The sequence below is a fragment of the Ictalurus furcatus genome, chromosome 25, assembly GCF_023375685.1.
Source record: "Ictalurus furcatus strain D&B chromosome 25, Billie_1.0, whole genome shotgun sequence".
Classification (NCBI taxonomy): domain Eukaryota; kingdom Metazoa; phylum Chordata; class Actinopteri; order Siluriformes; family Ictaluridae; genus Ictalurus; species Ictalurus furcatus.
This window is the reverse complement of record NC_071279.1, coordinates 7,102,578-7,218,431: the sequence shown is the minus strand read 5'-3', so window position 1 is coordinate 7,218,431 and position 115,854 is coordinate 7,102,578. Positions and strand designations below refer to the sequence as shown.

The following is a 115,854-nucleotide window of genomic DNA, read 5'->3' as shown; positions in this document are numbered from 1 at the left end:
TTCATTCTAAACTCCTCCTTTCAGAGAGCATACTCTGCTCTGATTGGTTAGATGTCCCAGTCTGTTGTGATTGGTCGACCGCTGTCAGCGTATTTCAAAAAGGAAACGCCCACTACCCTAACGTTTGCGTCTGTCTGCGAGCAGCCAATGAAGACCAGAGGTGAGCTTTTTGTTACAAACCTATGTAGGTTAGTACAGGAAGTAAAGTCTGGAATTACTAACGACTCGATTCAGCTGTTCAGAATCGGTTCTTTCTTTTGGGAGTCAATAACTCCGTTTGTCGTGCGCTTTGATTTTTGAAACTTTGCAGACGTTTTACATTCACAAACAGCTCTATAACACACTACATGAAAGGTAATATTTGAAAAAAAGCATAATAGGTTTACTTTAAAAAGCATCAAGTTTCATCATCAGATTCATTCACTTTCCTGCTTATGTGCAATATTCTGTGAGCGAGTATAGGTGGATGAGTGGGCTCATAGAAACCATCCACCTTCTGTAATACACTGGTCTCTCTCTGTGTGCACTGGACACTTCAATGATTTCTTTCTTTCATCTTGCAACTGTTTTCAACATTGATCATATCAAGGAGGTAACTCTGGACTTCATTTCCCAGCAGCCACTGCAACATATTACTGTCACATGACCACCTGCACCTGTATCACGTTTGTTTGTTTAACGAGCACACATATATATAGCCACTGTTTGCACTGCTTCTTTGTCTCACGTAATTGTCTGTCCTTGCTTTTGTCTGCACGTCGATGTTTAGTTTTGCCAAAGTATTTAGCCTCGTGTTATTGTGTCTTTGTTTTTTTTGTCTGTTTGTTTATTAAATGTTTGAAATCTGCAATTGCTTCCGCATCCATCTTTGAACCGTGACAGAACGTGAGACCTACAATGGAAGCAGCAGATCACCATGAAATACCTGGGCTTCAATCTACCACCTATGTTCGCGGAGGACCATGCCACGCCACGCCAACAGGAGGAGGAGTCCGGGTACAAGTGGGAGTCTGTTGTCTGGGCTAGTACCGTCTCCCACCCTCCCTCCTCTATTATGGATCTAGTTCAGCAAACGGAGTCAGCAGAGAACGTAAGTCAGCTTCCCTGCTCATCTGAGGACGCCACTCAGCTTTTCGGTTCAACTGAGGATGCCGCTCAGTCACCCGGGTTGGCTGAAGACGTTGCTCCGTGTCCCGACATACCTAAGTGCTCCCCTATATCCGCCAACCCCGCGCACAACGCCGCTGTGCTTGCCTGCTCCGCTGAGGAACTCGCCCTGCTTTTCTGCACCGCTGAGGGCGTCGCTCGGCTTTATCGCTCCACTGAGGAAGGCACTCCTCTTTTCTGCCCGGCGGAGGACATCACTCTGCCTCCCTGCTCGGCCGAGGACGTCGCTCTGCCCCCCTGCTCGGCCGAGGACGTCGCTCTGCCCCCCTGCTCGGCCGAGGATGTCGCTCTGCCCCCCTGCTCGGCCGAGGACGTCGCTCTGCCCCCCTGCTCGGCCGAGGACGTCGCTCTGCCCCCCTGCTCGGCCGAGGACGTCGCTCTGCCCCCCTGCTCGGCCGAGGACGTCGCTCTGCCTCCCTGCTCGGCCGAGGACGTCGCTCTGCCTCCATGTTCTGCTGAAGACGCCATTCCTCTTCTTTGCTGTGCGCCGTATGTCACTCCCCCTTCCTGCTCCACGGAGGGCATCATTTCCCCCTCGTGTGCCGCGGAGAGCATCGTTCCTCCCTTTGGCCTCGCGGAGAACCTCGCTCCTCTCCTCCCCTCCCTGGCCTCGCGGAAAACCTCGCTCCCCTCTCCCGTCCTGCCAACGCTTGTCCCACTGTCCTGCCCCGCAGACTGTTCCACTGAGGACGTCGCTCCGCTTACCTGTTACACTGAGGACGTTGCGTTGCTTTCTTGCTCCGCTGAGGACGCTGCTCAGTCTCCTAGTTCTGCTGGGGACATTTTGCCCAGGGGGCGAGGACCACCAGATGGAGGGAGTGCATTTTTGGGCGCTCCGGGAGAAGCGCCCTTGGGGGGGGGGGGGGGGTTCTGTCATATATCACTGATGTAACTCTGGACTTTATTTCCCAGCAGCCACTGCACCATATTACTGTCACATGACCACCTGCACCTGTATCACATTTTTTCTTTAACGAGCACTCATATATACAGTATCTCACAAAAGTGAGTACACCGCTCACATTTTTTGTAAATATTTGATTATATCTTTTAATGTGACAACACTGAAGAAATGACACTTTGCTACAATGTAAAGTAGTGAGTGTACAGCTTGTATAACAGTGTAAATTTGCTGTCCCCTCAAAATATCTCAACACACAGCCGTTAATGTCTAAACCGTTGGCAACAAAAGTGAGTACACCCCTAAGTGAAAATGTCCAAATTGGGCCCAATTAGCCATTTTCCCTCCCCGGTGTCATGTGACTTAGCGTTACAAGGTCTCAGGTGTGAATGGGGAGCAGGTGTGTTAAATTTGGTGTCATCGCTCTCACACTCCCTCATACTGGTCACTGGAAGTTCAACATGGCACCTCATGGCAAAGAACTCTCTGAGGATCTGAAAAAAAGAATTGTTACTCTACATAAAGATGACCTAGGCTATAAGAAGATTGCCAAGACCCTGACACTGAGCTGCAGCACGGTGGCCAAGACCATACAGCGGTTTAACAGGACAGGTTCCACTCAGAACAGGCCTCGCCATGGTTGACCAAAGAAGTTGAGTGCACGTGCTCAGCGTCATATCCAGAGGTTGTCTTTGGGAAATAGACGTATGAGTGCTTCCAACATTGCTGCTTGAAGGGGTGGGGGGTCAGCCTGTCAGTGCTCAGACCATACGCCACACACTGCATCAAATTGGTCTGCATGGCTGATGATGCACAAGAAAGCCCATAAACAGTTTGCTGAAGACAAGCAGACTAAGGACATGGATTACTGGAACCATGTCCTGTGGTCTGATGAGACCAAGATAAACTTATTTGGTTCAGATGGTGTCAAGCGTGTGTGGTGGTAACCAGGTGAGGAGTACAAAGACAAGTGTGTCTTGCCTACAGTCAAGCATGGTGGTGGGAGTGTCATGGTCTGGGGCTGCATCAGTGCTGCCAGCACTGGGGAGCTACAGTTCATTGAGGGAACCATGAATGCCAACATGTATTGTGACATAGTGAAGCAGAGCATGATCCCCTCCCTTCGGAGACTGGGCCGCAGTGCAGTATTCCAGCATGATAACGACCCCAAACACACCTCCAAGACGACCACTGCCTTGCTATAGAAGCTGAGGGTGAAGGTGATGGACTAAACCCTATTGAGCATCTGTGCGGCATCCTCAAACAGAAGGTGGAGGAGCACAAGGTCTCTAACATCCACCAGCTCTGTGATGTCGTCATGGAGGAGTGGAAGAGGACTCCTGTGGCAACCTGTGAAGCTCTGGTGAACTCCATGCCCAAGAGGGTTAAGGCAGTGCTGGAAAATAATGGTAGCCACACAAAATATTGACACTTTGGGCCCAATTTGGACATTTTCACTTAGGGGTGTATTCACTTTTGTTGCCAGCGGTTTAGACATTAATGGCTGTGTGTTGAGTTATTTTGAGGGGACAGCAAATTTACACTGTTACACAAGCTGTACACTCACTACTTCACACTGAAGTAAAGTGTCATTTCTTCAGTGTTGTCACATGAAAAGATATAATCAAATATTTACAAAAATGTGAGGGGTGTACTCACTTTTGTGAGATACTGTATATAGCCACTTTTTGCACTGCTTCTTTCTCACGTAATTGTCTATCCTTGCTTTTGTCCGCGCGTCGATGTTTAGTTTTGCCACAGTATTTAGCCTCGTGTTTTTGTGTCTTTGTTTTTTTGTCTGTTTGTTTATTAAATGTTTGAAATCTGCGATTGCCTCCGCATCCATCTTTGAACCGTGACAGATCATAATAATAAATATTTCTTGAGAAGGAAAATCAGCATATTTTAATGATTTCTGAAGGATCGTGTGGCACTGAAGAATGGAGTAATGATGTGGAAAATTCATGTAATGATGCTGTGAATGTTTTCTCTTTCGACAGCAACAGATCACTAAGTCTTCACTAGGACCTTAATAGGAAGGTAAAGGGTCCTGGAAAAAAAACCTAAAAATTTCCCTTCACAGAGTGACCCTAAGGATTGTGCGACTGGTTCACTGATGGTTTTCAGACATACAAGAGTTCTGTGGTGCAGTGCATTCTGTCTTCCTTTTCCCACGTGGACAAAAACACAGTGATGTGTCTCATGGCGAATGGAGTGTCCTCCAAATAAACTATCCAGATGTACATATATACTGGTCCTGCGTTTAAGAAAAGGTTCATTCGAAGCAGTGAGTGTGTTATCCATTACATTAATGAAGATTTGTAATGTCAGTGCAGATCACTGCTGCATGAGTCAAAATTTCCTAGAATATTCAACAAAACTTTAATCTTCCGTCTTCATTCAAATATTATGTAGAGGGGTCAGATTTGAATCAGACAGAAGAATAAATCAAATGTTAATTCATTATTTATATTATTTGAACATAAGTGCATTTATATTGACATCTACCTTGGAAAAACACCAAAAATGTACAACAGTGATCTACAACTGCGGAACTGATCCTGGGTTGTTTTTTCCTTTGCGTGTATTTGCATGTACCTTACTCTGCAAGATATTCACCAGACCTTTCCCATTTCCATACTGTAAATCAATCAGACACATGCACATACTTCTGTCTGTGTGCTACTATTTATATGCAGTATTTAGAGATATAGTAATAATATATGCAGGATACAGTGTATTCTATACATGTTACCTTTAATGTACAAAAAAGTTAGTTGAGCAGAAAGCTTTGTATGTATAGGTAATTTACAGCACAGTGCAAAAGTTTAGATGCTCCATAGTTGGGAAAATGGTGCATTTTGTAACTCATATTTTAGATAAAATCTTAAACAAAGTTAAAAATGAAATGTTATATCCTACCTACAACAGGACGGCATATAAAACGTAACACAAAATCAACAGAAAAATAGTTTGAAGGGAGCTTTCAGTTGCTTTCAGTTTCCAAAAGGTGTTCTGGAAATATGCAAAGTGGTTGAAGGCAGTTATGAAGGCATAAAAGAGTGGAAAGAGTGAAAGAGTGGGCATAAAAGTCATTTACATCTTTTTGTTTATTTTTTGCCTGAAACCTTTTTTTACTATTATGACCATATCATAACAGTCATTATTTTTTCTAATATATTTTTATATAATAGAACATCTGTGAAACCTATCAAACTAAATTACTTGCTGGCACAAATTAGTCTTCTGCAAATGTTTGCACTCTGTTGCTGTATAAATTTGCATTGACTGATGTGTTCAGCAGTAGTAGATCGGACAGATAAGACTTGTTCTATAAACCCTGTTGCTTTCAGTTTGCAGTTTTTTAGGCACTTCCACTTAATTCCACAGTCATTTGAGCCCTTGCTTATAATAGCCTGGATGTCTTATGGTTTCAATGTACTGATTACGTGTCAGTTTCAGGTCTCCAACACTGCTTTGCAAACTGGGTACCTTTGGATTCAAGACTTTCACAAGCGAAGAGAATTTGGTTTATAAGGTTTGGAAAATTTTGGAATTGTAGGTGGAGGACGTTTCCACGTCATTTGCTTCTCATCAGCTTAGACAAACTGCTGAACAGCTAGCTCCTTCTGCAGTGGAATTTAATAAACAGTATTGGGACGAGGCCTACCTGCCTTTAAAGGGATCTGTGAGGGTTCCTTTAAGGTTAATATGGGTTGCAATTGTTTCCACTCTGGTCAGTCACTTCATGGAGTGTTTTTCAGGAACCAAAACGCTTACTCAGGAGGCTTTTATGCAAAGCCAGAGTTTAAAGATTTCAATATACTATATTGCTGGATTAATGCTGCATCCAATTGTGTTGGAAACTCTGAAATATTTATTAGTTGAAAATTACACTCCATCAGCTAATTTACAGGTGGGAGACACAGGATTACGTAATGATATGAGATATGATACAACCTTTGACCTTTTCTGGCAGTAGTAATTGGTTGATATGGTTTTTACAGATGAAAGTATATTTAGTTGATTCTTACTAGATTATTTTGTCAGTGTGTAATTATTATTATTATTAATAACTGCAAGAAGCAAAAACATTTTTGTTATTTTTTTTAATATAGCAAAGAAAAAAACTCCTTCCTTCCTTTTACCGTGTTGTGGGGATAACGTCCATCGACTGTGAAGTCATACTAAATCACCAGTTGGTATGAGATCTTTAGATGAGCATATGTACGCGACATCAAATAGATGACATTTAAGGAGAAATTCATATTAGAGAAAATGTTCCATAATATTTAAATAATTCACAACCTTTTATCCCCTATACTTAGTCTGTTTTTGGAGCGAAGTTTGAGTAAACAGGGTAATTATTTGTTTGGAGCTAATGTAGTCAGTCCACAGCCACCCATCTGTCAGCAGGAACATTTACACAGGGCACATCTGCGCAGTAGATCACCTGTCTGAATGATTAAAGGCCAGCATCTGACTCCATCAACAGCAACTGTCTCCCTGCAGTGTGTAAAATACATAAAATGCACATGTTGTTCTCAGTACAATTCAAAACCGATGACAGAAAAAACTCAAAATGTGCTCTACCAAACATTTCAGCAGAATGTTACGGAGATAGGTCAAAGGGCAGCATATTTAAAGCAAAAGCTCAGCCTGAAGCACGTTAAATATGGTCGGCGGTAAAAGACCTTGGTGTGATTATTGACCCCAGTCTTTCATCTGAAGCTCATGTAGATAATATTACTCAGAAATATTGCTAAGATAAGAAATATAATGTCACAGCACGATGCAGACTTTGACAGTCATTGACTGCAAAGGATTTGCTTCCAAGGATTAAAAATAATCCTTATATTTATGCTAGTTTGTCCATTTACGTTTGAGCCTGTGAGAATGGAGGGACTGTGTAAAAAAAAAATAAAAAATGGCTGTAATACCTAAACGGTTAATGAAATATTTTTGTTATATTTTGATTCCTTATTTCACATTTCAAATCCATTTTGGCAAAAGTATGATAATTGTGACACTGTCCAAATATTTATGGACCATACTGTATTTCTGTCTACAGCAGTGTATGCAACTTATTGGGTATGAGCTGAATTTGTCCCCAAAGCCACAACGTTATTCAATAGATTCAAAAGTGAATTACATAATGATACTAGGTGTAAAATGTGAAAAGGCCCCAGCCTGCTTCTTACTTTAGTGAGAGGTCTGTGGGTTGTCATGTGACAGTTTGTAAGGCAATAATCTTGTAACTCACAGAAAAAACACAATATTACTTACTAAGCATTTATTGTTCACGGTCTGTCTGTGCTACATCATGAAGCAAAGACCTGAGGGCTGGTCACTGATTGAATAACTGGACACTATTGTCCTCTAATTCTCAGGAGTCATGCTGCCACATTATCACATGATGTTCCAGCCCTGAGGGTGATGTATGAGGTGGATGGATGAGAAGTAACATCTGACTTACATTAAGTGTATTGTCAGAGTTCAACAGGAAAGAGTCATGTGCAGCACATTTCTTAAAGTAGGTCAAACCTTTTAATATTTTTTTTTATATTATGATTAAACAGTTAGAGAAACTAATCTAGAGCTAAGACTCGTCAAAGTGTGAAAAACTGTCACGGCAGTGATTTTGCCTTATACTGCAGAAGCTGAGCATGGAATATAACATAAGCAAGTGCTAATGCGTCATAAAATGATCAAGTTAATCATATTCCAGTATGTAAGCACGCAGAAGGGGCTGTGTTTTTTTTTAAATTCCATTTTGGATCTAGTGACTGATCAAGTGACTATAATGACTTAATGGAATTATTTAATATGGAAAAAAATAGGCTCTTAGGAAACAAGTTATAATTTACAAGCACATTATTAGGTACGGTCCAGTAAACAGTACAAAGGACATCCTTTTCTAACATCGTTAGGAAGATTGCATGTTTTCCTGTCACTATAGAATCATTTACAACACACAAGACCAACACATGACTGTATGTTGTTAAATGACCTGTCGTTAAGAGTCAGGGGGTGTAAACTTTTGAACAGGATGATTGGTGGAATTTGTAATTATTTTGTTTAAAGACTTTTTCTTTATTTAGTACTGTCCTCTAGAAGCTACATAAGATATTTACATGTTTCCCAGAAGACAAAATAATAACAATTTACACCGATTATCCTGTTCAAATGTTTACACCCCCCTGGTTCTTAATGTATCATGTTGTAATAGTCGTGTACGAGTCCCTCAGTTGTCCTCAGTGTGAAAAGATGGATCTGAACATCATATAGCTGTTGGAAAAGTAAAGAATGTGTAGGACCTGGAGGATTTTTTCTGAAGAACAGTGGGCAGTTTAACTGCTCAGGACAAACAAGGGACTCATGAACAACTCTCACAAAACATAAACACAGTCGCTGATCATCCAGGTAACAACACACAGTATTAAGAATCAAGCGTATGTAAACTTTTGAACTGGTTCATTTGTGTAAATTCAATTATTGTGTCTTGTGGACTATATGTAAACATCTGTTATATATAATAGTTTATTCAGGGCAGAACTAACTAAAAAATAAAATGTCATTTTAATGATCCCTCTTTTTAAAAAAAAATTATTAACATTTTGCAGATCCTGCAAAGAGTATGCACATGTATGTGCACAACAGTAGTTGTATGTAATGTTCGTATATTATTTATGGTCTGCACATATAGCCCTTTTTTAACCTTAGTGGTTCCAAAGCGCTTTACACTGTGTCTCATTCACCCATTCACACACACACACCAGTGGTAGCAGAGCTGCCATGCAGACACTAGCTTGCCATCGGGAGCAACTTGGGGTTCAGTGTCTTGCCCAAGGACACTTCAACATGTGGAGTCACGCGGGCTGGGAATCGAACCGCCAACCCTACGATTAATGGATAAGCCGCTTTACCACCTGAACCACAGCCGCCCTACATCAAAGGATTTAGAACATCCTTTGAATGTTTTTACATAATGTTTTCCAGCATCCACTGATGTTATGGTGATGTCCGTTGTTAGCTGGGATCCAAGCCTTGTAGCTATGGTTTTCAGTTTCTTTAGGAACCATGCAGTGTAAATCTTTGCATTTTATTTCAATTATATCTCACAAAGAATGTATGAAAAGACCAAATCTAAAGTCCCCAGGACTGGCGTTCACTAGAGGCCCAGCCATTCGTGACCAGGAGTCCAAGAGAGCAAAACTGGTCTCTCCCCTGTCAATCACAGTGACACTAGCCAATTGTGGGCATCTGTGAACTCGTGTATGCAGAAGAGGGCAGATAGCACTTTCTTCTGAGTGTGTTACGCTGCCCTGTGACACAGCATGAACAACAATGTGAAAAAGATGCAGTTGGCCGGCTTCACATGCCTTGTAGGAAGCACATGTTAACCTTAACCCGGTTGATAGTTGTCATATGATTGGGGAAAGTTGATTGGTGGGTGGGAATTGGCCAGGATGACTTGTTAGAGGCAATCATCTCATCCATACCTGGTTAAGTTATGAGATGGTTTGAAATGATTTAGTGGTTTGAAATGAGTATGAAATAAGTCTGATCATGTTCTGTAGTTAGTGCATCCAGACCCAGAGTATTAATATTTACTATAGGTCCTGTTATGTAAAGGATAGAAACACTTTCAAAGACCACAGTAGTCTCTGCACTTCCACTCTTCCACTCTGCACGTCCTTGTTAAAGATGGGTTAATTAAAGAGTTGCTCTGCTCCTCACTGCGCTACCAGGCCTCTGGGGCACAACTACATGAAATAGTGCTTCACACGCAAAGATCAAGCGAGGAGCAAGCTATCTCATTAACAAAACGAGTTTTTATACTTTAGTTTTGTTTCGTGTAGCATGTCCATGAGTACCTCACATCCCTTTTGGAACAGTGGTGCATATATTTATGCTTTATATCCATACAGTATATCTAAACGATTGCAAAATGCACCACAAGATATAAAGCGATGATCCTAAACTAAGCTTTGGTGTATTTTCAGGGGTCCTTGCAATGCAAAAAGTTTATTGATTCCAGAGATGGACAGGAAAGAACACTTAAAGCCAAAAGAGCCTTGACTCGAGGATGGGTTGGCAATAATTTCTCTGCTTCATGTTTTCTCGAGGTCACATGGAAATGTTGTTAGGTGGAGCTATTTCAGAAACTACATGTGAAATGCTGGAAAAGATCAATGTTTTTTAAGCTTTAGTCAGAATCCACACAGAGGTCTGACCGTGCTTAGGACAATTATTTATCTTGTGTTTTCTGGCCCCTCTGCCCATCTTCATCCTACCTTTATTTAAACATTCTCCAGATTGTGTTATCTCAACCTCCCACCTTGTCTTACTTAGAAAACATGAATGATGAGCAGTTTTCTGATAAAGCTCTTGTATCCAGCTGCTAAATCATACCAGCTAAGCGATTGCCACACTATTTATCATATAAGTGCTCTTTTATCTATGCCTTCCTCTTAGGATGAAAGCTACACTCAAATGATGGCTGTGTGATTACTGCACATTAAGTCTCTAATAGGTTTCAGTTCTGTTTTTAGCCCAGGTCCTGAGTATGGATCCTTGGTGAAAGGGCCTAATCGCTGATGCTTTAATGGCCATCAGTGGGGAAGCAGGATGATCAATGGTCCGAGTGGAGCATAACAAAGCACTGCTCCTTTCTTCAGCTGTCCATAACCCAGGAGACATACTGTGGCTCACTTCTGAGACCTGACACGACCCCGAGGCAGCATGGGGCAGCGCCATCTTGAAGGAACAGCCCGGAAACACCAACCTCTTCTCTAATAGGCTCTGCAGTGCAGATGGGCCACAAAAGACTACCTAAAGAGGTCGAACGACAGCTAATAAGAAGTGGAATAATTATCAAATTTAGATGGTTCTTCTAAAAAAATGCTTGCTGATAATACAGGAAGAGGACATGAAGGTCGGTTAAAGATATGAGGTACGAGGCAGAAATCATAAGAGGAATCTGAAAATCGTCCTGTATGGATAACCAATCTCACCTCACATCAAATAAGCCTGAGTTTCAACTAATAAAACCTTATCCAGTGTTTGTCAATCTACATTATAATGGCCAAAAGTATGTGGACACCTGGCCATCACATTCATATGTGGGTCTTCACCAAACTGTTGCCACAAAGTTGGAATCAGACAATTATATACAGTTGCATTCAAAATGATTCAACCCCCATTGCAAATCAGGTTTCAAGACTTCCAGCTGTTTGTAATGAACAAATCACACAAAAGCAAGTGAAATAGTTCAACACAACGAATGCTTCAAGTGGTTTCCCCGAATTCAACTGAAAATGCAACTTATAATGATTTCTCCAGTTTCAAAATTATTCAACCCCCTGAATAGAATCCCTCACAACAGCACAAATATGCTAAACAGGTGTTGTCTCAAGCACGCCTCATGCAACTGATCAAGGGCTTCATTAGCTGCACCAGTTGTTGCAACAGCGATGATGGAAAGCCTTCCCAGAAAAGTGGAGGTCATTATAGCAGCAAAGCGGGACTAAATCTGGAATGGGATGTTCAGAAAGCATCTCTTTGATCATATGTTTATTGTATCTTCAAAATAAATATGATTCTTTAAAAAAAAAAAAAAAAAAAAAAAAAGGTGGCATGGTGGCACAGCTCTTAACATTGCTTCCTCACAGCTCCAGCAGCCCTGGTTCGATTCTGAGCTTGGGTTTTCTCTCTATTGCCCCTAGGGGCGAATGAGTGTGTGAATGTGTGTGTGTGCATGGTGGATTGCAATGGACTAGTATCCCATCTATGTTGTATTAACGCCTCATGTCCAGTGCTCCTAAGATAGGCTCTGGATTCACTGTGAGGAATGGATAATGATAATGATAATGAGTCTTTATTGATCACATATACATATGAACAGTGAAAGTCTTTTCTTCGCATACCCCAGCATGTTAGGAAGTTGGGGTCAGAGTGCAGGCTCGGGCATGATGCAGCGCCCCTGGAGCAGAGAGGCTTAAGGGCCTTGCTCAAGGGCCCAACAGTGGCAGCTTAGCAGTGCTGGGGCTTGGACTCCTGACCTTGAATGAATGAATTAAGAACATTTTTTGGTTGTCAGGTAGGGCATTACCAAATCTGTAAGGTTGTTCATATAAGGTTGCGTCCATCTTTTAATTTAATGTAATATTACATCAATATCGAACCGGGAAACAGTTAAGGAAATAAATGGGTCATTTTAAATGCTAGTAAATTGGGTCCCATCTGGAGTCCTGGATGTGGAGCTGTCACCCGCTCCCTCGCCCCATGACTCTGATCTCTCCCCTGAGATCGCACAGGCCTCATCTGCCTTTCACCCTCCCAATATCAGTGTCAGAGTGCAGAGCCAAGCAACATAGGCTTTTAACTATGGGCCAAAGGCATTGGGTTTTAATTACACCCGGCATATGGCTGTTTTTATTTGGAGTTCCAATCACAGATGGTGACTAAAACACACATCTGATTCCAGTTAATCAGTGAGTAGTTTATTCAGTGCTGGTGAAATCAAATTGAAAAGGAACTGCTAGTCAATATGTCAAAAAATAATGAAGCCATTACAGGCTGCTTGATGTCTGAAAGACAATAAATATTTTCAAAGTGCAGAGGTTTGTAATAAGAGACTTATGTAGACCTCATTATGCCTATGAGTAACTCCTAATGAATATTTCATAACTGAAGTCCAGCGCTAATGCAATCTTTAAAATCAATATTGTCAAACTGGGATTTAATGGAAAGCCATATAAAGGCAATAAATAGAATGGATTTAGGAATGTTTCCATTGTTTTCCATTACTTGTCCTGATACTAGGGAAAATCCATTGAAGCTAAACTTTGATATTTTAACAAGACATAACAAGCCAAATGTCTATGATTACTATGTTTACTTTCAAGGGTATATGTCAAAAATCACTCATGTACTCTTCAGGTAAGATCCTTTATCTGTCATTATATCCTGTATAAAATGGAAATAACTATATTATAGCCATCACAGGTTAAAGCAACACACAGGTGCATCTAAAAAAAAATTTGAATATCGTGGAAAAGTTATTTTTTTTCGGTAATTTAATTCAAAAAGTGGAACTTTCATATATTCTGGATTCATTACACATGAAGTGAAATATTTCAAACTTTTTTTTTGTTTTCATCTTGATTACGGCTTATGGAAATCAAAAATGCAGTATCTCAAGATATTAGAATGAAGAATTTATAATACAGAAATGTCGACCTTCTGAAAAGTATGTTAATTTATGCATTTGATACTCGGTCGGGGCTTTAATCCTTTTGCATGAATTACTGCATCAGTACGGCATGGCATGGAAGCAATCAGCCTGTGGTACTGCTGAGGTGTTCTGGAAGCCCAGGTTGCTTTGATAGCGGCCTTCAGCTTGTCTGTATTGTTGGGTCTGGAGTCTCTCATAGATTCCCTATGGGGTTCAGGTCAGGCGAGTCGGCTGGACAATACCATGCTCAGCAAACCAGTTACTAGTAGTTTTGGCACTGAGGGCAGGTGTCAAGTCCTGCTGGAAAAGGAAATCAGCATCTCCATAAAGCTCGTCAGCAGATGGAAGCATGAAGTGATCTAAAATCTCCCAGTATAAAACACAGTGGACCAACACCAGCAGATGACATGGCACCTCAAATCATCACTGACTGTGGAAACTTCACACTGAACTTCAAGCATCTTGGATTCTGTGCCTCTCCACTCTTCCTCCAGACTCTGGGATCTTGATTTCTAAATGAAAGGCTATATTTACTTTCATCTGAAAATAGAACAGTGTTTTTAGTAAAAAGGTGTTTTGAGGTAATTAGCTGATTAGAGCGCTTCTCAGGTCGAAATTTCTGTATTATAAATTCTTTATTGTAATATTTAGAGATTTTTGATTTCCATGAGCTGTAAGTTATAATCATCAAGTTTAAAACAAAAAAAAGGTTTGAAATATTTCACTTTATGTGTAATGAATCTAGAATATTTAAAAGTTCCACTTTTTGAATTAAATGTCAGAAAAAAAAAAAAAAAGACTTTTCCACGATATTCAAATTCATGAGATGAACTTGTACACCTATCTAAAGGCACAACAAGCATAAACATACTTGGTGGTATCAGTTACCAGCATGTCCAAATTAAAAGGTGCTTTCAGAAAGATAACTCCTAAACCTGGTCAAATATTGCTCAAATTTAGCAGAAGTGGGGAAAAGAGCTGACTGTTGCACATGACTGCTCTTTGCCCCAGGGAACGCTTTACGTGCAGAAATCCATACAAAGTACAAATCTATGCAGAGAAAGCATTTCTGGCCATGAGATGAAAGAATGCTGCGCGAAGTTCTGCTGCAGGAAGTTCCATCATCTATACATACATTTGCACATTTCAGTACAGGGCTGGTGTCACACACACACCTGGGAAAATCCAGCCAAAATACACAAAGCAGAGGCTGACAAAATCTAAAACTTTACAGAAGATTGACACCTAGTGGTTACAAAGCAAAAGTACACATTCTACTTTCCGTTTTCACACACCTGACTGAATTCAGGAATGTAGTGCTGGCCCAAATTTTGCCTATTACCTGAAGACACTTAACATAGAAACAGATACTCACATATTCAATTGGAGCAAGAAAGATAAGACACCAGCCGTGAGTGAGAAGAAGCAAGGGTCCAGGTTTATTCGTTCCGTTCCACCACACGAGATCCCCACAGTTTGAGACGCCCCAAAATGCGATCTCAAAAACCAGAGCTGAAGCTCTTCTATTTATACAGTTTTCTTAGGGTCAGGATGACCCAGACACCAATATGTTTAGAGTTAGCTGTCCCAGAACACCATTATGTATGTTAACCCTTATCTTGCAGGTGCTGCTTGGCTCCAAAATATATTTTGTTTTGTTTCACTCTTTAACAATAACCCGACCTTGTCTGCGTCACTGTGACTGGATTTTCATCGAGAACGGACACTTAAAAACACACCATCTCTACATTATGAGTAAATTTTATGTTTGTTCTACATTTCTTTTTTGTTTATAGTGCTTGCATGTACATTACCCTATAAGGGTTTTTCATGAAACAGAATATGAAACAGATTCATTTCTGTTTTCTGCATACACACCAGGCCTCTGTGTGTGTGTGTCTTAGGTGAACATCTATTCATACAGTCCACCAGCCCAGTGAATTCTCAATAAGATTACATATTACTCATACTAGGTCTCCCTCGTGTTTATTTCATGTATATTTCATATACAACAGTAGACTTTTAAACAGTCTGTTCATGAACATTTTTCCTATTATGCATTGGATACAACTGAGGGTTTATGGGTAACAGAGTAGACGTGTTGATTAAAAAAAAATGCTTATTTGGTCCAGGAATAGATCTTCAGTAATCAATTTATCCTGGACACTGTGGCTTTAAATTCAATCACCTACTGGTATTATTCTGGGAGGTGGGCGGAAAACAAAGAACCCGGAGGAAACATACACTCGCTGTCCACTTTATTAGGAACATCTATACACCTGTCTAGTTTGAGTGAGTCTGTGCCCATGATAGACTCCTGTTCTTGGCTGACAGGAGCGGAACCCGGTGTGGTCTTCTGCCGATGTAGCTCATCCACCTGAAGACTCGATGTTCTGTGCATGCTAAAATGCTTTTCTGCTCACCACGGTTGATTGAGTTACTATAGACTTCTCATCAGCTTGATCCAATCTGCCCATTTTCCTCTAATCTCTCAACAGTATGTTTCCACACACGGAACTGTCGCTCACTCAATGTATTTTTTTTTTTTTTTTTTTTTGCATCATTCCGTGTAAACTGTGAAATTCCCAGCTTAGTAGTTTCTGAAATACTCAAACCAGCTCATCTAATACCAACAACCATGCCACAGTCAGTCACCGAGATCACATTTTTCTTCATTCTGATGTTGGATGTGATCATGCAGATACAAGTCAAGAGCTCCAGTCAGTGCTCTTTTCAGCTGTGCTGCTGCCACATGATGGACTGATCATATAACTGCATGAACGTGCAGGAGTTCCTGATAAAGTGCATAGTGAGTGTACATGGAGAACATGCAAAGCTCCATACAAACAATAACCCAAGCTTTATGATCAATTCTGGTCGACTTTAAACTATTTCACACTCCATGTCAGAATGACACCATTTTCCAGCAGGATTTCATGTTCTACCTGCTTTAAAACACCTTAAATAAGGATACTCTTCCAACAGCCAGTTGCCAAGCCCATGATACAATACATAAAGCACAAAATCCTACGCCTCCAGCAGTTTTAACGCACTGGTGTAAAGAAAGAGACATCAGATTTTAGTTTCAAGTGTGTTTTAATGAAGACACTGATTAACCTTATCTTGTGATGAGTACATTAATTTCCATAGTTTCCAACTCACAGCCAGATTTAGAAAAGAAAAAAAAAAAAAAGTATATCAATATGTAGCTGTTGCAAAACTAAGGTACATTATTTACATTCCAAAAAAAAAAAATAAAAACAGTGCCATGGTTTCTTTACGGATAGGAGTGAATACTGAGGCCTGAAAAACGACATCTTGACTCAGGAGCCTGACTCCTCCATAGGCCCTTTTCACCTCATCAGAATACAAACAGTTCAACAACTTCCAATATATGTTACAAAAGAAAAAACACTTCATATGGAAATAAACTAAATATACCAACAGACCAGGAAGGAAAATCTTCCTGCTCTGAATAAGTCTTTTAATTCTCTGAAAATTGTTAGTCAAAATCTCACAATGCATTACAACCATGAGGTTTCGCTAAAAGGTGCTGTGGCTGAACTCTCCTGTGACCTCACCCAGCAGATTCATGGCACCACAGTCTATAAATAAGCAGATCCTGTCCATCTTTAGGCATATAGAACAGTTCATTCCAACAAGTCAAAGTCAGTTCCTGTCTGATTATATGAGGAGGGAGCAATATGACTATACTGCCATCAGCAGCTTTGGGCAGTTGGGGTGCATATCATTTTCCTATCGAACAACACAACGGCCATTTTTGCTTAGTATCAAAAAAAGAGACTAAAGGAGTTGTGGGCAGGCACGGCACTGAAGAGAAATACTGTGACTTTGTCATCCCTCTGTTTTAAATGAAGGGTTAACTAAAGGCCTATTGGGCAGCTAATGCAGTAGTGCATAAATAAAAAGAAAACCACCAACCATCACTTCTTTTCCATACAGTTTTAGACCACCAGTCACAATAATAATAATAATAATAATAATAATAATAATAATAATACCACCTAAGGCATGATTCTATACATTTCGTTACACATTTCTGTAAGCATTCGAGAAAGGATCCTTGAATCTGCTACTTTTTTCAGAAAGAAAAAAAAAAACAAAAAAATAATAGATTTTTGTATGCCTTAGTCCTTTTGTCACATTTTCACATTTTGATTATTTATTTATTTATATTTTTTTTACAGCTTTAGCTCATTGGCAATTTTTGAAGCTATGTTCTTGAACGCAATGGAAGTTCCCGATATCCGCTTGAAGCGCACGCCATTGAGAGAGAGACGGGGCAACTTGCACACCTCCATCTCCCACTGGACGAGGCTCTCGGCATGGCCGTCGCCATGGACGCAGAGCAGCAGGAAGCGTTCGCGTTGCTCGTAGTCGCAGTTGTTGGCGTCGAGCACCTTGCGGATCTCGCGCATCATGTCGCTTGGCTCCATGGCCGACGTGGTCTTCATGCTCCAGGTGAAGCGCAGGGAACGTGGCTTGGTGTCTTTCTGATCCTCCTTCTGATCCCCGGACACGGTCCGACTGCCAGAAAAAGGGAAGACGGTTACAGCTGAGCACAGTCCAAAGGTCAGTGTTGTGTGAATTAAAACTCCGTGAGAGTCATGAGCATGTGTGAGAACTGCTGCTTAGCAGAGCAGGAGTAGTGATACAGGTGCTATATCATACAGATTATTCTCAGTACAACAAAACCATGGATAAATGCATGCATGGGAGCACAGCGTGCAGCAAACACACATCAGTTCTGCATGCAAATATATGAGAACAGCATAGGGGAAAAAAACATAGGGGAATGAACAGTTTTCCACAGCCACTGAAATAATATCCATCACCCAGAACTGGATATTACAGTCACTCAAGGCAGAGCTGGAGATTCTCTCAATGGCACTTATACTAAATACCCAGCACTGCAGATCAACTTAAGACCTTACAGCAAAAAACAAAACAAAACAATATACACTGAGACAGTAATTGAAAAAAACAAGAAAAACCCCACATCCACCGACATAGCAGTTGGTGCACTGTTTAACCATGTAATCACTGACTGTTGCCCATCTGTGGCTATGTAGGGACAACCAAAAGACCTTTGCTGACCAGAAATGATTGAGTTGGTGAACAATTCTCAGCACAGCAGTAACACACAGATTATCTGCTTAGTCGTGGTCCTACAATGGAACATTTCAATTGGTGGACAGAATAGAGAAAATCCTAGAAAAAACCCCTTAGGTAGCTGTAGATATAAGGTAAGCATACCTAATAATGCCTTAAAACTCAGTGCAGCTAGCGGGGATAAATAATTATCTATTAATAAAACTATTTTAATTAAAGGTGTAATATGATGTTTTGTCCAAAAGGTGGCAGCACAGTAGAGAAAATTCTTTTAAAAGACCTCCGTCTTGAAGACTTTCGACTTCATTTTTTCCCTGTTCTGATTTTAATATAAACCCTGCGAACCTCAAAAGAAACCAGTCAGTAAATGTTAAAGCTACGGGTGTCAAACTCGAGGCCCAGCAGTCCAATATGGCCTGCTGATAAATGAAAATAAAATACAAGAATAATTTGCCCCACAGCAATATTACCTAGAATTCACACCAGATGCACTGCGTAAGCGTCACACACTGACTGCCTGTCCAATCCACACCACATCTCGCTTCAATTTCCTAACAACAATAACGTCCATATATAGAACAGTGTCGGTGAAATGAGCAATGAGGACAGTCAACACGGCGCTAGCTGCATTTACAACACGCTTAAACGCACGGCACAGACAAAAAAAACTGCATGTCTGATGACCTTATTCTGAAATATTATTATTGTATAAACATTATATAGTATGATTTTAAATAAAGTTAACAGAGCATAGACACTGTTGGGGTTTTCAGTGCATTTTGTTTCTGCTTCACTGAGAAGCACGAAAAAGTATAAAGCAAATGCTCCAGGGAGGGTGAGCTCACATTTTATGATTGATTCTAAATGTGAAAAAGCATCACCCAATGTACTGCCCTACAAAAAGGACAAAGGACATGAATGTTTTCAGTGAAAAGAAAACAAAGCCTGTATGATTTCTTCTTTACTGCTACAGTAAGCAAGCAGTGTTATCATTGAATACAATTTATATCACTAATAGCACAAAAACAATTTGGTAAACTGATTCATGGACAAAGAATAGTTGCACTTATAATGTTGCAAATCAATCATAATCGTGCTTAGGGCCCTTCAAAAATGCCAAAGCGGCTGAGACAGAAACTGAGTTAGACATCCCTGATTTAGGCCATGCTTTGTTCCTCACTGCTAACTGATTCTACACTCATACAGTGCCCTCCTTTAATATTGGCACCCTTGGTAAATGTGAGCAAAGACGGCTGTGAAAGATCGTCTTTATTGTTTACCTTTTGTTTAAAAAAATTCACAAAACTACTCTGCTCTCATGGATTTGAAACAATTGCAAACAAAACACAGGTTTATCCAAAAAAAAAAAAAAAAAAATCTTTGTTAAATATAGGTGTGCCACAATTATTGGCACCTCATGAATTCGTATGAGAAAAATATATTTGAAGTATCTTCCCATTGATATTTTACATTTTTTAGTACTACACCTGGGTGACTAGGAACAGGAAATTGTTCAACCATGACTTCCTGTTTTACAGGGGTATAAATATGAGGTAACACGCAGGCCAAATTCCGGAATCGTGTACTGTGACCGTATGTATTGCCTACTGCACGGACGTTGAAACAGTACGTACTAATCAGTATGTGTGTGTAGTATGCCTACAATCCTGGACATGTTGGCATTGTCATGTGACCGTCAATGTCACAACAAACGCAAAAATATTAAAGGGGTCACCAGATTAAAGCAACCGCACTAGTAGCAAAACGCACATCAGGAAATTAATAATGTAATGTGGGCGGGGTTAACAGGCTGAGGTAAATTCGTTAACGTTAGCTTGTTCAGCTAAAGCATGACGGAGATCACACACACTCAACTGTTTGCTTGTTTAAACCTTCAACGAGTTAACGATTTATTCGGGTATTGTTAAACAAGTCCTGTTTAACCAAAATGTAATACTTAAAAAGAGCACAATTTTATTTCTGAGCTTGCCCGCACCAGTCCCGTTGCATTATGGGATTGTTTGACTTGCGTAGTGTTCATCGGTCGCATACAGCAAAATCTCGCCGGAATCAGTACGGGTATTTCTCACCTACTGTTTCTTGCATACTGAGAATTCGAACATACTACACATCTGGTGTACTGATTTTCGCCTACTGTGTAGTAGGGTAGTACACCATTTTGGATGCAGCCTTAGTCATTCATAACAATGGGTAAGACCAAGGAATATAGCTGTGATGTGCGGCAAAAGGTTGTCGAGCTTCAAAAAGGTGAAGTGGCTATAAGAAAACAGCAAAAGCATTTAAAATGGCCATTTCCACCATCAGGGCGATAATTAAGAAGTTCCAGTCAACTGGAAATGTTATGAATCAATCTGGAAGAGGATGTTGTGTCTATCGTCTCAATGCACTGTGAAGAGGATGGTTCGAGTGGCCAAAAAATCTCCCAGGATCCCAGCTGCAAAATTGCACAAGTTAGGGGTCAGAAAATCTCCAAAACTAAAATCTGTCACCTACATCACCACATGCTTGGAAGGGTTTCAAGAAAAAAAGCCTCTCCTCTCATCCAATAACAAACTCAAGCGTCTTCAGTTTGCCAGACACTACTGGAACTTCAAATGGGATCGGGTTCTATGCTCGGATGAAACCAAAATAGAGCTTTTTGGCAATAAACATCAGAGGAGGTTTTGACGAACACAGAGAGGTAGCCATATGGAAAAGTATCTCATGCCCATGGTTAAATATGGTGGTGGCTCTTTAATGTTTTGGAGCCGTTTTTCTGCCACAGGACCTGGAGATTTTGTTAGGATACATGGCATCATGGACTATCATATCTCATAGAAAACCTGTGGGGTGAACTGAAGAAGAGAGTCCACCAGCATGGAACTCAAAATTTGAAGGATCTGGAGAGATTTTGTATGGGGGAACGGTCTCAGATCCCTTGTCATGTATTCTCCAACCTCATCAGGCCTTATAGGACAAGACTCAGAGCTGTTAACTTGGCAAAGGGAGATAGCACAAAGTACTGACTAAAAGGGTGCCAATAATTGTTGCACACCTATATTCAAAAAGATTTTTTTTTTCTCATGAACCTGTGTTTTGTTTGATATCCATGAGCGCAGAGTATTTTTGTACATTTCCTTTAACAAAAGATCAAAAGTTTAAACAATAAAGACAAATTTTTCACAGCCTTCTTTGCTCATATTTACCAAGGGTGCCGATATTAGTAGAGGGCAGTGTATAATGGTAGAAGTTAGCAGTGTGAAACTGAGGATGCAGACACATTCCCAACCCCTTGAGGAGAGTTCCAGCTCTGCAGAGGCTGTAGACAGAAAGCACAGTGAGAGGACAGGGGATACACTGCATGACGCTAGATGGCCAAACTGGGCGTCCTGTCTCACCTTGAGCCCTCATGTCTGCCATTCCTCTCAAACTCTGCTGGTACTCTTTATAATCAGGACATAAGAAGAAAATAGGTCAGAGGTGAAGACAAAATGGGGGGGAATAAAGGGGGTGACGGGGAGGGGGTGTGGACGACACGTTATATCACAGAGAGGGGGAAATACAGGTTTTAACAATCCTAGGACAAAAAGGACAGAGCACGTTCATATCTAAAGACTCAAGAAGGCTGGCCAGTGTCTTCATATTCAATTTCCTGTGGGTTAAGGGGAGGATATTGTTCATGCACTCAGAGGCTAAGAAAGTGATCAAACAAGAGGAGGAGGATTCTTCAAGCGGTTATTTCTGTAGACTAGGAATGAATTTCCTGACATAAAGAAATTAAACATGGTGACAGTTGTTCCCTCCTTTGGGCACTCAAACAGAAAACATGATAAGCAGAGCTGGGAACAGGAAGAGGGGTTGTCATTTGTTCTCTTGCTCTGCACTACATAGAAAAAAACTATAAAAGAGCAACTTAATTCACACTGATTACACTTGCCCCTTCTGCATTTACAATGAAGGGGACAAAGAAAAAAGTGTTGGTTTAATTTGAAGTGAAACACGGAGTTAATGCAGATGTAGTGGGCTGGAACGTGGACAAGAAATTGAATAATCTCTTAAAAGTACTCAAAGTAACAAGATGCTCCATATATCTATTTAATCTCCTTTGGCTGTGGTTGTTTTTTAAAAAAAAAAAAAAAAAGAGCCAGAATTAAGATGCTCCCTGGCTTATGATTACAGTGTCTATCCAAGATGAGTGGGAACGGTTCTTAACCGAACCCGCTAATTTCCTTTACTGTCTTAAGTAGGTGTCTACTGCTTTAGATCAGAGGACAGGTGCAACGTTGTAAGCCAAGTCAGTCTAAACTGTGCATGTGTAAATCTAACACCAACTGGTTATAAAACAAATTTCCATTAAGCCGGGGCATAAAATTAACGTCTGGTGAAAAGCGGAGCATTTCTACGAGTTCCATTTGTGTAAAATAATTTGATCATTTTAAAGATTACCTGGTTCCTCACAGTGGTGCTTTCAGTTACATTTCCACAGGCTTTTATCCAATCCTATCGCCTCACTCGAAATGACTTTATCCTCATGTTAGCACACACTGTCCTTCCAAATGTGCATGTTCATTTATAGAATGTATTATTGTCATTGCTTTTTTTTTTTTAACCCTGTAACTATGCTGTTTTGGGCAAATATCAGTTTTACTTTGGGCAAACTGAAAATATGAAATATTGCCTGAAATATTTTCCAGACCCGAATACTTGTGTGGACAGGTTACATAACACATACATTGCAGCTCATTATATGTGTCATTTATTAACTAATGCAATGTCACATAATATTTCTGTGCAGTATGTGTGTTATAAAGATGACTTTGTTGATCATTTATGGACATCACTGCAATTCCATATTCAACAGCCCCAAATGCCAAATGAACACATCCCTTTGTTTAATTGGTTACCAGGGACTATGCTGAGAAACCAATCAGAATCCTGCCTTTTCCCCCCATTTTGGTTTGACAGCCAGATGGCGACGCTCTGATCTTAGGTATATCAAGATGACAGACTGTCAAGTATGCAAGGTTTCCTGCAGGAGTAGAAAAAGCAGTGCAGATCTGTTTAAGGTGAAATGTAATTTCCCCCTATTACTAGCATTTCATTTGAATCATTTTCAGTGGAAATGTCAAAAAGGTGTTTTATGGCTATTAATCTGCTGATGATGGGTCATGCCTTAACGACTAAATGACTCTCTGGCATCCGGCCAAAATGCATGAGCGTCACACAGGATTTCAGGAAGGTTTTTTTGTGATTGTTGCGGCTAAAAATGCTCGATTTTGTTGCGGCATTTTTCAAAAGTTGTGAAGCAATTCGCGGAGTTTATGCTTTTTTTGGGAAAACTACTTGAATTGGCGAAATCGCAATAGCACAAAATTGTGTTCCACGATCTTTCACAGTGATGCTTGTTGGTAAATGAGACCTTTTAGCTGTACTCATATTTGACGCACGTAAATCGAAGGGGGCTTTGGCCAAATGCGTGCAGTGATGATGTCACATGGCGTGTTGTGGTGATGTCACTTTACGTGTCTTGTAACAAATCTTCAGAGGATCTGCGGTCGTTTTGAAAAATTGCAAGCTCCTGCGTATATTGGGGAGCTTCCTTGATTTTGCATTCATTTCTGCTTTTCCTTTCAAAATCCTGGAGGGACTATTAATTCCTGGCTATGGCACTGCTTTCTGTTTACTTTGGGCTAGCAAGTAATAGTGTTGGAGTGCATGCTACATATGCTTTCACATAAATATGCACAGTTAAGACCGGTCTCAGTGGCACCTAGGTGCAAAGAATAATGATTTATCACGACTACATAAAGTCCTCTCTCTAAATCATTCTTAAATCTGTCCACTCTAGCAATATGACCGATTAAGCAGTCAAGACCTCGTTTAGTTTAACTCTGCAAACAGTTCCTGCGCTTGGTTACTGCTGAGGCTGTGAACCCTCATCATCTAATGAAAAAGGTGGGAATGTGCTGCGCTGCAGTACAGATCTTCATTCCTGATCATATAAACAGCAGGTGGATAATAAGGTCATATGGTTAAATATGAATCTGTTTGATTAAGAGGAAAAAGGCAGTTGGGATTTGTACAGTCCAACCAACACAGTGTGAAAGGCAGAAACAAGTTCACTGTGGGAATTTACACCTAGAGAAGCATGTCAACAGTAGGTGGAGTCTGAGCCCTTGTACAGCGGGGTCGTGGTTTAGGAGCATTCTGTCTGGACAGATCTGGGGAAAACTGACAGGGGCAGGTCGGAACATCTAGAGCAGATTCTATAACTAGGACAGGATCGTGGAGAATCAGAGCAGGGCCAAAACGAGAGGGAGGATCGACAAAAAAAAAAAGGTTCTCGGTACCTGAACTCCAGACATCTCGTAACAAATCGCTCTCAATCGCCACATCTGTCAGCGGCCAAATTTAGCGCCCAGTACGGTGGCCTGAATTACACAACCAGGAGTTTATCTTCTCAGAGTTTCATTGCAAGTAAACCGAGGGGATGATTCCGAAATGAAATCATCCTGTGCGTATTTAAAAAGATTATTACTTGCCACGACACAGGTGTAATTAATTAAAACAGTCACAAACTGTATCAGATGCAAGAAACTACTGTGAAACTCATGAAAGGAAAACGAATCCCCACTGTAAAAGAAAAGTTGACATTAATAAGAGTATTAAAAACAAAACAGATACAAAAGCTTAGAGTTGCGTACACATTTCCATCCTGTAGAGAGGCATGCACACGTGATTAGTAGAGCTTCTGGTGAGTCTGTTTCTTTCCATCAGGACAGCAGTGATCTCAGGCATGCTCAATCGCACTCCGATTAAGGCACACGGATCAAAGAGTGAGTATCAGGCAATTCATTCAGCACTTTGCCATACTTGGTTAATGTTAACTCATGGTCACACTCACACACCGAACTGAGGATCCTACCTTTTGGTAAACCTGAAAGACATGTTTCTATAAAACAAACACACAATGCAAAGAGGCAATTACAATCTACACTTTGAAGGGCAAACATCAGGCAAGAAAGAAATATGCAGAATAACTATTTCTGTGTGTACTGATACAAATAATATAAGGACACAGACATTTCTAATGGTGGCAACATGATGGGAACTTAAAATAAATAAATAAATAAATAAGAAATTAAAAATCTGCAGCATGGGCAAGAAATCACAAGTGCTAATATTGCTGCTATTTCCCAGATTATAAACATGCAATCTCCTAACATGCTTAGAGTAGCCATATTTATTTGATATAACATTTTACTGCCTTCAGAACAGCACTTCAGAGACCACTACTGGGTCGAGTTTCATTTTTGTCCTGGGGAAATAAAAACCTAATTGACCAGGTTAAAAAGTGGTACCTAACATAATGTAATAACATGTGTGTTAGTTTACTAATGAAGTGCGTTAATATGAAGCAGTATATGATTATCATCCTCTTAAGAAATTACACCACGGACCCTAGTCAGAGTTGGCAACTTGCTTAAATTGAATTCTGGGTGGATTTTCAGATTTTTCTTGAGGACAAGTGGCAAGCATTCAAATAAATAAATCTAAAAAATATCAAAATAAATCAAATAGGAGCCTGGTATATTGCCAATGTAAATGCTGCATGAATAGCCTCAGTTGTAATTATTACATTAATCACTGAAAATTTGGTGTAATTTAAGAGTATTGCTTCAAACATCATTATTCAGCAGCGTATAAAATAGCACTTGATCCAGCACATCATATTCTATTGCATGTCGTTTTTTTTTTTTATTATTTAAATACCGTTCGACACAACTGAATAAAATTGTAACATGGGAGGTAAATGAATATTGCTCCTCTCTCAAGCCGATACCGTGCTAGAAAAATGAGCTTTAGTTCAGAATCACACGTAATTGAGACACGCCTCATTTTAACCGACACTGTGTATAACTCTCACCTAATTTCTGCATAACGTGTGTAAATGTTGCCTAACTTCTGCATCACTATGCTCGCTTAAGTCACCTCTGAACACTGCCCTCAAATGAAAACTTCTGTTTTGAAAGTCAATAAGGAGTGGGGTTTTTTTTTCCTCTCTAGTTGCTGAATCGACTCGTCCATCAGACTACTGTCAATTACAAATAAACTAATAGCCTACAAGCAAAATCTGCTTGTCCCAGTAATTTTCCATCCAAATGCCATGATTTTGAGCTGCTTTCATATTTTGTCTGATTTTGAATATGTTACCGTACGCGATCGAGCAGGTAAGGTAAAAAAAAAAAAATATATATATATATATATATATATCAACCAGTAATGTGTGGTGTTTGGCCTTGTACTCTCCCTACCCTATTCTAATATCAAGCATATACATGGAGACTGCTTTAAAAAAAATAAAAGCTTCATTTCAGTTTCAAACAAATAACTCTGTCAGGCCTAGGAAATAGAATAGAAAGTAGTCATTATGTAGCAATGATTAATTCTGAAAACTTGTAATTCAATTTATAAATAGCTTTTATTCCATGATATTCTGTGTTCTGTTCGTACAAAGTTAACAGCATTGTATAGTATCTACTCACACTACTTTGGTAAATACAGACAACAGTTCAAGCTTAAATGGAGACACATGAGGTCAGAATGGTATCTTTTGTTAAATTAATTCCTAGATTAAAATGAAATTTTCAGGAAAGGTGTCAGTGCTCAGCACGACCAGTTTGCATTTCATATCACGAACATGATCTCAAAGCTGAAGGTCTCTACTGTGTTGTGAGTAGAAGTCTCGATCTAACTCCAGTTTGGTCATTTCTGCTTGTCAACACTACTCTGTTTTTATTCACAAACATGATACTTATTGAAGCATGTGATTTCATTTGGGCAGTCTACCATAAAAACACTAACAAACACGTGAACTAGAGTAACTGCTGGAGTAGAGCATATGCTTGTTGTGAAAAATGTTATAATTAGGCTAAAGTAAGAATGTTGCTTCACATGACAAGTTATTGCACCTGCTAAAAGAAAAAAATTATTTTTAGTCTTGAAAATATGGTAAACAGGAAGTTTTGGTTGTACGAGGACTGTTACTATGTGTTTTGCATGAGCTGGCACAAAGGTCGCATTCCGAGTAGGTATTGGGTTTAGTGAGATCATCGAAGATTTAACTGGTGAGTATCTCTTTCATAAATTTTTAATAAGACCACCATCTACTCCACTGCTCACTGAAATCATTCATCAAGGTGCAGAACCCATGAGAAACGTAACCTTTAATATTACCGATGGTTTGAAAAAAGTAATGTTTTGGAAGAAAAAAAAAAAAAAAAAACAAGTGGCAAATTGTGTCGTGTATCTCTTCCTTCAAAGTGTCATCAAAATGTTATGTTTGATGCCTTGTTAAGTGATGTCCTTTGCTTACCTGCGTGTGAGCTTGGAGGTGAGTTTGGTGAAGAGGTTGGTTGACCCGCGGCTGCGTGACTGTGAGAGTGGTGTTGCATCATGGGAGAGGGTGGGCGAGGCAGGGGGTCCGTTGTACGTGGCCGTACGTCGCTCTCTCAACTGGCCACCGTGGAAGGTGCTGCGACTCGCCGTGCCTCGTGGGAAACGGAGGCGGTCTGGTGGCGTGGCGCTACTGATGCTGTGGGTGGAGGCCCCAGGGTTTCGCTGCGAAGAGGGCGTGGTTGTGCTGAGGAGCAGTAATGTGAGGTCAATGTTCATGAGGGAAATTTTTCTAGAAGATTTTTGAATGTAACGTTGTAGTAAATCTAGGCAAGAGTGCACAGGTCATGTTATTTTTTTACATTTTCAAGACAATACTAATATTAGAGCTTCATACCTGATATTCATAACATGCTGATCTGACACTGACATTCTTTTAGTAAACGTTAAACATCACAAGTGCGATTGCGCCAAATTTGTGTCCCATGTTCATGTGCGGTATCTGCTTCATCACACATGCTGATGTCATCAAATACAGTGGAGCAGATTTTGAAAAAGTCACAGTTCAATGCTGGCTCCAGTACTGATAATGAGACTTGATGACTTATCTGAGACGCTTCATCAATCCTACTGAAGCTCCTAGAATGGGACCCAGTGGCTTAGACTTACTACTACAGGGCATTCTGCTTAAATGCTGAGCATTTAGCATGATACTACATTAAAGAAAATCACCCTTCAGTCGCTTCAGTAAATGCTCAACTGTATGCAAAATATCACCAATAAACTAACATGAAAGCAGGTTCTAGTTTACACCTCCTGTAAATAATGAAATCCAGAATCCAATAAAACCAATAAGGCATGGAGCCAGAGTTAAGGATGCTCTCATCTAGCTCATTTCCCTGCTATATTATGCATGGAACGAAGAGGGAGCAAATCATTTGGGACACTTCTACTTTAATTTATATTCATGTCGCTCACTATCGGTTTATTAGCTACAACCACTGTGAGCTATCCTTGACCTCTTTATGGCTCTATCACAGATTCTCACACACTGATCTTACCTGCTTCAAAGGTCTGTCAGACTTTATGTATTAGACAATGTTAGACTTATTTATAAGAACATAATTAACTTCCACTACATGTAGTGGGATTACACATGGGAAGTTAGCGTGGACAGTTTGAGCACACAGAGGAGAAAGGGATCGTCTCAGACACACTTTTACTGATTAGTCGAGACTAGAGCGTGGGGAAGTGGGAGGGGCCCCCACATGGATGAGTGGCAGGTGGCAGGCAGTAAAAAGTGTTATAAATGCAGCCAGTAGAGAGGTCAGTGGGCATTAGAGTCAGGGTAGGGTCATGGTGCAGTTAGTGAGTCAGATGCCGAGCTAATCTTTACTTGGGCCTGAAGAGTTCAGTGGGACCGTCACTAGGGGGCAGTGTAGAGCGGCAGGTGTAGCCAGAAGCTGAAAGTGGCGTGGCTTTGTAGTGCCTCAGACGAACCGAGGCAGACGAAGCAGTGAGAGCAGCAGCATATGAAGACGGACTTGCGGCGGCACACGCTGACATTTCACTCAGGCTGGCCAAGCAGGCAGCAGAAAACAATGTGCATTTGAACAAAACAGTAATAAGGATGGATAACAGTGCAATAGGAATGCAAAAAGAGAGAGAAAGTGCTGCACGCTTTTTGCATTCTGCTTCCTTTGTTGTGGTGGAAGCAGCACATAAGAGGATTCTGGCCCATGCAGTAAAGAGTGGTGTAAAAGCTGCACATTTCTTCAGACATGGCTAGCTATAATACAGTGCAATCAGATTCAGAGCCTGCAGCACAACACACATTGGAATAAATAAATGGATGGATGGTTGCTTTAATTACATCTCCAGACGGGGAAAAAAATACATCTGATTTAAAAAAAAAAATAATAATAATAATAAAAAATGATTAGGGCTTGGATTTGAATGTAGCAGAGCATACTACAAAACACTTAACGTGGGCTTGTAGGAAGTATTTATTAAAAAAAAACAACAAAAAAAAAAAACAAGGCAGTTTTCTTAGCAAAGTTCGGGATGGGATTCGGCTCACTGGGTGACGTGTGTACTAAGTTTACACATCTCCTCTGTGATAAAACGCAGGAGGGATGTGTTTGTCAGACTGTTTTCTCTGCAAATACGAATGATCGCATCACACATGGTCATATGATTTATTTATTTGGCAGCACCTAGCCTTTGGTAATTAAGAGACAACTGCTCATTTATCCATTTCTAGAAAAATAAACATGCATGATATGTGGCTTTATACATGTAGCTTACATTAAAATAGCCCCTTTTATATCACACACTTCATGCTGATCCTATTTTCTTCTACTAATGCGCTCCCAATGTAGGTATTAAGGAGATAAAGGCTATAACCCATACGAAGAAAGGCATTGAGAGATGCCTCCGGAGCATTCCTCTTCACACTTTATGCACGCTAGGTGCATATCCCCCAAGCTCCGTCTCTCTGCGATTGACTGTTGTCCATTATGTTTAAAAGCCATCTTGGCATCTTAATGATTCAAAAAGTGATGAGCTCACCTGTTTTCTTTGCCGTTCTGGATGACAGAGTGCCGGTCCCCAGCAGTGCGTTCACTACAAACATATGTATTTCTCCTGGTCATCCCCCCAGACACAGTGTTACTCTGTGGAAAAAATGTTAAGATGGTGAAAAGGTCTGTAAAAGCTTAAATGCAATTAGAGGATGTCATAAAAAAAGGACGCAATTTCAGAGGACAGAAAGAGAGAAGCTGGTGACTGACCCCAGGGGCAGTGGAGGCCTTCTTGCGGTCAGGAATGTCAGCCTTGTTTGGGTTGTTGGCGTTGCCCAGCAGGGGGCTAGGGGGTGCCACGCCACGGCTCCCGGAAGAGCTGGACTTGCGAGGCTGGGCACTGCTTTCCTCTTTGTGCTCATTATCTGCTGTGGTGGTCTGGCTTCTCTTCGGGTAACCCACTGAGGGAATAGCAGGACCAGCTGTGGGGAGAGGCACAGGACGGAATAGGAGAGACATGAGGCGAAAGGCAGAGACAGAGCTTAGGCATAACTCACCAACAGTGCATTATTTACGACAATTTCAGTCACTACATTCCCAATCCTTGGGGACATCTCTTGAGGATGCAAGACGCGGTATGATGGCGCTCACCCTGGTCACTGAAGCGGCGTTGTTTCTGGTTGGAGGTGATCCTCTGGACTTTGAGGTGAGATGGTGATTGGCCATTGTTGTGCTCACTGTTGGGTCTGACTTTGGTCAGGGACAGGTTACTGCTGGAGCTGGAGTCAGCAGCATCCAACTAAGAGCGCAGGTAACAAACAGGGCCACAATTACTTTATATCAACTTTTATTCCCATCAGACGACAAGCTCCCTCTTGTTCAGGGGGAGAATCATTCTTCTGTGAACTTCTAAACACATTAAATGTAAGTGAATAACAGATTAAATGTTGAGACAAAAAAATCAGCAATGCTTTTCTTTTCTAGACTTGAGGTTACACTTCTGGTTTTTCCCTTTCGGATAGTGTGACTAGACATGCAGCAAGCCATGTGACTGTCATATGTTTTAAATAAACAAGAATACATTTATACAGTATTGATGACCAGACATGCAGAGTTACTTACTAAGAAACTACAGAACCCAATCCAACGTAACCTTTCCTGCATAACTTACATAACGAAAGGAAAAGCTAACCCAGCAGCAGACCTGCAGCATTAATTGACAAATGCTTCAGCCATAAGAATATATCTCTATTTCTCCGAGCCTCATTCTAAACTTGCAAAAACTCAAGGCTCTGCTCATATCTAAAAACACAGACCTCCGTGAGTTAAAATCTATACAGACCTTAAATCAAAGCACTTATCTCATTCAACTGAGTGGGTTTAATGTGGCACTTAGCCTATCTTAGCTTGTCTCCTAGAATTGACTCACCTCAGTGGGCTTCCTACCCAGCAGCAGGTAGGTTGCAGTGATCTCATCATACTTCATCCTAGTCAGAGACTCATGGATCTCCTCACGGGAGTAACCCATTCCCACCATTATATCTGCAAATAATGCAGCACACGTCTTAGGTGAATGGAGCAGTTGAAGTACAAAACAGAGTAGTTTGCAATATGTAAATGAGGCATTCTGTTATAGGAAAATAATCCAACAACCACCCTCTTTCTCCGTTACAACCAACCACAGATCTCTTCATGTTACCAAGACAGCACAGACTGTTTCATTTGTGACCATACAAATGATAACAGACCAGAACGAGATCAGAATCAATCAAGAGTGCTGTGGTATAGGGCAAAAATTTCATACTGTGCTACTTAAATGATGTGTGTCATAATACACAGGAAAGCTGAGGCTTTGCTGAATGGAGCTTTCTTTTTTTTTTTTTTTTTTTTTGGAGCCGAATGAAGTTTTAAACATTTCAAAGTACTTAAGGTAGAAAAGGGCAGAAAACAAAATGCTCAGAAAAGTGCACCACAATGTTGATTTTATCACAGAATAAATATCATAAAAACCTCTAGTCTAGAGACACAGGTGCTGTTATTTGCAAAGGCGTAGCACAAATACTGTTGTAGTGCGTTGAGAAATAAAATCCAATTAAAATACCATCACAATAATCCTAGGAAATGGATAGATTGGGATCTATTGATGGTGTGTTTGAAGGGCAGACTGCCCAGAGCACCAGTGGAAAGTACAGAGTCTGCCTGAGCTCCATCGACCCCTAGTCACTGAGGCTCAGAGGCACATCAAACACCAGCAGCCTCACGTTGAAGGAATCATTCCAGGTTAACGCTTGTTTTAGGCTGAGGCAAAACACAGACATGCCACATGCACGCTCATACAGACAAACAGAGGCTGAAGGTTCTGATAGGAGATTACACAGCACAGACAGGCAGAAACAGATTGTGGTTTATTTCACACAGCACTTCCTTATCTGAACTGCAAACCTAAATAAACTCCTAAAACCTCCCGTTTTCCCAACTGTCTAAAAAAAAAAAAATGGTAACAATTTAAATATTATTACATTATTAATGTAATAACATTTCTATAGTAGATGATCAGATGGAGGAGCATAGTGATGAAGATATATGCTCAATTCAGCTAATCTACAGCACAATTTCCAGTGAATATGACAACACCCTTCAGTTACACAAAGAGAACTAGCTTTACACATCACATACAATATGACTTCCGCTTTTTTTGTTTACAACGCTAATGTTGGACATTTAATCATGCAGGTCATGAGTTTAGCTGCTGTGGTTAAAAAAAAAAAACCCCCCAAAAAAAAAAACCCTTGGTGTTTGGTGTCATACCTATTCTTTTCTGGTCTGAGATGTCGAGCTCTGGCTCCATAAAGGGCTTGAGTTCATCCTCCTCAAAGCCAGCGTTGATCCACCGGTCCTTCATGATTTGCTGAAGTGGACGCACAGAATTACAGAACAGTTCATGTCCAGCTTTAAGGTTAAGAAACAGCAATGTTAAATGATTGAGAAGAGAGGAACACGAAAGAGAGTGGATAAACAGGACAGGACGTTGTTGGGGATTTTTTTATCTTTCTCCCCAATCATACTGCACAAGAACCTCAGTTTCTGGCATGCCTCTTGTTGATATTTAGTATTATATACACCGTATACAGCACATCTCTACATGTAACTGATACAGTGTATGCTACTGTAATATTTAATATATGAGCTGGTCAGTTGGACAAAAGCCCAGCAGCTAAGCTAAGCTTTAGTGTTAGTGAAGAGCCCAGAGCATTAGTCTCTTGCAGAGCTGAGTGATGCTAAGTGGGAACTTCTAAATTATTCAAGACCTAAGCAGATGATGTTTTGTTCAGTGTAGTACAGTGTAGTGCTGACTCTGTTTTCCCGACACCACTCGTTACTCTGAACCAAACCTTCATTTGGTTGCCTCAACTTTGACCCGAATTTGATTTGGACCCCTGCTAATGAGCAAGCTGTCCGTGGCTTGTGTACTGTGGTATGAAAGTCACAGAGCCTTTTTTTTTTTTTTTTTAAGGAAGTTGGGGTTGCGGGGAGGATGGCTTTAAAGTAAATCAAACCATGTTTCCACATTACATGTTTCTGCTTTCTCTCACCTCAAGTGTACCCCGCTTGATAGGATTAAGCACCAGGAAGCGCTTGAGGAGGTTTTCGCAGTCAGTCGACATGTAGAAGGGTATGCGATACTTCCCCCTTAGCACTCGCTCCCGCAGCTCCTGCATCGATCAGCATAATACAGACACAGAAAACAGGATCTTTAAACACCTAGCTGGGGAAGTGATGATGACAAACCGATCTCGTTTCAACCGGCCACTGAGACACAACATCTCTGGCTAGCGTTCTAGTTGATTTATACCACGCATATGAAAGATGGCTTTCCTGTGTATTCTGAAATCGTTCTTTAGACAATTGTTTACTTGTATTGCTCCATCGCATTCCTCAAGAAAAGGTTACTGCTTGTAGCGGCTAACAATTCTCTTTTTGTTCTACGTAGTAAGGTTCTGGATATTCTAGATTAGTAGTATTACAGTATAGTTTACAGTATGCTATTTGAGATGTATCTTATGACAACAACCATGAGAACGGTAGAAGGTTTTTACAAGAAGCTTGCTCAAAATCTCCATGTCAGTTCGAAAACAAGAACCTGAACATGTTAGAATGGCCCAGTCAAAACACAGCCCTCAATTCAGTGGCAAAATTATTATACAAGGCTTGAGCAATTTTGTCATGGATTATGGCCAAGACATCAGGATCCAGATGTGCAAAGTGAACAGATCTATTCTAGAACACTTCCAGCTGTAATTGCAACAGCACAAAATGTGGAAAAGTTCAAGTGGGGGTGAAGATGTATACAAGGCACTGTATACATGTATACTAATCTGGGTATTAATGACTTTTCATTACAAGGACATACTGACCTTCAGGTTCTGGCCATCAAAAGGCAGCGATCCACTGACTAGCGTGTAGAGAATGACCCCCAGGCTCCAGACATCCACCTCAGGTCCATCGTACTTCTTTCCCTGAAAGAGCTCAGGAGCGGCGTATGGTGGACTGCCACAGAACGTGTCCAACTTGTTGCCCAGCGTGAACTCATTACTGAAGCCGAAGTCTGCTATCTTAATGTTCATATCTGCATCTAGCAGCAGATTCTCTGCCTAAGAGTGGAAAAGTAAACAACAAAGATGATGATGATCAATGCCATGCTCCAACAGACTCCAAGCACAGCAGATTTCAATTCTTTATCAGAAACATCTGCCAATTTTTTAAATTATTATTATAATTTTTTTATTACAATTTTACAACAACAAGAGGTGGGAAATAAAAGCAAATAACAACATTACAGAAAAGAAGGAAGTAGGGTATCATCATATAAGCCTCATTTGCCAGAGCATTCCATGGAGAAAAGAGGGCAAAATAAAGACAGAACAGATGTCACCAAATGAGGTTTTCCCCCTGCTCCTGACATGGTTTTTAAGATCTCATGCATCATTTAAGAAGCACAGAGTAAGAGAGCATGGAGACTAAAAGGTGAAATGGGCAACCGAGCAGTAACATTTCTTCTTTCATCACTCAGCATCCACCCTGCGTTCTTGCTGATGTTTACAGTGCACGCACTCTCCACCGTTATTCCAACGCAAAGGCAAGTCTAGTGCTTCTGGATGATTTGTACTGTTTTGGAAGAAACTTTGTTCACAGTATGAACCATTTCTACACCTTATTATAAACCATAAAGATGATCAACTCTCCAATTTGTTGCCTTCTTCATTCTGCGATTTCACAGAAATCAGCTACATGAACAAAGAGGACACCATACCATACAATCCCATACTGAGGAAACAGTATCTGCATTCAAATTCAGCAAGCTCTAAGATCAGATCTAATTATACCAGTGACTGTTAACCAACTGGTGTTGTGGTTGTCAGTGGCAATGCCTGATGCTCTTGCAAAGGTAACTGAAACGGGTGTGGAAAATATTGTATTATAAAGTATTCCAATATGAATGAATATGAATGAAATGAAAGTAGGAAAAACCAGAAAGCATAGAAACATTATTTAATATTCACCAAATATTTCCAATAACTGTGACTTTTTATTTGGTTACTATTCGCAAATGTTGAATTAAATTTTTTTTTCTACATCATTTTGTCTGCTGGAAGCTACATACAGTACGGCCATACTTCCCAAACTGACAAAACGATCAGTCACTTATAGTGCAATCTGAAATAAATAAATAAATAAATAAATAAATAAATAAGTAATAAAACAAAAATAAACAGCCACTGGGGGAAAACTTAAATAGTAAATATCTAGAGTGCAAAATAAGGCACAGTCCAATTCCACCAACAATCACGGTGTGTATTAGTCATTATGTCTGAGCAACGAGTGTTTGTGCCATAGCTCACTGATGAGCGCTTAGTTGGCAGTTAACTTAGTTATCTAAGAATGATCTTTCTGGAGCAGTCGGATGTCGTCACTTTAGAATTTTCCTGCCTTTGTGGTTACTGGTACAGTAGCTAAGCCTGGTCAGAGAGTGAGTGAGAAGCCCTGCTCCACTTGTCTACACAGAGCAACACTGGTCTGCCCTTACCTTGAGGTCTCTGTGCACAATGTGTTTTTGATGGCAGTACTGTACAGCTGATACGATCTAAAGGAGAGATGGAGAGAAAGAACAGCAGGTTTAGCAGTCAGGTTGGCACACAGCAGGACAAATCGAATGACCCATGATGTGGAGTGGTGTGTGAAAGTCAAATTAGTCACATCGACCGCTTTGGCCGCATTTTCCCAGAATCCCATTGATTAAAAGTAGGACATGTGTCTGGCTAGCACAACGTGGTCTGGAGTGATTTGGATGGAGCTACCATCTAGGAGCTAAACCTCACTGCTTTGATCATTTGGCTGCACATTTTGTCGTTTTATTCCTTACCGTCTGACAAAGAAGGGACGATACAGTGTCGCATATGTACAGTATTATTTCACATTATTTTTTATTCTTAAAAGGTCATAAATATGGAATTAATATAAAGATGGGGGACAAAGGCTGATACAGAAACACCCTAATGTGAACAAATAAATAACTGAAAGACTCATGAGTCTCGTTTATATGAATATTTTGTATTAATAATTCATTTATTATTCCAGATTGTTCATTTTAGGTTCTACACCATTGTAGCCACAGTGAATTAAACAGATTTAGTCCATCTTTGACATGGACTGTGGCTTTAAAAGAAGCAAAATTCCAGGTTGGCGACATGTTTCCATTTTTCGCCTTGTCTGACTGGGGAAGGATCTGGAAGCATCCATGTAATGCTGTAATGTGCCTAGTGCTACATCCTGACCCAGATAAGCCAATCTCCTAGCAGCTGCAGCACTACACTGAGCAGGAGGAGAGGGAGGAGGAGAGGAAGACCCTGGATATTTAAAAACCTACACGACTGACTTGGTAGACGTGGTCTGGCGCACTGCATGTGGGCATTTACATCATAACTGTAATGCCAGCCTGCTAATACACACTGCAGTATAGCAATATGGCCTAAATGTAATGGCATGACGCCTGTGAAAATGGCAGTTTTATACTGCTTTGAGCACACTGCGGTACTATACCTGTCTAAATTTAGCCCTGGCCTCCTTCTCCTTCATCCGGCCGTGTGCTACGAGGTAGTCAAACACCTCCCCTGCAAAGGAAACCACACACTACATTACACAGCATTCACGTATGCACTACACTCCCAGTAATAGAGAACTTTAAGATTTACAAAAAGGGGTGAAATTGGTAACGAAATAATATACATGTGCTCACCTCCACTGGCGTATTCCATCACCAGATAAAGGGTTTTCTCCGTTTCAATGACCTCAAACAACTTTACTGAAGGACGGAGAAAGGGAGAAGGAGAAACAGAGACAAAAAGAGAAATAGTTCAGTACACATTTTAGTTAGGCCTCTACTTTAAATTTGTATGGCACCGGCACTGGTCACCCTTCATCCCATCAGTGAGAGTGTTCATGAGTACTGAGTGGAGATATACAGGTGCTGGAAACCTCAGGCAGGATGAGGGAGTTAAAATAAGTTCTTACTTTATTGGAAATCATATATGGATTTTTGAAACTATTCCACAAAGGAAGTAAAAAAAAATAAATGCATACATTTTGCTGTAATACTTTAAAGCAGGATTATATAACAACACATGCTGAGACAGCATTGTTTCACGAACAGTGGTGCAGCTGTAGAGCTCGTAGGAAACCATTTGATATGCAGAGATATTTTCTATTTGATTCAATAAGTAAATATAACTCTTGCAACTGCGCGTGCAATCCATGCAGAGATCGTCTCAACGTGTTGTGTTACGTGACCGTGTAGAAGACCTTTACTGTAATCCCTTGGATGAATCTGAAGTCATTTGTTGAAACCGATGCTGGCTTTTCACGATGTTTCAGCATCAGTATTGTTCAACAGTTATGTGGTACTGTAAATGTCCTAACATTGCTGTGCCAAGTCTCATACTTATGAAAAGTAAACCTTGATGCATATCTCCGTACCGCAGCTCTGTTTGAATTCTCAAATCAGATTGGTCAGTATTTGTTCACTTCAAAATGGAATCGTTTTTTCTTACACGGGGACTTGTATGGAGGACTAAGAGGTCAAGCTGTAACTATTGCAACATGGGGAAGTCTGCAGAACAGAGAGCTTTGTGGTTCTCAGTAATATGACGTAATATGATGAATAAGATGAAGTTTTATTAAATTCTTATTAACTATGCATAGCTTTTATATGTAATAACAGGAACTAACTGCATGGACATTCGCCAACTTTACACATGAATTACAAATGAACAAAAAGTACAATGTGCAAAGTTTGACAACTGCCTGTGGTATAAAAGGAATAGAACACTCTGGAACGTTCTGTTATAGAAAAATGATCAACTCTGTGGAGTTGTAACACTGCCCGGGCATTGATTATTTTCCTATAACAGCATGCCCTGTCATGTTATACTCCTTACAATGATACATATGTAATATTATTGTAATTATAACAATTATGCTGCATGAATCTTATATTACATAAATATTGTAACCTACTGACTGAAACAGAAAGGAAACTAGTTGGTTGGGGCCCAATAAACTACAACATTTATACTACCATAACACTATCAACCTGAACTTCTACAAAACCACATCATGACTGTACAGCTACACTGCCACTTACATCCGACATATCCTGCACCCTGAACCACTTCCTGTTCTCTTGTCTTAATGCAATACCGGTACCAAAATTTTGACAATGACAAGACAATGTTTTTCTTCTAGAAAAGAAAAAGTAGGTCATTGCTACGGAAGAGATAATATGCGACCAAACACAATAACCTCACTTATGCCAAAGAAGAGACATCCCCAGGCCAGATTATCTGCTACTTGAGTGTGTGTGTGTGTGTGTGTGCGCTCTCAGCCCACAGCAGACAGCTGCAGGCGACAAGTACGTGCAATCAGAGCGATGCCATGATAATATCTGCACTTTTCGTCCAGCCAGATTCCTAGAGGGCTCTTCGAGAGTTAGAGGGAGTAGTTTAAACACTCAGTGGTCCATCTAAAATCCCAAGTAGGGTTTTTACACTTGAGAGGAATTAACTGAACTCAAATTTTGCGCACACACACAGACACAAAAAGATTAGTTCTACAAGCTTCAATCAAGTGACAGCTCTTACCAACATTTTTCAAAAAACAAATGACTTATTTAAAACAAAGTAATAACACAGAGTAATCTGTGTGGCTACCGGTACTGTAAGTGACATGTTTTTAAAAGGACTTGTGTGACAGTTTTGTTTGTGTGTGTGTTTTTTCTGAATCACACTATTTCAGCCAATTCTGCAATTACTGACCTAATTGCACATAATGCAATAATTAGTCAAAAACACTGAGAACATGCGTAGTCCTTCTGCACTCCAAAAGGATTAATTTGGCTCCATGTGTGCGACGAGGGCATCTGTCTGATCAACTGTGGAGTTATTTTCCTGCCAAAAGTCAAGCGCTCAGTAGTCTAATCTGTGTGCACGATTTCTTCTCTCATTGAATTGCGCATATGCACACTCCAATTTATCCTGCTCACACATGGCTTTCTTTTACCAGTCCCAGATCTTAATGCAAAATCAAGCAAGCAATGCAATTTTTTCAAAATTACCGCAAACGTTCTGCAGATTTGGGCCAAGACGCGTCACGTCACAACACACATTCAGCCGAAGCCCTCTTCGATTCAAGGACATCGCACATGAGTACAGCTAAAAGGTCTCATTTAACAACAAACATCACTGTGAAAGACCGTGCACAACTATTTCACCAATTCAAGTTGTTTTCAGCATAAAAGCACAAAACAAAACAAAACAAACAAAAAATAAATAAATAATAAAAATCAAGCACTCTTGGCCGTAACAAAAAACTCTTTTATATATAAAATAATGCTAAAGATTCACGAGTGAGTAAGAAATTGTAAGGAAATGTGCAGAAGTGTAAAACGTGAGGAAAAACTGTTCACATAACATTTTTGTCCAAGCAAAACATATATGTGTATAGGAAAGATAGACTTGTATGTGTGTGATAAACTATAAGCAAGTTTATAAATAATAAATGAATAAAAATGTATAAGTGAATATAAGGGTAGATATACAAGAACAAGCACATAAAACTAAATAGGCAAACAAATCAATGAAGACAACTGAATAGAAGATTTTTTCATTTTTTAGCTATTTTTAATAAAATACATAGAGGATATTAAGTAAAAAAAATTTTTTTTTTTTAAAGTGTAAATTATTTCACACCGAGCAAGGTAAGCATCTATATGGATTGTTTCAAATTAATCTTGGATAAAAATTCAAAAACGTACCTCGTCAACTATCTCCAAATCAGTGGTACTTACTTATTTAGTTTCTCAAAACAAAAGCTCTGACTAAGCATATCTACAGACATTATACAAAAATACTCGCACAGATTGCTGAGAAAACGTAACGCAGTTTGCTACAAAAACCAGTTATAAGATATATTTCCTAAAACCATCCTATTTATTCAAACACTACGAGATATCAATGTCTCCCCGACACATTCCCCTCATGGCTCTGTCAGATGTATGAATTCAGAGCGTTTTCTTTTAATCAATGCAGAAAATGATCTTCATAAAGCTAGCCTTTTACGATAGAGTGAGAAGCTATTTAAGATGCTTGGATTGTGGAAGGAAGAACGGTTAGGATGTGTGTGGGTTGAGGTTATTATTAATTAGGTTCCCTCCTCCTCACTCTAAACACTGTCTACATCAGCGTGAGCTAAACTGTCGCATACACACACATACACACACTTACTCATTTGCGCTGTTCTGACATGAACATGGAGAAAATATACAGAATGTACAAATAGGTTAAACATTGGTAGAGATGCCAGAGATCCATGTAAATACACAGAAATACATCCTGTTCCTCACATTATTTCAGAGTAAGTGCCAGGTAGACCCAGCTAAAGAAGGCAAGTCCTTAGGAATTCATGGCTCTCAAAGCGAGGTCTGGGGGCTTCGAGGGTCTGCGACGCATAGCCAGGAAAACCGTGAGATTTTTTTTTCTTTTATAACAGTGGTGGAAATCACAGCCCATGTTATCAAAGTTAATATGCCTATAAATAATACCAAATGGACTCTAATATTTTTTAAAAAAAATTATGAATTAATCATTCATTTAATTATCACTAAAAATGGGTTCTCTGGGTAGAAAGAAATTTTTTAATGACTTTTTAAAATAATTCTTTAGCTCAAATAAATCGCCAAAATATCAATAGCCAAATAGACATATGAATAGGCAAATATTCTTTAAATACTATACTTACTATTAGAATTACACTATTATGAACATTAAAATATTAGATTGGTTTTTTTTAATTATATTAAAAAATTATATATTTTTGAAAATAGGATTATTTTATATTTATATTTAAATTTAACGTTTAAAAGGTTGTGCGTGTGTGTGTGTGTCTAAGTTATGAGAATCTCAGAAACTCACCAATATTTGGATGGTTCAGAATCTTCATTATTCTTACTTCTCGGAAGAGCTTTAAAACAAGGAGAGAGAAAAGTCAATTAGAACAATATGTACATACACAACAGCTTGTTTACAGACACTATCTATAACAACTAACTCCCAGAGATTACAGCTTTTAGCTGTAACGAGCACTAACCCCTGCATTAACCCTGTCCGAGCTTGTTCCTCAGGCGTATTATTCAGCAAACACTATGTATTATTAAGTGACTATTTTAGCACTAATCAGAAACTCTATGCAGTTGCGAGAGTGAGGAATAAATCTGGATCTTTTATTGCTCCATTAGATTCATTCAACAGTCAAAACAGACAGGACACTGAAGATACTACTCAGAATACACATTACTAATTGAGGGGACACTGTTCAGCACTTTCTTTCTACAGAACACCATACACTGACACACAGGAAGTGAAGAGGATAACGTTATTAAATCAGCATTTAAACCATGCACTAGAGAGGTCTGTTGTAGCTTTAATACATTCCTTGCCTCTTTCCTCGTTCATTCTATGAAACACACATTCCTGGACAGACTGAGACTACCAGCCTTCTATAACCCTGTGACCCTCCCCCATTTACACACAACCTTATGACCCCCACGCCAACAAGAGGACGATGCTATTGAGTTACTGTCGCCAAAAAAAAAAAAAAAACTGCATGGCAGAGAGCCACAGATGCTTTGGTGAGAGGGGGACGGTTCCCATTATACACACAGCCAATAACATTAAGGTTTCCTTTGTGACATTTTCTAATAAATTTCTATAAACAAACTTCTATAAATTTGCCAAGGCATCTTTCTCCCCACCCTCCTCTTGTGCGGTCATGTTCCTTCCTTCCATTATCTCTCTAGACACTCAACCTTTCACTGAGGGTTCTGGCATTTTGCTGTGTGAGCAATCCGAGTACACAAACCAACACTGAACACTGTGCTCTAGTGAGGACGGGAACTTCTGTGCCTTGAAATAACTTCACACAAGCGCTAACTTACACTCACACTCATGCACGCACACACAAACACACACACACGCACGCACGCACCCCACAGTATCCAGGAAACAGAGAAAGAGGAGATTCAGTTTCATTTTGTCCTTATTTCACTGGTAATCATGTTCAGGTGATTCTAATTTCTCTTAAAAATATTTTTTAAACATGCACGTCATTATGCTGCATTACATTTATAAATATCAATATCAAAATACTACTCTCTGAACTATAATATACTACACCTTAACCACAAAACAAAACACTACACTGCACTATAATATACTACACTTTAATATGCATTACACTGCAATACAGTATACTACACTATAACACAAAAAATACACAGTACAATATATTACCCTAGACTATAATATACGAGACAGTACACTGCATTACAGTATACTACACTATAACACAAAAAAAAACCACAGTACAATATATTACCCTACACTATAATATACGAGACAGTACACTGCATTACAGTATACTACACTATAACACAAAAAATACACAGTACAATATACTACCCTACACTATAATATACGAGACAGTACACTGCATTACAATATACTACACTATAAGACACACAAAAAAACGCAGTACAATATACTACCCTACACTATAATATACGAGACAGTACACTGCACCACAATATACTACACTATAACATACAAGACATTATACTGCAATATAATACACTACATTATAATATACAAGATGTTACACTGCACTATAACACTATACCATACCACAAAATGCACTGTAATATACTACACTGTAATATATAATATATTACACTGTATCACAATCCAAGACACTACTAGGGCTGCAATAACTAATCGATAAAATCGATAATTGACAACGGGTTTCATTATAGATTAGTTGGGTCTGTGACGTGAGTGTGGATAACACCCTCCTGTCGGTGACGTCACTTCACAACGGTGAAAAACGCATTTCTATGAATAAAACAAATATGAGAAACAGCAGAGGTCACAGAGCGAGCTACTGCAGGAAAAGTGCACGATCCAGGTTGTTCAAAACATGAGAATGTTTTATATTAAGCGCTTCAAACAAACTCGTAAGTGTATTAACATGGCTCGTCGTGTCAGATGCTGTGACAGATGCGTGAGCTGTTTGTGTTCCAGACATGTTTTCTTCAGCGCAGAAATGACAGCAAGTGAGTCTCCATTGAACTTCGCTGAACGAGCGCGAGTCCACACACGCGCGTCAATCAAACAGCGCACGATAAAAAGGAATAATGCAATAGCACAATAACTCTGACTAAAATATTCATTTTGATCAAATATGTTGTTTGATGCTGTATTTAACGATATTTAGAAACAAAAGTAATTGTTTTTGAGAGCAGTAACTGTAATGGGGTTATAACATATATAAATGTTTTATTAATGTTTTAATTTTATATAAATGTAAGTGTCATACATTTACAGAATAAAGTAAAATGTTACTGTGTTCAAATGAGTGAATGTGTGTGTTACTGCAGAACATTCAACCTCTTACCAGTTAACACTTTTTTTTTTTTTAGCATTTTTAATATAGTGATTTAACTTCTGCTTTTCTCTATATCACAAAACAAGACACTACACTACACATTACACTGCACTACAATATACTACACTACACATTACACTGCACTACAATATACTACACTGCACTACAATATACTACACTACACATTACACTGCACTACAATATACTACACTGCACTACAATATACTACACTACACATTACACTGCACTACAATATACTACACTACACATTACACTGCACTACAATATACTACACTACACATTACACTGCACTACAATATACTACACTGCACTACAATATACTACACTACACATTACACTGCACTACAATATACTACACTACACATTACACTGCACTACAATATACTACACTACACTACACATTACACTGCACTACAATATACTACACTACACATTACACTGCACTACAAAATACTACACTACACATTACACTGCACTACAATATACTACACTACACATTACTACACTACAATATACATTACACTGCACTACAATATACTACACTACACATTACTACACTACAATATACATTACACTGCACTACAAAATACTACACAACATATTACACTGCACTACAATATACTACACTACACATTACACTGCACTACAATATACTACACTGCACATTACACTGCAGTACAATATACTACACTACACATTACACTGCAGTACAATATACTACACTACACATTACACTGCACTACAAAATACTACACTACACATTACACTGCACTACAATATACTACACATTACACTGCACTACAATATACATTACACTGCACTACAATATACTACACTGCACATTACACTGCAGTACAATATACTACACTACACATTACACTGCAGTACAATATACTACACTACACATTACACTGCACTACAAAATACTACACTACACATTACACTGCACTACAATATACTACACATTACACTGCACTACAATATACATTACACTGCACTACAATATACTACACTACACATTACACTGCACTACAATATACTACACATTACACTGCACTACAATATACTACACTACAATATACTACACTACACATTACACTGCACTACACTACAATATACATTACACTGCACTACAATATACTACACTACGATATACATTACACTGCACTACAATATACTACACTACGATATACATTACACTACACATTACACTGCACTACAATATACATTACACTGCACTACAATATACTACACATTACACTGCATTACACTACAATATACATTACACTACAATATACTACACTACACATTACACTGCACTACAATGTACATTACACTGCACTACAATATACTACACATTACACTGCACTACACTACAATATACATTACACTGCACTACAATATACTACACTACAATATACTACAATACAAAGTACAAGACCCTACAATATAATACACAAAATATCTATAATAGAAGTCTTGACAGCTGCTGGCCATTGCTACAGTAAGCTATTAAAACCTTGTCCTAAAAGGAAGCATAGCTCGTGAGTGAGTAACAACAGCAGCAGCAACAACAACAACAGCAGCAATAGCAACAGCAGCAACAACAGTATCAACAGGTGCTGCAGTTTTTTTTACGTGTGCCCCGTTTCTATTTTGGCTGCAATTTTGCACCTCAAAATCTGATGAACCACGAGACTGAGAAAATTAGGAACGTTAGGACATTAAAAGAAAGGTGGCAGACGCTCCCGTATACGTAAACTCTGTCAAAATCCTACACAAATACTAACTTAGAGACCAACTGTGTGATGCACTTGCATGCATGTTACAAGCTCAAAACAATAAAGCTCCTTAACCAAGTGCCTAAGGAACTATAATACTACAACCATTTGCAGGATACAAGATTTATATATATATATATATATATATATATATATATATATATATATATATATATATATATATATATAAAAATTCCTTGAATTCTGCAAATCAAACCGTCACAAAACTCCTCCTTCCTCGCGCAAGGAGTTGTGGGCAATATTACCTGAAAAAGTGCATTAGGATTTACGGCTGCTTCCGAAATCCCGTACTGTGACAGTATGTACTGCCTACTGCACGGCCGTTGAAACAGTACGTACTAATCAGTGTGTGTGTGTAGTATGAATCCCGGACATACCACATCCACCATGTTGGCATTGTCATGTGACTTTCGATGCCATCATAAACACAAAAATCTTAAAAGGGTCACCAGATTAAAGCGACCACACTAACGGCAAAACGCACATTAGGAAAGTTAACTGAATTAATAATGTAATGTGGGCGGGGTTAACAGGCTGAGGTAAATTCATTACCGTTAGCTTGGCCGGCTAAAGCATGATGGAGATCACAAAAAGGTTCCAAACACTGTGACAACTGTTTTCTTGTTTAAACCTTCAACAAGTCAACAATTTACTCATGTATTTTTAAACAAGTCCTGTTTAACCAAAATTTGATACTTAAAGAAAATTATTTTTTCTGAGCTCGTCCGCACCAGTCCTGTTGCATTATGGGATTTTTGACTCGCGTAGTGTCCATCGATTGCATACTAAAAAAATCTTGCCGGAAGCAGTACAAGTATTTCTCGCCTACTGAGAATTCGGACATACTACCGCCCTGGTGTACTGCTTTTCGCTTACTGTGTAATAGGGTAGTACGCCATTTTGGATGCAGCCAAAGTCTTTATTTGTCCTGTCTAATTCCACTGATCAGTTAGTGCAGCATGACAGAGTATAAATAATTCATGCTTTCATCCTAATTCACGCGGATGTTATCCGCTACCAACAAAGCTGAGCACATCGATAGCAAGTTGCTAGTTCTTGTTTAATTATGTCTATTCTCGTGTTACTCTTAGACAAGGTCATGTTCAAGGTCAAACTCGAGATAAAAACAAGATAAATACAAAAAAAAAGCTTTTTAAAAAAGGGTCTCTATGAAACAATCTTTTATTTAGTGTTTTCAGCCTTGATTTTTATTTCCTGCCCCGCGTGACTCCGTGGACCCGGAGGAGTTGTGTTGTTCCAAGGGGAACTTTGGTGACAGGATCTTCTCGAGTCGGACTCACCGAGCCACTGACTCACCGAGCCCCTGACTCACCAAGCCCCTGACTCACCGGATTCCACCTTCCTTTTCCACAGTGCGACACTCGGTAAATCCTCTGATCCTCTGACTGCACTCTGACCCACAAATGCAGAAGTGAAACGCTTCACTCGTGCATTATTATTTGTTCCATATGTGTATTCATCAACAAAGTTCTCCCTATTGTCCCAACAGGATGCTGGCAGTTTCATGCAGTTACAGGTCAACAGTTTCAATTGACTTTTTTCACGGCAAAAACATCTCGCGTTTAAAACTTTCAAAAATGACGTTAACATATAACGCATAAACATGACATGTATAGACGTTGCTGCATCTTGCGGTTTAGCCTCAAATCTGTAGCTTAACCGACATTTAAAGTTTGGCTTACTTACTTCACTTTACTTTAAGGTGTGACAATCTTTTCATTACAACAGGAAACACTTTGCTCATGATAACTGGCCATACAGATAAGCGATCATTTAGAAATGTTTGTAGCATAAAATTTAAGACCATGTATAGGCAAATATAAGACAATTTATCACTTACTAAGGTGTTAGTAATTTCAGACAAATGAAGACGTTTTAAGAACCCATGGGCATCTTGTACAAATCACAACAATAGACAACACTACCACTACAGTCTAGTCTAACTTAAGCGTAGGAATATTTAGGAACGGGGGACGTGGTGGCTTAGTGGTTAGCCTTAGACGTTTGCCTCGCACCTCTGGGTTTGTGCGCCCGATTGCTGCCTCCGTCCTGTGTGCACAGAGCTTGCATGTTCTCCCCGTGCTTCGGGGGTTTCCTCCGAGTACTCCGGTTTCCTCCCCCAGTCCAAAGACATGCGTTATAGGCTGATTGGCATTTCTAAATTGTCCGTAGTGTGTGAATGCGATAGGCTCCAGGCTCCCCGCTACCCTGTGTAGGATAAGCGGTACAGAAAATGGATGGATGGATGGATGTTTAGGGATGCCCTAATTTCATTTTCTTGTGTGATACCGTACTAATATCAAAGCTCTGAGGTGTCCATAGGCAATCGGTGTTGTGTCAGCAGTTCACTCCAGTATGAGGCCCCAGCCTTTCTCGGGCAAGCGTTAAGCTGACGCTTCAGCCACTGAGCAAGGAGAGATAGATCGCTTGCTGACACCATGAGTGCTAACATCACACACAGTATCCAGGTGGCATAAAAGACCTTTCCGTGTCGTAAATCTCTGCTATAGCTTGGCTCTAACGTGCTGACAAAAAAAAAAATGACTCGATGTTTCATCGAGACTTAGCCGTTAACATTACATGCAGCAGACAGTGAACGACCAGAGCTGACGTCAAAGCGGCTGGTTATGGCGAGTCTTCTCAGGGCTTCAATGCTGGAGTTGTGCAGGCATCTGCTCTCCATAAACACACACTGCTCTCAGTGTAACAGGTTAAATATAGTATCCAACAAGGCCTGCAACTCTGAACAGGAAAAAAGGTAACACAATCTCAACAGCCTTCACCAGCTGAAGGTGCATTAGAGAGCGTGCACACACACACACACACACACACACACACACACACACACACAGAGAGAGAGAGAGAGACTGACTGCTGATTTTGCAGAATGGACCACTACAAGCCACATGGGGAACAAATGGTGACTGTTTTATGAATGACACACTGCAAGGACACATGGGAATTCATTAAACCACAGGGTTCATTAGCTGGGAAACATAAGCACTAAGAAGCATAAACCCATCTGGCTCCACAGTAAAAGGCAAGCCATGATGAGAGGATGAGAAGAGAAGAAAAAAAAAAAAACAACCACACCCCAAAGATTTCTTTGAAAGTTCAATGCTGAGCATTACGTTAGCTCATGGCTTGAAGAGACAGAGGAATGCTGGGAGTCTGTGTGTGGGAGAGGAGCACGCTGTGCTGCAAGATCAGCCTGAAACCGCTAATCACCCCACCACGAACAAGACCGTTGCTTGTGCTAACAAGCCGATGGCGTCCAGACGTAGATGGAGCAGAGAGGGCAGGCAGAGTTTCGAGGATGAAAGTCAGATGTTTTCCAGCATTTAAACAGCGAGAGGAGATGAGTCATCATCAGTATCCGCTTTATCGAGTGTGTGAATCGCGTTCTGCAAGCACAACTACATGATCCACAGGCGCCACCACAGAGGCTTGTGATCTTCAGCGAGTTACAGCTTTTGTGTTAAAGAAAGAAGTCACACCGGTGGCGGGTGGACAAATCGTAAATTCATCAGCTAACTCGCCAGACACACGCTTGCCAACTCTCACGCTTTGCTAACGTAATAAAATAGGGCAAACTAGTTAGCTATGGGAAAGAAGCGAGTCATTATTTATTTTTTTTTTTAACATAGCACATTGTGTTGGAGCAAAAACATTTTTCTTGCCAAAAAGTCAGCAAGTCATTGGCCAACATTTCAACAACGAGCCACTGTCTTCTGTACTTGCACTGCATGTAAAAGACATTATTTCACTCAGTGTCAGTTTATTTTATTTCTTTTTTATTTCTTTTTTTTTTTTTTTTTAAAGAAATTAAACTTTGAGATGGCAGCATTTTTGCCAGCATGAAAGCTTTGCGGTGGATTTTATGTTGCTCGGTTTTGTTCTGATTTTATCAGCCAACTTTGAGAACATCACCGGAATGTGAAGTGAAAATAGAGAGGTAAAAGACAAAAACTGTTCCTTCTCTTCCAACCACAGTAAACAACTGCAAGATTTCACTACATTCTACAGAAAACAAGAAATGAACAATCGTATTTGTGAAACGGAAACCAGACTGCGTCATACTGACTGAAACATGGCTTCCCTGACTTGTACAGGAAGATAAGGAGGAGGAGGAGTATGGTCTAGCTGTTGCTTTTTCCAAATGTTTTTAACTACACAACCATTTCCTTTGGAAATCCTCTTTTAAATATCTTGCCGTTTTAATTGACGATCAAGAACCAGTACTACTAACTACTAGTACAAGAACCAGTACTACTAGCTGTTTATCGTCCACCCAAGCACACAGCAGCTTTTCTACCAGAACTGTCTGTAATATTATCCGTATGTATGAATAATCGTGACGGGATTCTCCTGACTGGTCGATGATGTCGACAAAGAAAGCGTCAGACAAAAAGCCATTGAATTCTGTCAGCTCTTAAGCACATTTGATTTTACTCAGCGCATAACTGGCTTTAGTGATCGTTGTAAATGAAGATCTGAAACTGAACGTCGCTCTCGCAGATGACTATTACCTGTTTTTAGTACATCTGCGTCCGGTGTCGTGAAGGACAACATAAACTCTTGCATGTGTGACAGTGAAAGAAAGAGCGAGCTTGCAATTTTTTGGAATGACCACAGATTTTCTGTGGATTCGGGCCAGGCCGGGGTCACGTGACGTCATCACAATGCGCATTCGACCAAAGCCCTCTTCGATTCACGCGCGTCGAACGAAGGTCTCGTTTATCAACAAACATGCGGAAGGCCGTGCAAAACGATTGTGTGCAATTGCAGTTTTGCCAATTCAAGAAGTTTTCCACAAAAAAAAAAGCACAAAAAACTCAAGTTGCATCACAAATTTTCTTTTTTAAAAAGCTGCAGCAAAATCAAGCATTTTTGACTGTAACCATCACACAAAAAAAAAAACCGCGAGAAACCCTGCACGGACTGATAATATACGGATAAACTAATAAAGAAACAGGCTAAACAAATGTTTTATTTGAATATTATGACTAGTTTTTGAGTCGTATGCCACAGTCATTTGCAAACAATTACATTTTTTTTTCCTAATAAACATGGGCTTTGTAAACATTCAGAAGATATATTTAATATATTTATATATATATTTAACGTTACAGAACGTCAGCGAGACTCGAGTCTTCAGCACAGACGAGTTTCTCAGTAACACAAGACGCTGTGAATGTTTCTTTCTTTAACTATAGTAGAGAGGGAATGACTGTATATAGCTGCTATAATGCTAGTGATAACAGGAACTAACTTGCTGACTTTTAAAAGTGATTCCATAAAATGTCACTATAAAACATCACTATATTAAATTTTACTCTAAGGCCGTCTTTCTTAAATACCAGCCCTTTTTTAACCTGCTGATTATTAACGTTCGATTATTTGGACTGTGCGCCATACAAGTCCCTGTGCATGAGCTGTTACCATAGAAACGATAACGCATTATGAGCACGCATACAGATCTGGGCTTTTTATAGAAAATTTGATCAACGTCTTCGGATTCAAGAAATCGTCCATGCTGTGATATAATTATTGCAACCTATTTCACCCTGAAAGATGCAGTACATTATTTCCCCCTGAGTCATGTCTGTTATGAGAGCGTGTTATACATACAGCTGGGTGCTGGTGTGCATCTTGTGCACCTATGCTGGAGATCAGACGAGCCGTCTTTGTTCCCAGGAAGCCAGGGACAGCCCTGAATACGCTTTGCTCAGGGGAAAGTGGGCTGCAGTAGGAGAAAAGAGGACAGCATGTTCCCCCCCGCTCCAAACTAGGTCTTCCAGCAGCACATCATCCGTAAGCATCCGTAACAGACTTAACATGACTGGTGTAGGAGAAAATATCCAGATGTGCAGCTTTCATTAACTAATGGTTGTATGGTGACAAATCCTAGGCGGTGCCCATCATGTTTAATCCATTCTGGTCTCTTTATACAGTTTGGGCTTTTATACTAAAGCAGTCATGTGTAGCACCTGACCAGGATTGCATTCCACCTAAACTGTTTGTGTGTGTGTAACTGTACGTGTATGCGCTTGTGTATTGTGTTTTTCAGAGTAGTCTGCAGGACACCTGTAAGCATTTGAGGAAGGTATTTTTATTCTGGGTGTGGTTTTGTATTTGTCTCTGCACGTGCGTTTCCTCATGCCCGGCGGCTGCGGTAGCTCCACTCGCTGCACCTCTGAATAATTCTCTTCAACTGTGCAAATCGACATCACGCTTCAGTGGGCTTTTCGAGCCATCGGCATGAAGTTCTGCCCTAAAAGCCCCAAGACACAATACTCAGTCACACACCTCCCACACACTCGCCCACCGGCGAGGTGACCTATATGGCATATTTCACTGGTTTGAAATGAGAACCGTCAGAAAGAGAGCTCGTGAGAAGAGCAGAGCCGTTAAAAAAGCCACAGAGAGCTGACGGAGGTCTGCAGGCCACACAACGATAACGTACCACGTGTGTGTATGGCTGACAGATGGCACAGGGCGAATACGGAGCGTTATTCTCTCGAACCAGGGCCTTCAAATAATTCACTACTAATTAGGTTTGAGCACTGGCATGCTGATGGGTATGACGATGAAAAGCAAAAGTGTGGACGAATATCCTGCAGGCGCAACAGTCAGACGCAGTGGATCACCCAGTAGTGCGCCTTTCTCTCTGGATCTCAGCGGGTGATTGGCTGCCCCACTGTGAAGCTGTGAAGTAGGAAGCTCCCCTCCCTCGCTCTTCTCTCAGCACACTCTCCCAAACAGGAAGCTGCTCGTGGAGATGCGGCCGGGTGGTAGCGAGACATGTTTACACCCACAGGAAAAAAACAAGGTGTTCGAACACGTGCTCTAAGCACAAACGTGTGCATAAACCCAACCAGACGAAGAGGAAAATACAACAGCTGCCAAATATGCTACATTCAAACAGAGACACACAGATACACAAACAGACGGATAGACAGACAGAAAGAGAGAAAGAGATACTGATCCTGGGGGAAATTGCAGAATATGGAATTTCTACTCTACACTAGGGATACAACTAACAATATTTTTGATAATTCATTGTTACAGGATTGTTTTTTGGATTAATCAATGAATATTTTAAAAATATATATTTTAAATGTATATTTAAACATATTTTACGTCAACCCAAACTAACGCAAGCTTCCACACACACCTTTTTTTTTTTTTGCTGACCAAAATAAGGCTAAATAAATATCCACTGTTTGTCTCTCTAACTGAAACAATTCACAGCTAAACTCTTTCTTTTTTTTTTTTTGTTGTTTGCAGTGTCTGAGTGAGTGACTGAAGACGAATCATTTTTGGTGTGTGGAATTAACTCCAAAACTTTGATTGATTCTTAGTGTTTTTAAACGTCTGGAAAATCACTGAATCGACTCTTTTTGGGATCGACCTTGATTGTGAACCGAACGAAGGATGAAGACCTGACGACTTAAAAATACATACAAGTGCATCTCAAAACATTTGCGTTTTGAGTTAATTAGACGGTTAGAGCTCTTCTCAGGTCGACAGTTCTGTATTATAAATTCTTTACTCTAATTTTTGAGATACTGCATTTTTGATTTCCATGAGCTGTAATCAACCAGATTAAAACAAACAAGAAAAGGCTTGAAATATTTCGCTGTGTGTGTAATGAATCTAGAATATATCAGAGTTCCACTTTTTGAATTAAATCACAAAAAAAATGTACTTTCCCACGATATTCTAAATTTTTTTTTTTAGATGCACCTGTACATTGTGTGTGTACTACAAAAATGAAACAATGTTGTATTTATCAATGACACTTGGTTGAAAATATAGTTTAGTACTTACAAGCTACCTGATTCAAATAGCTTTGCTCCTCGCTGCACAACACTGTATAATATGCACGTGCTTCAGAAGTTGTTTGGATTTCATCTGGTAGACTAATCACCCTTTCGAGACCAGTAACATTTTTAACCCATTGAGTTGGCATACAGTGTACCAACATTTTGGCCAAAGCAGCACAAGATAATATCTACAACAAATGTGCGATACACCTAGAAAACTGGATAAGGCAGGAACACACAATACACAGCGCCTAATAAGCATGATTCAAGCAGGGTTTACCGCAACTCTGCTGTTTCTTACATTCCTAGAAATGAAAGATTACAAACCCAAATATTACTAGCAGGAAAACAAGTTATGTCCTGAGGCCAGCCCTGAAGTATAACGTAAAGAGTTCCCATGCTTTAGAGGAGTAGGTTCTCTGTTGTAATGTGCTCCGCCATTTCAATCCGATGTGTTTTTAGTCTAAATGAAGTAACGTACCACAGCGTGCCTCATCACACACTCCAACTAATCAGTAATGAAATCTGTCGCTGACTGTTTTAATGATTGATTTTTGATCCATTTTGTTGATTACTTGTTGAAGCTCTAGTCTACATGCATGTATAGGTCAGGCATCATGCTGGGGTAGCAGTTAGCTAACAGATTATGGCTTGCCTTGGAAGCCCACATACCTGCTAGTGTTCTCCTGCAACATCACCAAAGCCTTTCTATGAGGAGACACAAAAATTTAGAAGATTACCAGCATTTTAATTTGGATTAGCATGAACACCCGCTCCTGTAACTACACACCCAATTCCCTATACACACACGGATCCAGACAGAACTAAGAAAGCCGTCTGTGCCTCTGCTTGCAGAGTTTTTCTAGTGTCCATGGGAAAAACAGGTGCTGCTGTTCTCAATGTATGATGCACAAGTGCACAACCTAATTAAAGGCAAGTGCTGACTAGCTAGAAGTCTGACTGCTCACTAATAATGAAGGCTAGAGCACCCTGCCCTCCAGCTGGGGCTTCACACGGTTCTGTGATGTCGTGTCCGGGCCAGATCTAAAGATCCTCCAATAACCAGCGGCAGAACCAGAGGGTAAAAAAAAAAAAAAAAGGAAAAAAGAAAAGTAAAGACCAGAACTCACAGGTTACTGCAGGACCGATGCAGATTGTCTGACCTTTCTGAGGTCAGAGTGGCCATCCGAAACCCTGTTCTCAGAGTTATCAGCTTCCAAATCGTGCCATAAGTCATACTGAGCCTTTAAGGCAAAAGGGCGAAGGGAAATATATAGCAATCTAACCAATGGAGAGGACACACAACCTCATATACACTGCTCAAAACACTTAACTCACACACAGGATCTCGATGAGCAAAATATTCAAGTTGAAAATCTTTACTTATATACACTGTGTAATTAGTTGAGAACAAAATGATGTGACATTGAAAGCCAAAACAATCAACACACTGAGGGCTGGATTCAAAATCACACCGAAAAGTTGTGCACAGGCTGATCCAACTCGCATGAATTTCATCACGGCAACTCATAATGTCCGTCAGTAGTGTGTATGGCCCCCACGGGCCTGTATGCACTCCCGACAGCGTCTGGGCATGCTCCTGATGAGATGGCGGATGGTGTCCTGGGGGATCTCCTCCCAGAATTGGATCAGGGCATCAGTGAGCTCTTGGACAGACTGTGATGCTACTTGGTGGCTTTGGATGCTCCAATACAGAACATCCCAGAGGTTCTTAATTAGATTCAAGTATGGGAAATGTGAGGGCCATTCAATGGCCTCAATGCCTTCATAATTCAGAAACTGCTTACACACTCTGGCCACATGAGGCCGGGCATTGTCATGCACCAGGAGGAACCCAGAGCCCACTGCACCAGTGTAAGGTCGGACACTGGCTCTGAAGATTTCATCCCGGTACCTAACAGCAGTAAGGGCACTGTTGGCGAGCACGTGGAGGTCTGTGCAACCCCCAGAGGAGATTCCTCCCCAGACCATCACTGACCCACCACCAAACCGGTCATGCTGGATGATGCTGTCTTTCTGAATCATTTATTTAATTATATTTAAAATTGAGCATGTCTGAGTTTTAAACGTATTCATTAATATACATACAAAGCTAGATTTACACAGTATAGTTTTACACCTGATTCTGCTAGACTCCTATTGCAAAAGAATTTGTTGAATTCTTTGGGCAAGAGCTGAGATTAGCGGTCTCAGAAATCATAATGTGGCGTGTTCACCAACATGCCACCGTGACCAAAGACGGTCGATGACACAGTTCTGCCTGTGCCAAAATGTTTGATTAAAATCAGAAAAAAAAAACAGCCACCAGGAGCGAGGAGGATGGCACAAGATAACAAAACTCACAGGGCATCTACAAACATGGCAGCGGCAATGATGAACATAAACTAAACACCCTAACGGATAGAAAAAAAAAATCTTATTACCTCAAGCTCTCTTTGAGGAATGTTTATGCGACCTCATTTTCTGCACGAGCCCAAACGATGATATATAAGCAGAACATTATCATTTTATTTTTATCATAGATCTATCGTCAGAGGATCTTTGTCCTATAATCTGACCGGGAGAACACAAATGATCGTCCAGCCTGTTATAGAACTCAGCCAACATTTTATTGGGATCATCATCTAATACAGAGTGGCAAGTAGTAATTAAGTAGTAAAGACTGCTGAAATCTGCGAAAACATGCTTGGGGCCAATATAAGATAATGATAAAGCCACATAAACTCTCTTCGGCCCCACCTCTTTTTCCCTTACCAGCATTTGTCCACGCCACAGGGGAGCATGTAAAGACAATACTGCTACAGACAGCAGTGCACAGAGTGTAGAAGGGTCTCTCAGCTGACCTAATTGGCCAGCAGCCCACTTTCCCCACCAGCCTGTTAAATGTGTTTTCCTCGCCAACTTCCTTCCTGGCACACTCCCTTGTTTCATCAACACATACATACATTATATATACACTGTATCTCTAAGTGGCCATTATGCATATAACGACTATAAGAGCTCTGCTCCGAGAGAAGCATTCCCATGCCACATGGTGGGGTTTCTGCTCACAGGTCCCGGGTTCTATAAACATCACAAAATAAATATATAACCGACCACCCACAGCCAACTAATCAGGACACAGAGGTGTCTCTACTTTCCCATCAATCACGTCGCCTGTTACTTCAGAACTTCCCCTTGTTGCACTAGCATTTGTTTTAGGGATGTGGTTCTGGGAGCACACAGAGGAGAGGGCTGTATTTTGAGAATTTTCCATCACAAGCCATGACTATACCTGTAACAGGTCACAAATGGAACATTGTTTTGCTTTCTCATTCCTCACACGTACAATTTACCACTCATCGGTATTAAGATTACTGACTGAGTTCGTGGAGGCAGAACCAACTGAGAACGGCTCATTACACCAGACAGTCCAGAACGTGACATCAAAACACGAAGACTAGCTTTTTAAAGCACTCCAAATAGACCATGCAGTTTTATCTATGTCTAAAGGTGCATTCACTCACACAGCGATTTTATCGCTGCAAGTCGGCAGTCGCTGTATTTTGAAGTCGCAGTTAGGTCGTTCCTACTACTAGTTGCCATAGTAACACGGGTGGCGAGACCAACATTCCACTTTTGACAAATTTACACATTCTGGAGGGAGAGTGATCTTATATAAAATTCACCAGTGCATATAAGCATCATATCCTGTGAGATGAAGGAGAAGCAGTGTGCTCTTTGCCGTCGCGGCCATCGATTTGCAGCAAAAGCGCAAGCGCCAATTAGCTTAGCTTAGGTTATGGCCTTAGTGCATTTAAAGCAAAATAATAACAACAATGAAACACACTCACTTTTTGTAGCAATTGAGCAAAATCCCGGTGTAGCTCGTATCTCAGAAAGCGAGCATCGCCATCAGGGTGTCATTCACTATATGTTCGATGGTGACCGAGAGTCGGACCGCAGCTCTTCGGCCGCGGCCTCTGTGTTTCCTGGGCGAAGAGTCCGGCTTGGTGCTGCTCGTTCCCGGGCGCCGAAGCAGCGGCAAGCCGGACAATTCACCCAAGATAGGAGCTACACTGGGATTTTGCTCGATTGCAACAAAAAATTAATGTTTCTCATTATTATTATTATATATTTTTTTGCTTTAAACCCACTAAGCTAAGCCAATTGGCTACTTCCGCAATGGTGCTGTTCTGCTAGTGAGCACGGGTGGATATGGATCACGTGCGTTCTACTGTCACAGGAAGTCACCAGCTCTCATTGAAAATGAATAGTCTCTGGTCGCTTTGTTGCTGTTCTCTGTAGGAAAATAACCATCTGTGTTTGATTTATTGTGGAGTTCTAGTGCACCTGTCTGCTGGGGGTGAACATGGAGCCCAGTCAACAATGTTCGCTCATATATACAGTAGCCACAGTGTTCCAAATGGACTTGAATAAAGGATGGCTCTTGGGTAGAAAGAGTGTAGGGATCAAGAAAAGCTGCGTGCTTATTAATCATGCCGAAAGTCCACATATCACTCATTCAGAAACACACCCGTGTGCAGACAGACTAAACAACCGCTCCCAAATGTCAGGTAGAAACACTGAGCAGACTAAACATTGCATTTGAGTGAATACGAGCTGTAATTGAAATATTGGCAGAGGGGCATTGAATCAATTCCTGCACTCAGGGGTGGATTTGAGATGAATGGGCTTTATATATACTCTCTATAGGAGATCCATGTGACTCGCTAAGAACCGACCTGAGTGAGAGCTCATCTGGAGCCATGGTGTGAGTCTACATGCAGTCTGATATCATTCTGAATATTAGAAGAGAACAGACTTGATTTTAGAGATGGCACACTGCCACTTTTTCTTTTCCACAATGTTTTGAATAAAAAAACCAATAAAAAAAAAAGCTTTTTAAGCACGTCAAGTGAGATAGCTATCTAAAATGATCATACTCAAACACTCTACTACACTATAGTACTAAGTCTTTCACACAAAAACATAAATAAATAAACAAGCAAACATTAGACAGTTACATTGTTATGCTATGATTACTTGAACTAGTGTTAATAATGTTACTAGTCCTATAAGTACTGTTACTATAGCTACTATTACTTTCACTGATGCTACTAATAATATTGCTGCTATTCCTACTCTTACTGTTAATAATCCTGTTACTATTATTACTATTCAGTCCCTCCAGAATGTAGCGATCGCAGAAATTGATGTAAAAGTAAACAAACTTTGCAATATTTGGAGAAGCTTGCAATTTTTAAAAATTACTGAAGATTTGCCAAAGATTTGGGCCAAGGCACTTCATGTGCCGTCATCACAACACACATTCAGCCAAAGCCCGTCGAACACGAGTCGAACACGAGTACAGCTAACAGATCTCATTTACCAACAAACACTGCAAAAGACAGCGCAAAACGATTACACAATTCATATAGTTTTCGGCAAAAACACACAAAAAACTGTGCAATTGCATTGCGGATTTTGAAAAAAGCCACAGCAAAATCCAGCATTTTTGGCCGCAACGATCACAAATTAAAACTCTCTGCGAAATCCTGTACAGACTGACTATTACTACTGCTACAATTACTGTTACCTACTGCTACAATTACCGTTACTATTACTGTTACTATTACTACTGCTACAATTACTGTTACCTACTGCTACAATTACCGTTACTATTACTGTTACCTACTGCTACAATTACTGTTACTATTACTACTGCTACAATTACTGTTACCTACTGCTACAATTACCGTTACTATTACTGTTACCTACTGCTACAATTACTGTTACTATTACTACTGCTACAATTACTGTTACCTACTGCTACAATTACCGTTACTATTACTGTTACCTACTGCTACAATTACTGTTACTATTACTACTGCTACAATTACTGTTACCTACTGCTACAATTACCGTTACTATTACTGTTACCTACTGCTACAATTACTGTTACTATTACTACTGCTACAATTACTGTTACCTACTGCTACAATTACCGTTACTATTACTGTTACCTACTGCTACAATTACTGTTACTATTACTGTTACTATTACTACTGCTACAATTACTGTTACCTACTGCTACAATTACTGTTACTATTACTGTTACTATTACTACTGCTACAATTACTGTTACCTACTGCTACAATTACTGTTACTATTACTGTTACCTACTGCTACAATTACTGTTACTATTACTGTTACTATTACTACTGCTACAATTACTGTTACCTACTGCTACAATTACCGTTACTATTACTGTTACCTACTGCTACAATTACTGTTCCTATTACTGTTACTATTACTACTGCTACAATTACTGTTACTATTACTGTTACTATTACTACTGCTACAATTACTGTTACCTACTGCTACAATTACCGTTACTATTACTGTTACCTACTGCTACAATTACTGTTACTATTACCTACTGCTACAATTACCGTTGCTATTACTGTTACTATTACCTACTGCTACAATTACCGTTACTATTACTGTTACCTACTGCTACAATTACCGTTACTATTACTGTTACAATTACTACTGCTACAATTACTGTTACCTACTGCTACAGTTCCTGTTACTACTGCTACAATTACTGTTACTACTGCTACAATTACTGTTACTACTGCTACAATTACTGTTACTATTACTGTTTCTACTGCTACAATTACTGTTATTATTACTACTGCTACAATTACTGTTACTACTGCTACAATTACTGTTATTACTACTGCTACAATTACTGTTACCGTTACTACTGCTACAATTACTGTTACTAGTTTTACTATTGCTACAATTACTGTTACTACTTTTACTATTACTATTGCATGATCTATTTTATGTTGCTTTTTGTTATGTTGCACTACAGGCAATTCTGTTATCTGGTCAATGCCAGCTCATAAAAGATAAACATTTGAAAAATCGAGTTAATGTGTATCAGACAATCTTTTTAACCACACAAATGGAAATTCTTATCCACGACCTGGAAAAAAAAAAAAACAACGGAATAAAAACATATATAATAATAATCTAAAGCATTTTTGAGGCCATCTGGGCAACATTGTCCTCAGATGTCTCGTATTTGTTCATCACTCAAGTGCTGTGAGGAACATGAAGATGTCTCCCCTCCCCTCTTAATCCTGACATGTTTGTTCTCTGCTTTCTTCGCTAGGCCATTCCAGGTAGCAGCTGATAAATTCTCAATGTGCTGTGGGTGACATGTTATTTGAAAACATGCCTCAAGAGGAAGGAAGGAGACTAACTCCTGCAAGGATGCACGTACGTTGGCACCGTGTACATGTCTGTGTGAGCGTAGCAGAGAGCCAGAGAGCTCAGTGACTTCAACACTAGAACACTATGATCCAGTATATCTAATATGGCAGCTAAGAACAAGGATTCAATTCTCTGCTGCTGATCTGTGTTCTAATTGCCGTATGAAAAAATAATTACAATAAATTAGTGCACATGTCTCTTGGTAAAATAACAGGAACAAGACAGACAGACAATTGAGTGAGAAAGAGAGAGAGATGATGAAACCTAATTGATAACAGAAAAATAGGAAAAGGAAATTTCCAGTCAGTACGTTTACATGGACAACAATAATCTGATATTAACCAGATTAAGACAATACTCTGATTAAGAAACTAGCATGTAAACAGTGACTACGTCTACATGGACAGCAGTAATCTAATTGACCTTATTCTGAGTAACAGGACAGGACATGTCATTTTGTGACAGGACATGTACGCACACGGCAGTGCTCAACCGTTTTACGGCAAACAAGAGAACACGGCTGCATACGAAACCGCGTACTTACCTACTATATAGTAGGCGAGATATACGTATTTAAGCTATTACATAGTACGTCTATTTGCACTTATAGCATGACAAATGGTGTGGTGACGTAATGGCGTGTGTCGTTAATCGATCCATGTTCTATAACATGTAAAACGGGAACATGAAAGGAACATTCTAAACGCGACACATGTAAACACCCTAATCAGAATATTGTCTTCCTCGGAATAAGGTCAATAATTAGATTCCTGCTGTCCACGTAAACGTAGTCAATGATATGTGCTGGAAGCATAAGAGTACTGTGGTAGTATAAGACTTAGAGATTGGCTATAATTAGTCATTACATTTCTTGTCATTAATTAAAACAGTCCTTATTGTGTAATTTAGACAGCGTAGTGGAACAGGGAAGAACTGTTCATTTTGATGATAATGTAAGGAATAAACAGAGTGGGTTATACATGGTGAAGCAGAGGGCTGTGGTTGAACGTCAGTTTAACAAGTTAGCAGGAAGTAACACTTACATTGTAACACCTATTTAAAAAAAAAAAAAAAAAAAAAAAAGGTAACTTTTTTTCCCTCTCTTGAAGTTAAGACAAAAAACTCAGCTTTCCATGTTACCCAGAAACTGCCAAATCCCTCAATCCTGAAGACTTTCCTGTGCTGGAAAACCTGAATTTGCAACTTTACTTCTGACTGTTACAAAGTGCTGACACCTGATAGTCCTTCCAAAAAATGCTATATACACACATCTCCACACAGAAAACATCTGTAGGGTGTCTGCTATACAAGTACTACAACAAGTGCATTAATATACACTTTGTAGTTGCAATTGCCTATCCAATTCTGACCAATCAGAAGAGAGTATTCAACAGCACTGAGGTTTCTTTAATTTAAAAAATGTAATGCCTTCAATTTCTCTCTACGAGATAAGCATACATGTCCAGTGATTGTAGGCCACTGCTATGCATCATTTAGCCACTGATAGGACACCAAGCCATAAGGATCTTCCAAAGTCGCACCATTTGAACATTTGAAAGTGTTAGCTTGGTCGAATAGCACTCCCTGTCTTCTAATGCCATCTATAATAAGTGTTAATAAACATTTTAACTAATGTTAGATCGAACCCCTAAATAAAATTCTTGATAAATTCTTTATTCAGCTTATAACCATGAACCTCAGGTCTTTCTGCAACCGGGTTGTGCACACATCACTTTTTGTTTACAAACAACACTATTTGATGGTAGAACAGCATACTGTTTAAAGATTTAAATTATACGCTTAATAAAGATTTTAATAAATAAATAAAATGAATGAATAACAATGTCCATGTATTATAAAATCACCCTCACTGCTTAAAATATCGATAATCAGTATTGAGTTGTCCTCTAAAGACAGGTCTCTCTCACATTTTGAGGTCAAATTATGACATCGTATTGATTTAAAAAACAAAAAAACAAAAAAAAACCCCAACTATAAATAGATAAATAAATAAATAAAAATAGACTAATGCAACAATCTGTGGGTACTGCAAGTGTGTATGAGGTCACTGTCAGAAGAGCCACTGGCCCAGACACACACACACTTCCAGTACTAAGAGATCTGGGGCCTTCCACTCCGATGCAAGAAATGACCCAATAAAGAGGTCACTCTGAGAGAACAAAACACACTCTTAACACCTGCTTACCAAATAATTAAAAACCTCTATGCTTTTGCTACATCAGCCTTTCTACATGCCTGTAGTGAGCCGTTAGTGGTTTGATGCAAATCTGGCACCAATAAGAGTACGTAGTGTTACCGGAGACACTCTGAATAAAAGGCATGTATCTCTAAACAAAGCATCCCTTTTCCAGCATAACCCCTCACAACTCATGTTTCTCATACACCACCTCTGAATAAAAAAAAAAAAAAGAAAGAAAAGAAAGGAAAAATAAACACTGCTTTGTGATTTTCCAGGATACAAGCGACTACTAAATCACCTGGGATAGCTGATCTGGATCATCTACACCCACACAGTTCCAGCAACGCTGTCCGTCTACACGCAACGATTATGTTCAACAGCCAGCTGCTGCTAAGTGCTGAGAGGATTTCTGAGAGTTTAAAAAAAAAGGGGGGAAAAAATAACAAGCACCACAGGTGGCCTGATCTGATTAGAAAATGGCTGATTCTAAATGAAGAGACAGAACTCGAGGTACAGGCACTCCTCCCACACCCACCAATTGCATAAGAGCAGATGGAAATAGTGTCAGAGACAGACTACAGCGAGCAGCTGTGAGTGAGTGGATCAGGTGAGCCCTCTGTCTGAGAGGAGTCCTAGAGGGAAAAGTGCAGGATTTCTGAGCAGGGCCAACATCTCCGACTCAAACAGAAAATAAAAGCAGAACGCTTTAACTTTACAGCCAGAAAGACTATCAGAGACTCAAAAGTTTGTGGACACCTGCCGATCACACTTACGTGTGCTTTTTGAACATCAGAATTCCAGATGTAGTTCCCTTTGCTGTTATAATAACCTCCACTCTTCTGAGAAGGCTTTCCACTAGTGTTTGGAGCATGGCTGTGGGGATTTGTGCTCATTCAGGCACAACACCTTTTCTGAGGTCAGGTGAGGAGGCCTTGGGTGCAGCTGGTGTTCCAGTTCATCCCAAAAGTATTCAGTGGGGTTGAGGTCAGGGCTCTGTGAAGGCCACTCAATTTAATCCAGTCCAACCTTGGCAAGCCATGTCTTCATGGTGCTCGCTTTGTGCATTGTAATGCTGGAACAGCTTTGGGCCTCTTAGTCCCAGTGAAGGGAAATTATAAAGCTACAGCATACAAACACATTCTATTCAATTGTTTGTGGCACCAGTTTGGGGAAGAACCACATATAGGTGCGATAGTCAGGTGTCCACATACTTTGGGCCATATAGTGCAGATATAACTTCTTATTCTAGTCCCACTCCTTGCATTCATTAAAACGGTTTATGAACCCTACATTATATGGTTATAAAAATGCATACATCTTATAAGCAAAGATTTCATAAGCAAAGATTTCCACCTAAGGCATACTGAGTCTACAACACTAGTCAAAATTTCTCACCATTGTTTGAATATTCTTCAATAACCGCCTCGTGAAGGTTTATCATTTTGATCTTAGTGGTAAGAGATACGCCTTGGTGCCTAACCCTTGCGAGCACAAAAGCATGTCGGTTCCATGAATGGAAAAAGCGTTTAGCCAATTTTCAACCTGAGAAAAACATAAACTCGGATTCATTGCCAAATATGAGGTCAGCTTGAATAAGAAAGAGGCCACCAACATCCCTCAACGGTATTATCAAACCAGCCATGTTTACACGTTTGAGCCAAAACAACGTCAGTGTCTTACTGCAGATTTTTTTTAGACTGTCCTGACAAACGAAAAATTCTGACTTGTCCCTACCATAGACTGTACTAATTCATCTGCGGAAGGGTTGAACCTCTGGGCCTCCACTGTACCCAGTGCCACAAGCTATCATTGTGCTCATGAATGGAAAACAAATAAAATCAATAGTCTGGAAAAACAACTGCGAGTTAATTAAAAGGAGAAAGCACGTCAATGAAAGGAACATTCATCTGCCTCAACACGATATCTAAAGCCAAATCAGAGAAACAATAAAAAAAAAAAACACAAAGCTACTGGTCATGGAGCTTCAGTAACATATGAATGGAGAGCAGCAGAACATGAGAGGCTCACAGAGTAAGAGTCTCGTCTTCAGCTCCTCCTCCATGATTCACTGTCCTGACTAAGCGGTCGGCTTTCTGCACAGATGCATGCACTGTTATTACTCCTGCCACTCTTTTGGATTTCATCGCTCCTGCTATTATTAGCTGCCTCATATGTCCAAGGCCACCGACGCTCCTTCCGTCAGCCGTCACTTACCCATCATGCCCGGCTTGGCACTAAAAAGCTTTGGGTTTTGTTAGCTAGCGCTAAATAGAGTCAGGCTGTACTGTGGTAAAACTGAACCATTTTGGATTGACCACAATGCCCTTCAATACTCTAATAACACAATCATCCGGGTTAAAAGCATAAACAAAGCACATGATATTTCCCCACAAAATGATAAACTGGAACAAGGAGAGACAGAGCGAGAGAGAGAGAGAGAGAGAGAGAGAGAGAGAGAGAGAGAGAGAGCACGAGAGAGACGGGAAACAAATACAGAGGATATTATTATTGCAGTGGAGAAATCCAATATATTTACCTTTTGGAGACTGGTAGGATTGAGCTGCGTCTTATCAATAATTTTTATGGCCACCTGCAGGAAAGGAAGGAGACAAATGACATTTTACCGACTCTGCTGCTCACGGGGGAACAGCAATCATCTAAAGTCCGAAAGTGAAAATGACTTCAGATTCAGAATCGCTAGGACGGAGTTAAAAAAAAAATGTCCAACACTATTCATATATAAATACAGCAGAAATACATTTTTTTTTAAAAACAACAAAAAAATCTGATTTTATTTTGAAACCTCATCTTTTCAATACTTAAACCTGATAGAAAGTATGTGAAAGAGGAAATGGATAAGTGGGAAATATCTGAAAAATGAATCAGGCACAGGCAGAATGAAAGCCCTGGGGCTGAGCGATGTTTGAACCTCACCTCTCGTCCAGTCAGGATGTGTCGTGCCAATTTGACCTTGGCGAAGTTGCCCTTGCCGATGGTTTTGAGCAGCCGGTAGTTGCCAACATGCGGCTGCTCATCGGCACACGAGGCGATGGAGTTGCGGCATCGAGCCCCTGAGCGGCTAGATCTCGTGGCACCATCGTTCCGCCCGTCACTGTGCGAGGTGTGCTGGAGGTACAACACAGACAAAACCGGAGCTCAGTGATCAAGCTTAAGGGCCTTCTAAAGGTGACACACTGACAGGTCCAAACCAATCCACACAAGTAGTGTAGCGCAAATGCAAAGAGTTATTGTAAGAAACCATCAATCCAGATTAGGTCAAATCTCCACATTAATCTATGCCTCGAGGGTGAGGAGATATCCAGACAGGAAGTCACATAACATTAAAAAAATGTGACCAGCAGTTGAACACAAGTGCTGCATTCAATTAAAACTTCTGACCGCTGACTCAGTAAATCCAACGAAAACTCAGAATTCCTACTCGTAAACTCCCATTTCCGACCAGTGACGTCAAATCAACATGGCTGCTCAGGCATCAACAGTAAACAAAGTAGCACCCCTTACCTTTATACAAGTTACGTGGTATATACACAAGTATTTGTTTTAGATCGATCAATATATAGGCCTAGACATATAGGCCGATTCGATTGTTAAATCTAGAGCACTGACTACAAAGTTCATTGTTTTGAGGAGGAAAATGTGCTACTCATCACGGTTAACTGGCTAGTTTGTTGCCAACAAAAGACAAACATGTAGGCATCCATGGTTTCCCCCACTTTGTAGCCTGAATGCACAAAATGTACGACATAATGTCATACATGACGCAATTCCGTAATTCAGCTTCCCACTTCTGAGGTAAATCAAATGCAGCATTAGTTTAAAACTAGCAAAGGGTAGACTAAGTTGCACCACAGAAATTTCAGCGTGCTTGTGCAAATACTTGTGTATACAGGAAGGAACAAAGAAATGTGACCAGCAGCCAGTCCCACCAGTTCAACACAAGTTTAACTGTTACTCAAATTAACTTAAAAGTTTAACGCCGCAACTCAGAATTTCTGTCCTGCAACTAGGTAAGACGTCCCCTCAACTCGGAATTCTTACCCAGAAACTCAAGATGGTCTCCTCAGCCCCAAGTTCAGCAAGTGACATCAAAACAACATGGCTGCTCCCAGCATTAACATTTATCACTATTCAAAAAAAATCTTTCAAAACATCTGTCATTTGAGTGCATGTTAAATGTTAAAGGTTAAGATCCGAAGTTCTACATTCAAATCTATCAAAACACAAAAAGCATTCCCCTAGATCAATGTCTAATAACATTTTGTGCCTTCATTTGAAAATTATGAAATGAAAATCCTTCCTAAATAATTAAACAGTGTCCTAACTTCAAGAGAAAAGTGTTTTATTATAAATCTTTTCTGACTTTTTGCTTTAATTCAGATTTTTACCCAATTTTTTAAAATCATTTTTTGGCAAAATCAAAAGCCTGAAAGCCTTGACAGTAGGAAGGGATGTAAATAATGCTGGTTAAAGAAATAACAGCATGCCGTTTCCTGGATTTCAGCTATGACTTCCTCTTTCAGCAAGAAAGGCTTTCTGAGAGAATTTACAGTTTCAGATATCATCTGAAAAGACACTGCGTTAATCCTCTGAACCGGGTTAATGAAAGCACAGCTTTAAAGCCCCAAATAGAAATGTTTAAAACAGCCAGTTACCCTATGACCAATTTACTTTTAAGTCTATGGAAGCTGACGACCAGCATTGTACCACGACACAGATGTGAAATACTTAGCGCAATAACGTTACTCATAACAGATAACGTTACGTAACCGATAATGATGCAGAAGTGATGATAGAGCACAATTTAGATACGACGGTCACCAACGATTTTTGGAATAGTGGCTAAAGCATGTGTGAATCGAAAGAGCACGTGAACTGTCACTACTTCTGATGTCTTAACTAAAAAAAAAAAACAAAAGTAATCAGACATTCCATACTGTGAGCGGTGTCACGATCCGATACGGCCTACATGTTACAGTATCCTACTTAGTATCATCAGCCTTTGCCTTCAACAGTGAGGTGTGCTTGCTCAGCAACCATATTCACATGCACACATCAAGTGAGCAGCTCGTTTCAGGAGTTTAACGCCAGCAGCAAACTAGGTTGTCACTGTGAGTAGAATGAAGGTCTCACAAATGCTCAGGTGATGAATGCTGCACTAACTGAACAGTGGTTAGAGTTCTCCCAGGTCATATTTTTTGGTGTCTCCTTTTGTTGTGAAGTATGAGGTAGTAAAATAAAGTTCTGTCTGCTTGTAGACATTTTTTAGACTGTGGTGACAAGTAGCATCATTGGCATTGAGATAAAAAAGTGAACAGCTAAAAAAAAGTGAACCTCCTGGAAGGACAACCATCTCAGAAACAGTCCATCAATCAGTACATTACGGTAGAGTGGCTAGACGGAAGCACTCCTGAGTAAAAGACTTATGGAAGGCACTTACAGGACGTTGAGAGCATGAGGAAAAAGACTCTCTGATCTCATGAGACAAAAATCGAAGATCAACTGGCCAACACTATCCCTATGGTGAAGCATGGTGGTGGCAGTATCATGCCATGGCAGTGCTTCTCAGTGACAGGGACACTGGTCAGAACTGAGGGAAGAGTGAATACAGACAAAAAAACAGAAAGGTCCTTAAAGAAAATACGCTCCACAGTGCACATAGGCGAAGAAGACTGGGGCAAAGGTTCACTTTTCTGTATGACAACAAACCAAAGCATACAGCCAAGTGGTCTAGCCAAAGCTCAGGCTTTAACCCCATAAAACCCCAGCTGTGGAGAGACCTGAAGGTGGCAGCTCACAGACGCTCACCATCCGATCGGAATAAATAACCCAAATGCAGGTGTGCAAAGCTGGTAGAGACTTACCCAAGAAGACTGGAAGCTGTAATTGCTGCCAGAGGTGCTTCTACACAATACTGAATAATTGCTCTGAATAGCTATCTAGATGAGCCATTTCAGTTTTCCTTCGATTTGTAATAGATTTGCAAACATTTCTAAAGACTTGTTTTTTTCATTACGGATTATTGCGTGTAGATTAATGGCCAAAAACTGTTCATTAAATCTATTACAACAAACAAACATCGCAAAGACCGAATGGGTCTGAATACGTTCCGAACCCACTGTATTCATTTATTTTTTCATTTTGATCTTTAGAATACAACGACAATACGACTTCGCTACAGCCACCATAGTCAAAATATTTAGTATTGTGTCAGCCCTAGCTTTAAAAAAAAAACAAAACACAAACTATGACTATACTGCAATAGCAAAAACCAGAATATTTAGCTACAGTCATCATACCAATATTTCTCGACACTACAGGCTCTTTTATTTTGACACTATGGGATGTGAGATATGGAATACGCATCATACCACAATATTTGATTTTTAACAGTTAATGATATTGCTTTAAAAAAAAATCATCATCAAACACTGGCACAAAATCGATCAGGCAATGATTTCTACACCCTTGTCTCTCGGCGTTAAACGAATGCCAATCCATCTAGGCTAGAGCTGCCCAAATTAGCACATAAATCGTTTAGGCAGACAGCTGAGTAATATCTGATGAAGGCCGACAGAACCACGTGGCTATGGTAAAAAGGGAGCTGACAAGCTGGAGTTTAAAATAACTATAAAGATGAGGTAAGAAATATGCAAATAATGCTTGTAAAAATTATTACTGACAAGATATTGGTTGCATCCCTGTGAGCGAGGTTAGTCGTTATATTCGTGTCAGGACTGGAAGAGGAACTTCTGAAAGGATGTGTGTTTATGTTAAAGGCGGACTAAATCCTACTGTGCTTATAATTCAGATATTTCTGGATAGCAGCAGTCCTCATGGCTGGTTGGTTGGATGGATGGATGGTCACAACACCACCATCGCCTCCAGGATGCATTTTCCAGCAGGTTGATCATGAAGAACTTGCGTAACCTTTCAGCCCTGCTTACGCTAATTACTCTGTTTTCCCCTTCATAGCAATAGAATATGTAAGGAATGAAACACTCATTAGTTTGATTATTGTATTCCTCTTATACCAAACAATTTCGTTCTTTTTTTTTTTTTAAGAAGTGAAATTGTACTTCTCACCTGTTTATAGCTACAGTTCATGTTATGGAACATTCGTTACACCTGTTATCACTTGCGTTATAGCGACTATAAACAGATGTTCCCTCACTTTCTAGTGAAGTTACTGAAACCAAAATAAAAATGTAACTTGTCACAGAGAACATCCTCTGCCCTTCAGGAAAAGCACTGACACTGGAGACTCTTTCCATAAAAGTTTTAGAAGTATCAAAACATGATGCATTTTTTCTATATTAAAGAACACATTTTAATCCCTTCATCACTAGGTTTAGATTATGTGGCACAAGTGCCATACAAGTCCCTGTGAATTAGCCGTTACTATAGAAACGACAGTGTATTAGAACAGGCTCCTTCTGAACAACCAGAATCGAAAATTCAGCATAACTGTGGTATAAACATGTTTACAAATGCTTGCGTGTCATTGGCCAGTATTTTCCAGCGTTTAATTCACATAATCCATTTTTAAGGCAGGGAAATACTGGCAGTGATTATTAGGATGATGAACAGACACTGACGCATGTCTAGAAAGCAATGAAATATCTACAGATCGCTCCAAAACCACCCGAGTCTGTGCATGTTTTTCTCAGTATGCAAGAGAACAACGTGAACAGGAATGATTTTTGTGAACGGTATTAATGCCAGTCCTGCAGGAACCGTCCTGGAGCTCATTGCAAATTCGGAGACGTTTGTCAAATAAAGCCGTGTCCAAATATTACTTATCAAGAGGTCGCTACTGAAGGTCGCATACGTCTGATATTTAGAGAACATTCTATATTCAGGGGACTAGACCTGTATGATAAAATATTCCACCTAAAAATGTACTACGATTTTTTTTTTTATTATTATTTGAAGTCTTTAGACATGTTTAGATTCATCTGCAATGAGTGTAACGTCTAATGCTCCAGTGGCTACTATTTCTGTGGAGCCCTCATTTCAAGTAGTCAAAATTAGAGGAATAAAAAAAAAAAAAATCTGCACACAGCCATGTAGGACAGCAGAAAACCCATTATAGGATAAAACCTTCTACAGCCTTTTCAGAGGACATACATCAGTTCAATACAGTCCTACTTTCTAACCTGATCCTAACGAATAAAACAAAAGGAAGCACTTCATTTATGCCCAAAATTGTTTTCATTTTCAAGTCGATTAAAAAAAAAAGCTTTTATACTAATAATCCCTGCACGCCGAGTTAACTGAAATTCCCATTAAACTGAAATTATAAACACTAAAGCTTGGAACCGGCTAATGCTTCATACCTGGCACAGGATAAAACCCCTAGACGTTTGTCCTTCATTACTTCAGAGTAAAAGAAAAACCCCCTGGAAACAACTTACTATGGTAATGCGGTGTCTCTTGACCGAATGCGAGCCCTTCATGTTAGCATTGATTACGTGAATGATGTCCAAACAGGCGAGCGCTTCGTTTTTGGGGACGCTGGCTGCTCATCGATCCACAGGCACGGACTGATGCTCGTGTCTGCACCCTATCCTTAGATTATTGTTGAGGGAGGGGAGGGCTAAGTCGCTCCTCTATTCATACAGCCAACAGCTGGCTATTAACACTTACACACTCCACCAGCCTTCAGAGGAAACACCACACTGCGTAGACTTTCACACATTTCCTCGTCACAGTAATCCTCACACCTGATCATATAGGCAAAGATCTGCCTTGGAGTTCATTTTTCACTTTCTTTTATTATTATTATTATAATAATTATTAAATTCCCTGTCTCTACTTGACTAAGAAATTACACGAGATCTTTCATGATCATTGGTTTGTCTACTAAAAATTATATTTAGTGTCATTTTAGGACCCCAGGACATGAAATATAACTACACTCTTACACTAATTTTCAATCTCAAAAGGAATTATGGATATTATTATGAACTTGTTGACATCATAACAAATAAGTGGTACAATCATCTATGTCATTAGGACAAACGTAGAAATTGCATACGTTGTCTTAACACACAATTTGGAGAAAAAGTGTAAAGAATTATAGATAGATAGATATAGAGATAGATAGATAGGTAGATATAGCGAGATATAGAGATAGATAGATAGAGATAGTGTACATGTTTAAAAAAAAACAAAAAAAACCCACACACACTATATGGCCAAAGGTTATACGTACACCTGAACATCACACCCATGTGTTCCTTCCCCAAACTCCTGCCACAAAGCCGGAAACACACAATTGTCTTGAATGTCATTGTATGCTGTAGCATTACAATTTCCCTTCACTGCAACTAAGAGGCCCAAAAATGTTCCAGTATGACAACGCCCCTGTACACAAAGCGAGCTCCATGAAGACATGATTTACCAAGGTTGATGTGGAAGAACTCGAGTGTCCTGCACAGATCCCTGACTTTGAACACTTTTGGGATGAACTGGAGCGCTGACTGCACCGCAGACCCTCTCACTGAACATCAGTGCCTGAACGAACACAAATTACCCACAACCACACTCCAAACTCTAGTGGAAAACCTTCCCAGAAGAGTGGAGGTTATTTACTATAATGCAAAGGAGAGGACTAAATCTGGAATGAGATTTAAAAAAAAACAAAAAAAAAACAAAAACGCACATCTGGATGTGATGGTCAGATGTTCACAAACTTTTGGCCATATCGTGTATATGTTTTCTGGGCCCTAGTATTGCTAATAAACAAATAGAATCAACATGTAGCTCATTTTAGAACGCATGCACCGCGTACCCAGTTCGACCCTGAGCTTGGGTTACTGGAATTTCTGAGTATGTCCTCCCAGTCACCGTCTGGGTTTCCTCTGGGTTCTCCGGTTTCCTCCCACAAAAAAAAAAAACACTCCCATTGTATGCGGACTGGCTATGCTAAAAATTCCCCTAGACGTTTATGAGTGTGCGATGCTCTGCGACAGACAGGTGTCCCATTCAGGGTGTATTCCAGCGTCACACCCAGTGTCTCGGGCATCTACTCCGGCACCCTGACCACGAAAAGGTGGTTGCTGAAGATGAATGCAGAGATGAAGATCCATTCCAAGCTACATTTGTGTTGTAATTGTACTCGGTCAATCCTACAAGCTAACGAGGTCGAATTTATCTTCACGCTACGTAATCTGATTCTGACTAACACAATCGAAAAGGACAAGGAAAGCATTGTTTTTTTTTTTATCCTGTCCAACGTGTGATGTCTTAGTGACTTTTTATTTATTTTACAGAACTTCTTCCCTATGTAACCCCTGATGAGAGTAGTTTTTTAATACTTAGGCTACATTTAAATGAGGACAACCTTGATATTTGCTACACTAACATCAATATTGTGGTTTTTAGGACCTGACACCTCTCTATAAGGCTCATACAATGGCTCTTTGTATGTCAATGTGAATTTAAGGAACATTACAGAAGTTAATGGAAAAAGTAGCACAGGAACTTCCTCAGCTTCATCTTGTGCCACTAACACAAGTACTGGAGGAAATACGAAGTGTATCAGGTGTGCCGAGAAAAGTTCGAGACTCCCAGGTTACTAAACATGAGACAAAACAAAATCCCTGAAGATGCAACAGCGAGACTTACATTTTCCGTGTCGCGCTCATTGACTGTAGGCAGTGGTGTCCTCGTTGACATTTTAACGCGTCTCGATCTCCAAAGTGCTTCTCCTTGTCCAAGTGTGTGTCTAATCGCAGCGCCTCGGTCCGAAGGAAGAGCACAAAGCAGTTATCCGACAGACCATGGAGGAGATCAGCTCTGACTGCGATCCAAAGGCGAACTTTCAGCACAACACACGCCGGAAGACGCCGCCACTCCACGTTAATAAAGTCATTTATCGAGCCGCATTACACCACACGGCGCTGTGATGTCCAACCGGTGGCACACAACACAAACTTGTGCAGTGCTGAACATGCGCCCACCATAACCGTACTCCAAAAAGGTGGCCAGTTAGTTTAGAAAGTGAACAAACGCTGTCAAAATAAAAAAAGTTGGTAACGAAACCAAGCCCATACAGTTACTCCAGGCCCGCCGAACTGCACACAGCGGTTTGGCGAGAAGGAGGAGGGGACTTCAGGTTATAACCGCTATACAAACGGTCCGACGCCGATTTGGGAAGTTAGTGAAGTTCCGCCAAAATGCTCAGGATAAAACTGACGACGCGAACCTATTCGTTAAAAAATAATTACACCCAGGAATCCCCAAGTTTTGTTTCAGTTCCACCCATCCCAAAAACTAAGCGTCGCCTGTAGCTAGACTGCTGAATCCAAGATGGCCGCGTATTTGCTAAACAGCGCTAAGCCGAGCCCAGCTCTGCCGGAGGAAGTGATGAAAGAGGCGGCTTCAAAACTGATTGGCGCTCCGGCAGCGCGAGGCCTGTTTGGTGTTGCTAGGGTGATTACATGGACGGACAAAAATGAGGCTTTTTTCCACCCTTATATACAACATTTTATTTGATATATACTAAGAAATCAAATTTGTGTATCATTGTGAAAGATTATAACATTTATGTATATTAAAAATAAAGAAATAAATAAACGTTCTGTTCAATAGTGTGCTAACTAGTAGTGCTGTTCTGGATGAAGTGTCAAACAAGCTGAATTTCAAAAGGCTAAACTGCTATTGGAGGTCTACAGAGGGGAATTTTTCCTTCCTGAACTTTCACCTTTATAGGAAGTAGGACGCAATTTGGGATGAAGTCAAGGTCTTTAAAGTGCTCCTGACTAACCTGTGCTGGGTCATAGGTCGCAGCTGGGAGAGGCTGTTCTTTTGTCTTATGATTGGGTGGATATTCTGTTATGTCAGCTAGACTGGAATAACACTGTGTTGTATACCATAAATGGTGATTTATGATTTGATGATATGAAGACTGATTATATACAGTGGGACTGCGGTGAATAATTTGAACAAGTATCTGACTCTCACAGGCCTTTTTGTTGTCAAGGGTGTGGTCACATGTGAGACACAGGGTGTTAGATGTCACCCTTGAAATAAGGTTTCCTGTCCCGGTTTCCACCTCAACTCTGACTTTAAGGTTTATCACTTCTATGACATTAAAGCATTGTGGGTATTTTCACCAAATTCCTTGAGTATTAGAACTGCAGCTATGAAGCCAATGTTATGTAGCCATTCATTTTGTACCAAAAATGAAATAAAAATGTCTGTAAATAAATTCTTGCACTACACACACACACACACACACACACACACACACACACACAGTAATTAGCTTGTGTCTAAAAACCTGGAGGATGCCACTGTTATACTATTCATTCCCTTGCCTAAGTTAAGTACAAAATGCTTAACATTCACATCTTTCCTGTGTTTATTCCACTTTTCCTCCGTTCCTATAATACAGTCAAGTTAAATTGCATTGAGAGAGATTTGCTTTCTCACACGAGAAAAGGATCCACCCCACTTCCTGTGTGGTTGAGTTGTCATCAAGAAAAGCAAAGCAAAAGTAGAATCAACTATACTGGAAACAAATATATCCAAAATCATTGTAGGTAAATAAGCATAAATAATCTTTATATACTGGTTTGAAATGACAAATTTGCTGTTTTAACCTGCAGAGAAGTATGAAGTAAATTTATAAATATAATCTTTTAATTGTAATATTCCACAAAGCTGTTGTTACTCAGATGTTGTGCGGATGTTGTGGCTATGCACATCTTTCACCAATCTATGTCACATCATGTATAGGCCAAATAGAGTGAACTCAGTTATGCAGCAAATTATCATGAAGTGGATTGTAGTTGCTGCATTAGAAAATAAAGTGTAATCTGAATTAGAAATGTTAGAGTGCAACTTCATGCATGTTTTTTTATTTTATTTTTAAAAATAGGGTGCTATGGCATACTGGGATGAAACTGATGGGGTATAAAACAATACCTTCAGTATTCACAAGAGAAATTTTGATGACATTATTTGACCATTGCACTGCTGTACAGAGAGAGAGAGAGAGAGAGAGAGAGAGAGAGAATTTCTGTACAGCAGAATAGTTTCCTCATATTTGTTCTCATTGGTTCCAATTGGTGAATCTAACTGTTGTGTATAGTACTTTACCTCCCTCTAGTGGCGTAATACCTACACAGTTTCGCGGGGAGCCTGGAGCCTATCTGAGGGGGCACAAGGCAGGTGCCAACCCATCACAGGCCATATGAGGTCCGATGGCAACCTTATATCTCCAAAAAACAATGAGATTAGAAGGAACTGTCATGTTATCTTTGATAATATCTATTATATTATGTTTAACAATATGTTTCTCGTCCGCTAGATGGCACTGTTTGTCTTGGATCGAGCCAAAGTACACTTCATTCAGATTAATGTTATGGCAACACAGAATAAATCAAATTAATATTATAGCAGTATATATAATAGATATATAATGTCAACTCAGCATGGCATCAGCACAAAGTAATTCTCCAAAATTCTCACTGACTCCTGATTTTTCTCTACAATGATCATTTGTGGGAAAACTACAAAAATGAACTTCAAATCTGCCATTGATCCAAATGTGTTGAAATGTTGCATCTGTGGGATACATTTCTCTACCATGTCAATTTTGAAATGGTCCACAATCTTGAGGAGGAATCTGCCATTGCTGCTTGCAGCTATATTTATTATTATTAGTAGTAGTAGTAGTAGTAGTAGTAGTAGTAATAGTAGTACAACCCTAATTCCAAAAAAGTTGGGATGCTGTGTAAAATGCAAATAAAAACAGAATGCAATGATTTGCAGATCTCATAAACCCATATGTTATTCGCAATAGAACATAGAAAATGTATCAAATGTTTCAACTGAGTAAATGTACCATGTTAAGAAAAAAAAAATAAGGTAATTTTGAATTTGATGGCCACAACACATTTCAAAAAAGTTGGGACAGGGCAACAAAAGGCTGGAACAGTAAGTGTTACTAAAAGGAAACAGCTGGAGGTTAATCATCAGATCAATAACATGATTGGGTATACTTGTAAGCAATCAGCAATCAACAAGGGAAGATTAACTGTGATAGTTCTTTTTTGTTGTTGTTTTTTTTTATTACTGTTTTTAAAAAGGTAGTGTGAATTCAGGTGTATTGGGACAACAGCTAAATTGGGACAGATAAACTTAGCAGCATTTGTCTGGCAAGTGGAAGTCAAACTTTTGTTACTAAGCACTTGCATTGGAAGTGCCTGATAGAAATTACATGACTTAATTCATGTGACATCATATAAGTGGGTGTCAGCATCAAACTGGAAGCAAAAATCTTGGGGTAGATAAAATGGCATTCTTTGGCTAGTTTTTTTTCCCCCGACAAGCTTATATAATTGTCATGAATAATATACTACACATTTTTTATGATGCATATGTGTTTAAGATGTACTATAAAATAAGCATCAAATTGTTGTTTTTGTTGTTGTTTAGAATTGAATAATTTTAAAGCAAGGTTCAGGTAAATTGGGACAGTCTTAAAATACAATAAGTGGAGTGAGGAACAGTGGAAGGATATAAAGGATGCATGAAACACCCAGCAGCAGATGATGCACTGATGGATTTTATGTGCCTTATGGTGTGTTTATGAAGAAGGGGTATAACGTAGACCATCGGAAATGGACCATTACATAGCCTTACTACTGAGTATACAGAGATTTTTACTTAGTGCTCAGGTTCATATCATTTTAGAGATTCATGTTTTTTGTGTTAAGTCCTGTGTTATGCTACTGCAATAAACAAATTATAAAATGTTACTTACCTTTTAGCGGTGCTGTCTATTGTGTTTATTTGTTCATACTGAAAATTTTGATTATGCACTTGGAAAAATGGAAGATTTTCTAAACCATGTAACTGTTGTTACTGCTGTAGGAAATAAATTATAGAATGTTACTTAGGCTTAACTATGTAGTCAACTTTACTGTGTTCATACAATATTAGAATATTGTAATAGTGAATTTGGATATGATGATGATTATGATGAGGATGATGACTATTATTTTGTTGTTGCTATTATTATTATTATTATTATTATTATTATTATTATTATTGAAATTGTGTTATTGAAATGTGATTCACTGATGTTATTAATAAGCATGCCATTATTGATGCTATTAATAAGTATGCTACAAATAAATAATGTATTAAACATGTAATTGTGGATTATATTAAAAGGCCTAAACCAGTGATGATAATGTGTCCGAAATAACCAAAGTTATTCAAAAGGGTTTTCAGTCAGTCTTGACAAAAGGGTAAGCCGTGGTTCTTCAGAATATGATATAAGCATTTTTCATTCATATGTAGATAGTCAACATTTGAGGATTTCTACCGTTAGATGGTAGAAGTCCAGCTGGACACAAAGATACATTGTAAGAGAAAACCTCGTAAACAGCTTCAGCATCCTATAAAACACAAGGAGTTTGATATGAGTTCCTGTTGTTTGCTCACATTTATTGAATCCCATAATGTGCCATAGTCCCCTATATAGGTACACTATATAGAGTAGGAAATAATGATTTCCACACACTATGTAGTGCACGATACGAGGCAACAGGGAGCTGTTTGTAATTCAGCCATTTTAAATGACATGGCCATAGAGCAAAGTTCATTAGGGAGTTGCGGCTGAGCGCTGCCAACGCGCTCCACTGCACTCCTGTCCTCACCCCTCAGCAGCAGGTGCGCGTTTCAGGCGCTTCAGCCAAACTTCTCAGACTTCAAACATGGCCGAGGAGAATATATATGAGAAGATAGATGAAGGTAACTTGTATGAAAAGCCTTTTGACGAGCCGGATGTCTCTGTTAAGGAAGAACTAAAGTATGAGAACCAAAGTGCGGTTTCCTACGATACACCAGAGACAGATGCGCTTTACTGCGAGATTGATGTGCAGAGCAAAGCAGGGAGAAGTTTGTCTCCAGATTACATGAACACTAATGAATCGACAGCGGAGGCAGAGGAAAACTCGAGTGAAGTCCAGAATGGCGTAGGTTTGTATGAGGTTCCAGCAGGGGAGAATGGAGAAGAAGGGTCATCCAGACACTCGTCCATGTTGTCCTCTGACCACTTCGGAGAGCCATGTGATGAAGAGCAGCTACAGGAAGCCATGTATGAAGACAACGCCGAGGATGGGATGATGATGGCCTTCTCACTACCCAAGGGCAGAGGCGCAGAACCAGACGAAGAAGTGGTGGACTACAGTCTCAAACCAGTGCAAAACAGCACTGTTGAAGAAGAGGAGAAACCTGTAGATCCCAGTCTGCCTGAAATTGCACTCTTTGTCAAGGTGGGACGCAGACATTACGCATTCATTTGGTATACTCAAGTTGCATACACTCCTGGGCAAAACAAATGGCAAAATATTACGCTTTTACTGGTCTTAACAACAAATCATTGGTCAGGAAATTAGCAAGAATTAAACAAATAAACTTAGCATGGGCTAGCTTTCTCCTTTGATTTCTTTAAATGTTTAAGCCTTGTGGGTAAACTTGCTGCAGACAGCTTTTTTATTGAATTTATTTAATTTCAATTTTACGTTCTTTTAATTTTGTACACCCAGACCATGTGTTTGTTTGAATTTTGCACCAAGCATTTTAATCATAACCATGGTTTTACCTTTGTGTACAAGAAGACTATATAGGTGATTTGTTTCTGGATTTTCCCCAAACAGTTCACCGCAGCAAAAGTAAATGAGTAAATGGTGGTACAGGACGTCTCAGAAGTGCACTTGTTTAATTTTCTGACCAATGATTTATTGTTCAGACCATTAAAATGTTAATATTTTCCATTTTGGGCCAAATGTAAATTATTTATTTATTTATTTATTTATTTTGCCAATGATTGTAGACTCTCAGAAAAAGAGTCAATTCCTCATAAGGTTCTTTTGTTTGTTAATCATGTCATAAAGGTGTTTCTTCTTCTAATGTTCAGAAATAGGGGTTATTGTCACCCATAAGGACCTTTCAGCTTTAGCTTGCTGACTGAAGGTCATGCAGGTGTGGCTGCATGATAGTGATAATCATCACATGGACTTGAACCATTTAGATTAAGTCCAAAAAAAAAGCTCAAATAGTCTCAGATAGTTTATTAAAGAGGCATTACATCGACACGGGAATTAAATATGTCATGGAATGAAAGTCCAAGAAATTGTCTTGACTTTGATACTTCAAGTAATAGTTGATCAGTATTTGGTCTAGCGTGTAGATAAGACACGTCCAGAACATAAGGAGAAGATTCCCAGTCAATCTGTCAGCTTTCTCAATCATTAACTTCTACTTTCCTGAAGTCATTTTGTTCCTAACCATGGGTTTCCAGTCACTGATTGTGGCTGAGTTTGCTCAAAATGACTCAATATGCTGGTCTAGTATACCAGTGTGCGTTTAACCCAGACACGGGTTTTAGGCATTGCATCAAATATTGGTCAAAATCATACATCGGTTTCTGTATCATAATTCTGCTCAGAGTTTCATCAGGACATAGCAGTGCTGTTTAATCATTCACCAGGTAACTGTACCGTCATGGAAACCAGGTTGAACCTGTGTGTGCAAATGAACCCATGTGTTCTCTTTACTTTTTGATAGAAGGGGCACTATAATCTCAGTGCGCAAAGGGGTCACTTTGCTGATTGAGCAACAGTGATTGACAACAGTGGAGTGTGTGTGATGTGTGTTTGAAACGTCTTAGTTTAAGTTATACTAAATATGTTGTACCATTTCTAATTCCCACAGAACATAGTCGTATTCGCAGCACTTAGAATAGTGTTAAAACACTGTGTACGGTTGCATATGCTTTTAACGACAACACAGACGTTTTTGAATATATATTTAAACACAGCCAACAATGGCTGATTTTACAACCTCGTGACTTCACCTCAGCAGTTTATGATCATCATAGATCACAGTAATAAAAGAAAAGCTGTCATGGACGTTTTCTTCACAGGACGTGAGTTTTCAGCCACGCTACAAAATAACAGATTGCAAGTAGTAGTTTGTAGTTATTGTGCTTTTGACTCTTGCTCATAATCCTGAAAAAAAAACCCATCATGATGTTAACATTACTGAACACTGAATTACATACAAACAGCTTCAAATGAAGAATAATTAACACTTTCAAGCCAGATATCATGGACTGGTGTTTATCTATTCCATTATAATGCTTATATAGCATGCTGAAATGACCTATTGATAGTGAAGGTGGTGCTGTTTCATTTCACAGATACTGAAGATAACTATGTGTGTTTTTTATATACCCAGTGTATATACTTATATACTCATTATTGATTTTATCTAACAATATGTCAATTGTTATTAGTTTGTTTAAAAATCTTATTTCTTATGTTTAGTACTGCCCTTAAGATGTTAAATAAGATATTTACATGTTTCCCAGATGACAAAATAATAGCAATTTACACAGATCATCCTGTTCAAAAGTTTAAACCCTCCTGGATCATAATGTATCGTGTTGCCTTCTTGAGCATCAATGAATGTTTGCCCCTTTTGTAATAGTCGTGTACGAGTCCCTCAGTTGTCCTCAGTGTTAAAAGATGGATCTGAACATCATATAGCCGCTGTTGGAAAGGGGTTAAATATGCGGAACATGCTGGAAAACCAAACAATGTGTAGGACCTGGAGGATTTTTCTGAAGAACATTGGGCAGTTTAACTGCTCAGGACAAACAAGGGACTCGTGAACAACTATCACATATATATAAAACTCTATATATACACACACACACACACACACACACACACACACACACATATATATATATAATGTTTGTTCAAGCTGTATCACTATGTATAATCTTGCTGACTTTATGAGCCATCCATTCAGAAGTGCATATGGCCCTGCTTTACTATCTAAAATCTAAATCTTTGCTGACTGATACTACTGATATGCCAAAGGTTTCAGTCATGCAGGCGTTTCTCGTTAAAAAAAAAAAAGTTTAAAGGTTGTTCAGTGGTGCAACTTTCTCAAATTCACCAAGGGTGAGTAATTTGTGAATGATTTGCACAATAACACAAAGGTTTTCGTTTCAAATTTATTTTATGTTTCAGCTTATGGAGTGTCTTTTAATTTTTCAGCTGTCTCTTAAAGTCTTATTCAGTTATTGGTGGTAATTCATATTATTCAGTAACTACTTTGCATTAATCAGTAACTACAGCATAGCTAGTACAAAGGGAATGTAGTTATGAGAGTGAGGAATTTTACGTCTGACGTTGCCGACAAGTGTCAGTTTAAATCTCTAAGGCTTATACGTTCTTCTTAGAGCCTCCCACCAATCAAATGCCAGAAGCAAAGGTAACATTGTGCTTGCAAAAATGCATCAACAAAAGGTTGAAACAAAAATCACAGAAACGAGAAATGGAATAATTTATTTTAAAAACAAAAACAAACAAAAAAAAAACGCTTGATTTAACACTTGAACTTTGTTTCTTATTATATTAATATTAATATTTAAATATTAATCATTTGTTATATTGTTTGTGATGTATTTTATTAACTTAAAACACAAAAGTTTCTCTTAAATAGTTAAATATTAGCTACCGTTTTCCTTGTGAGAAAGGAATTTCTGTCATAAATTAAGATGCTGTGTTGTGGGTGGGAGAGCACAAAAGTGGATGTTGCATTCAAAACCCACTGCTCCAGTGGATCCTTACACTTCAGTTGTCTAAAAATGCATGTCCCCTCCTTAGTATAGATGCAATACCATGGTAATTTCCCTACCCTGTGCTGGTTTAGTGGATGTTCTCCTCTAATGTAGCCCTCCTCACAAATAGGACACTTCACCCAAATAATAACTACACACAACAGTCTTAATTCTTTTTATCCCTCACAAATAAGAAAAGAAACAATGGCTACTAAAGGCCAATTCACATGATTGCTTTTATGACACGATTTGTTGTTATGCATAAGCTACTATTTCAGCCAGCAGTGAGAATTTCTAGATTTCACATGCATGTAAAACAAGACAGCAGGATGGATTACTGCTGGTTTACGCTTCTGCGACCACGTATTTGTATGCAAATCAGGATGTTGTGCACGGATGGTCATATGGGTATCTGCCTGTATACTTGCCTGTAACATGAATTGTACACTAGGAGGCAGTACTGCATGTACTAAACCACAATTTATGGAAAACAGAACGCAAACAAGTAGAATTTGATGCCAGCCGGGTTGATGGGGATGCCTCCACCACCAACCAGTCTAGTCCTTCCTGCTAATTTGTATGCCTGCAATATGCTTAAAATATACTTCAAAGAGAAATGAAGGTCCATCCATCCATCCATTTTTTGTACGGCTTATCCCACACAGGTTGTAGGGAGCCTGGAGCTGGGAAGGCTGGGGGACACCCTGGACGGGGTGCCAACCCACTGCAGGGCACAATCATACACATACACACTCACACACCCATTCAGACAGTATGGACATTTTAGAGATGCCAATCAGCCTGTCTTCGGACTGGAGGAGGAAACCGGAGTACCCGGAGGAAACCCCAGAAGCACAGGGAGAACATGCAAACTCCACACACACAGGGCAGAGGTGGGATTCGAACCCCCATCCCTGGAGGTGCGAGGGACCTATTTCTGACATTTGAACTTGCTGTGTCCTTGACCCTGTCTGGATCAATTACAAAATGGAATCTGTTCATCTGATGGTTATAATGATATTTTCATATAAATCCTACAAACATTCAGACACTCATTTTTGAGATATTGCACTAATGAGAATCCCGGACAGATGGACAGAGCATGGACAGACAGACAACTCAAAAAATTAATGTGGCAGAAGCATTAACTCAGAAAAGAGAGTCCCGTGGTGGAATTGGGAGTACAATGCACTGCATCTGTATATCTAACTTTATTTGTTTAATGCTCCAAATATTTGTATCGGTTTTCATATTCGGGTTTAAATCAGAAGTGGGCGTGGTCTAGACCAGAAGTAGTTTTTTTTTTTTAATTCTTATGTGGACCCTACTACAATGCCCCGGAACACTGTAAAACACTGAAAACAGCTGCTGGGACAATTAAGTAATTTTTCACTTACAAATTATGACAATAGTTTTGAGTGCAAATTAAACTCACATGTTTTCTACAAGTGGTCACATTAATAAGCTAAATTCTCTCCTCATTCTATTAAGCATACTGTATATAATATTAGTTTAAATTGTTTTTACACACCACAATATCAGTACAATAACAGTAAATTAACAGTTCACCTCCCAACTGTTTACAAAGGTATTCCGGATGTTGCCAGTACCAAAGTTCAAGTTCATTAATGTGTGGAATTTTTACTGCCTAAACCATGAAGTGTCGTGTTAGTATTCTTTCTGTAGCGAAAGCTGTTCATCCTGTACATTTACAGTATTCTACAATATTAAAAAAATAACAAATAGCAAAATTATTTTGCCCAACACAGACTAATTAACTGCAGTAATAAAGATCTAAGTATTCTATTTTTATATTTGAAAAGCATGTAAGGAGGAGGCATAATCCATAGAATGAGCAGCATAAATCTATCTGGTTTTGTGGAAAATTTCATATTTAACATGTACTTATGTATAACTTACATGCAGATATGTTTTGTTTAATTTCACACATTACAATTCACACTAGTTACAGGTATGTCCTTTTCCTGTAATGAATCATTTGAGATGGGAGGGGTGGATGGGTGGAGATCTCAGTATGGAGAGCACTGGTGTGGAGGTGTAGTTCAGCAGTTTAATGGGTTATGACCACTCACCCACTAATACGACTTCATTCCATAACTGAAATGAACTATTGGCATTTATGATGTTTCTTGCTGCCCCAGCGGTGATACACTATCTGGCCAAAAGTTTGTGGACACCTGACCATCACACCCAAATGTGCGTGTTGAACATCCCATTCAAAATTTAGTCCCCCTTTGCTGTTATAATAACCTCCAACCTTCTGGGAAGGCTTTTTTGGAGTGTGGCTGTGGAGATGTGCTCATTCAGCTACAAGACCATTAGTGAGACCAAGGCAGTGATTTCAAACAAGAAGGCCTGTGGTGCTGTCAGCATTCCAGTTCATATGAAAGGTGTTCAGTGGGGTTGAGGTCAGGGATTTGTGTAGGCCACTCAAGTTCCTCCACTCCAAACTTGGCACACCATGTCTTCATGGAGCTTGCTTTGTGCACAGGGGCACTGCCATGCTGGAACATGTTTGGGTCTTTTTGAAATTGTAATGCTACAGCATACAAAGACATTCAAGACAATTGTGTGCTCACAACAGTTTGGGGAAGAACCACATATGGGTGTGATGTTCAGGCGTCCACAAACATTTGGCTATATAGTGCAAGTGATTAAAAAAATGGAAAGGAAGTGTTTAAATGCTGGACCTTGACAGGAATTTGGAATGGTTTGAGTGAAATAGCACAGAGCATACTCGCCACATTTGCTCATTGTTTGTTCAGTCGAGCACTGTCCAGATTGTTGCTGGGTTGAACTGGACACTGGGAGATACAGTGAGTGGTCTTTTTAGCCCCAGATAGAAAGCATCATTGAGTACAGTCTCATTCCGTCTGCTAACCAAAGTGCTAGGCAATACTCAAATGCAGTCAAATGGTCAGGACACAAAGCTGAATGAAAGTCCAGGTTATTTAAAAGAAACAGTGTGATTGCAAACTGGTGATCAGGAATAGGAACTTGACTGGAAGTAATGCCATGAAGTTGCTGGTTGAGGATCATGGGAGTTGCAGACAGGGGTGTAAAATTTTCTAGTTACAGATAGAAGAGCAACATCAGTAACCTGATGTACTGTTTACCCAAAGTGTGTTGGCATTCAAAACAGTGTATCTAGTAAAAATCAGAAGGAAGTGCTAGAAGTATTGCTAGGATATGAATAACTGATATACATTGACTACCCCATATTAGACTTTTCATAAAACCCTGAAAGACTAGTCTGGTGCTACAACCAAATGCTAAATCATCAAATATTTAAACAGGAATCTTGTTCCCCAGGGCTTGCAAGGCTGATCAAATATAACCTATCGTTGTACGTCAGAGTGCTGTGTGTGTCCAGTTGTATTAAATATTGATGTAGCCAATTCCTCTACTCTTTTTTTCTGGGCCATGACTGAATGTTGTGTGTTAGAATGTACCATACATAGAACAAAACTCTCCAGAACATTCCTAGAACTCCAGGAATTATGTCAGGAAATTCTCTGGTAATATAATGTAGTGTTCTTTCAGTAGTAATCTCTCAGTCTGTTTTTATCAAGGAAGCTCTTTTGGAATCTGTCACCCACTTAAGAGATGTCTGAGGTTTCCAGAAAGTAATCACTATCAAAGCCTACTAGAAAGCAGCATGTTGGTTTGTCATTATGTGCTCCAGAGGTACTGTTTTCTCCCAGCTGCTGCTGGACCCAGGTGCATGACAAGGGGTGAATCAGGGCCAGAGCTCCTCCCATGGCAAAGCTGCACACCTTTTACCATCGCTCTCTTCTCTGCATTCTTGTTTGTGTGAGAGAGAAGCTGATCATACTTGGCGAAGGGAAAAGAAGTTTACTATAGAACAGCAGTAGCTCTGCTAGGACTGCTTGAACAAAGTGGGAAAATGTAAGGGCCAAGCCTTAGGATTGCTCTGTTTTGGACTGAACTCTGATCAAGATAAACTGCCTGCACAATGACCGATCTAACGTCAAAAGGAGGGGGACGGGAGCCTGAGCTTGAATTGTTTGTCAAGGTAGGAGAAAGAAGGGACATGAGAAAATTAAAGAATTAAGAAAAGCGGTTTACATCCTGGCAATGCTATTCTGTTCCTGCATCCGTGTAATGCAATAGTTGCTCTAGAGTTACAGCAGTACACCTCATTGCATGAAGAGTCCATTTAGGGTTTTAACTGTAGACAGTACATTTAGTACTGTTGTACACACTTGTGATGTATATTTGTTGATCAGCTCTAATATACCCATGCTGAAGATTAAATCAGGTTTTTAAATCAGGCTTGTGATGTACCAGCCTTAAAACTCCTCAGAGAGAGGAGCAGCTGCAGAAGCAAACAACTAATGAGGTGCTGATGCAGTCTTTTACTTGCTTACTTGTGGCCTCTGCAAGATACACACACACACACACACACACACACACACACACACAACGTACCTTTGTTTTCATGTTCCCACATGTAAAGAGAGTTTAAAGTGAAATGGAGCGTGTCTGACTTTTATTTTATGAACTGTACATTCTCCCAGGTGCATCATAGGCTCCATGATGTAAAAGAGCTCCTCCCTTATCAAAGCTGAACACCTATTTCTGTCCCTCTCAATAGAGCTGTTGTTTCACAGCAAGCTGCAATATGATTCGGTATTTTATATATTCTTCTTTTATGTATAGATCTGTGACTACAGTTGCACTTTTCCAAGAGGAGACGATGATTCTTCTGCATACATAAATAAAATAATCCATTCACAAATTATTGGGCATAAGCCTTCTTTAACTGTGGCTAGCAGAGCAGGCAAATCAAGTACTCTGTATTCTTTCTGTTGTCCTAGGTCACATGCTAGACTTCCTACAGCTAGTCCAGTGGTACTCCTGTAGCCATGTTTAGACATCTGATCGCTCTAGCATAGAGACAGTACGGGAGAGTGTCAGTTTGATCACTAGGCTGTGCTTCCATTTGCTCCTTATGAAAGATGTATTCATGTATTAGACATTAGTCTGTTAATTTTAGGATCCTAGTTATTTTCATATGAAATGGCTATTGTACATGATGTCTACAATACAATACTATCATGACTGTCATAGAATAATAATAAGAATAAAAAAAATAGGTATTTACATGTTCTAGAAATTCTTAACCCTCTACTGCATGAATTATTACAGTTATATAAAAAATGTTTTTTGTGTAATTATGTTTTTTTTTTTTATGTATATATACCACACACACACACACACACACACACACACACACACACTTATATATATATAATATTGTAGTTGAAAGGTATTCAGTGGGGTTGAGGTGGGGGGGGGGGGGGGTAAACAACAATGTTGGAAAGTATCATCTACTAAGCATGTAGAATTTCTAGAAAGAAATTACAGTTGTAAAAAGTATGCGGATAGATTTATTCACTCGAAATACACATAAAAGTTAGATCGAATCATGTTTTGGGTGAAGTATCTTTTTAATCCTATCTAAAATAAGGTGCAATCGCAAAACATCTGAATTTACAACAGTTTTTACTTTGAATGTGAAAACATATAATATCCTATTAGAGAAACCTAGTGTCTTTTTTGCTATGTAGGCCTGTTTTAATTCATGATTACACACACCACAGATCCTTTAGGGCATGTTGTTGCCATATGGCAACAATTACATGTTACCATTTAACACAATGCTCAAAATATATAAACATGTTATTTATCCCCTACAAACCTAGATGTGCATTATGAACATTCTGTATGACTAGGACACTAACCTCTTGCAGTACATTGTGCGGTATATTTAGGAGTTTGCTGCATATTCTACATTAGGCTACAAAAAAATGGCAAACTTCCTAAAATAATGCACTGTAAATTGAGGACTGGGCCATTTCATACATACTTTTCAAATATTGCTTAAGGTTTCTTTGGATGGTTAAAGGTTCAAGCTTACTGAATGTATTCTACTTAGAACCTTTTCTACCAAGGAAACCCTCTGTTGTGATAAGCCTTTAAGGTTCTAGGTGGATTTTTTAAAGAGTTTTTCTTTATACGCTTAAATTGTATCTCTGCATAGTTCCCTATAATTCTTCAGTTATTTGAGCTCCTTATTTCACAGTAATAATTTGTTTCTTTGAGAAATTTAAATACATTAAATGCATATCCTAAGAATGAATATCACTTAGTTACCATTTAATTTTCAGGCGTAATGCCAGATTGATCAAATCCGTTTGAGGTGCAAATGTTAAACCACAATGAGCTTTATTGTGAATATGAAACTAGTCTTCCTAGACACCGACAGTTTCTATATGAATGGGCTAAATATATGCGATTAATCCAAAAGAGGGCGCTGTTGTACTTTATTGCTTGCCTGCAGAGTCTCTATGTTCATCAGATTATAAGCAGGGATGTTTCATTTTAAGCAACTTGGGACATCTCAAACTACAGTGTGTTGTATTAACCTCTGCTGATCTTTGATATTCATGGCCTATTTGTGGTTTCAGCAAAGCTTTTACTATAAAAATGACTTGTCTGACAGAGTTCAGTAAAGTCTGTGGTCACTAAGTAAAGGACTTAAGACTGTGTCATGAGAGAGTCATTTCTCAGTGTTGTGTGGTCTGCAGGCCGGGAGCGATGGGGAGAGCATCGGGAATTGTCCATTTTCCCAACGCCTCTTCATGATCCTGTGGCTCAAAGGAGTTGTCTTCAACGTCACCACTGTGGACCTGAAGAGGTGAAAACTTATCTCATACAACTTACCATTTTAAGTATAAAATATAGCTTTTGTGATAGATTTGATTACACACACACACACACACACACACACACACACGATTTTCAGTTTGTGATGATCAAAAACCTTTACTTACATTTTTTTTTTGTCATATCATATCTGATATTTTGTTCAGGAAACCAGCTGACTTGCATAATCTGGCTCCAGGCACACACCCTCCTTTTCTCACGTACAATGGTGAGGTCAAGACAGACATCAACAAAATTGAGGAGTTTTTAGAAGAAGTGCTAGCACCACCAAAGTAAGTCGCTGGATGTTTTGTAGACTTATATAGTTTGGTAAAATATAGAAGTGCTTTTGAGTGGGGATTGTGGTTTTAAACACTCTTGAAATACTTTTGGTCAGTTTCAGTTATACATTAAACAAAATTGTTTTGCACAGGCTGAAATTATGTCCATAAATAGTCAACAAATTGTTCATTAACAAGTCCTGTTCATTTAATACAACCCCAATTTCCAAAAAGTAATAAAAACAAAGAGGAGTGATTTGTAAATGTACTTTGACTTGTATTTTACCATATTTTATACTATACTATACTACTATACTATACACTCATATACTACAAGGATATATTATTGCAATCTAGTGCTGACTGCAAAACATAAAGCCTTCTGTCTGTAGTACTGAGCTTTGAGTTTATGTTTTGAAATATGTCAAAGATATTATTAAATGACACAGAGTTGATATTTGCTGAAAGGAAGGGGAAAATGCTATATTTCTGTTCTCTGTGTGCCTCAGATACCCCAAGCTGGCAGCCAAGCACAGGGAGTCCAACACAGCAGGGATTGACATATTTGCAAAGTTCTCAGCTTACATCAAAAACTCACGGCCAGAAGCCAATGGAGGTAGACATGTCAAACCAGATCATTTGATTTTCTGAATGGATGTAGTATTTTATAGACACTAGTATGCCTGTGTGTAGCGATATTTAAAGATGATATGAATATTGACCTTTCTGCGACTTTAACGGGTATATTAATAATGAATAATTATACATAAGCAGTATGTAATTTGAATGATTTAAGTGTGTAATATGGATTGCGACAGGGCTGGAGAAAAACGTGACAAAGGCCCTACAGAAGCTGGATGACTACCTGAACAGCGCTCTGCCTGAGGAGATAGACGCAGACAGCATGGAGGAAGAGAAAAGCTCTAACCGCAAGTTCCTGGATGGCAACGAACTCACCCTGGCAGATTGCAACCTCCTGCCAAAACTGCACATAGTCAAGGTGAGCTGCTCACAGCCCTGTACATACACTAAGTACAGCATTGTGACTGCAAGTAGTGTGACAGGTTTAAAAATGTAAAAATAATTGTGCAAGCTGAGGTTTGACACTTTGATTGCTTTCCATTGTTCTGGCTCTTTTCAGGTTGTTGCCAAGAAGTATCGTAACTATGAGATTCCTACTAATTTGACAGGAGTCTGGCGCTACCTGAACAGCGCCTATGATCGAGATGAGTTCATCAACACCTGTCCTGCAGAAAAAGAGATCGAACTGGCCTACCTGGATGTAGCCAAAAGGCTGGTCAAATAAACCATAAACTATCAGAGCAATTAGGCTTTATAGGTGCCGTCAGAAATAGACTGCAGTGGTTTTATAGAATTTAGTTTTGTATCATTGAAAACAGATCTTGCAATGAAACCACTCTGGTTAGCCAGAATTCTGTTCTGCAACACAAAATAAAGAAATATGATGACTCACTGCAGGGCAGGGAAGTCTCATTCCCATGTAGTGATTGTGTTTAAACTATCTGTCAAGGCTAGATTAATAGTTTTCCACAACTTTGCTTTTTTTTTCAGCTATTTTGCTGCATTTCTATTATTTACATCAGTAGATTATTTTTATTTAAAGACGATATTATCTGTCAGTGACATGCATATACATTAAAGATGACAGCTAAAAATAGAAAGGATCTATTAATTAGTAGATTCCAGTTTCTAATTTGAAGATGATTTTCAGGACTCAAGGTTGTCTTAACATAAAAAAAATATATATTTGATAGAAATACTCAAGCTGCTTCTAAATGATTATTTAGAAAAAGAACAAATGTGCAGTGGGACAAGGTAAAAGTAGAACAAAATGTTTAATGCACGATCGGAAAATCACATTTACATTTTTTCTCTAAAAACTCTAAAAATAATAATTACAATAATTACAACTCTATATCAGTTATGCCTCTAAATCAATTCATTAACATATTAATATACATTGCCAGCTCAAATATCAAAGACCTATTTAATTTAAAGTATAGGTTTTATTTTGATCCAAAAGACCCTCTCGTTTTCCTATAAGCTCCTTGGTGAAGTGCATTTTATTGTGTTAATATTTTACTTATCTTTTTGTCAGCTGATATATGTTTCCAAAAGATTTAGTCTTGAACTTAATTATATCTGATTATTTTGTAATTTGCATTTTGAGTTGTGTGGCAAAGAAGATTCATGACATCCCGTAATGCTGTTAAATCAAGTAAAGCAATGCAGTCAGGCTTTTCTCCAGCTCTCCTCCACTCTCAGCTCTGCTGAAATAGCACACAGCTCCACAGACTTGATAGGTCCTCATGGAGCTCGCTGTTCTTGTGTGGCTTGGACAAACATTTGATATGAAAGGGGAGTTTGGCGCCAGAGAGGCCTATCCTGCATGAACCTCTATGAATAAAATAATATTTTTACAGTTCAACTTGCATTATTTCATTTTCCCTATGCACCATTTTTGCTAATTAATATAATTATATAGGGATTATATTAAAGGAAATGGAATTTATACTGGAATTGAATGATGAAGCTTAATATGTGTGGTTGAAGTATAAAATCTGAGCTGAAAACAATTTGCCTAGTGAAGGTGAAAAGACTTTGACAATAGATAAAGCTATGCAGTGTCATCTGCATTTCATTGTCTGTTAAACACAAGAAACTTTCATCATCAGGTTGAAGATTGATGACCCCAAACAGCTTTAAACACTGACTTTCAGGCTATATATCAAAGTTCTCTTGTTCCTCTACTCTATCATTAGGGTGGAAAAAATGTCCAAACCATCTAGATTTTTCCTCAAAAGAGCCTCACTCCAAAGACCTGCGCCCATCAGATTTACAATAGGGAGCAGCACTATTTACCCGAAGTGAGCGCCATCCAGAAATAACAGAGCAGAAAAATAAATGGAGCCAGCCATATTTTTCCACACAAGTAAGAAAATATATCCAGGGCTTGTGCCTCACTGCTTAACATAATTAGTTCTTAAACATTCTACGCCTTGGATCTCTGCACTCACATTCAACATTCTCCAAGCAAGATAATATACAGTATGGCATTAATGTCAAACATGTCCTGCACTCATCCAGGGTTGTAACTCTTATCTGTTTACACAGACGCCGATGATACACAACTTTCCTGGCTCCATATGCATATGAAGAGACAATCTACAGACACTGATTATATCGTGATTATATTACATGTGAGCTTCACACTGTGGGATTGAGAATACCCATGCTGTCATACTGAGGGTATGGCCTTTTCTTAAAGGTCAGAACCTGAGGCTCATGCAAGACACTCGAGACCGGGGTGGAATCCATGTCCAAACTCTAATATAGCAGTTATATTATATATGTCTAGCAGGGATATTATCTCAGCGAACCATAATCGAGCTGGCCTATAAGGTGCTACTAGCAGCAGACATAGACGGTCTTGGTGAACTCTCGCTAGAACTTGTAGGAGCAGAGCGATCGGGGGAAAGGCGTACAGATGTGACCTCGGCCATGTGTGTACCATAGCCTCCAGCCCCAATGGTGAGGGAGGAGTGAGAGCAAAGCTCAGTGGGCAGTGTGTCGTCTCCTCAGAGGCAAACACATTCACTTCCGCTTGGCCGAAACTCTGCCATACGGTCTCCACCACTTGTGAATAGAGCCTCCAATCCCCGGGCCTCAGCTCCTGCCTTGACAGGATGTCTGCCCCCACATTCCGATTGCCCGGAATGTACATTGTACTCACTGAAAAAACTTTCCCTCTGCCCAGAGAAGATTTAGTTGCGCCCACCTGAACAGGAGGCGCGAATGTAACCCTCCCTGCTGGTTGATATATGAGACCACAGCTGTATTGTCTGTCACAAGTAACACATGGTGACCTCTTACTTGAGGAAGAAAGTATTTCAGTGCTAAGAATACGGCCTGCATTTCTAGATGATTTATATGCCACTCTAAATGAGGGCCGCTCCAGAGACCGTGAGCTGCACACTCCAGCCCGTGAGGGAGTCGTCTGTCATTACCGTCTTGCAATAAGGAGATGCCCCTAGATTGTGACCCACTGCTGGAAACCAGGGACACCTCCAATTTCTCAGAGTACGTAGATATTGCTGCGGGTCACTGATTACTCTCAGGGGTTTTGTCCTTGGACGAAACCCCTGATTTTTCAGCCACAACTGAAATTGTCTCATGTGCAATAGGCCGAACGGTATGAAGTTGGCTGCTGCTGACATAAGCCCCAACAGTCTTTTGTAGAGACTGGAGGGGATGCTCAGACCCAGCTTTATCTTGTTCAATGTTGATACGATTGACCCTACACATGTTGGAGACAGATACACCCTCATTGTAGTAAAATCCCGTATAAGAAAAGTTCTCCTCTACACTGGAGAAAGCATGCTTTTCTTGGGGTTCAACCTGAGCCCCAAGCTCCTCATGTGAGCAAGAACAACATCTCACTGTTGAATCGCCAACTCCCTGGATCATGCTAGAATTAACCAATCATCCAGGTAGTTTAGTACACAGATGCCCTGGAGTTGCAAGGGAGCCAGATCGGCATCCATGCACTTCGTGAATGTGCAAAGGGGATAAAGCTAGACTGAAAGGAAGAACCCGATATTGGTACATTTTGCCTCTAAATGCAACACTTCCTGTGACTGGGCAATATTTCTATGTGGAAATATGCATCGTTTAGATCTATCGTTACAAACCAGTCCTTGAACTGAATCTGTGGAATGATAAGTTTGAGCGTCAACATCTTGAACCTGTATGTCCGAAGAGTACGATTCAGATGATGGAGATCTAAAAGTGGCCGCATACTCCCATCTTTTTTGCAGACCAGGAAATAATGGCTGTAAAAACCTCCCTCCCTCAGGGAAAGGGGTACATGTTCTATGGCCCCTTTGTCCAAGAGGGATCTTACTTCCTGTGCTAACATCAGGCTCTGCTCTGTGCTGAGGTACTGTGGTGAGCACACCTCTGAACCGGGGGGGTAGAGCTCTGAACTGGACCCAGTAACCCTTTTCTATGGTGGACAGAACCCATGGAGACACATTTGGCAGTAGTTTCCACACTGCCTGATGGTCTTTTAGTCACGTTAACTTTTCCACATTCTGTTGGAGGGAAAGCATCAGATTTGCGTTGCCCTGTGACAGCTCACTGACCTGAGAAGACTGAAAATTTGGGACAACATTGGCTAGTGGGGGCCCTACAGTAATACTGGGGGCTAACTGCCCTCACAACTTCAAGTCCCCTGATACCTCCATCCATGGCCCATTATGACCGCTCCTTCTTTGCCTGCTTGGCATTAATGATCTTAGATCAGGCCTACTAGTAGGCTGTGACTGTGGCTGCCTGGTCCCCCCAGCTTTCCGCGGGGGGAGGTGGGCCACCACACTTACCTTCTGTGCCACCCTTGCACTAGTGCTGGTGAACTCGATATGATGGGGAAGGAACTGGCTAAATGCTGCTGTTTACTGTTTCAGCGATGGCATTAACCGCGTCACAAAAAGGGCAGAAGGTTCAACAGGGGCATCTATCAGGGAGACCTTATCCTTATCCTGCATTCCTGAGAGGTTGAGCCATAGGTGTCTTTCCTCCGCTACAAAGCTACCCATTGAACGGCCGATATGATGGGCCGTTTGCTTGGCCAACCGAAGAGATAAATCCATGGCACGGTGAAGCTCCACCACTGCCTCAGGCCCAATTACCTTCCCGCTGTGGAGCACATTCAGCAGGACTGCTTGGTAGGCCTGCAACACTGCCACTGTATGCAATGACCCACAAGCAAGACCCGCTGCCGCATAGACTTTGCCAACCAACACCGAGGTAGCCTTACATGGCTTGGATGGCAAAGCCGGCCCCCTAAATTCCCTGCTGTCAATAGAGAGAGGTAGCTCATAAGCGGCTCCTCCACCTTTGGCATAGCACACCTTGGGTACCTTTGTTCATTCCCCCTGATGGCCAAATAATCAGACATTGCAGGGTTATAAATGCGGCTGGTGTATGGTTTTCTCCAGAAGCACGATATTTCATCAAGTTGAGTTTTCTGCAGTGTGAGGAAGCTTTATTTTCACTGGGGAGAAAGCACTCATCCAGCCTGCTACGAGCCACTTCCTCTTCCCTGGCCTAGTCTAAATTCAGCTTTTCTACAGCCCTAGTTATCACTTCAAGCAGCTCTTTATATGATTGAGAACTGCTCTCTGTTTTTGGTGCACTGGCTCCCCGATCTGGCTCCTCAGAGTCAGAGAGGGTGGGTTGACTCTCCATACCGGAAGGAGGAGTAGTGACGCAAGCTCCCAAACCCGGAAGAGGAGAGTCAGATCTGGAGAACAGAGCAAGAGATAGAGCAGTGCTCATCTCTGGTTCCTCCTCCAGATCCATACAGGATTCCCGGCTGTCTCACCAGCGGCTGGCCCAGAGCCCTGAGGCTCCGAAACCTAACTCCCTTTGGCTGAGAAGAGAGCAAGCTGAGAGTGGAGCTGCCTAATTGTGAAGTGTTCACAATGAGTGCAGTCAGCCCTCCTGCCTAAACTCCCCCCAATAGAAATGGAGCAAGGAGTTACACACTTCATGAACTCTTTCTGACTCAAACTCACAAAGAGCTGAGGGACAGAAAAGTAAAGAGATATATATATATATATATATATATATATATATATATATATATATATATATATACTTTTCTGCAAAATAGAGAGGAAGTGAAGAGTTTTTAGGAGAAATCACACAAAGAACTCACAAGCAGTCTTTCGCTGAAGATAATGAGGCTGGTGACATGATTTTCAGGCGTCATTTTATAATCACACAACGTGCAAAATACCACATCACCTGACCACGGCAGGCCTATTAATAGGCATGATTTCACAAAGACTTCAGATACCAGTCATGCGCGAGGGCACTTCCCACAGTGTGAAGCTCATGTAACGTTGAGTTCCCTTTGAAAGGGAACAGAGAGAGTTCACATGGTTCATCTACTAAAGTATCACTCAGGTTTGGAAGGTAGATAAAAAATTCACTGACAGAGGGTGTTGATATTGTCTTTCTGCTGTGTGAATGGGTATGTTCCATTAAACTACCACATTACCACCACAGACTGGTTAGTGTTGTTAAACATTTTGAAATGCTAATCAGGTGCCAGGTGTCATGTGTTAGTCTAAGTCTTCTTATTATTGTTAATGCAATGCACAACTCTCCATTAATTTCTCCTTTTCTAGAACAGCATTTATAGTTAACTTTAGCTAAGATTAATGTAGTCCTGACCAATTAATCTCTTTAAGCCACAAGTGAACAACTTCAGCTCTGCAGGACCAAGGTAATACATCATCAATTCATCTTATATAGAGAAAATACTAAAGGGAAGTGTGCAAATATACTGATGTAAGGTGACTTTTGTAAATTTACATTCAATAATATGGCCTATAAGTCAGTTTTTATTACTACATCAGAAAGTAATTAGTAGATCAGTCAACTGAGGAAAGGTTGCTGCAAAAGTATATTTCATACAAAGTGAATTCCGAGTGAGGCAGAATACAATCCAAGCCTCTATCTATTAAATTCACGGACCGTGCTTTTTCTAAGAAGCCTTTTTTTCTTCATGCTGGTAATTTAAAAAATATAAAAACAATTCTTCCATAAATGTTTCTCTATTATCCACTCTTGGTCCTTAATTTTTCAGAATATTGTTAAATCATAGTCTAGAATATTCCTTTATAAAACAGGATATCATTTTTATGAAGACAAGTTGAAGAAACCCAAATCCGGCTTTTCATATGGCAAGAGAATATTGGGTTCTTCCTCAGCATGGGCCCAGTTCCTCAGACTCTGCAGTGTGAGTGACTTGTGGTGGAACTTGATGGGGATTAGTGCTTTGACGGGCGCACGCTTGCGGCTTATGTATGGAGTTGACGACCTAACCAGAGGAACTTCTGGCTACGGAATACTTCATTCTGGCAAAATAAACACATGCTGGACATCAGTGATGCTGAAACGGCACAGAACTATTCTTTATTTGCACTGAATGCAGATCAAAGAGGTAGTATTTGTGTATAGTGCTCAAAGAGTCATAAGGCCTAGTATATCTCAGCCACAAAAGTGATTGATTAAAACCGGGAATATAAAAGAGATGTTCATCCTTAGTATTTAACCTGGGATCAAATGTGCACCATGACTGACATTTAAGGTTTAATTTGATATTTAATTTTTTTTTCCTGTTGCGGTGGGATGTGGGCACATAGACCATTACATTATGTCTGGGATGATTATAATTCTTTTATGACATGACTTGGTGCCTGAAAAAGGAGTAAGGACAGTTCCTCTCCTCCATCTTCCAGCACGCAGTATATCTCTCCACATAAGAGAACAATCTGTTGGTTCTGCACTCAGCCTTGCCCACAGAAGCTATCACAGCTGCATGGCTGTCAAGAAAATTTTCTTTATCATTCAGCTTTATAAATCTCTGCACACTCCCCAGGAAATCAGGAATGTTTGATTTTCCAGTCATAAACTATAAAATCTGTCATTAATATAATAGCATGATTTGGGATATTTGGAGACCCAGCCGGAGTCTAAACGAAGAGCAGACATGGGCATCGATGAAACGCTTTGGCACACCCCAATGGCTGCAATTACTTTGTCATTTTCCAAAACAGAAGATCAGAAATAGCTGGCATGGTGTCACCAAGCCTGTATGTCAGTCATCAGAAAAGGCCCCTGGAAGCACTGTTTTGCATTACCAGTTCATTAGTTCTCAATTAACACTCAGCCCCATCAAAAAGTTTATAAGGCCTTTTTTTTTTTTTTTATGAGAACCATGCCCCACTATGGCTGGCTACATCCATGAAGATGGAGTTTCTGTCCAAATATTTCACATTTTACTGCTTGGCCCAGACCTATGGAAAAGGCCTGTGTTGCATGAATATTTGGCACAGAGCTCTGTCCTGTCGAATGTACTGGTGCCTGAAACTCTCAATCATGAGCAGTTTAGATGGTGAATAACCTAAGACTCCTGGCACCAGTTTGAGGACTAACAAAGAAAGCTATTGTTTAACTGGTAGCTATCCATGGTCCTGATATTAGAAGATTTTCTCAATTAGTGTAATTATGGGGGAGCGGGTTTGGCATGCAGTGTAATAGCATATAGTTTTTAAATCTATCAGATTTTATGCATGGACATCTCAGAAGACCTCTAAGATTTTGCTATCAGTCAAGAGGCTTTAAACTGATAAACGAGTTATCACGATTATGAGCAAACAACAACCATAAAAATATTTAATTAAAATAATCTTTTTTTTTTCTCTGTTCAGCTGATACTTTCTGAAATTTTCAGCTAATTCTAATAAGGTTCTTGTAGGCTTTCATTTGTTTAAGCTTAGTCTCAACACATGCAGGCACCAGACCTTTTCTTATCTCTTAAGGTCTTATCAACTTTTTTTAACAGCGTTAATATCAGTTGTGCACTAGATGGAGTAGTCGAGCTGAAGTGATTTAAAAACAGCCTTTAACTAAGCCTATAGGTGAAATCTTTTCCGCTATCAAATAATGCAGATATGCGAATTCCAGAAAGCTAAATAGTAGCAAATTGACTTGAATTGGCCTCAAATCGTCTGAAACAATAGTGTTGATATATTAAAATGTAAAACAATATGATGGAAAAGGTTTATAGATTTGGTTCCGTCCTCTCATTTCACACTGGTGCTCACAACACAATGCAGCAACCCTGCCAGGAGAAAGTAAGTTTGTTACAGTATACTGATATAGCAGTATATATACAATGAAAAGGAAATTTGGGATAGTTATACCATTAATGTTCAGCATACTGGTAAAGATATAGGCATTACATAAAACAATATATATGAGTACATTGCCTCACTACCATGCAAATTTGGATATTTGATTTTTGACTAGATTTTGAAATTTAGTTTTAAAATTTAGTTTTATTATAATGTCATGATTAATTCATAGCTAGTAAGTGTGAATATAGCAGTTTTGTGGCAACAGCTTTATAACATAATTTGTGCTTTATTTAGTGTAGGTGTTACTAATTCTACTAGTTACTACGGTTTCTGAAATGTGCAGGCGAAATAATGATTAATAAAATTATTCTGATTCTCTAATACAGCACTTTCAGTCTCATTTTCAACACAAGATGTATAACATGATAATAAAAGACATAGAGATTAATCTCAACTGCCTGTGTTCAAGTACTGGAAAACTGGCACAATTGTAACAAGTTTTTTGTTTGAATTAAATTATAATAAGTAGAAAAAAAATAAAGTTAAATAATTTAAATAAATTAAATAATTTTTTTTACCTTAACCTGCACATTCACAGACATGCTACAATTGTTGACTAAGCAATCATAGGAAAGCAGAGCCATAACTTTAGGCAAAGGCATTCAAGAGTGATTTGTAGTTTTACTCATGAAAGACCATGTACAGTGGTGGAATTCTTGGACTGTAGGAGGAAAGGTCTAGATGAACATTGCTGCTGCAGCTGCCACTACTGCTGTGACCTGTGGTGTTGTCTGTTGCTACTTTGACATGTGGTCATGATTGCTACTGTTCTGACCTGAATTTTTTTTTCTTCTTCTTACAATTTAAAAACATCTAAGGTCTTTATGTATTTTCTCATCAGTCTGGGCCATTTTCCCACTTTGAGCAAGTATCTGCTCCAAATATCTGTCATATACTGTGTTTCTTTTTTCAAATTGAAAATTGCTCATTTGATATTAAACCCTGTCAGTCATGTGTTGTCTGTATAATAGCACATTGAATGGCTAGTATGGCAGCAGACTTGAAACTATTTGACATGTTGTGAGATAAAGTAGGTGAAGATTGGACAAAATTTGGAGGAGGAGTAGCAAAAAAGGCCCTTAGATGCATTTTATTGTAACTTGTGACGAGTAAATGGTGCTGTCATGAAATTGCATAGCCTCAGGGCATCGTCCTGAAGGGGCCTACCAAATTTTGTGTCGGTGTCCAAGGTGGTTGCTGAAATACAGCCTCACTTCCTGTTTGACAGATTTGCCATCAGATTTGTTCGCACATAACAGGAAACCGTTAGGAATATGAACACTCTTTTGATAAATTTGGTCCTGGTTGGTCTGAAGATGATGTATGTCAAATTTGGTGTTTATTGGACATAATTTGTAGGAGGAGTAGTGAAAATCCAAGTCAAAATCCAAGATGGTCGATAGGAAGTACACTTGAATTTCAGATGTTGTTGAGCATTCACTTCAGCATACTCCAGGGAATTATAGGAAAAAGAACTGTGAATTCAGCATAAATATTTCAAATGATATAAAGACAAAAAAAAAAAGAAAGTTGTTACAGTTCTCTACCACAAGGTGCTGCAGTCATGAAACGTCTTGGGTACGTTTAGGGCATAGTCCTGAAGATACTTATCAAGTTTTGTTATGATATGCACATGTATTGCTGAGATACACCCTCACATACTGTTTTGCCAGAGTGTTACAGGAGAACGGTTTTGAATATCAAAATTCTTTTGACAGGTCTCAAGATGTCAGCCAAATTTGGTGAAGATTGGACAAAATTGGGAAGAGGAGTACCAAAAATGTTATTTAGATTTAAGTATTTTTAGCATGTTATTGTAACTTTTGACCAATAGGTGGTGCTGGCACATGTTTCATAGCCTCAGGTCATGGTCCTGAAGGTGCCTACCAAGTTCATGCACATGTAAGAACTTATTCAATATTTTGAAGCTATCTACGAAACAGCTTGTGACTATCGTCAGAGCTTCAGGTAACTTGTCCTCCAAAAATGATTATAGACCCCTATCAACAGTAGTTTGCTGTAAACTTTTTTGTGAATTTGTTTGGCAGTCACCTCTCAGAACTTCACCAAATGGCCCGCTGTGGTAGGGGATATTACATGTCACGTGATTATAAAATGCCGCCTGTAAACCACGTCATCAGCTCTTTTGGCTTCAGCGCAGCCGTATGTCAGTTGTCTGTGTGAACATACCTAAAACTCTTCACTGCTTTCTATTTTCAAAAGATATGTATTTCTTTTCTCTTCTGTTGCTATCCTGTGCAAACAGGATGAGCTTTAGAGAGTTCAGAAGGTGTGTTACTCCCTGCTCTCATGTTGTTACAGAGGGGGGTGGACACATTATTTGTGTGAAGAGTATGGGAGTGGAGCATGCTGTACCGTGGCTCCCGGCTTCCTCGCTTCTCAGCTGAAGCGAGATGGGTTTCGGAAAATCAGGACTCTGGGTTGACCGCTGTTGAGGCAGCCAGCTGGCTCAGATCCTAGGGGTCCCGTATGGATCTGGAGGGAGACTCTATCTCTCACTCTTTCCTCCGGATCTGGATCGCCGCTTCCGGGTTTTGGACCTCACGAAGCAACTTCTCCTTCTCGTATGGAGAATCAACCCACCCTCTCTGACTCCAAGGAGACGGGGGGGGGGGGGGGCCAGTGAGAAGGAGAGCACTCCCTCACACCGCAGAAAACTCCCCTTTTTCCTGGAAGTACACCATGACGTGTCATGGTTCTGGGCAAAGCTGTGTTTATAACCCCATGACATCGGATTATTAGGCCATCATGGGGGATAGACAGTATAGCTATTTTGCTTTACTGAAGGTGGAGGCACTTGTGAGCCACCTCTGTCCATCGGCGGCAGCAAATTCAGGGAGGCCAGCTTTGCCATCCAGGCCGTGTAAGACCACCTCGGCATTGGTTGGTGAAGACTATGGGGCAGGTAGGTCTTGCTTGTGGGTCTTGGCATACAATGGTAGTGTTGCAGTCCTACCAGATAGACCTGCTGAATTGTGAGGATGGCACAGAAGGCAAGTGTGGTGGCCCGCCTCCCCCCGCTGAAAACCAGAGGGACCAGCAGGCCACAGTTGTGGCCTGCTAGTAGGGCTAATTTGAAAATGATAATCAGTACTGAAAAGGCAAAAAGAAGCGGCCCTGATGGGCCACAGAGGGAGGTATCAGGGGACAAGAGGTTGGTAGGGCAGTTAGCCCCCAGTATTACTGTAGGGCTCCTCTAGTCAATGTCGTCCCAAGTTTTCAGTTTTCTCTTGTCAGCGAGTTGTCACAGGGCACCAAAAACCAAAAAAACTAATTAGGTTAATTGCCAAGAGGTCAGTAACATGACTGGCTATAAAGAGAGCATTTTAGAGAGGCAGAGTCTCTCAGAAATAAAGACGGGATGGAATCTGAATTGAAGCATATGTTGCTCTAAAACCTGTATATACCTTTCAGCATTGATAGTGCATTTCCAGGTGTGCAAGCTGCCCAGTCCATAGGCACTAATGCACCCCCATACCATCAGAGATGCAGACTTTTGAACTGAGCACTCTTTAGTTTAGAGGACGCAACTTCCATGGTTTCCAAAAAGAATTTCAAATTTCGATTCGTCTAACCACAGAACAGTTTTCCACTTTGTCTAAGTCCATTTTAAATGAGCTTTGGCCCAGAGAAGACGGCGACATTTCTGGATCATGTTCACATTAACCAGCATTTGTCACAGCGGACTGTGTTCACAGACAGTGAGTTCTGGAGGTGTTTTTGAGACCATGTAGTGATTTCCATTACAGAATCCTGCCTGTTTTTTATGCAGTGCCGCGTGAGGCCCCAAAGTTCACGGACATGCATTATTTATTTTCACCCTTGTCCCTTGCGCACAGAGATTTCTCCAGATTCTCTGAATCTTTTGATGATATTGTGTACTGTAGATGATGAGATATTCATAGTCTTCGCAATTTTACGTCGAGGAACATTATTCTGAAATTGTTCCACAAATTGTAGACATAGTTTACATGCCTCTCTAAGATACTCTTTTTATACCAGTAATGTTACTGACCTGTTGCCAATTAACCTCCAGCTGTTTCTTTTTAGTAACACTTACTTTTCCAGCCTTTTGTTGCCCCTGTCCCCAACTTTTTTTGAGACGGGTTGTGGCCATCACTGCTTTAATCACTGAAAACTGGTATTTTACTCTCCAGCATACATAACTAAGGTCATTGCTGACAGTAATAGCTCACTAAAATGCTAAAATTGTCAGCATACTACATCTCAGACAACACATTCAGCTCAAGTTTGTTACAGTGGCACGACCATTATGCTATATACATAATATAAAGCTAATGTAAAGCTAATGTAAGGCAAGTTTTCAGCGAACACAGTGGCACTTCATATGCAAAGTGCCACAAAATGTTATGTAATAGCCCAGAGCACATTGCATAGCGGAATGCAGCATATAGCGCTAAGTGGATGCTAGAGGCCCTTTCAAATGGACTTTAACACAGGCCATCTGCAGCTGAGATTTTGCCAGAATCAAGTTTATCTTGGGCAGTGTAACACTGAGGTGTTGACTGGTTTGGGTATGGCCTCTCTCGCTTTTCTTATGTGTGCAGAGATGCGAAGACTGATGTCCAAGCAAAAATAAAAACCTCATAGATTTTTCTATCTGATGCTGTACGCTGTAGTGCCAGCTCAAATACTGCACTGACTCTTTTCCAAGATTCTTCCCTTCAACCGACACCCCCCCCCCCACCCTCCCCACACACACACATTAAGAGAAGATCATATAGCTAGCTGCCTTTTGTTTCTTCTCTACAGGTCATTATCCTAACTGCTAGATGTTTATGGGAATGAGGGGAATGCAAACCTGAAACCTGCTCCACTTTTCTTTCTCATTTTATATTCAGGGAAATCCCTGGAAAGCTCCCAGTTCACCTTAAAATGATCTCAGTTTTGAAGATGGAGCATAGTCTGATTACAGCTGTTATGTCTTGAAATAATGTCGAACGGTCCCAGTCTCACAGGCCTGGTTTGACTGAGGCCTGGTTTTCTAAGAGACAAAGGCGAGGCTGTAGCCAGGAGCACAGTGCCAGTTCAGACGCTCCAAAGCAAATGTTGATCCATGGAGCACTGCAAGGAAGTATGTAGTACAGTGGTGCTGAGGCACTATACAGGACCTACACTCTGATCCCACGCCAGCCACCCATAAGGTTCATGGACAAGGTAACGAAACTGATTTTGGATGCATGCCATTAATCTTCACTCAGGTCAAGGGTGTATACACTCTGGAATGCTTAAGAGGAAAAAAAAACCCACAGAAGTGGCAGAAAGCTCGAGGTAAAGCAATGTCAAGATTGCCACTTGAGCTGCTGGAGAAGGACAAAGTTGTTGCAATAAGTATTTTTTATTTTCCTTATAAAAGAAAACAAGTACAATATACATTATTAATAAATGCCAATTTAGCTCATTGTTGTCATGATAGTCATTCCCTGTAGCCATTGTTTAAAAATGAAGGAAGACACATAACTTTAAGGCCGGAAACATGATAAATAAAACACATTTGTGCAAGTGAAGCAAAGCATGCACGCTCCAAAGAGAAATTAGCTCATAAAACATCCACCGACCCGACATTCCCGCCCCTTCTGGTAGATTAACCAGGGAGGATAAATATTTTAGGAAAAAGGAAAATGAATAATAAGCACAAATGCAGTGGGGGTATATTTTCCTCATACAATAACTATCTACACTCACAATATTGTAAACACTTTGTAAACAAATTTTCATCTCTGCTCACTCTCACAGATACTCAGGTCCATACAATGACATATTTATTTGACAGAACTGATCATAACTCACCAGAGATAACAAATAGTGTAAATTGTACGTCTCCTGTATGTTCCTTAGAAACCTAGAATTCAAATTAGAACATTTCCGGGTAACATCAGTACAGTTAAGCCCATTAAACTGAGTGGCGTGTTGACGTGATTGAACTGCATAAATGACTAAGTGCTTTGCTTATCTCTCTGAGAAAACTGATCTTTAGAAACATGCTTTATACAGTAGCATTCCAAGTCTCATAAATGCATACATCTGAATTTGACACACAGCGTACCCATTACACTGTTTCTCTGTTTGTGTGCGGTGTATAATATAAGGCACTGTAGTAAAGCAAATGAAAAGATGAGTCTAACTGTTGCTGGAATGACTGCACAGAACATTGCATGAAGGGTAAACAAAACCCTACATATTATTAAAAAATAATAATAATTTAAAAAAACCCAGTCTGGAATAAGTGTAACGAGTAGGCTTGGTTGTCATACCACAATATTACACAATTTTAAACTCGAACAAGTGCTATTTAAACCTACAGTAAATACATTTATCTTGCATTTTTGTTACTAAAAACAGCATTAATACCAAAGTGGACATAGAGCTGATTCAGAGAATCTAGTCCGGGACTTAATTCTGGTCTTGGATCAATAGCTACAGAGGGCATTGGATTACTTTAATAATTAAAACAAATAACAATGTGCAACCGTAATCTCCAGCAAAAGTCAATTAGCAATTAGCCAAAAATGTACCTAAATTGAATTCAGACATATCAAAAATCACTGATGTTCCATGGGGAGGATTTTAGCTGCCATTACACTGAGCAATACCATATTGAGGATAAACGATATTTTCACGTCATGTGTGGCTTTCATTAGGCCCCAGTAAACTGATCCAGTCTTCAGGTGGGTGCACAGCAGGCCCCTTAATGTGCAGGGGCTTTAGTAGTTTTCCTGTTATAGCCCTTATTTCTGTCCAAATGGACTGCAACCGTTTTCAGCTTACACTAGGTTTAACGCTGACAGATATATCTGAGCATGATGCATACAAATTGAAAGAAGTATGGTATAATCAATAAACAGTTTCTAAATGAATGTGGCCTTTTTGGTTTGAATTCAAACATGAAATAGCATCAGAGCTTTTTTGTACTGAGCAATAAAGCAATAATTAAGACTGGCAAGACTATCTGCTATATAAGAATAGAACTTTTCATAATGTACTATATGCAGATATAGGAGACCTATCTCAGTATACACAGAAGAAAAATAGTTTTAAAAAATGGCTTAAGGCACAGAAAATGTATCTTTAAATTACATATCAATTTCATTATTAACTTGAACATAGATGCATTACAAAAATATTCCGTCTATGAATCAAGTTCAAATACATTACTTAAGTTATGGCTTTATAACTTACAACTCAATATTTGTTCATCAAATATGCATAATTTAAATTACTTAAGTTAAAAAAAAGAAAAGAAAATTATTCCTAAAAAACAAATTTGGTTTGACATATTCAATTGAAACCAACTGCTGCTCAGTGCTTTAAACTGCATGTAAAACATATGTTAAGGATGTGTACCTTTTTTTTTTCTTTTCAAAGAGCTAACAAACCACTCATAGCTTTTTCTAACCATACACGTTTTATCTATAAGCTATTGGTTTCAGAGGAATGGAATTTGTATTACAGGTATACAAATAACAATAACTGCCATGAGAGTTTGTATTTAAATACCCTTTGAAGAACCTTGTTCCATAAATACTCCTCAAAAGTGACATATTTTATGAAGATTAAAAATAAACAAGGCAAAAGAGAATGTCTCAGCAAGATAGGACCAGGGTCCTGGTAGGGTTTGTGCTTTAAAACCATGTCTCTGGTTTGAATTTCACCTGTCTGACAGGCACATGGTCCTGTTTTTTTTTTTGTTTTGTTTTGATTCCGTCAATATGGCCGCCACACTCCTTCATCCATTCTCCCTGCTGGATTGAGCACAGTTGGAGAGTTGCTGTGGCTACCGTCCTCCTCCACACCGCTCCCTCCATCAGCCTGCACGGGAAGACTGGCATTGATCAACGAGGCACCCGTGGAGGCACTAGTGCAGGTGGGCAGCATCCTGGAGGGTGAGCGATCCCCCCCAGGTACCATCGAGAATTGGTAGGAGCCAGAGGAGGCCCCATAGTAGAGATAGGGGGTGCTGCTGCTCTGGAATGGTCCACTCTGGCTCTGAGTGGAGCCTGGGTATGGCGGGGGCAGATATGTGTGGTAATGGGCACTGCCCAGAGACATGCCTGTGGTGACAGGGGTGGGCGTGTAGGTAAACGTTGCCGGGTAGTGCATCCGTGGGCTGGAGAATCGGCTCTCAGTGAGGGAGGAGAATCCGGGGAACTGGCGCTCAAACTGCCCAGGGAAAGGAGTCAGATCTGTTGAACCTGCGCACAACACAGTACATGCACTCTTAATAATATAAACTGTTTAGGATAACATTTCCTCTACAAAAAAAAAAAAAAAAAAAAAAAAAAGTATATATATATATATATATATATATATATATATATATATATATATATATATAAAATGATTTTTTAAAAATAAATTCAACAAATTACATAAATTCCACAAAGTTAAAAATTAAATGAGGGTATATCCTTTTTATTTTTATTTTTTTCATAAATCAAATTATGTTTTATACAAATGGAGTTTATAGACAGACAGATGGTCAGACAGTGAGACAGTCAGTCTGTCAGATAGAGATAGATAGATAGATAGATAGATAGATAGATAGATAGATGGATAGATAGATAGATACTTTATTTATCCCAAAGGGAAATTCATGTGTTTCTATAGCAGCAGTTTCTACACACATAAACAGCAAAAAATTGCACCAGACATAAAAAAGAAATAAAAAAAGAGTTAAAGAAATACTGTAATAAAAGGTAATAAAAAGAAATGAATAAGGTCAAAATAAGAACATATAAAAACATATAGTACACTGAGGGATGTCCTTGTCTCTGGTATTAAAGTGACCATGTCTGTGGTATTAAAGTGGCTTCAGGGCTAATAAACTTGGTGTACAGATTTTAGTAGAGGTTTCCGGATGTGTGGGAAGGATTGGCATTGTCTAAACATATGGCTCTGGGCATAAAAGATAAGTGGACAATATCCATGTTACATAACCGTCACTTTGGTTTTATGTACTTTAATAGCCACTGTACACACAGTATCTCAGGTCAGCTTGCTCTAAATACGAATAAAAATGTGTTTCTCCCAAATTATGCTCTGAATCCCAACACTGCACAATGATCACGATGTCTCTTGGATTGGCTAAATATGTTTATGGATTTTTCCCTTCATTTCCTCAGACCAGCTCGTGTGTATGTGTATTCATGTGTATGGTTATAAGTCTCTCATCTTCTGCGTCTGCATTTCCAGGCTTATTTATATGCTTGTTTATGTGAGTCTGCACATGTTTAAACTGGTCCGTGTTCAGTTAGGTATGTGCATGTCTTCAGTAAATTGTGTGTGTGCCCATGTTAAAAGTGCAGTTAGGTTGCATAAGCAGTCACACATTTGGAAGTGTTTTGTGAGGTGTTTGAAGCATCATGGGGAGACGATCAGTCTCAGCCTCAGATGTGGCTCCTGGTATCTTATACGTTCTGAGCCCAGGCTAGAACCCCATACACCCGGCCCTCTGTCCTTCACATGCTCTCTTGTTAACCTTAAAAGTCACGAAACCACTAATGGGCCATTTTGGCACCAGCAGCCCCCCAAAACCCCTTTCTAGATGCAGTATGCTTATCATAAATCACTAGGCGTCTTTCCTGTCACCATGTCTGTGCTAAGGGGGACCATGATTATGTGTGGGTGCGTTGCAGAGGCGTGAATTGTCGCTAAGACCCTCATGTCCTGGACTCACTAACAGTGTTTCCCCCACGCACATTTCCCCCCTTTTATATTAAATCTCTTTGATTTGAAACTCTTGGAATAATGGTTCTCAAGCCCGAGGCAACAGAGAGTGTGTGCTCTGAATAATGGGCAGAACAGCTAAAAGTGCAGCCCCCCTTTTTTACACACATGTACACATAAAGGCTATGTTTGGGCTGTATTTAAACAGTCACTGATGCTAGACAGCACTGGACTCAAAACCAGATGCTAGTTCATACATCTAAGTATGCTTTCCATGTTTAAGAGGCACTAAGCAAAGGTTCATTTGGTCTATTTGCCATACACAGCAAATATGCTTTTAGGAAGTATTACACTGTCAGCTTCAGATGACAGCAGAGTCTAATGCCATTTGACAACAGCATCCGCATTTAACAGGAGGATTTTCTGAACTGTAGTTTGCTTCTCTGGCAGCAGGATGTGTCAAACAAGACTGGCCTTATCTTAGATAATGGCTGTCATTAGCAGCAAGAGCTTTGAGTGCGTCATGCAACAAGCTACAGGCTGACAAAACCAGCCTAATCGAACCTGACAGGACAGGTGGCAGGCGTCCAAAAGCTGCCAAGCAGCAGTAACACCAGGGAGCCGCTTGTTTAATTGCTTACAGTTGCTTTGGGCTCACAAGAAAGAAAGAAAGAAAGAAAGAAAACGGGAGGAGGGAAGGTTTTAAAAAAGACTTTAAAAACAGTCACCTGGCCCCGGCTCAAACAGGTGCTTGGAGGGAGAAAGTCGTCTGCCCACATTTAAGCTTTAAACGTATGTGTTTGGGCGGGTGCAGGGCAAAAGAGGACAAATTAGCATATTAGATTCAGCACCAACTGGGCTCAGGCTCCCTGGCAGGATCTTTCGGAACCGAATCGCTATAAAGCTACTTAATTTGCCTGCCACTGGCCTGTTATTATGTCTTACTCTGTTATTAACCATATTCGGCACAGGATCAAAGAAACTGGTGGAGGAAAACGGAAACAATCTCTTTTTTCTGCTTCAGAAAAAAAGTCTTTCAATCAATCTCTGGAGGTGGAAGTTTCAAGAAGGACTGTTTTTTTTTTTTTCACATCCTCAGACAAACAAGCCAATGAAAACTGAAAGCTAATGTCAGATTGTGGTTGTAATGAGCAGCAAGTGGATCTAAATATTTTTTTACCATGACTTTGACACAACTAAATCATTTACAAATACAAAATAGAAGAGGGATGATGCAATACTAACCCTCAAAAACATTCAATTCTTATAGCTAAAAATGAGCAAGCGGAGTAGATGAGATGCTGACCTTCTACAAAGGAAAATATCTTTTCTCTTAATATTTATAAATGTGAGCACACCGCTCTGACAAACCATGACAAGCCAATAATTTTGTTCCCAAAAAACAAGCTTTTGGCATCCTACAAAAAAATCTGACCATATGTCTCTTGCTGTTTGGCGGCGAGGCCGTGACAGCGGAGGTGGAGAGGGTTAGGGGCCGCACCTGCAGGGGCCTGAGGCTGGAGGTTACCTGGCAGGCGGCGGGGAACATCGTTGATGGAAGGCAGGCCGGTGGCACGACTGGAGGACAGAGGGGTTGTAGAGTGCACCGAGGGGGACGCCATGGGGCTCAGGTACGATGAATACGCTTGGTCATTAAACCACGGAGGGGACGACTGTGACTGCCGTGGGTCTGACCATGTGTGACCAAACAAAGAGACGGAGCATTATTTCCACAGATTAATCCTCGTGTTTTGTTTTTTTTTTTACACTGTGTGGTTACTGTATATAAGATATACACTGTATGTATAAGAGTAATAATGTTATGTCTTGTTTCATATTACTGATGCAATAGTAGATGCAGGCTGAGGTGGAAAGCACTTAAATAATTTTGTTAATATACTTAAGTAGCATTTTAGGGGATGTGTAATTTACCTGAGTAAAAATAGGTCAATTAGTACTCTTATTAACTACCTTTTTCTCTTTTTTTTTGCCCAGGTACCAATTAAATCAATAATATTTTTTAATAATTTATTTAATTTAATTTAATAATTTAATTTTAATAACTTTTCTGTTTTTATTTTGGCTGAATATGAATTCAAATGAATTGAGGAAAACATAAAAAAAAAACCCCTCATTATCAGATTTCAGTACAAATCATTTACTTTTTAACTTTTAAATGCTTGAGAATATTAGTGGAATAATACTGGAAACTTTTTAACCTTTTCCCAAGTGTTTAGAGTGTACGATATCATCCAAAGAAGCTTGTCTTTTAACAGAGAGCTAAAAGAAAGAGGTGCAGGAATGATGGTACGTGTTCTCAGTTGACTTAGGATGTTTAGAGCAGTAATTAAGGACAAATGATATGTGCCTCCATTCTCTAGGTACAGGGTGCACTGTACTGTTTTTCTTTGCTAATCACCCCTCATTTTAGTCTCCACAAACATATCCGGTAGCATAATTTACAGCTTTGGTGGAAACTTAGCACAGCTGTATTTTTGCTTATTTGAATAAAATGAAATGATCTATGTAAACATTTATTAATAATTTAAATTGTAAAAAGATGTACCATGGTACCGCAATGAATTTAATTTATGCAGTGGCACAGTTGAGTGTAAAAAGTTCAGGAACTTAAACTTGCCCATACCTGAGATTTGGCCCTGGCCCTGAGGAGAGAACGAGTTGGTGGTGTTGAGTGAAGTCCGGGGGGTTTGTGTTGGCACAGCCACCCTCATGGTGCTCTGTCGGATGCGTTCTAGCTCGCTCAGGCGGTCAGAGAACAGGCCCGCCTTCGGTGAATCGTCCAACTTCGGCCTGTGCCCTGCAATTTAGACGAGACGGTGTGTGAGTTGATGGCGTTGGGACCCTGGCCATGCCACTGCGTAACTGTTTCATTACCATATTCACTTCAAACAGCGTCATATTCATTACGCAAAGCAGAAAGCATTTCATCTTTAAGCTTTGATACAGTTTCAAATGGCAATAGAAGTAAACTAGGCAAGCTCCTACATAGTAGATATTAATGCAGTCCCTCAGAAGATGAATTACAACTTAGGGCTATGCTGTTTTCTGAATTATTCATTATATAAACACAGTAATTCCTCAGAGTGGCAACACAGTGACAGAAATATGATGTTTTGCCTAAGCACAAGAACTGTAGTTCATTAAAGTTTTGATGAAGGCTGCTGTCTAATATAATTCACCATGTGTATTAATAGGTACAGGCGTACAGTTAACTTCCATTTGGAGTATGGCAGGCTTCTCGGATGGCTAGCGATGGATAAAAATGGGACAAGTGTTCCATTTCCTTCTGCATGAGCGTTTCATTCGGCCCTCTGGCATGTTCGGCTTTTCTTATTAATGTACTCTACTGCTATCATTCCGCCCTTAAAGTCAAAAATGATCAGTGGCTCCACAACAAAAGAGCTGTTTAATGTACTTTAGCTTACCCCTGCTGAGCTTCACATTTTCCATATTCCACATTCAGCATTGTCCAGACTGTTAATGTACAGGGTCAAAGCAGGTGAAAGACACTTTATGCCATGCAAGTCAAAATCCCCAGGTCTCATCCTTCCTTTACTACCCATACAGTTGGATCTGTAGGCACAAAGGGTTCATACTGCCAAATGCTTTACAGGAGAGTTATAACAAGATCATTTAAGAGCCCACAGGTATCCCGTGCCGGCTCAACCCATAGCAGAAGAGGGATAAAAAGAGGAGAGAGGCCCCAAGCTGCACTACCCCCAGCCCTCTTGGCCATTAAAACAGTGCTGTTTGTCTGTCTAGTACCAGCTTTCCAGAGAAGGCAGTAAAGTAAATATCAAACAGGAGAGGGACAAAAACTCCTGCTGAAACTGGAAATGTTCCAGTTGGCACAGAGACCCCAACTAAGACAGGATCTAGACTACACTCATTGTGAAGAGAACAATAAGACAGCGTGCCCACTGAGAGAGACAGAGCGACAGTATTTATTCCACAGTGGACATATTACTGGGAAGCAGGGGGATAGTAGATGACAGATTATATGTGATAGATATTTAATACTCCAGGTCATGTGTATGACTTTACGAGCTTTACTTCAGTGTCTATTGGTGCGACTGAAGCTAGTGAGCACTGTGACATAGAAGGAGCCCAAACCTCCATAGAGTCCAACTTCATTCATTGAACAAGCCCTTTTCCCAAACAAAAATTAATCCCCGGGATGTAAAATCTCTGGAAAAAGTTGTGAATTGTAAATGCTTATTTTCTAGGCTTCATATAAAGTGATGCCCTGTGCTTGGAGTCCAAGTGGACCCTCATCACCACTGATTTTGGACTGACAGCTTGATGAGGGCTGAGCAGAAGGCGAGCAAGCCGCCATCAAGCACTGTATATGGCAACTGTTAAAATATTTGGAATGTGGTGTACACATATACTTACATATACATGCAATTATGTGAATCTAGCACTTTTTCATCAGAATTTATCAGCCATGATCTCAAAGAAACTGTGGTTAACCCTCAAAATAATATATTTTCATAATATGGTTAAAATGTTGAAAAAGAAAATTTTTTAATCATGACATATGATGGATCAGAACAGAAGTTTAAAGTGTCCATGTCATGGAAAACCAGAATTTTCCTGATTTTTATTATTTTTTTTTAAATAAGTGGTTGATGTACCCTGTCAAAGTTTCTTCCACCTGCAATCCATACAGTATATATATATATAACTATGCTGCACAATCAGCCATTTAATTATTCATAGTTGTGACTGACATTTACACATCACTGCTATTCGGTGAATATTTCATCCTAGACTATCCTCAACTAAATAGTCTAAATAAATTTTTGTTGAAATACAATACAGAGCAGTGAATCAGAACAGAAGTCATTTAAATAAATAAATAAATAAATAAATATTCACACCTCCAGGGTTGGGGGTTCGATTCCCACCACAGCCCTGTGTGTTCGGAGTTTGCATGTTCTCCCCGTGCTGTGGGGGTTTCCTCCGGGTACTCTGGTTTCCTCCCCCAGTCCAAAGACATGCATGGTAGGCTGATTGACATGTCCAAAGTATCAGTAGTATGAATGGGTGTGTGAGTGTGTGTGTGATTGTGCCCTGCGATGGATTGGCACCCTGTCCAGGGTGTACCTCGGCCGGTGCCCCATGCTCCCTGGGATAGGCTCCAGGTTCCCTGCGACCCTGAAGGATAAGCGGTACAGGGAAAATGGATGGATGGATGGATGGCTCAATTATGATGGTATAAGTGGATGTAACGGGAAAATGTAGAATATCTGCATTTTTAACATGCTGAAAAAGAATACAATAGGGCAATTTTAACATTATATGTTGGTAATAGTTTTCTTTTTGAACATATTTCAAACCTTTAATTTCTTCTAGCCAAATGATGAGCTTTCTTTTAGGGTCGGTGGTATGAAGTTATATCTTTGCTACTTAGTTGTATTTATTTAAAAAACACATTATAAAAGTAAATTAATAAATTATTAAATTAATAAATACGTATTCTCTTGAAATGGTACAAAATACAAAATTTTCTTCCTCAAATATGCCGGAAAATGCATAACAAATCTGTTCCAAAAATGTAACTGTAATAAAGAACTGAGTGTATAAATCTTGGTCTGCAACAATGTTTCGGTAGGTGGTACGTCTAAAATTAACATCCACATTTCCCAGCAGAACGTTGCCCAGAGAATCACAGTTCCTCCGCCAGCTTGCCTTCTTCCCATAGTGCATCCTAGTGACATCTCTTTCCCAGGTAAGCGACGTACACGCACCCGGTCGTCCACATGATGCAAAAGAAAACATGATTCATCAGACCAGGCCACCTTCTTCCAGCGCTCCCTGGTACAGATCTGATGCTCACGTGCCCTTTGTAGATCGGCAATGGACAGGGGTCAGCATGGGCACTCTGACCGGCCTGCGGCTACGCAGCCCCATACGCTGCAAGCTGAGATGCACTGTGCATTCTGACAACTTTCTAACATAGCCAGCATTAACTTTTTCAGCAATTAGTGCTACAGTAGCTCTTCTGTGGGATCGGACCAGACAGGCAAGCCTTCACAATTTTGCCCTT

The 115,854-nt window shown here is 39.8% G+C and overlaps 3 protein-coding genes across 12 annotated transcripts in view; 1 reads left to right on the top strand and 2 right to left on the bottom strand.

The window, feature by feature from the left end:
* Window positions 1-15,210: 15,210 nt before the first annotated feature.
* mark3b (MAP/microtubule affinity-regulating kinase 3b) lies at window positions 15,211-74,969 on the bottom strand. 6 transcript variants are annotated; one of them, XM_053613615.1, is made up of 19 exons: window positions 74,218-74,969; window positions 66,502-66,693; window positions 66,104-66,157; window positions 41,881-41,929; window positions 37,653-37,718; window positions 37,457-37,527; window positions 36,444-36,500; window positions 34,774-35,010; window positions 33,952-34,071; window positions 33,167-33,266; window positions 31,788-31,900; window positions 31,010-31,157; window positions 30,629-30,840; window positions 30,408-30,511; window positions 29,233-29,412; window positions 27,817-28,083; window positions 25,366-25,392; window positions 21,839-21,883; window positions 15,211-17,855 (listed from the first exon to the last, which is right to left on the bottom strand). In XM_053613615.1, the coding sequence occupies exons 1-19, from the start codon at window positions 74,266-74,268 to the stop codon at window positions 17,510-17,512; spliced, it is 2,439 nt and encodes an 812-aa protein (XP_053469590.1). In that variant the 5' UTR covers window positions 74,269-74,969; the 3' UTR covers window positions 15,211-17,509. The 6 variants fall into 6 exon arrangements, with proteins under 6 accessions (XP_053469590.1, XP_053469589.1, XP_053469585.1 ...); XM_053613614.1 differs by lacking the exon at window positions 25,366-25,392 and having other exon boundaries at window positions 15,212-17,855; window positions 29,239-29,412; XM_053613610.1 differs by lacking the exon at window positions 29,233-29,412 and having other exon boundaries at window positions 15,214-17,855; window positions 74,218-74,960.
* A 4,277-nt stretch (window positions 74,970-79,246) lies between these two features.
* Window positions 79,247-92,728, top strand: clic5b (chloride intracellular channel 5b). Of its 2 annotated transcripts, none has more exons than XM_053614496.1 (6): window positions 79,247-79,883; window positions 89,881-89,990; window positions 90,166-90,291; window positions 90,789-90,895; window positions 91,098-91,279; window positions 91,421-92,728. In XM_053614496.1, exons 1-6 carry the CDS (start codon window positions 79,323-79,325, stop codon window positions 91,583-91,585), a joined length of 1,251 nt encoding a protein of 416 aa, XP_053470471.1. In that variant the 5' UTR covers window positions 79,247-79,322; the 3' UTR covers window positions 91,586-92,728. The 2 variants fall into 2 exon arrangements, with proteins under 2 accessions (XP_053470471.1, XP_053470472.1); XM_053614497.1 differs by lacking the exon at window positions 79,247-79,883 and adding an exon at window positions 87,228-87,302.
* Window positions 92,729-107,819: 15,091 nt separating this feature from the next.
* runx2b (RUNX family transcription factor 2b) overlaps window positions 107,820-115,854 on the bottom strand; it is a 29,776-nt gene continuing 21,741 nt past the window's right edge. For 2 of the 4 annotated variants that reach the window (XM_053614259.1, XM_053614257.1), the window contains 3 exons: window positions 112,426-112,599; window positions 111,310-111,471; window positions 107,820-108,307 (listed from right to left, as the gene is read on the bottom strand). In XM_053614259.1, coding sequence (XP_053470234.1) covers window positions 107,820-108,307; window positions 111,310-111,471; window positions 112,426-112,599 — 824 coding nt within the window. Of the gene's footprint in view, window positions 108,308-111,282; window positions 111,472-112,425; window positions 112,600-115,854 lie in introns of all 4 variants that reach the window. The other 2 variants (XM_053614260.1, XM_053614258.1) reach the window with 2 other exon arrangements.

Bases quoted from the DNA above. Each gene is read 5' to 3' on its own strand.
- mark3b (XM_053613615.1), bottom strand. From the start codon at position 74,268: ATGTCAACGAGGACACCACTGCCTACAGTCAATGAGCGCGACACGGAA. The intron at 35,011-36,443 runs GTAAGGGCAGAC...TTCCACTCTTAG, and splicing joins TTGTGCACAGAGACCTCAAG to GCAGAGAATCTGCTGCTAGA. The intron at 31,158-31,787 runs GTGAGTCAATTC...CTGCGCTCTTAG, and splicing joins TGGGTAGGAAGCCCACTGAG to TTGGATGCTGCTGACTCCAG.
- clic5b (XM_053614496.1), top strand. From the start codon at position 79,323: ATGGCCGAGGAGAATATATATGAGAAGATAGATGAAGGTAACTTGTAT. The intron at 89,991-90,165 runs GTGAAAACTTAT...TATTTTGTTCAG, and splicing joins ACCACTGTGGACCTGAAGAG to GAAACCAGCTGACTTGCATA. The intron at 90,292-90,788 runs GTAAGTCGCTGG...TGTGTGCCTCAG, and splicing joins GAAGTGCTAGCACCACCAAA to ATACCCCAAGCTGGCAGCCA.